This window comes from Chenopodium quinoa, unplaced genomic scaffold, assembly GCF_001683475.1.
Source record: "Chenopodium quinoa cultivar QQ74 unplaced genomic scaffold, ASM168347v1, whole genome shotgun sequence".
Taxonomy (NCBI): Eukaryota; Viridiplantae; Streptophyta; class Magnoliopsida; order Caryophyllales; family Amaranthaceae; genus Chenopodium; species Chenopodium quinoa.
In genome coordinates, this window is record NW_018745170.1 from 1,099,861 (window position 1) to 1,230,805 (window position 130,945).

General features: G+C 35.1%; 11 protein-coding genes and 1 long non-coding RNA gene across 16 annotated transcripts; 7 read left to right on the forward strand and 5 right to left on the reverse strand.

Annotated features, from left to right (window-relative positions):
- The first annotated feature begins 20,738 nt into the window (after nt 1-20,738).
- On the forward strand, nt 20,739-28,385 carry LOC110710371 (elongation factor 1-alpha-like). 3 transcript variants are annotated; one of them, XM_021888660.1, is made up of 12 exons: nt 20,739-21,288; nt 21,459-21,590; nt 21,950-22,114; nt 22,728-22,952; nt 23,117-23,179; nt 24,799-25,229; nt 25,314-25,424; nt 25,519-26,006; nt 26,391-26,559; nt 27,367-27,606; nt 27,689-27,823; nt 27,934-28,385. In XM_021888660.1, the coding sequence occupies exons 2-12, from the start codon at nt 21,470-21,472 to the stop codon at nt 28,063-28,065; spliced, it is 2,280 nt and encodes a 759-aa protein (XP_021744352.1). In that variant the 5' UTR covers nt 20,739-21,288; nt 21,459-21,469; the 3' UTR covers nt 28,066-28,385. The 3 variants fall into 3 exon arrangements, with proteins under 3 accessions (XP_021744352.1, XP_021744353.1, XP_021744354.1); XM_021888661.1 differs by lacking the exon at nt 22,728-22,952 and having other exon boundaries at nt 20,740-21,288; XM_021888662.1 differs by lacking the exons at nt 22,728-22,952; nt 23,117-23,179 and having other exon boundaries at nt 20,740-21,288.
- Nucleotides 28,386-28,757: 372 nt separating this feature from the next.
- Nucleotides 28,758-39,400, reverse strand: LOC110710372 (protein ACTIVITY OF BC1 COMPLEX KINASE 1, chloroplastic-like). The gene is made up of 14 exons (XM_021888663.1): nt 38,850-39,400; nt 37,992-38,198; nt 37,136-37,225; nt 36,421-36,567; nt 35,229-35,393; nt 34,742-34,882; nt 34,470-34,649; nt 33,821-34,016; nt 31,673-31,800; nt 30,743-30,814; nt 30,339-30,451; nt 30,092-30,233; nt 29,950-30,019; nt 28,758-29,249 (listed from the first exon to the last, which is right to left on the reverse strand). Exons 1-14 carry the CDS (start codon nt 39,120-39,122, stop codon nt 29,188-29,190), a joined length of 1,986 nt encoding a protein of 661 aa, XP_021744355.1. The 5' UTR covers nt 39,123-39,400; the 3' UTR covers nt 28,758-29,187.
- Nucleotides 39,401-40,688: 1,288 nt separating this feature from the next.
- LOC110710155 (WD-40 repeat-containing protein MSI1) lies at nt 40,689-47,391 on the reverse strand. 2 transcript variants are annotated; one of them, XM_021888416.1, is made up of 8 exons: nt 47,234-47,390; nt 46,931-46,998; nt 46,469-46,839; nt 44,454-44,780; nt 43,975-44,127; nt 42,548-42,672; nt 42,326-42,421; nt 40,689-41,297 (listed from the first exon to the last, which is right to left on the reverse strand). In XM_021888416.1, exons 3-8 carry the CDS (start codon nt 46,811-46,813, stop codon nt 41,063-41,065), a joined length of 1,281 nt encoding a protein of 426 aa, XP_021744108.1. In that variant the 5' UTR covers nt 46,814-46,839; nt 46,931-46,998; nt 47,234-47,390; the 3' UTR covers nt 40,689-41,062. The 2 variants fall into 2 exon arrangements, with proteins under 2 accessions (XP_021744108.1, XP_021744109.1); XM_021888417.1 differs by lacking the exon at nt 46,931-46,998 and having other exon boundaries at nt 47,234-47,391.
- A 6,451-nt stretch (nt 47,392-53,842) lies between these two features.
- Nucleotides 53,843-54,461, forward strand: LOC110710160. The gene is made up of 3 exons (XR_002509133.1): nt 53,843-54,204; nt 54,282-54,361; nt 54,439-54,461. It is a non-coding gene; the product is annotated as an uncharacterized LOC110710160 (long non-coding RNA).
- A 900-nt stretch (nt 54,462-55,361) lies between these two features.
- Nucleotides 55,362-57,272, forward strand: LOC110710215 (protein PXR1-like). The gene is made up of 6 exons (XM_021888487.1): nt 55,362-55,464; nt 55,559-55,741; nt 55,835-56,002; nt 56,227-56,888; nt 57,023-57,089; nt 57,241-57,272. The coding sequence occupies exons 1-6, from the start codon at nt 55,362-55,364 to the stop codon at nt 57,270-57,272; spliced, it is 1,215 nt and encodes a 404-aa protein (XP_021744179.1).
- A 33-nt stretch (nt 57,273-57,305) lies between these two features.
- Nucleotides 57,306-60,120, forward strand: LOC110710303. Its single transcript, XM_021888584.1, has 6 exons — nt 57,306-58,037; nt 58,189-58,421; nt 58,518-59,013; nt 59,244-59,547; nt 59,629-59,788; nt 59,901-60,120. The coding sequence occupies exons 4-6, from the start codon at nt 59,396-59,398 to the stop codon at nt 60,054-60,056; spliced, it is 468 nt and encodes a 155-aa protein (XP_021744276.1). The 5' UTR covers nt 57,306-58,037; nt 58,189-58,421; nt 58,518-59,013; nt 59,244-59,395; the 3' UTR covers nt 60,057-60,120.
- Nucleotides 60,121-61,167: 1,047 nt separating this feature from the next.
- On the reverse strand, nt 61,168-65,257 carry LOC110710216 (protein FAR1-RELATED SEQUENCE 5-like). Its single transcript, XM_021888488.1, has 8 exons — nt 65,134-65,257; nt 63,434-64,541; nt 62,854-63,307; nt 62,305-62,703; nt 62,142-62,231; nt 61,985-62,056; nt 61,824-61,889; nt 61,168-61,733 (listed from the first exon to the last, which is right to left on the reverse strand). Exons 1-8 carry the CDS (start codon nt 65,255-65,257, stop codon nt 61,209-61,211), a joined length of 2,838 nt encoding a protein of 945 aa, XP_021744180.1. The 3' UTR covers nt 61,168-61,208.
- A 44-nt stretch (nt 65,258-65,301) lies between these two features.
- Nucleotides 65,302-72,983, forward strand: LOC110710473 (elongation factor Tu, mitochondrial-like). Its single transcript, XM_021888779.1, has 12 exons — nt 65,302-65,946; nt 67,006-67,081; nt 67,229-67,321; nt 67,407-67,481; nt 68,055-68,159; nt 68,842-68,932; nt 69,088-69,293; nt 69,674-69,757; nt 69,923-69,988; nt 70,084-70,146; nt 70,979-71,219; nt 72,612-72,983. The coding sequence occupies exons 1-12, from the start codon at nt 65,747-65,749 to the stop codon at nt 72,680-72,682; spliced, it is 1,371 nt and encodes a 456-aa protein (XP_021744471.1). The 5' UTR covers nt 65,302-65,746; the 3' UTR covers nt 72,683-72,983.
- An 862-nt stretch (nt 72,984-73,845) lies between these two features.
- Nucleotides 73,846-78,026, forward strand: LOC110710474 (replication protein A 32 kDa subunit A-like). Of its 2 annotated transcripts, none has more exons than XM_021888780.1 (10): nt 73,846-74,072; nt 74,163-74,276; nt 75,733-75,830; nt 76,068-76,109; nt 76,188-76,265; nt 76,678-76,756; nt 76,861-76,962; nt 77,050-77,129; nt 77,400-77,468; nt 77,610-78,026. In XM_021888780.1, exons 1-10 carry the CDS (start codon nt 73,989-73,991, stop codon nt 77,689-77,691), a joined length of 828 nt encoding a protein of 275 aa, XP_021744472.1. In that variant the 5' UTR covers nt 73,846-73,988; the 3' UTR covers nt 77,692-78,026. The 2 variants fall into 2 exon arrangements, with proteins under 2 accessions (XP_021744472.1, XP_021744473.1); XM_021888781.1 differs by having other exon boundaries at nt 76,864-76,962.
- A 9,524-nt stretch (nt 78,027-87,550) lies between these two features.
- Nucleotides 87,551-88,447, reverse strand: LOC110710400 (flowering-promoting factor 1-like protein 2). The gene has a single exon (XM_021888695.1). It carries the CDS (start codon nt 88,305-88,307, stop codon nt 87,969-87,971), a length of 339 nt encoding a protein of 112 aa, XP_021744387.1. The 5' UTR covers nt 88,308-88,447; the 3' UTR covers nt 87,551-87,968.
- A 12,475-nt stretch (nt 88,448-100,922) lies between these two features.
- On the forward strand, nt 100,923-102,246 carry LOC110710279 (fasciclin-like arabinogalactan protein 3). The gene has a single exon (XM_021888552.1). The coding sequence runs from the start codon at nt 101,047-101,049 to the stop codon at nt 101,905-101,907; it is 861 nt and encodes a 286-aa protein (XP_021744244.1). The 5' UTR covers nt 100,923-101,046; the 3' UTR covers nt 101,908-102,246.
- Nucleotides 102,247-103,559: 1,313 nt separating this feature from the next.
- Nucleotides 103,560-111,876, reverse strand: LOC110710142. Its single transcript, XM_021888396.1, has 4 exons — nt 111,331-111,876; nt 104,889-104,985; nt 104,210-104,275; nt 103,560-104,020 (listed from the first exon to the last, which is right to left on the reverse strand). The coding sequence occupies exons 1-4, from the start codon at nt 111,639-111,641 to the stop codon at nt 103,937-103,939; spliced, it is 558 nt and encodes a 185-aa protein (XP_021744088.1). The 5' UTR covers nt 111,642-111,876; the 3' UTR covers nt 103,560-103,936.
- Nucleotides 111,877-130,945: the final 19,069 nt, after the last annotated feature.

The window sequence follows — 130,945 nt, forward strand, 5'->3', positions numbered from 1 at the left end:
TTTGGTGGCGTGGGTTAGGGTTTAGGGTTTTGGTGGTTTCGTGGGTTTGGTGGCGTGGGTCTGGGTGGTGGTTGTGGGTGGCCGTTTGTTCTAGATCTAGGTGGTTTTCATGTGGTTTCTAGGTGATTTAAGGTGGTGGGTTCAGGTTAGGTGGGGGTGGTGGGAGGCGTTTTTTTTTTTTGTTTTTTTTAAAGCAGTTTCCGACGAAATTTTTCGGCGAATTTGTATTCTGTTGGAAATTTCCGACGTACTTTTCGGTGCCGGAATTCCTCTTCCGACGAAAAAATTCCTACGAAGGGTTTTGCGACAGAACATTCCGTCGGAAGACCAATTTCCGACGGAATTTCGACTGATTCCGACGGATTATTTCCGTCGGAATCAAGCTGTTTTCTAGTAATGAGTGAGAATGTAATGAAATTACTCCCTCTGTGTTTTAATAAGTGTTATAGTTTGACTTTTTTCACTATTCACATAATGGTTTTGACTTGATTAATTTACTAATTTATAAAAAACAAATGTTATTATATAATACATTATTAGATTCATTATAATATATACTTTCATAATATCAATTTTCCTATAATTTTACTTATATATGATTAGATAAATTAATGGTCAAAGTTGTGTCTCAGCATGCGTGTTTGGTCAAACTGTAACACTTATTAAAACACGGGGGCAGTACTATATTTGTTCTTGGTTTGATGCATTGTTGGGTCGAGAATTTGGGCTAAATACAAGTTTTTCAATTAAGAAACTGGTATGTTTTTCAAGGGGTTAAATTTATAAATAAGAATAACAATGTAATTTTATGATTTTCACTTTCCTTTTTTTTTTCACTGTCATTCCTAATGTTTTCCCTTTTACCTTCTTTCTCTCTCCTCTAACTATACTGTACTCCACCACCATCAACCTTTCCCACTACACGACCACCAACACTACTTCAGCACTCTAACCCCACGACCTACCACCTCCTCGCCGCTCCAAGTACCCAATGGTTAGCAAATACCTTTCCTTAAGGGTTAATGTGGGTCTAATTTACATACTTTGCTACTAGGGTATATTTGTTCAGTTGGCCGAATTATCGCCGCGAAGCGGCTATATCTTCGTGTATGTATGTAGTGTTGGTTGGGATTGGTGTATGTGGTGTTTCTGGGTTGTTGTCTAAGATTTTGGTGAAGAAACCACCATTGTTGCATTGAGAAATCAAGATGCATGAGTCGACAACATTTGAGAAACATAGAATGTTTCTTAATTGAGATAATGGGGCTCGCTCGAGAATTGGGCAATTGTTAATGGCCCATTTTGGCTGCATGTAATTTTTTTATGGTTATTTCATGAAATGCCACTGAGCAATTGCAAAATTCACCAAATGGCATAAGCCTTTTTCTAAATTCACCAAATGCCACTAACAAATAGCACATTGACACCCCGTGCCATTAATGAGGTCTGGACGTTAGTTGACCGTCAGTATCTATTAGTTGACCGTTAATTGACCCCACCACTTGCCACGTGTCACCTTCTGATTGGTCCGTTTTTTAAAAAAATATTTAAAAAAAAAACAAAAAACATTTTAAAAAAAAAAGGAAAAAAACATAAACCATTGAGACCACCCCAGCCACCACCCCGAAACCCTGCCCCTCCCTTTACCTTGCCGAAAAAAGGCCGGCCACCTTCGTAACCAACAAAAATCGGTCGGCCGGCCCTTTAGCACCCCACCTAACCCACCACCGACCCCCAAAACCACCCGCGAAACCCCCAAAACCACCAGCTCCATTACAGCGACGCATCTCCACCACTAATTCACAGCCACCACGCGCAGATCCTCTCCCATTTACAACCTACTCCGCCCACAATCCCGCAACCCCTGCTCGCCACACACAATTAATCACAGCCGCACCACCAGCCTTCGCCCCACCGCACCATTTGCAGCCGCATAAACGAACCTCAATTAAGCCCCAATTTGATTTGAATTGTTCGAGGAGGTGGAGGAAGGGGGTGCGGTTTTTGGATTTTGTGTTTAAAGCCCCGGTGGGTCGCGACGGGATAGGAGAGGGGAAGGGGAGGGGTCGCCGGCGGCCGGCGCGCCTTCCGGTGCTAGCCCCGGCGGCAGGGGGTGGTGGTGGCTAGGGTTTTGGGGTGGGCAGGGGGCTCGACGACAGGGAGGAGGTGGTGGCCGGCCACCTCTGAGTTCCTTTTTTTTTTTTTAATTTTTTGTTATTTTTTTTTATTTTTTTATTTTAAAAAACGGACCAATCATAAGTTGACACGTGGCAAGTGATGGGGTCAACTAACGGTCAACCGTCATTAATGGCACTCGATGAATTTTTTTTAAAATTCGGTGGCATTTGGTGAATTTAGAAAAGGCTTATGGCATTTGGTGAATTTCGCAATTGCTCAGTGGCATTTCATGAAATAACCGATTTTTTTATTAGTTATTCTTTAAAATAATAAAAGGGTAATGTTATATCTAACCCTTATTACTTTTTTTAAAATTGTATAAATTTAGGAATTTATAACGAAAACATGCGTAGATCAGTTTAATAAATGCTTATTTATTCAAAAACTTTATTTCTTTAACATTAATACATTGATGATGCATGCTTTTAGAAATTGCTTGGAGTGAAAAAATGCAACAAAGACACAAAAAAATTGATTAGAGTGAACAAATGCAATAATATGTATTATTTTTGATAAATAATTTAAGGGAGGATGTGACATATTTTTTTGTTAATTTTTTTTGTTATGTACAACAATACTTCTTTCATTTTTTTTAGTTTTTGACCCACTATAGTAATTTATATAACACCAGTCATGTGGGATTTGTTTGGATCTAGAGCTGATCAAAGTGAGCCCAACCTGGTTTTTAAATTATTTTGGGCGGGTTTAGGCACATAATTTTCCGCCTGAATCTTGGCCCGACCGAGAAATAGGTTGATTTTTTTAACCTCGACCCGGCCCGGTCCACCCAATGATCACCTCTATTTGAATCCTATCACTGTAAACCAACTAAAATCTAGTTTTTGTAATTTTATTTGTTAATGATTAGATATATTAATCGTGAAATTTATGCGTTGACAAATATGATAAAAGACGTGTCAACAAAAAAACGGATGAAATATTTATTACTCGTAAATGCAATGATATTTATATATAATAATTATTGTAATTTATCTATCACACACAAAAAAACTACTATAAAAATAAGATTTGATTTCATTTTTATTTTGATATAAAAGAGATAAAGAATGTAAGAGTTTACCTACTAGGCTACTCCCAAAGAGATCGGACTTCTAAAAACAGAAGATCAAAACCTCTTTAATGTCGGTTTCGTGCTTCTTCAACATAAAAGCTATTTTTCTTTTCTAAATCGATTGATAAATATTCGTAGACGTAGATTTATACTAGTAATTACGGAGTTATTACCGCAATTTGTCTTAAGTCCGCCTTCGTAACACCAATTCTTTCTCTTTCAATCCAAGGTACGCAATATAATAATATAATATAATTGCCTAATCTTCGCAATTTACTTGTGTTTCGGTCAGAAAACAATAGGCCTTCAGCTGGCCCTTCGGATGAGTGGAGATGAAGCCCAATTCGAGTGGTAACCGAATTGGGGATTTCCTGCACAGCAGAGCAACCGTAAACTAGCCTCGGGGGTTGTGCCGAGGAAGGCCCCTCCGATGCCGAAGTCAGTACGGATGCAAGAAGATGAGAGAAAAGCTATGCAAGAGTATTTGTTGCTTGAGGCATTTAATGTGAATGAATGTAATTGTATAAAAATGAAAGCTTTTATACCTTGTTCCAATTAGATGGATAGGGCTTGGACAATCAAATGGGCTGCCATTTGATTGGGCCTTGCTATACCTGACTTGGCAAATGTATAATGAGGGTTGAACCTTGCCTATTGGGCTTTAATTATTTTCATTGTGGACTGGGCCCAAATATAAGTTATTTGGACCCCAAACAACTTGCCCCCCAGACCCGATTCGTGAGGATAACGGGTCGGGTTTCAGCAGCCAAAGGATTTGGAGGGAAATAAATGAAAATAATTTAAATGTTTTTTGAGAATTTTGTACAGTTGTAATAACCGTTAATGATGATTAATTAACCTTAATGACGGTTAACTAATGATAATGGGGAAGTGGAGTGGACTTAGTGGAAAATTAATTTTTGGCGGTTTGCAATTGGTTTGAGAAGAATTTGAAGAGTTTGTGAGTTAAAATCAAGTGAGTGGGTTTTCGTACCAGGTATTTAACTTGCATTTTGCATAATCATTTCCAGCATTCCCAAATTAAACACTCTTCGCATTTTACTCTCTCTTTCCCAGCGAACTCGCGCAAATTCTCTTTTCTCTTTCACCCTGCCGAAGGGAGAAGAAGTTGACCCTCCTTCCGAGCCCACTGCCGAAGAAATGGCTGGTGGCCGAAGAATCCTTGTCCGACCTGGACAATTTAAGGCGCCGGAGCCGCCTGTCAAGAAGTCTCGGCACGAGGAGGTTCGAGCTGAAGAAGCAGAGATGAGGGAAGTCACTTCTCCGTCTCGAGATATCTTGGTGGAGGTTGTTGATCTGCAGGCTTCTCCTCCAACTCCTCCGCGTGACCGCGGAATGTTCTCAGAGAGCATTCAGCAGGAGATGGACGCGCTGAACCTTCCTGCCGATGGTACTGCTGCAGCTCATGTCACGCCGCACGTGACTGAATCAGAAGAGCCAAAACATGAAGAGATGCCCTCTATCTCGGCTGCGAATTCCTTCAGGAGCTTTCAGTCTTCTGACATGGGCTTTGGTTTAGCGCCGTTGGTTCCTGTTCCTGAGCATGCCCAGGCCCTCTTTGAACTGAAGCGCGAGACTACTAATGCTCATTTCGGCCATCTGGCCAACTTATCAGCGCTGGAGAAGGCCAAGGCTTGGATTGCAGGTGCTGCTGCTGGGGCTGCTGAACCTCTTGACAAGGTGCCCAATCCTTTTGTGGAGAACCAGCGGCTGTTGATGCAGGTGAGTGCCAAACCCTTTCTTTCTTTTTTTTTTTTTTTTTTTTGAGAGAATTTTTCTAAGTATCAGGCCTCGGCTGGCTTTTACCCTTGCAGGTTGTCCATAATCATTTCTTAGCTGTAGAAATGAATGAGGAGCTGCAGTCTAAGGCTGACAAGGTTGAAGAGGTTGAGAGCTTGGCTCGGCTAGCTGAGCTGAAGCAGTAGAGAGCTGAGGACGAGGCTTCAGCCACTAAGCTGAAGATGCAGCAGATGGAGGAGAACTTCCAGTTCTTCTGCCGGGGCCTGGAGCAGACCATCTTCCCATGGATCGAAGAGGGCCATTCTCTGCTGAAAGGATATGGAGCTGACACCATTGCTGAATTCAAAGCCCATATCGAGAGCAGAGACAAGGCAGAGGCTGAGAAGCGGGATAAACTGATCGCAGATCATGCAAGCCAAATGAATCTCCTTATTACTCAGGCCAAGGACAAGCAAACTATGCTTGAGGCCCAGGTTCAGCGGCTGCAAAATACGCTAGAGGCTGAAAAGAATGTGTCCTCCAAGGCCTCAGCTGACCTCGCTGCTGCTAATGAGCTCCTGAAGACTAGGATATATACCGAAGCCAAGTACGAGGAGGGGTACGAGAATGGCTGGAAGGTGGCTCGGGGACTGGCCCTCCACATTGAGCCTAACATCAATTGGATCAGGTTGAAGCCTGGTCCATGGATCCAGCAGATGCTCATGTGCATGAGGCCAGTCCGGCTGAGGTGGCGTTCCTGGCTCGGCAAGCTGAGCGTGAGGATAGGGAAAGAGAAGCTGAGAGAGAACTGAATGCTACCCGTCCTGCTTCCTCTTCAGCCGATGCTGAGGCTCTGGCTACCCCGAATGATGTTCCTAAAAATGTTGAAGCATAGGAATTCGGGCAGTCGTCTACTGAGTCTTGCGGATCAGCGTGCATTTAATTTGAAGACGCCGCATCAGCTTTTGCCTGTTCTATTTTGTTTCAGCTCGCCTTGTACAAACTTCTAATCTGTTTTTGTGTACTTTCGGCAGCTGTGTTTTCCGCTATGTGGGCGGCTGCCGACTTTGAGTTTCTGTAGTTTAAACTTCTGAATTTGGTATCTGTAATTTTTACTCAACGCTTGTGATTTTTCAATCTTTATGAGTAGATGAATTAGAATTTCAGCTGTTTGCTGTTTTCCTCTTGCTTGCCTGATTTTCTTAGCTTTGAACTTGATTGCTTTTTTCTGAATTTTTTCAAAATTTAGCTAAGTACAGAGCTTCGGCTTAGAAGTCTTCAGCTGATAATGCCTTATCCATTTTACTTGGCTTTTTATGAAATTTTTCCAAGTGTTAAGGGCTTCAGACAGGAGCTTGCTGAGAGCTTCAGATAGGAGCTCAGTATGTGAGTACCCTCTGCTCCCCCCAGAACTTTGAAGGTGAAGTCTTCAGAGTTCTGAGTGCTGCTGCCCTTGATCATTCTGATGTGGCTGAAGCTTTGTTGTAGCTTGCGTACTTATGCTTATTCCTTGCATTTTGCCCGATTTTAATTCATCCGAGGGAACGACTACCTTAGACACAATGTCAGGGCAGTGATCATATGAAGTACAAGGCATCATTATGCAATACTTCAGAGGTGCAATCACCACCCGAAATTGACTTGCCGAAGCGCAAGGCACCGCTATGCAATGCTTCGGGCATTTTATCAATTCCTATTTTCGGCTATGTCCTAGATGAGCCTGTGACCTCTTCGCCGAGAGCAGCAAATCCATCCGAGGTACAGTGCATCATTATGCAATACCTCGAGGTTCTATTTTCCACTCTCATTTTGGCAGGTTCTCCGGCTTGCCGAAGTACAGTGCATCACAATGCAATACTTCGAACAACACCGGGTGTAAACCTTGAGTTTTTCAAAAATCGGCAAAGACAGAAATAATGAAAGTAGAATAAAATTATGAATAATTGTGGCTCAAAGGCCTTTAATTAATCTGAAGAGAATGTACTTACACAGATCTTTAAATATGAAATTTTCTAAGTACATCTGCGTTCCAGTGGTTTTTCAACTCAGTTCCGTCTAGCTACCGAAGACGATAAGTTCCTGGTTGGAGCTCATCATATATTTCATAAGGCCTTTCCCAGTTAGCTGAGAGTTTTCCATGTATGCGGCTTTTCTGAACAGCGGCGGAATTCTAAAGAACCAAGTCCCCAACTTTGAGGAGCCTTGACTGGACTCTTCGGTTGTAAAACTTGCTAATTCTCTGCTTGTATGCTGCCATTCTGTCCCTTGCCGAATTTCGGATCTCGTCTAAGAAATCGAGGGACTCTTTCATGAGATGCTCATTTTCTTCGGCTGAGAACAGATTGACTCGGAGACTTTCTGAGCCAATTTCCACTGGCAGAACGGCTTCGGATTCATACACCAATTCAAAAGGTGAATGCCCCGTGGCCTCTTTTTCAGTTGTCAGAAGTGACCATAGATTTCCAGGAAGCTATTCTATCCACTTGGACTTTTGATATTCAACTCTCTTTTTGAGAGCGTTGAGTATCTGTTTATTTGCAGCTTCGTCCTGGCCATTACTTTGAGGATGGTGGACCACCGAATACGCCAGTTTTATGCCGAACTGATCTGTGTACCGCCTCAGCGGCAGATTGTCAAATTGTCTTCCATGATCGAAGACAAACACTTTTGGAATGCCGAAGCGCGTGATGATATTCTGCCAGATGAATTTTCTGACAGTTTTCTCAGTTATGTTTGAAGTTGCTTCGGCTTCTATCCATTTGCTGAAGTAGTCGATTCCGACTATCAGCCATTTTTTCTGGTAGGGAGCCTCGGGGAACGGTCCTAAAATATCCAACCCCATTGAGCAAAGGGGAGTGGATTCAGGATCGGCTGAAGGTCCCTTGAAGGCCTGTGAATGACGGGTGCGAATTTTTGGCATTTTTCGCATTTCCGCACCAAGTCTTTGGCATCTTGGATCATGGTTGGCCAATAATTTCCTGCCCGTAATGCTTTATGGGCCAGGGTCCTCCCCCCAATGTGGTTTCCACAGATGCCAAAGTGGATCTCCCGAAGGATGTAATCCGCATTTGTCGGACCCACACATTTCAGCAGTGGGGCTGAGAAGGATTTTTTCAGCAGCTCCCCCTTGTAGACAATGAACCTTGAGGCTACCCTTTTCATTTTCGCTGCTAAGTTCCTGTCCTCGGGTAGAGCTCCTTGTAGCTTGTAAGCCAAGATGGGGTCCATCTAGCTAGGCTTAGCTTCAGCGCATTGGACCTCAATTTCTGGGTCAATGCTTCTGTTTCGGCGCACCTCCACGTATACGGATCGGTTCAGCTCCGTAAGAGTTGAACTTGCAAGTTTGGAGAGTGCATCGGCTTGAGCATTCTGACCCCTTGGGATCAGCTCAATTTCAAAAGTTCTCAGCTTCGCTATAACTGATTTGATCTTGGCAAGATAGGAGATCATGGAGGGCTCTTTGGCCTCATACTCGCCCCGAATCTGGTTAGCGACTAGCTGAGAGTCCGTCTTCAAACAGACATGTTCGGCTTCGAGAGCTATGCACAGTTCCAAGCCAGCAACTGCTGCTTCATATTCTGCTTCGTTGTTAGAAGCCTTAAATGAGAATTTGAGTGCATACTCAAAGTTTCTGCCTTCGGGAGAAGTGATCACCACCCCAGCTCCCGAGCCATTTACGGTGGCTGAGCCATCCGTGAATGCAGTCCAAGTCCCCTTCCCTTCGTCGAGTGTTTCCTGATAGGAACACTCGGCTAGGAAGTCTGCTAGGGCTTGGGCTTTGATTGCTGCCCTCGGCTGGTAGCTTATACTGAACTCGTTGAGCTCGAAGGCCCACTTTGTTAGTCTGCCTGATTTTTCCACCTTGCCGAGGACTTTTTCCAGCGGTTGATCTGTTAAGACCACTATTTGATGCGAATCAAAGTAAGGTCTTAACTTCCGAGCTGCCACTACCACTGCATATGCAACTTTTTCGAGTAGAGGGTAGCGCGTTTCGGCATCAGTCAAAGTATGACTGACGAAGTAGATCGGTTGCTGAACCTTTTCTTCTTCCTTCAGCAACACCGCACTCACTGTAGCAGGGCTAACTGCTACGTACAGGTACAAGACTTCTCCTTCGGCTGGCCTCGCCAGCGTTGGAAGATTTGCCAAGTGCTCCCAGAGCTGCTGGAAGGCTATTTTTTGCTCATCTTCCCATATGAGCTCCTTTGATTTTGGAAATTTCAGCGCCTTGAAGAAGGGCAGACCCTTGTCCGAGGCTTTTGAGATAAACCTGGATAGGGCAGCCATCCTCCCAGTAAGGCGCTGAATGTCCCTCTTTGTCTTCGGCTCGGGAAGATCCACAGCTGCTTGTACCTTGGCGGGATTGGCATCAAATCCCCCTCTTGCTGACCATGAAGCCTAGGAATTTCCCAGACCTCGCGCCGAAGACACATTTCTTCGGATTCAGCTTCATTTGGTGCTTTCTCAGAGTGGCGAACGTTTCAGCTAGGTCCGCAACATGGTCTTTCGCCTCTTTGCTTTTGACGATGGAATCGTCAACATAGACTTCCATGTTGCGGCCTTTTTGTTCGGCAAACACTTGGTCCACCAGCCTCTGATATGTAGCCCCGGCGTTCTTCAGGCCGAAGGGCATCATTTTGTAATTATACACCCCGGCGCTTGTAACAAATGCCGTTTTTGCTCTGTCATCGGGGTGCATGAAAATCTGATGGTACCTAGAAAATGCGTCCATGAAGCTGAGCAGAGCGTGACCACTTGTCGAGTCAACCAGTTGGTCAATTCTCGGCAAGGGATAGAAGTCCTTCGGACAGGCCCTATTCAGATCCGTGAAGTCAACGCACATTCTCCAGGTGCCATTAGCTTTCTGAACCATTACCACATTCGCCAGCCATTCAGGGTATTGGCAGGGCTCAATGAACCCTGCGTCCAGAAGTTTCTTGACTTCGACTGCAATGACTTGGTTCTTCTGAGCGGAGTAGTTCCGCTTTTTTTTGCTTAATTGGCCGACATTAAGCTTGTGCGAGATGAGGTTCGGATCGATTCCCGGCATGTCAGCTGCTGAGAATGCGAACACATCTCTGTTGTCCCGAAGGAGTTGGATCAATTCAACACGGAGGTTCGGATCGAGCCCTTGTCTGATGTTGACGCATTTTTCAGTATCCCCCTCGGTCAACTGGATTGACTCAGTTTGCTCATCTGACTCCATTGCTTTGGAGCCAGATTCTTCTGGTTCAGGTCTACTGTCAATCTCAGCAGATCTTCCTTTCTTCGGCTGGCTTTCGTCCGAATCTTTTGGTCCGTCCGAAGAGCTTTCCTTTTCAGTCCCCAAAGATGCTTTCTTTTTTGGGGACCCCTGAGCTGAAGCACTTAGGCCCTTCGGCCTTTTAGTACCTCGCTCCTTTTCTTTCTCTTTTTCTTCCTCATCATCCTTGTCGCTGCGGCGACTCTTGGATGGCTTGAGGGAATTGCATTCTCGGGCCTCTCTTTGGTTGCCTAGTATTTTCTCGGAGCGTCCTTCGTCTGAAACATAGATCATTGACTGATGGTATGTCGAGACGACTCCTTGAACATCATGGATGAGGGGTCTCCCCATAATAACGTTGTATACTGATGGGGCATCAATGACCAAGAATTCGGCCATGATGCTTCGTCTTGCCCTGTCTTGGCTGAGGCTGACAGGGAGAAGAATTTTCCCATCTGGATATGAAGACGAGCCGTTGAATCCAGTGACCGGATAAGGGACTGGAGTCATATGCCTGCTCTCCAATTTCAGCTGGTCGAATGCCTTTCGAAAAAGTATATTCGCCCCGATGCCACCGTCTACCAGTGTCGACGTTGTGGTTTGCGATGCTTGTCATGATAACCAAAGGGTCATCATGGGGATACACCACCCCCTGCAGTCTTCGGATGTGAACGTCATGTTCGGCACCGGAGACTGCGGTTTCTGGAACTCGGCATGATGAATCTGATGGGTGAGACCCCTCAGATGGCGTTTAAGTGCGTTCCGAGATATACCACCGGAAATGGTCAGGATGTCATTGTGCCCTCATTCGGGAGGTCTGTCCCTTTTCCGGTGATAGTCCAGCTCTTGCCGAGAATCTTTCTCGGCTTTCTTCTCTTCGCGGCGTTCCGCGACATATTTCTTTAAATATCCTTTCCGGACCAGCTTTTCAATCTGGTCCTTCAGCTGAAGGCAGTCCTCGGTGCGATGTCCACGAGATTCATGGAACTCACACCAATGGTCCTTCCCCTTCTTTTGATGCCAGGAAGGAGGAGGCTTCGACTTTCTGAACCTTCCTGACAAGCGCACTTTAGGGCGCGCTTTAGAGCATATTTTAGGATGATTTTGGATGTATTTGGGGCCGCTTTGGCCGATTATTACCTTGTTATGCTTACGTTCCCCATATTACGTGCTTCACGGGTTTTCAGTTTTTTTTTTATGTGTTTTCAGGTAATATCAACCGAGTTTAATCGGATCCCGAGCCCTTGATGCGTAACCGAGCTAGCCTTGACCGGAGTCCGAGGAGTTAAGGAAGTTCAAGTGCCGTGCATTGATTACATAGCACAGGCAGCACGGCCGTGTTACCATAGGCACACCCGTGCTGGCCTATAAGCAAGCAACCCCAGGCAAGGCAGCACGGCCGTGCAAGCCAATAGCACGGCCGTGTCAGTATCCACGCACCCGCACGGCCGTGCAGGCCATTAGCACGGCCGTGCCAGATGTTGCCCGTGCCCGTGTCAGCTCCAGTATGAGCCCCGTGCTAGAGCATATTCAGCACGGCCGTGTCATTTTTAGCACGGCCGTGCCAGGAAGCTGCACGGCCGTGCCATATATAGCACGACCGTGCCAACTTGAAGAAGAAACCCGGTTTACTTACTGACAAGCTAGCACGGCCGTGCCAAATACAGCACGACCGTGCTGATCCAGGGTTAACTGCGCGCTTGACTTCTCCGAATTAGAAGACGTATATAAGGCCCGACTTTAAGAGGATTAAAAGACAGTTTTGAGAGATAGTTTTGAGAGCTTTTGTAGAGAGTTATTGGAGAACGTTCTTAGTATTAGAGATTCATTAGTTTTCTTAGAGAATTTCCTAGAGATTTTAGTTTTCTTGGATTGATTTGAAGCAAGATTTGCGAAGGTTCTTTGTATTATTCATTGACGACGGATATCAAAGTTCTGAAATTTTCCATTGATTCGCATCAATACAATTGGTATTATTCATTCTTGTTTATTAATCAAGCTTTATTATTCCTTAATCAGAATTCATGTTTATATCTATTATGCTTTTGGAATTCATTATTGCTTTGATTATGAACATGTGTGAGTAGTCTCCTAGCTAGGGTTTCGGGATGAAACCCGACCTAGGTAATCTATGTAATTGAGGATTGATTTTGATAAACGGATTGTGATTAAATTGATTATATGCGATTGCATGTTAATTCATTATAATAGGAGTAGCTAACCTAGAATCTTGAATTTGATTGCATGATATTCTTGATTTGAACAAGAGATTGTGAATTGAGTATTTCATTATTGAATGTGGTTTGATTATGTATCGAGTAATGTTAAGTGCATGAGAAATCCAAGCTTAGTATTGCCCGTTGTCTTCCTATCACATGATATTGATCAAACTTATAGTCTTTGCATATCCCGTTTGTCTCCGTGATTCCTTGTTGCTTAGTTACCAATGGTTAGGCGGATTCCCGTTCTCCCTAGTGTCTTAGTTTATTGATTTATTCCATCTTATTAGTAGTATTTTAGAACACCATTTTCCATTGATTTCGAACTAGCTTAGGTTTAAGATTGATTTGCAATTACTTTCGTTCCTCGTGGACCGAACCTTTATTTGCCATTGTACTTGTTTATAGGGTGTTCGTATAAGTATTGTTTGATTGAGAGTTAGATTGTAGCGACCGATTTAACCCCTGTCACTTCCCTCTTCCTTCATCGCACTAAAGATCTTAGTACGTGGTAAGGTGAGAGGGGTGTAAGATTCAAATTTCCCCAGACAGGGAGCCTTATCCTTCTTCGGCTCTGTGGTCAAGGGAGGTTCTGAGGCTTTTGCCTTCCCTTTCCTTGACCCCGGAACTTCGGCCTGCTGTCCTTTTGGCTTCACAAGCCCGGACTAAGATTGCAGCTTTGCCTTGTTCCATTCCTCGACTCGGATGAATTTATCCGAAGCATCGAGGGCTTCTTCCAAGGTCTGCGGGGGGTGCATGACCATGAAATCCAGAAATTTGCCAGCTTGCAAGCCATTCCGTAGTGCGAATACGGCCAGGCTTTGATCTAGACTTGTTATTCTGGACGACTCGTTGCTGAAGCGAGTCAAATAATCTCGGAGACTCTCGTCCTCCGCTTGTTGCAGGCCCATGAGCTCTGCAGTAGTTTTCTCTCGGCGGTTAGCCGTGGAAAACTTGCTCTTGAATTTATTGGCCAGATCGCTCCAGCCAGTTATTGAGCCTTCCTTCAGCCCTTTGGTGATCCATGATTGGGCCACACCTTTAAGGATTGTTGGAAAGTACTTGCACCAGGTAGCTTCGGACCTGGGGTTAAGGTACATATGCCCCTCATAGGAGGCTATGTGGTCCTTCGGATCCGAAGTACCGTCATATGTAATGTGTGCCGGAATTTTAACCGTCGGCACATGTTCCTCCAGTATCCACCTTTGGAATGGGGAACTGGTCGGAACCATTACGGCCTTTCCCTTCTGCCGCGCCGAAGGAACCCTGCTTCTCCCTCTCAGAGAGGTGGATGCAAGGGGTGTCCCCTCGCGTGACATTGAGGGCTGAGACCCTTCTAGGAAGGTGAGGCGACTATGCACCCCTCCTTCTTTGCCACCTAAGAGCTCATGGATGCTTCGGCGAGAAACATTGTGGCTGTCATGATGATCCTCGGAGTTCCGAGCTTTGGAATTTTTGGAGTGGCCGGAGCCTCTCCTTTGATTCTGCCCGGAACCACCTGGATGCCCAGCCCTTCGGCTGCCTTCCCCTTTTGAGGATGGAGCTTGCCTCTCTCCCTCGGTTCCACTTTTCCTCTTTCGATCATTCGATCTTGGAGGTGGAGAGAGTGATTTTTTTTTTGTTAATGGGAAGCGTCCTCCCAAAGCATTCATGAAGTCCATGCACACAGCCATGGCCTTCATGACCTCCTCGGTTGACGGTCCGATAGGAGGAGTTGAACGCATGCTAGGTGAAGGATCACGCTTATGAACCTCACTATCCCTCGGCGAATTCCCATTTTGGTAATCCCGTTGGGAAGGAGATCCTTCACGTAGATTTTCTCCCCTCGGGGAGTTGGAAGCAGTCGGTTCAGGGGACGGTGAGGGTGTTCTACCGGCCCTTACCCTTATAAGACCCATCTTCCTAGCTTTCTTAGAGCTCTTTGCACTCTTAGTCATTTTTTGAGTTGGCTAAGATTAGTATGAGATTTTTGGCTGAATTTTTGTAAGTATCCCCACAGACGGCGCCAAATTGTTTCGGTCAGAAAACAATGGGCCTTCAGCTGGCCCTTCGGATGAGTGGAGATGAAGCCCAATTCGAGTGGTAACCGAATTGGGGATTTCCTGCACAGCAGAGCAAACGTAAACTAGCCTCGGGGGTTGTGCCGAGGAAGGCCCCTCCGATGCCGAAGTCAGTACGGATGCAAGAAGATGAGAGAAAAGCTATGCAAGAGTATTTGTTGCTTGAGGCATTTAATGTGAATGAATGTAATTGTATAAAAATGAAAGCTTTTATACCTTGTTCCAATTAGATGGATAGGGCTTGGACAATCAAATGGGCTGCCATTTGATTGGGCCTTGCTATACCTGACTTGGCAAATGTATAATGAGGGTTGAACCTTGCCTATTGGGCTTTAATTATTTTCATTGTGGACTGGGCCCAAATATAAGTTATTTGGACCCCAAACAACTTGTTTTTAAATTTTTTGTAATTGGGTAACTTTGTATTTTCCTTAAATTTGCATTCTTACAATCTAAATTTATTAAAGTTTGGAATTTGATTGATTTTCTGCTCGTATTGTTAAAATATTCAGTTCTTGGATTTAATATTTGGAAAATGATTTAGGGCTATGCCAGGCGCTACCGCCATGGTACGACGTCCCGGCCACAAGCCACCTACAGTTCCTCTTTTTTTTTTTGAACTTTGATACTAATTTGTAATTAAATATGTGCTAATAATTTCAAAAATAAATAAATTATGTGTCAATTTTGTATGAATACTTTTATACATAATTATGTGTTAATTTTGTGTTAAGTTAAAAAATTAATTATGTGTTAATTTTGAAATTAATTATGCATTAAATATAGAAATGAAATTAACAAATAAAAAATTTAGAAATTAATTATGTGTTAATTTTGTGTTAAATGTGTTAATTTAATCTTTATATAATTCTATGTATTTAAAAATAATATGTCATTGTTGCAGGATTATGGTGGAGACGGAAATGATTATAGTGGGATTTTTGTACATGATGATCCCTTCGAAAATGTTCAACAAGCGATTGATTAGGCAAAACAAGTTGCAATTAGATCTGATTTTTGTTTAGTAGTAGCAACTCATAAATCTCAACGGTATAGTAAAATGGATCGCATTTTGAGATGCGACCATTACCCGCAAAAAGGAGGAACGAGATTTCAGTACAGCGATTCGGTTTGATACAAAGCGGAAAGGTTGTGGGTGTGAGTTCAGAGTAAAGGTTCGACAACACCAAAGCCGTGATGGTTGGGAAGTGAAGAGTTACTCTAGATGGGGGTATCACAACCATGAGATGATTGTATATCCATTCGGTCATCCACTACTAGAAAACAGGCTATTTCCGGCGGAAAAAATTCCGTTGGAAACACCCTGAATTCCGTCGGAACGTGTTGTTGGAAGACCTTTTGTAGGTAAAATGGCTTTTTCCGTCGGAACAGTGTTTTCCGACGGAATTCCGACGGAATTCTCTCGTAGGAAAGAAAGTTCCGGCCACCGGAAAGTCCGTCGGAAATTTCCGACGGAATACAAATCCGCCCACCACCATACCCTGCCCAGACCACCACCACCCCAACCACCCTACCCTGCCCAGACCACCCTGCCCAGACCACACCACGCCACCCTGCCCAGACCACCCCACGCCACCCTGCCCAGATCCACCCACCCTGAACCAGACCCACCACCCAGACCCACCACCCAGACCCACAAACCCAACCCAGAACCACCAAATAACCCACACCCCACGAACCCTACACCACCCACACCCACCCTATCTCCACCTCGCCACCCCCACAACCACCATATCTCCACCTCGCCACCCCCACAACCCACAAAATCGAAACCAAAAACTAAAAAAAAAACGAAAAAAACTAAATAATCGAAACCACAAAAACCAATCAAACAAAATCGAGACCACCAAATCGGAATAAAAACCACAAAATCGAAATAAACAATTTATATATTATATTGTCTGAAAATCTGAAAAATTACAAACTTAAATTACAATTTCATCATAAAAATCATTATAAAAATCATAAATTTGTAAAAAATAAACCTAGATCTACATATATTTCCGACCTTCTAGGTGTTGTTGAGCGTCGGTGGTTGTTGTTGTTGAGCGGCGGTGGCTGTTGCGGTTGTTGTTGTTCCGGTTGTTGTTGTTGCGGTTGTTGATGTTGATGAATAGAAAGAAAGAAGGAGAAAGAGGAGAAGGAGAAAGAGGAGAAGGAGAAAGGAATGAGGAAGAAGAGGAGAGAAGGAGGAGAAGGAGAATGAGAGGAGAGAGAAAGAGAAGAAGAGAGGAGAGATAAGGAGAAAGAGGCGGGTTGCTGTCAAAAAAAAAGGAGAAGAGAGGCGGAGAGATGGGGTGGGTTTAGGGTTTTTTTTATTATTATTTAAATATGCTCCAACGGAATATTCCGTCGAAATACTAATTTTCCTACGGAAATTTCCGACATATTTTATTTCGTCGGAAAGTTTTTGTTTCGACGGAATAATCCGTCGGAAAATTAATATTCCGACGGAAAATTCCGTCGGAAAACCCATATATTCCAACGGATTTTAATTACGTAGGAAATCCGTCGGAAATATCCGACGGATTTATGTTCCGTCGGAATTTCCGACGGATTTTCTTGTCCGTCGGAAGAAGTCCGTCGGAAATAAGCCTATTTCTTGTAGTGATCGACAGTTAAGCGGCCTAAGTCCTGCTGCAAAACTAGTTGTCAAAGAAATGAGTGATGCTCAAGTGAAGCCTGCTAAAATATTAGCATCTGTGTTAGAAAAATTTCCTGAAGACCAGCCAAACTGAAGACACATCTACAACGTCAGACAGAAACTGAGGTTTGAACGGTCAGAGGGAAGGAACCCTACACAGCAGCTTCTACACCAGGCACAAGCACGTGGTTACCTGTTTTGGTTTTATTCTAATAAAGAGACATTCGAGGTGACTCATTTATTCCTTGTGCATTCTGATTGTGCTGATATGATTAAGTCTTGGCCACCTGTGATTTTGATCGATTCAACATACAAGACAAACAAGCACAAGTTCCTACTGATTGAGATTAGGGGTGAGCAAAAAAATTGGGTACCCGGTATTGGATCCGGAACCGGTTGGGAACCGGCGGGTCCAAACCCGAAATTGGACCCAGCGGGACCAGTTCCAAATCCAAAAATTGGGACCCGGTTTTAACGGGGACCAGTTCCAATTCCTCACAATTTGGACCCGGTACCCAGTGGGTACCCGATATCAATAATAAAAAACCTTGGAATAAAGTATGACTAGTTTGCATGTAAGCCCAGCCCATTAACTAAAGGTCCAAATATCTCTAAACCTAATCTACCTACCAAACTCCACTGCCGTTTCGCATCTCACCCTTAGCTTCTTCATTCATTTGCTAGATACTACAAATACAAGTCAGCTTCTCCTTTTCTTGCTTTGATTTTTTTTTTTTCATTTTCATCTTTATTCATTGAATCTACTAGAATGTTGTGTTTAGTTTTCATTCTTTTTTAAATTAGTTAATTTTTTGTAGATCTACTATGTTTTTAGAGTGATAATCTTGAGTTGATTTGAGTTTTTGAGAATTTTGGGGTTTTTTTTCTTTTGGTGAGGATTCATCCATGGTGTAGCTTTGTGTAATTGAGTAATGGCATGATGAATTTGCATTGGGGGGGTGAATTGAAGTGGTGGTGCGATGAAATAAGTGGTTTGGTGCAGGTTTTATTTAATTTTTTTTTAATTTTATGTTCGCTGAAACCGGGTACCCGGTTTAGGAACCGGTACCCACAAGTTCCAAGACCAGTTCTAGAAAACTAGGACCCGTTTTGTACGGAACCAGGACCAGTTCCAAATTTCAGGACCCGATGCTGACTGGATCCAGTTCTGGGTCCGAGATATTTGACCGGGTACCTGGTATTGCTCACCCCTAGTTGAGATGATTGGGATGGCTCCAATGAACCAGAACTTTCTGATTGGTTATGCAGTCATCAAGGATGAGACGGCTGCGATTTATTATTGGGTGTTGGAGAAGTTGAGAAACTACATCGGCCCTAATGTTCAGCCATCAACCATCGTCAGTGATGGTGAGGGAGGTCTCTTTGCCCCTATAGCGGAGCTGTTTCCAGAATCGAAGCATCTACTGTGCACATGGCACATCAACAACTGTGTGAAAGTCAAAGTCTACCACATTTTCAACAAGAATTTACATTCAGTAGAGAGATTGCTAAATAGTAAGTGGCGGAAGATCCTGCAAGCTACCACAGAGGCAGAGTACGATCGAGCCTTGGATAACTTCAAGGATGTGTACCAATGGTGTCCGACAGTGGTAAATTATGTGATGCAGCAGTGGATACCTCACAGGGAAAAGTTTGTCAAATATTGGACAAACCAAGTTCTTTATTTTGGAAGCACTACAACCTGTAAAGTTGAGAGCGCTCATAAAGCTTTGAAGGACAAGATTGATTCTTCCACCTTTGCTCTAGATACACTGTTCGAGAGAATAAACAATGCTATTGATACTCAGAAGAACAGCATCAAGAACTCTCTCGAGGACTCTAGACGGAGACATGGTATGATGTATTGCCATTTCATATTTAAGATTTTCCATGGTGGTGTGTCACACTACTGCTTGGGATTGATTCTAAGTGAGCACAACAGGATGAAGGAGTTGGGTGATGAAGTGGCTATTTGGTGCGGATGTGCTATATCGATGACTCATGGACTACCTTGTGCATGCACCATTCACCGCGTAATTACCCAAGATAGGGCGTCGTTACATGTTGATCAGGTTCATCCATTTTGGCGGACGCTCGTTATTGGAGAACATGTTGTTCCACAGACGGTCGACCGTGGACAAGAGGAGTTGGAGCAGTTTCGTTCGATGTTTGACCTAGTGTCCTCTAGTTACCCTTCAATCATTCGTGATGCTACCCACATACTTCATGACATGTTCAACCCGTTATGCTTGGATCACGAGGAACCTGAGGGGGTCGAGCGACCTAGAGGTTGACAACCACGGCGGAACAGGAGTGCGTTTGAGTAAATTTGTGGTCGTGGTCGTGGCCGTGGTCGTTCATTGTCATCCGGACGTTCGTCTGGTCGTGGCCGATCTTCTTCGTCGGTGAACTGACTTGTTAATTGTGTTTATTGATATGTGCAACAGGAAGAGTGGATATTGATCAGTTTCCATATAAGGATAGGATCCTTAACATCATCATGGAATACTTAACGGGTGGAATGATGTGGTTGCAGATGGTAACTGCGGATTTCGGGTCGTGGCTGATGTGTTTCAGATGGGTGAAGACAACTATGCTTTAGTGCGTCAGTTGATGTACAATGAAATTGCTGCAAACCGAGATGTTTATCGTCATGTGTACGGCGAGGAGTTGGAAAGTTCTCTTGAGCATATCCAGTGGGGAGGAGGACCTTGCGGTCAAAATCATAGGTTCGACACGCCACTTGATTTCTTTGCCATTGCAAACATCTACAAGTGTGTAGTCATGCATTTCGGGCTTGGTTTGCACAGTCGAGCTTATTTTCCATGTTGTACGGTTCTCCCTTGGTATTCGCATGCGACCGTACGTCACCAGATCGGTAAGAGAGTTTGTTATTGCATTTCTGGGGTCGTCATACAGACATTTCATCCGATTGGACCTGTCATCCGATTATCCGGTGCCACCAATCTTACCTACTTGGTACACTATTCGCAGACCAATCGTAGAGGGTTGGGATGTGTTGTACCATGACCGGAAGCGTCATTGGAACAACCTAGCTGCCTTTCAGTTTTTCATGCATATACTTTTTCTATGTAACCTTGTATTTGTATTGCTATTTTTATTCCATTTATTTCTTTTTTGTATTCTAATTTTGACTAAATTTATATCTTGCATGCATACTAATTAGTATTTGTGCGTTATAAACTAAAAAGATAATGTCAAATTTTACAAACAAAAATGATAATGTCAAATTTTACAAACAAAAATGATAATGTCAAATTTTACAAACTAATATGATAATGTACAAAATGTTCTATAAATAAATTGCCAACAGATCAGTAATCCCACGCAAGACGCCACCACTGTGGCTCTGGCGTCCTGCCCAGCCGGCCTCCACCATGGGTATGGCTCCCAGCCAGACGCCCCACCGTCAAGGTTTTTTTTTTTTTTTTTTTTTCAAGTAAAATTTACCTTGCCACCGTGTGACCATCTTTCCTCCGCCTCCGCTGTCGCCAATTCCTCGCCTTGTCGCCTCGACATTGTAGTTTGAATTTTTTTTTTTAGAGAGAGGTGATGAGAGAGTAGACGGAAGAGACAAGATGAGAGTGTGTGAGAGTTTTTTTTTTTTTTTAATTACATATAAGGGTAAAAGTGTCAATTCAACTAAAATTTATGAGCTTTACGTAGACATTTGCGGACGATGTTTATAAATCGACTAAAATCTCAACAATCTCATGTTTTATTTCCCTTGGGAGTACACTACTGATTACGGAGTATCTCGTGCATTAGTAAGGTAACTTTTAATTTCCGACTAGAGTCTTTAAACAAGGTGGATAAAGTACTCCACTTTGCATCTACGAAGACAAAGCGTTGAAGTGTTCCAGAGTTTGTACGGTTGTTACCATCTCTAATTATCTACAAAACCTTCTTATTTATTTCAATTAAACCTCTTTGCATTGATCTTCATCAAAAACCCATTCCAAAGTGAATAAACAAACTAAGGTTTAATTACTAATTTAGAAATCCAATTAGGGTTTGTTAAATTCCCTCTTTCGTATCTTCTAGATACCAATGCAACAAAGCTGAAGTAATTTGTTGCCTTCAATCCATTGGTAAAGTATCTTCCTTTAATTCTATCAATTTTTTTTTTGGATGCTTACTTTACTTCCAATATAAATTCCCAATTTTACAATTGTAGGGAATTGGTATATTGCCCCAAAGATTGAATTTTTCTGCGTTTTTGATTTTTTGGTTGATGGAATTATTATTGGTAATGTGTTAGATAATAAAGCCATGTCTCGCAAAGCTAACCATGGGTATGATTACGACGACGACGACATTTACGAAGATTATGATGAAGATTATGCATATGATTATGAAGATGATGATGATGATAATGTTCATGTAGAGCATTGTAAGTATTGTCTTGATTTTGAGTGTTTTATAGTATCTTTAATGTTTATCGCGGTGATGAGTTGGTAAATTAATGTAATTTATGGCTGATTTCGAAGTATGAAATACAATTTAAAGACTAATTATAGAATTCTAGTTGTATGGCCACATTTTTATGGAGATTTAATATTACATTGTGTATTGTAGTTATTATATGGAGAGATTTGAGATTTTCCCTGCCCCCTCTTATCCTATACTCCATCATTTATTCATTATTCTCATCTAATGTGCAATTGAAGTTTGTTTAATAGTCTAGATTACCGGTGATAATTTGTACGAAAATCAAACTATATTTATCTATCCTTGAATTTGATGTTGCAGCTGAAGTAATAGTGCATAAGGAAGCAAACAAGTCCGGGGTTTGGTGCTGTTCTGTATGTACCTATGATAACGAAGAGAGTATGACTTATTGTGAGATATGTGGTGCTCTTCGATTTCCTCCTTCTGACAGTAGCAGCAATAGCGGCAGTATTGATAAGAAAACAGGTAATGGAATTGTAAAAACTTAAAATTTTACTTTTGTGTCAGTATTTTGTTCATTTAATCAATTATACAGCCAATATAGTATTTGTTGGTTTTGTATGTATCGAGTTCATTAAGCTTAAGGATGATAAGTGGAATATTAGTTGATCTTTTCATTTATTCATCCTTTTGGGGGAAGAGGACAGGATAGTTGCAACTGCTGTGAGGGTTTGTCTATGTGGTCTATAGCTTCATGTGAACTATTTGAACTTGTACTTTAGAGTTATGGTTTATTATCTTCCTTTTGTCTATTTATTGTTTGTTTTAAGCCAATGTCACTATGCTTGACCATTAGTAAGGCTGAAGGGTTTTGGAACTTTGGCCTTTTCTTAGCTTAGATTGCCACCTTTCCAATGAAAAGATACTCTTCCATCAACCGGGGAAGGGCTAGCATATCAGCTTCATTTTTATGTGATTTTCTCACTGCTCAGCTTTGATAAGCACTAGTTTGTGCTTCAAAGTCTGTAAAATTGCCTTGCTGTAATACATGTCAGTGTCAGCATCCAGTGGCCTTCTAGTTACATTTAGGTTTCTTGTTGTGGAGTGGTTATTTATAGAATAGATCTGTTTGCTGCAGTTGGTGGCACGTGCAAAGGTTCTGGAGTATCCCAGTTGGCCAAGTCTCTTTTTGCTTCAGTGTCGTGTCGGACACCCAAAATGGCTGTAGTCTCTCATCCACAGAATTTTTGTAATTTAACTGGAGAAGGCAGTAGATGCCATGACATTAAATATGTTCAACAACATTATCATGTGTTCTCTGATGGGCAGAGTGCACCACGTAGCTCCCGCCTCACAACTATAGGTCTGCTAGAAATTCAAAAGCAAGAATGTCCTAATAGGAAATTATTTAAGATCTTTTTTTTTTTTTTTTGCACCGTGATAGTTGTCATAATTATGGAATCACTCATAATAAGGTTGCGGAGCCTTTTTACTGAATATTTTCTGATTTTACATGGTTCTTATCAGCCCCGTTCAAGTTTGATGTTCCTTCACCAGATGATATCATCTCCTTGAATACAGTTAAAAAAGGTACATAATGTTGACTGCAAGAAACTTTTTTAACATTCTAGTTTACCACTGTCGTCTCTGATCATATGCATGTGGAAGATGAGTTGTCACTTAGGCGTTAGCTGTTGCTTGTGTAGTATGTGATTTTTTTTATCCTTCTCATTTTACCCTCCTTTGCATCCTTTGCCACTGCATTTTCAGTTATTAATCAAAGCATCCTTTATTTTTTGCTTTTGCAAAACGTGTGCTTGTGTGTGTCTAAAATGCGTGTGTGTGTGTGTGTTCATACAGATTTCGGATAATGAAGATTCAAATAGAACGTTGATCGCTTAATTATGGATCAATTTACGTAACTTTGCTTGCAGTAAACTTAACTATCAGTTTCCCACTGGGATTAGTCATCAATGAGGATTTAATTTTTGACCTTGTAGAGTAACACTGGAGTATTCATTTTACAGATATGATTACAGGATCAAAATTCTTGATATTGGTTTAGTCATGGGTCCTTCTAGTAAATTTTTTGTTAAGCTAGTTCTTTATCCTCCATTTAAATAAAAAATATATATATTATTTGCAACATTTAGGGGACGTACTATTTTTAGGAGAGTAGAGAGATAGTAAAAGGGAATCAGGTTATAAGGAGATAGATAGAGAATACGTAGCCAGATTTTGTAATATTACGATAAGATGCAACTTCTAAATAAGGGGAGACCAAAAAAAAAAAAAAAACAGTGGAAGTAGTTGTTTGCTTGGTACCTGGCTGATAAGCTGATACTTTAACTCATTTTCCAAGATGTGTATCGTATGTTGTTCCAATCTGAAAAGGGATAGAAAGAAAGTGAGACTAGTTGCTTCAAATTTGCGAATTGGAGGGTAGAATTGGTGATGTTGTAAGAAAATATCTTAGGGCTTTTATCCTGCATGGTGAGTTGACTTGGACAATGTAGTCTTTGAGTTTGTCTGACCATCCGCTGGCCACTGTAGAGGGAAGTCGACAGGCAGACTGCCGTGCAAACAATTGCTAATTTTGATTTTAATAATATGTTGGGAAATATTATGACTATTGATCATGATGCAGTTTTAATCTTAATCAAATGCTGAGAAAATATTGTGTCCAGCTCCCTTATTCTTCTTACAGTGTCCCCACATCCTTATTTTTTTGTATCATTATCTGACACTTGGCTTCACACCTGTGTCAGATTTATATCCCGAAGTCCAAACAATGAACCAATAGAGTTATATCCTTGCCCCTACTTCTCTGAATTCTGAAGTCTTGCTACTAATACATTAGGGTAATTCAGTTTAGTAGGCAAGCACCAACCTGAAGTTCTATGTGAACTTCCTCGTCTGGGTTTCCAGTTTCCCTGTCCGTAGGGCCTAGGGGACAACCTACGTAGCATTGTAGCTAGTCAAAAGTCTTCTTGTATTATGTTTTTCCTTTCTTTTATGGGTACAAAGTTTAAATGTATTGAGTTAATTTATGTCTTATATATGAATTTCTAGCTATTGTAAGACTCATAATATTTAATGTTTATGAATAGTATGCTTTCTGTTATTCCTGTAAAGATCACAAGAACTTTCTTTTGGGTCTTGTATAAATTTGCGTACTGTTGTCTTAGCGCTTAACTTTATTTATTCAGGATCTGCTGGTGCACCCCCAGGTTTTCCTGCGAACAATACAGCTACAATGACACAGTCTAGTGCGAGACAAATTGATAGTTACATTGAAATTGAAAGAAGAACCACTCCAGAAGATCACAGTTTTGCCTCAACTTCAAAATCTTCAAGTAACAATGGTATGGCTGAGGGTCCATCTAGCTCTATAAGATCTGAAAAGTCCCCCGCTAGGGACCCAAAATCTAAACACAATAGCGTAGGTGGGAGTATTTCTCCAGCAAATGGAGCAGAGCCTGAGAATCTTGCTAGTGACCTAAATCATATGTCTACAGATAGTAAACCTGGTTCCTCCAAACTTGTTATTCCTAAGAAAACCCTTGCACAGTACAAACCTGAGAAGTGGATGCTACCTGACAATGAAGATGGTGTAATGGCTCAACTAAATCTTGCTATTGTAAGTATCTGATGCCAATTATTAGCTCTTTGGTTGTCATCTTGTTTAGGGAAAGATTCTATAATGCAGTTGGTGGTGCCACAGGTTGGCCATGTGGATTCTGGAAAGTCAACACTGTCAGGAAGACTCTTACACCTCTTGGGCCAAATATCTCAAAGGCAAATGCACAAATTCGAAAAAGAATCCAAACAACAGGTAAATTATTGATATGGATTAGTTTAAAGCTTTTTTCTCTGATCTTGTCTTTTTTGCCTCTCACAATTAGTCATACATTTGTGTGACCGTTTAGGGAAAAGGTTCCTTTGCCTATGCTTGGGCTCTGGATGAGAGTGCCGAAGAAAGGGAACGGGGTATAACAATGACTGTTGGTGTTGCTTATTTTGACACCAAAAAGTATCATGTGGTTGTGCTAGACTCTCCTGGACATAAAGATTTTGTCCCAAATATGATATCTGGCGCAACCCAAGCAGATGCTGCGATTCTTGTTATAGATGCCTCAGTTGGTGCATTTGAAACGGGCATGGATAATACTGGTGGGCAATCACGGGAGCATGCGCAGCTTATCAGAAGTTTTGGTGTTGATCAAATTATTGTTGCTGTTAACAAAATGGATGTAGTGGGTTACTCCAAGGAACGATTTGAATTGATCAAGCATCAAGTTGGATCATTTCTTCGTCAGTGTGGTTTCAAGGAATCTTTCATCTCATGGGTTCCTGTGAGTGCTATGGAAAATCAAAATATGGTGGCTGCAGCTTCCGATTTACGGCTAAATTCCTGGTGAGTGTAATTATCTAAATTACAGTCATAAAATCCAACCGTGTGCTTTCCATTACAAAGATGTAGGTTTTTACTTTGGTGACCAGATCTAATTGTTCAGGAACTGTAGTGGTGACCGACTTAGGCCTTTAATGTACGTGGTGTTGGTTTTCCAATTTAATAATCTTGAACTCTATTAGGCCTTGTAGTCTTCAGTTTATAGATGTTTGTATCTTATTCCTTGAAGATGTTGGAGTAAGTTATAAAATAGAGCAACATTCAGAGGGGATTTCTGAGGGGAATTATTATGTTGACAATATACTACGTATAACACTGTCATGTTCTGGAACTCCTGTGCTGCTATCTGCTTATTGATTATGATTTGTTGTGATGCTTGATATGCAGGTACAAGGGATCTCATCTTTTGGATGCAATAGATTCACTCTGCCCACCTAAGAGAGACTATGAAAAACCCCTACTCATGCCCATTTGTGATATTGTCAAGACACATTCGATGGCTCAGATATCTGCATGTGGTAAGCTGGAAGCTGGAGCCCTTCGTAATGGATGCAAGGTATATATCACTATGAGCTTTGAGAAAATGTCTTTGATATAAACACCTTGACCGGCTGTGGATAAGCTTTTACATTTTCTTTTCTTGTTTTTTCCACTTTCTTTTATATCATCCTCCTGATGGCCTACAACTCCAACTAGTGTCTGACCAAGCCATGGAATTTGACCAGTATCATACCACCCGAAAACGCGAATATTGTAGCTGAAGGCACAGATTGAAATAAACCTTGATCTAAAATTAATGGAAAATCTTAAATTGAGATTAGAGAGTTATCACCCAAAAGTCAAAATTAAAGAAGCAAAAGTATCATGTATCTGAAATGACAACCTTGATCGATAATTTAGTGGAGAATCTTGAAATGAGATTACAGAGAAAACCTTGAAAATTGCAAACAAATGCTGCAATTTGGAGAAGTTAACAAAGTAACAAAGAGATACACAAGTTAAATTAGGAGATCTTATGTAATTGGGGCAATTGTTTCTTTTTGCAGCAAGATTTTGAAGTTTTGCTGGTTTTGTGGGGTGATTTTTTCCATTTTGTTTTCTTGTATGAGTTTAGTGGTTGAGTAGCGAACGAGATATGGGAGGGGCTTCATGTTTCTAGGCGCACAATAGGATGTGTGTATTTATATATCTATGTCAATTTTTAGGACGAAAAAATGTATGCTAGAATAGCAAGATGTATCTGGGTTTTTCATGCTTTCTCTTTGGATCCCAGTATATTTCTATATATAGAATAGATTTCCCCTTTACACCATATCATAACTCTCTCTACTTGCTCATAATCGCAGTCAATATTGGAATGCAGGTTTTAGTTATGCCCGTAGGGGATATAGCAACAGTGCGCTCCATTGAGTGCAACTCCCAACCTTGTGCCGTTGCAAGAGCTGGAGAGAATGTTTCTGTTGTTCTACAGGGCATTGATGCTGCCCATGTGATCGCAGGGGGAGTGTTGTGTCATCCAGATTATCCTGTGAGAGTTGCATCTCATTTGGAGTTGAAGGTTCTTGTCTTTGATATAAAAATCCCTATTTTGATTGGTTCTCAGGTGAGCATCATTGTAGTTTATGTAATTTACCAATTACCAAAACTGTAATGGGAACTTATAGTTTAGTCCCTATGAAATGCAGTTGGAGTTTCATATCCACCATGCAAAGGAAGCGGCTAGAGTTTTGAAGATAGTGTCATTGCTTGACCCCAAAACTGGCAAGGAGAAAAAGAAAGCACCCCGCTGTCTTGTAGCAAAGCAGACTGCTATAATAGAGGTCAAATACGATTTTGCTCTGGTTTTGAGTTGTTTCGTGGATGATTTTCTTTTTGCAGTAGAGTCTTCAAGTGTTCAACATCATAAATAGTTTTTTTCCTGTCGTTTCAGGTAGCTTTACAAGACTCAATTTGTGTTGAGGATTTCACCAGCTGTAAAGCTCTTGGGCGGGTTTTCCTGCGTTCATCAGGAAGAACCATAGCAGTAGGGGTAGTGACACAAGTGATTGGCGATCAGAAATAACAGTAGTCTCTTGGTTTGTACATTGTTATATCACTAAATTCAAATATTAGATTGTAGGTCTCAGATCATAAGCACACATAGATGAAATGTGAGGGTTTTTTTGGGCAATCAGTTACAAGGAGGCGTAAGTGTACAACATTACAAAATAGTTTAAGTGTTACATACGATTGGGAAACATCCCCAGCTTTCTTGTGTATTCATCGGTTGATGATCCCTACTGTAATTCACAAGTTTAATTTATTTTCCCTTTTTATTAAGCTAATTGTAAAGAATCCCCTTCATTTATTGTGGATCAGTATCTCAATTTTTTTCTCTCTCGATAAGATTAGTGATGAAAATAAAGTTAAACAATGTTATTGAAGCATCATAGAAGGCATTGCAGTTTAATTAAGCGTGTAAACGTACTATGGAGTATGGACAATAGTTCACATTAAACTTTGACTGTTAAAATTTTAAGTGCCAATTATAACTTTATAATATCGTATGGAGTGTAATACTGAATTTATGATGAAAATAAATTGTTAATACTATTTCTTTGGTATAGAGTGATGATTTGACGCTTATTTTCTTATATGCTCCCATCGATCTGTAGCAGGTCGGGTTTAAATTCTTTTTTTTTTTTGAAACATGTTTGAGTCGACTCGGGTGTAACTTCGTACAGGATGTCATTATAAAAAAAATGACATGGAGTATGAATGTAATACTGTAATGATTTAATTACAATTAATTTAACTTCTGATACATAATTATCTGTAATATACTTCGTACAAAATTGCACCAAGACGTATTATGGAGTGGTGAGAACCTAGCCATCTTTAGTTCGGATTAAGGAGTGGCTCCCCCATGCTGTGCAGTGAAGGTGGGGGCTGCTGCCTCCCCTGGTTTTGTTTGGGAAGGATCCTCATTTTTTTTACGGGCCCGTCGAATCTTTAAAAATGGCTTCTATATACAAACTCAAAACTGTGGTTTCCTGACTATACATATAATACAAAATATGACATATAGCTAGGGTCTGACAAACCCTAGTTGTTCTACAAAATGAGAAGGGCTCCAATTTTCCTCCTTATTCCAGCATATACAAGGAATAATATGAATTCATCAGCAGCCAGTAAACTCCCAGCTTCAGTCATATAAAATCGAATTACTCCAAGAAAGCAGAACATCGCGTGCCATACTTGGCAAGTCTGCAAGTTTAGTATACCCTTAATCAACTCCAACACTTTATTCAGAATATTCAATGTTTCACACATGTCAACAGAAACCAATGGCGGATGCATGTAACCTTGATGGGGAGCACTTGCATCCCCATTTTGCCAAAAAATAATGAAATTCAAGGCTAAGTAAAATATGTACTTCTTATTCTAATAGCTTTTGCTCTCCCATTTTCAAGTTGGTTTCCTAAAACACAAAACCAAGTAATAGAAACTCTAGATATATCATATAAAAACTTAAATGTAATATTATTTCTATTATATAAATATTGCAACGTTTACACTTTTAATACTAATCACATACTCTTATCATAAGTCTTATGTAACCATATATTGTGCTTTATACGTCATGAAAATATAGTCATTTGAGATTTTGTTATCTTCACATTATTATTAAAGTTCTCTTAAGGTTTAATTTGTGCAATAAGAGATGATGTAGTTACCTAATTACCTCATGTTGCAATATCAAATGAATGCATGATGTGGGTAAACTTAGCTAAATAAAATAAGAACTAAAAAGTAAAAACATTTTGCATACATTATTAAAACTTTAATAATATCAATCGACATTTGATTTTGTAAAGAATATCCAATTTTTTTTGGTTATATTAAAGTTTAAAAAATTTTGAACCCCATTTTAAAATTTCTAGATCCGCCACTGACAAAAACTAACCTCGAGCAACTTCCACAGCAACATTCGGTACATCTACTTGATCCTCAACCAAACGATACACATCTATAAGCTGCAGCATAACAGGCCAATTATAAGAAACAGCCGAAGTTTGATAGGAGGAAAAGATATTTTAACACGATACCTCTTGTATATGAAGCTTTGAGTCTTCAGTCATAGCAAGAACAAGCTGTCTACGAATCCCCTCATCGATCAAGAACAGCCGTGTTCCGTCCTTGATGGTGTCTGTAAGGTCCAACTTGGAGATTGCTTGTTCATTCCCTTTCCTTTGACAGAAGACAAATAAGCCAGGTGACAAGTTAGAAATGAGAACCAGAGTTATTGAATCTCGGAATGGGAGAGTTTAATTAGCATGAAGTAACTAGACTAACTTGTCTCTGAGTTGCAATGCTGGAGTATTGCTCATCCTTGAAACATTCTCCTTTGCCAACACAATCAAATTTTCCAGTCGTTTCCACTGAAAAACCCCGTCTTTGAAAAGTACCTGATGCAGGGTGAAGAAGATGAGGAGGGTATTCAGAGTAAGGGCTAGCACTTGGTATATGATTCTTATATGAAACCAACAGCACTTCATTCTGAAGAGCTATTATTGGCATTCTATCATGCCTTTTAAAAAAAGTTTTATAAGGTGGTAAAGAATGGTTTTCTCGATTATTGCTATGTATTACACAGCGTCAGAATTTCAAGCTCTCAACAGGACACTAAAATAATGACAACCTAATAAGCGAATTTGACTTGTAATAAGCATGAGCAAGGAGGCGATCATCTAATTCACCTGGATAAGACGATCACGAAGAGCAGGATTTGGATCTGTAAGAAGACGCTTCGCCACATATGGGTAAGCTACCTAGATAGTTGCAAACAATAAGCATATAAAAATAAATAGTCAGAATATAAGAGTAAATCATAAATCATCTCAGAGCTTGAATAAGCTATCAGCATAAAAATAAAAAATTAATTAATTAATTAATAAAATCAAGCAAATAAACTCGTAGGAATAAATTGCCTACAATTTGTTACAGAATATAGTCAAGTCTTGGACAAACATATCAATATACGAAGGTATCATTTTATATGCAGGCTAAACTTCTGAAGCAAGTCACATGACTACCCTCTTGAGCGAGATGGGCCTAATTCCACATACACAACAGTTCAAGAAAACAGTTCATTACAGATCCTCAACCAACAATCTTGGGAATAACCAGCTATTGCCTGAGCAACAGAAAGAATAGAAAACTAGACAGGAAACAGTATTAAAGATCCGGTTCACCTGAGTTTAGACAAAGGTATCAATAAATGCATAGACATGATGGACACATGATAAAGTATACTTAGCTCTGCTCTCTTCTGGGACAGAAGACCTATAATTTATGGACCCACAAAGCATTTACTTTTCACATTAGTTTTTAAGAAGCATTTTGATTTGATTGTTTACTGAAACCCTTCTTTTACGATCAGAATGTTTAATGATAGATGTTTCCATGATTATCTCAAAAGAAACCCAAAACATATAATTCTAGTTAGGTACTTTACAGGAAATAGAGATCTCAACACAAGTGAATCACATAATCCGAGCCATCAGGCATTCAACCTAAATCTGTATGAATATGCTTCTTTGGTCAATCAACAAACAATTCTACTAGTGGGTATTTACATTTGGCTAGATACATAGCAAGTATATTGGTAAAAACTAAAAAGTAATCACCTCAAGGAATTTAAAATCCGGCTTCAGAGATAAGCATATTCCTTCTTGCGTCAATAGAGATCGGATGACAAGTGAAAACCTTTCGGGAATACGAATTGGATAGTTGTAAACAAGCTGATTGAATTTACCTGAAAGTCATGGTTTACAAATCTTCATTACACATTATCCAGAATAAAGGATTTTAGATTTTATAACTATGTCACGTCAAAACCAAACTCCATAATGTGGAAGTAATTACCAATTAGCAACACCATTTTAGTCATGATCATTTTAGCTGACTTGCAAGGCAAATTATACTCAAGAGGGTACAACAACAACATAAAGTTTTCTAGGTTCTCTCCTTCAGTTAGGTCACAACTCATATTTTAATCTCTAGTAGAATTCAAATATAATTAGAGCCCAGAAAGCAACTCTGGAGGCTCAACGAACCAAAACGTTAACTCTTTTGTGGTCTAGGCGCATTGCTTAGGGGTCATGCGCCTTTTGTGGTCTAGGCGAAGTGCTTAGGGGTCATATTATTTGTATTGCCATGAGAACACATCATGTTTCTTGTTCATATTATTTTGTATTGCCACTGTTTTAGAAACATGATGTGTTATCATGGCAATACAAATAATATGAACAAGAAATTGTTCAAGAATAAGAATAAGTTGTCATAACGTGGCAATGAAAGGCATTGACTTGAAAACAATATTTGATGTGACCAAGGTGCTAAATAGTATTTACCGATTTGTTCCTTAAGGTTAACACGACACTTCACAGTTCACACACAAGAGCAATCTAGGTCTAGGGTGGGAGTTTGGAGCCACGTGAACTTATTCCCAATATGAGAAAGGAGTAGAAGAAATGTTTTGAGAAAACATGGGAGATTATTATGTATCAATATTAAAAATAGACACTTCACAGCTCACACACAAGACCAATCTAGGTCTACGGTGGGAGTTTGGAGCCACGTGAACTTATTCCCAAATGAGAAAGGAGTAGAAGAAAAATTTTGGGAAAACATGGGAGATTATTGTGTATCAATATTAAAAAAAGATACCTCTTATGAAATCAAGGATAGTATGAGTAATGAATGTGTAATCATTGATTCACCGCAAAGGATATATATACGAGGAAGAAGTGTAACTTTTCATCACCAAAGGCGACAAGTAATGAAAATAGACTAATTATCATTAAACTGAAAGGTTAAAATTCCCAAGAAATTACAAGATAATATAATGGTATAATGCTAAAAATAAATTAAACAAAGTTGTTATGAATAATCAAGGAAGGAGAAAAGCTGAAAAGGTTTTATCACGATAGGGTGAGTTTGCTTAGTCTACTGCGCAAAGAACTTTGTAATGCCAAAAGAACTGATTTTGTTGCTTGCCTGACATGGAGAGTTTGCCTGGTCAACCAGCCTATAGTTTTTATAATCACTAAAACACTCAATGTTGTGAGTCCGTTCAGGCTGCTTTGCCCGGTAGCTTGGGCAAGACCCGGTTTCACCTTTTGCAAACTTTACTCCAACAATATGGATTATGAAGATACCTTATACCTAGAGGCTAAAGTTACCTCAGTTCAATTGTATATCACCAATTATTACATTTGTTTGCAGGGATTTTCACCACATATGTTAATTTCAAATCTCTTGGTTGAGATAGAAAGGCCAATAATCCTTTTAAGACATTACAAATTTCTGTATGGATGACAAGATGACTAATCAAGCTTACTAAAGATGACATGATTTATGTACTTATCATACAGATGAGATTGGTAAGGTGTATGGATGACAAGATGACTAATCAAGCTTACTAAAGATGACATGATTTATGTACTTATCATACGGATGAGATTGGTAAGGCACATCATGCACCAAAGAACATAAAAAGTATAGGGTTACATGCAAAACACAAAACCCACCACCACTCACTTACAGAAATCTTGATTATAATGTCTCTCTAACTCCCTTACCGATGATTATAATTCAAGCATGATCACATTACTCACATTCACATGCAATAGCAACATCAGATTAACAGCTTTATTCATCACAACATCGCTTCAAAAGTCAAGAGATAACATCATAAATATAAGCATGTCCGATAGTATAACAGTGCTCAATGAGTTATTTATTAAAGAACGTAAAATGGGAAAGGAAGTTACCAGTGACACTTCTAAAATTAAATTCTGATACCCCTTTCCCAAGAGAATTCTGCCATATGGCTTCTAATGCAGGAATAATAGGAGCCACATCAGTCCCCTTTGCCAGGAAACCAAGCCTAGTGAAATCATTTGCCATCTCAGCATAATCCTCATTCACAGCATGGACGACAGCATCTATCAATATCTGTTTATTTTGCTGAAACACGACCACAAAAATATATTAATTTATGGAAAACTCCCAAGGGAAGACCGGAAGAATATTCATACAGAAACATTACCTATTCAGGAGCAAAATGAAGCCATGAGACCCATGAACAGTATCATTTAGCACAATTTTATCCATAAGAACGCCGGGTAAAGATTTCAATAAAGTCAAACACTGAATGAGTTCATGACACGTGCCATTTAGCACAACTCTTGTGTCAAATTAGTTTTTTCTTTTCTTCCAAATATGATTGCCAAGAATTTGTTTAGATATCCTTAAGAAGGAAGAGAATAAATTTGTATTGTGACCTACTGGAAAATCCTACTCTACATGTAGCTTAATTGCTTAAATGAGAAGAAATCTTATAGCCTATGACATCACATACGTAACAGTACTGACACTAATTAAACAATTAAGGAATTCTGTGCCTCCTTTGTAACTTACTTGGCTCAGCACAGCAACATTTCCGAAGTCCACATACGCAATCCGCCCATCACGCATAGCAAATATATTTCCAGGATGAGGATCTCCATGGAACAGCCCAAACTCCAATAACTGCCGCAGGGCAGCACTAACTCCAACAGTCAAAAACCCATCCATGTCAAGGCCTGAATCCCTAACAGCCTAACGAATAATATGAACAAGTTATAAGTCAGTAAAAGAAAAGGCTTCAGCAGAAAGTAATAAGGAAAACAATTACCCCAGTATTTTCAAACCTGAGGATCAGTACATCGAATTCCGTCAATCCATTCCATCACAAGGACGCGCGAGCCAGAATACTGCTTGTAAACTTTAGGAATTTTGACAGTTGGATCATCTTTAAAATTCTCTAAAAACTCTTCAATGTTACGAGCTTCCTGTAGATTATGAGTGGAGAAGGGGAACATTATAAAGTGATACTCAGTACTATAATTGTGTCAGCTTCGGCTAATATACATATTTTAAATATGACAAACAGAAATATTTCCTCTCAAATTAATGAGCTTAAATCCTGTAAATCTTCGATAAAAAAGACAATGACATTACACTTTCTTCTTAAAGCAAGAGGAAAAGAAAGCACCTTGTATGTAATAGGAGAAAATCTTGAGCAATTAGAGCAATGTATAGCATTTAGAGAAACAGACATGGTTCATTAAGTAGCCAAAATCAATAAATCAAATCACTTATGATAGCATATTAAGGAAATCTTAGAAGAGATCTTACCAAGGTGTAATCAAGCTCTTCCAAAAGCTTCTCACCAAATTCATCAACAATCAACTCAGCATTGCAGCCTAGTTTCTGAATGCTGATGCCATTCAAAAATGATGCAAGAGTACGGAAGAGAAAAAGGTCTCGATATATTATTGGCTCTATGTTAGGCCTTTGTACCTGCAAGTGCACATTTACACGTCTCATTTAGAAGTTCTTAGATTTTGTTCCAAAATGAGATGTAAGTAGTAGAAACAGATAAGGCAGAGCCATATGAGACTTTATAGAATTGCTATGAAACTAAATTGGAAAATACTTTCCCTTGCCACGAAATATTCCTGAAACATGAGACTTCCAAGGTTCCAACAGAAAGACTAGGGTTGAAGAAAGGGGGCAATTTGCTACATTTTTCAGAAAAAAAATATTCAATTAAAACTGCACAAGTTAAAGTACAAGAGAAAATGGAGCAATTCCTTGATCACTTTTTCTCTTTGTTCTTGCAATAACTACTTGGCTAAGAGGAAAAGTTTCGGTAAAAGTATAATATTTATACATGAAATAACAGGAAAGGAACACAATTGGAATTAGAATTTCTTAGTAATACAGTGATTGGACTCAAGACGGCTACAAAAATGAGCAAGAACCCATTAACAGATAAATTTTGTAATAATTTTGGAGCCAACCATCTTTTTTCCAAATGTATATGAAGATTAAAAAGGAAAAGATTGTCTAATAGTTTCCCCAAGATTTTTTTTTAAAAAAAATCACTATTTGAAGAAACAAGCTTGTGGACAAGTTGCTTCCTTTTTTTTCCTCTTTGATGCCTCTACGACTACTTGACCAAGAGCAAAATTTTCTATCAAAGTTATAAGAAATTGATAGTCAACAAAAAAGAAAAAAACAATATTTCTATACGATATTGGAGAAAGAGTCTCCAGCTGGATTCACGAATGTTATTAGACATATCTGCGCTCTCTCCATAACTAATTTAAAAAGATTAAAAAAATAATAATAAAAAATAAAATAAAATAAAAATAAAAAAAAAAAACTGCTTGCTTCTCTAATAAAGTCCTACTGTGACGCCCCCCCCCCCCCCGGCGGGCTTCGGGATGATCTAGAAAGGCATTAACAACTCTCATAAAATAGGATAATCAACAGTCTATATTATTTCTACTAAAGACAGGAAAATTAAAGACATTGGATGTACCTTAATAGCTACGTCTTCCCCAGTGGCACGAAGGGTGGCTCGATAAACTTGACCCAAACTTGCAGCTGCTATTGTCTGTGATGAAATCTTGCTGAATATGGCCTCAAGGGGCTGCCCTAGATCCTCTTCTATGATTTTGAAGGCAACCTATCAGCATTGCCAAATAATTTTCAGCTTTTGACTATCATAAAGCAAATCTATTAACTATATTACTAAAACAAAACATTGCTGACATCATCTCTCCTCAAAACTGTATACGTGTCGCTTTCTTATGAAATTTTTTCCCACCTAAAACCATTGATGATGTCATTTTTTTGTGATAGTTTTTTTTTTTTTTTCCTGAATGGATTTTTTTCCCCTTTTGTGTGATACTTTGTAAACAAGCTAATTAAGTTATTTCAACAACTTTAATCTAGAAAACCGAAGTATAGTAAATTGAATAACAACTGTATTCCTTTCTTTTAATTTAAAGATCTATCATTCCCTCTTCTCAATTCCTTAACACTAATATTCAAACGTCCAGAAAATTCCTTAAAAATATTCAAACTGTATTTCTTTTAAGAAATCTCCTTCCAATGAATTTATGACAAAATTGAAAAGATTCATTGTATATACGAGTTCTACACTATAATTTTTTTTTTAGTTAAACCGTGCATCGCTCGGGGATAATCTAGTGAATAAACAATGTCTATCTAGCCATATGGAGCACGCTTACCTGATTAGGAAATGGTGGAACATCATCTTGCAAAATACACAGTTCGTTCATGTAATCTTCTCTGATTATATCAGGTCTGCTAGCAAGAACCTATCATCAATGTCAGCCAACAACAAAAGCAGCTAATAAGACAAAGAACTACGATTACCAGCTGAGAAACCACTTAACTGTGATTATAATTAGAACCAAATAGTCAGTGATTCAACAAGGAAATGTCAATATCTATAGGCTCTGCTTGAAAGTTCAATGTTTAATTCCTATTCTACTTCTTTATCGAATATCTGAATGAAGGGTTGGATGAGGAAAAATCTGCATGCCATTCATCATTCGCAGAAGTTTTGTAAATGAAAGCTGGCAACAATATGAGAGTAATTCAATGAAGTAATGAACAGGGGCCTAAAAACACAAAATTAATTGGATAAAGATTTAGCCAAAAAAACTGATCTTCCTTGTATTCATAAACCCTTAAGTCTACATTTTGTGGCCTTATAACAAGTTATCATAGCCTATCAGCATCCCAAGATGGAGCTAATCCCCTGAAATTAGATAACCACCACTTCAAAGAGATTAGGTTTAGCTGAGATTAGGTTTAGCAAGCCAACCTATATCCTCATGGAAAAAATTTGACTTCGATTCAGTATATACTAGCTATTTATGCAGCCATAAGGTTTAGGTATTGTTAAATTAACTGAAAAAACTCATTTCACAGGCAATAACACAATCAATTCATCTACTCCAACATCACATCTAGAAATTATTCCTTAATATATACTGCAACTTTTGAACTTAAAAGTCCAGAAATGAAAAGGACTAGGTCTAAACAACTAAGAAATTTCAATACCGAAAGTTCACTAACCTGCCCAGCTTTAATAAAGGATGGCCCTAAGTCACATAACAGATTCCTCAGCTGCCTTGCTCGATATGGCACAACTTCCTCATCTCTACCAACAAAAAAATCATATGATAATGTAGCCCAGTATAGGCCTAAGTTCCACACTATCTCAACACCACGTTCAACCAAGGACAAAATTGCGCCTCTGGATTCCAACACCTTACTCCTCACCTAACAATTAAGGCAAAAAAAAGCCGTCAATTTTACCAATTTACCAGCAATACAAAATTAGATCAAGCAATCAGACCATGATACCCATTATGCTAATTTACACCAGGAATGTACTTTGTATGCGGGTTTTTCATCTTATATGCATTGAAACTTCAATATCACCTTTAAGCAAACCAAACCCGGCTTTAAACTACTAATTTAGTTCGTCGACATGCCCCTGAAATTTAGCCGTAAATTCATGCAAGACTGCAAGAGAGTACTACATGCCTACATCAAGTCATCAACTACATAACAAAATTCACATAATCCTATTCTCATTCCTTAGGGAAAATGTACAGGTTGAAGACAGATAATGCATTAGTATTAATAACACAAACAACTAAAACAAGTACCAAAATTTAATCAGAAAATGTAAGCAACTAGATCATATAACTCTTTCAGTACTTAGGGTCTGTTCGTTATCGTTACGAGTTTTCAATTTTCAATAATTTTTTATGTTCTGTTTGATTGCGCAGGTTTGCCAATGAACACGAAAACAATACCCAGTAACTAAATTCACTGAAACCCACAAACCAAATTCACCAAACTATCAAAAATCAAAAAATAAATAGCTCAAAAAACAACACTTAAGTTAAAAATTCAGCATAATACCGCCTCAGGCGTATACTTGCGAAATGGTACACAAACACCACGTTCAATATCAAGCTGATCCAAGGCACTATTTCCACCATTTTTATCACTATTCTTGCTAAGTTGCAATGCATTTGCTCTAATAACTAGTGATTTTGATGGGGTTTTAAAAGAAATGAATTGGGTATTGAATTTTGACTTGAAATTTACTGATTTTGAGAAAAGGGGTGAAGGGAGTGAAATTGAGAGAGATGGGGGTGAATTAATTGTACAATTTGGGGAAATAAATTCCATGATAAATAAATTAAAAAGCTCAAATCAACATCAAAAAATCAAAATCAATAAAAACCCATGAAAAAGGAGAGAGAAATTGGATTAAATTAAGTAGTTTGCGAAGTGAAATTAATGAAATTTAGTACTTTGTGATGAGCTGTGAATGTAAGTTATGATGAATGTGTGATGAATAAACAACCACGAAAAAAAGGAGGGTAATTTAGAAACGTTACGAAAAAAGAGTGGATTACGGAAGTTGGAGATAGCCTGATAGAGTGATAGTTGATCCTCTTTGTCGCGCAGTTGTTTCAAGGTGCAATTTGCAACATGTTTGTTTGTAATGTTCTGGTGTTTACTAGACACTCAGTTTTAACAAAAACTTTGACCATTACTCTCCAAATAGTATTTTTATCCCACCAATCTTCTCTCTCGTCAACTTTACACAACCTAAACTTAATAAAGTGAACCTATTTTTATGAGCAAACAAAAGAGGACAAAAGAGAGTAGCATGTTGAAATGTTAGTTTATCAGTGGAAAATCATGGATATTTATTACGGAGTAGGTAAATACAAACAAACCAAATAGAAAGGTGGATGCGTATCTATGCAATAAAAAAAAACCCTAGCCTCCTCTCTCTGTTCTCTCTCCTAAACTCTAACCTCCATTGTTAATTTTGAAGGGGCTTCCATCGGATTTCACCGGTGAAAAGCCCCAATCTTTAATTCTTTTAAGCTTTTTGTTTCTTAGGTTATAATAATGCCTCCATCGAAAAAGGGTCTATCTTGTTCGAAAAATAAGGTTTTTTCTATCTCCTTCGAAAGACAAGGTTTTTCGAACTCTTTCGAAAGACAAAGTTTTATTTGTGTTTAATTTGGTCTTCAGTGCGGGGCTACAATTGATTATGGCTTGGGTTCGGGTTACGAAATCATCGCAAGAATCTTCTTTCTCACAAAATTGCAAAGCAACGACGAATCCACTCAAAAAGTTGTATGAGACAACGAATCAAGAATGTGCCGAATTGTTATATTTTTGTATATGGATTCTTGGGCCTTTTCCGATTAATTTTTTTTTTATTTTGTTAAATTTGTTTTCATTATCATTAATTGTCTAACTGTAGATGCCGTATGGCTTCAATTAATGAAATTTAGTGTCTTTTAGGACTTCTTTCAGAAGAAAGAAAAAAAAAAAAAAAAAAGACGGATTCTATTTTGAGGCATATTCCACACTACATAAAGTGCTATCGAGCAAACAAAAGGGGACAAAGGGAGTAGTATATTATTGAATTGTTAGGTCATCAATGAAAAATCAGGGATATTTATTTAGGTAAACACGCACAAATCAAATAGAAAGGCAGATTCTATTTTGAGGCATACTCCACACTACATAAATGCCCAAGGGTAAGGGGAGGGGATTTGTCATTGATGAGAATTAAACCTCGCATCCCCCCCCCCCCCCACCCCTCTTCTCCTTTCCTTGCGTCCTATCTTTGTACATTGGTTTTTTTTCACCTACTGCGGTAAAAGTTCTCTGCACTTAAAAAACTGAAAAAATGCTGAAGAACAAGAACTGTGTAGAAGCAACCGTTCCTAAAAGTTAAGCAAACATCAAATATTAACATCAAGGACACCCTCAGTTTAGGGAAACAACATGACAGTGATATACAAGGTATAGGAAATAAATAGTAAAAAGTGCAACAAGCTTGGGATTCTAGGTTCTGACTTCAGAGTCCAAATTTTGCTAAACTACTAACAAAACGCAAAATCAAAATAGCCAACCATTCATCATATACGCCTAACAAATTCACAAAGATGGATAATACATAACGATCAATTTTACCAACTCATAGGAGATTAGAACATAAAGATGGCTGGTTCAATTTAGCAAGTTCCTGTACCCAGAAAACAGGAGATACACAAACCCTAAATGTACCTACTCCCCATAATTAACCCTACAAATTAAATCTAAGAGCCCTTGACGGCAGTTGCATCATCTGTTGATAAATCATCTTCGTCATGGTATATGTTCTCAGCCATCTGCCATATTTGAAGAATGTTATCCTCGGCAACACTAGCAACAACCCAATCTTCACACGGATTCCATGAGAAGTCGGAGATTTTGCTGGTATGGCCTCCATGAATGAAGAGCAACTCCGGCGGACCATCTTCAGCATCCTCTGGGGTTTGCTCTTCGTCAATTCTGCGAATACGGAAAAAATTAAAGCAGAATTAGATAAAACTAAAGTGTTACCTTAACAGTAAGGAGCAGCAACTGCACTGACTCCTCAGACATCATACGAGAGAATGCGTCACTTGATATTCATGTAGATTTCCTTCTCACCAAATTAACATACATTTTATTGCTCATTTAAACCATATGCTTTAGCAAACTTATTTGCAGTTATTTCATATGCATTTTTAGAAACAAACAAAAACATTAGCAAGTAGAATTGACTGGGCATTTCTTTTTATTTTATTTAAAGCTAATGCATGCACATCCTTTCACTCATTGCTACACGCAAATGTAACAAAAGATAGTTTTACAAAAATTAATTCTACAGAACACCAAACATATTATTCCTTGGTGATGAAAATCCCATACATGCAAACAAAAGATAGGCACTGGCCTTACTGCAGCAGTGCAGCTCCAGTACTCCAACGCAAGGACAATCAAATGACTAAATGAGCCCTCTGTACAAGGTAAGTGAGCCTCACTCGGGCTAGCCAATTTGATTACTTTTAAAAGTGGAATGCTATTTAGTTTTTATGTTATCTTCCCCTTGTCAAAGAAAATAAAAATAAAAAATCTTTCGAACTCCAAGAGACGTGCAATACAGCCCGCTAACACATAAATGGACTGCAACTAATGCATTCGGAATTTCGAACTCAAGACAAGTCTGCGATTGATATAAAATCATTCAATGATGTGACAAGAGACATGCAATACAGCCCCCTACCATTTCTGGCAGCTAACTGCCTATTGCATAACTAAGCAAGTCAACAGAATTAACTTGTTTGGTGTTGTCCCGCGATTATTGATTAAAATCACAATTGACACTTCAAATTCTGATTATATCTACTATTTACTTGCCCTAATAGACATTTAACATCACAAATTGGAATTACAAAGTACTCGCCAAAAACTGATTATTCCTTTAGACTATGAAGTATGCACTAACAAAGCAAGAGAAGACATGCAAAAGAACCACACAAACAAACAACAGTTACCTGCTGAGATCCCACACCATCAGTCTCCTACCAAGACAACACGAAGCCAAGATAGTCTCATTTTTAGGACTCCACCCAACTTGGAAGACCTCCTCCCTGCCACATCGTACACATTTCACAATTAGACGCCAAGTAGCAGAGCAATGCCTCAATAAATCATTGTATGAGACTTCAAGTTCTCTGATAAAGGGAAACAAATAGGACAGATTTGTTCATTCTTACTTGTGACAATCAAAAGTATGCAGTGCAGTGTTGAGTTTCCTTAGATCAAACAACTTGACAGTCTTATCAGTTGAACCCGTAGCCACAACCCATTCATTAAAGGGATTAAAAGCCAAGCAATTCACCTGACAGGTTGAAAATAAAATCATGTGAATAAGTATAACTACCAGAGAAGACATATAACTTAATTCCAGAGAGGACAAAACAGCCTTTAGAAAAGGGGACTGCTTCAAGAACAAAATCACACACCAACAATTTTTTTAGCCTAACACAAAAGATAGCTTCTGAATTCCATGAACAATGAAAACAACCCAACACAATGAACATTCTTACATACACATACCTATTTTCATACATTTTGAAAATCATTAAACAAAGCGCCAGGCTTTTATTTTTAATTTTTTTTGGGTGGGGTGGGGGCAGGTTGAGGGCCTGACCACAGTACAAAAGATCAACAATATGAGTCAGGCAACCATTAGGAGCAGCCACTATTGCCTAAATAAGTGGAATAGTATAGAATAATTTACTATATTGCTATTTAAGATTATCTGTGCTAATAAAAGAGTGATTTGGCTCGCCTCAATGGCAAATTAGGTTTAAAAACATATCCATATGTTTTTCTATCTAACCCAATTTACAGATGATTTTCTAACATCAGAATTCCACATATTTTATGTATTGTTTTTTCAATAATTACAGATGATTTTCTAACATCAGAATTCCACATATTTTATGTATTGTTTTTTCAATATACAAGTAACGTCAAGTATCATGTATTTAAGGTTTAGTCCTAATTTGACAGTTAACCGGAAATAAAATTAAATTACTTGTACTTTTAATAAAATTTCATATAGTTAAATTTTAAAACCAGTATATTTGGGTCTTTGCTGTCATAGCAATTATGTTTTCCTTTCTACTCCTATGTTTCAAAAGGATATTTCTTTACCAACTACGTCATTCCAAGAGCTGAGAATCAAAGTAATACGAGTCAGATAGTTTAATTTGGGAATTATGACCTTGTAGCCAATTAAATTACTTGTACTTTTAATAAAATTTCATATAGTTAAATTTTAAAACCAGTATATTTGGGTCTTTGCTGTCATAGCAATTATGTTTTCCTTTCTACTCCTATGTTTCAAAAGGATATTTCTTTACCAACTACGTCATTCCAAGAGCTGAGAATCAAAGTAATACGAGTCAGATAGTTTAATTTGGGAATTATGACCTTGTAGCCAAAAGAGAAAGTGAGATCTGTGTTTAAAGGAGAAATTATGATGGCTATATATGTAGGCAATTTAAAAATCTTAGACCAATAATCAATATAGGGGGAGAAGAGTGCAGAAGAAACCTTTAATTAAACCAAAGCCACTCATAACAATATTCTGATAATAAAATTGTCTGCAACCCCGATAACAATAATGGCTCACCTCACTTTGATGTGCAATAACAGACTGGACAGGCTTGGTAACTGATGGAGCTCGAAGGTCCCATATAAGAAGATACTGATCATCTCCGACGGAACCAAATAAGTATTCATGTCTCAAATGCCATGAAACATCTTCAACAACACCTTCATGAACCTACATATGCAGATCACGATCATCATGATGTTTTATCCAAAAAAAAAGGAAAATTAAAGTGCGCCATAAAACATCACTAAGATGATAAACACACCCCTTTAGTGCATTTTTGTTTTCATCTGAGATACTGTAATTTACAACATTTGGTACATATTAACCAAAAAATGAGAAAGTTAACAATAATTACAGATTCACAGGTAATATTTGGCCATCTTAAGTGAAAGAATATTTACGGATGCTAAGAATTTAAATCTGTGAATCGCAGAATTTGCACAAGCAGATGAATACACACGAAGCAATTTTTAGTGTCTGACAAAAAGATATACCTTAAATATTTGCATAGCATCCAGATTTTTGTTTCTAGGAGTTGCATTTATGTCCCAAAGACAAATCTGAGCATCATCAGAACCACTCAATAAATGGCCCTGCTTAAATTTACTCCACGACAAACCATAACCTTCAGTGCTGTGGCCACGTAACCTCAAATCAGGGTTACATGCACCATCTAGTGGTGGCTTTGATGGATGTTTACTGTAGTCGAATATATATACTTCTGCACTCACTGTTTTGGTGGCAATTATGAATGGATTCTGAGGCATATAGCGGGCCCGATTAACCTCTCCATCATGGTTTATCTGCTGTATAATTTGTACCTAAAAGCACAGATAGAAGCATATTAAAGTAGCACAGATAATAAAACCTTAACTCCCAAGTTAGCTCTATTAAAGGCAAACAATATACCAGTCTTCATCAGTAGGGATACGGCTATGTACAACATGATATTTTAAAAGCTCATTAAGAAATGAGTATCATGCATTCATGCAAATTGATCAATGAGTTTATAATACTATACAAAAACGTTCATAAGAAGTAGCATTGTACTATAATTACTAGAAGATGGAAAGACATGACATTTAAACATGGCTAATACGAGACCATAAAAGAGCACTAAAGTCCAATAAATACTTTATCCAACAGAGTTGATCAAAATATTGAGGTCCTTTAAGCAAACAGGGATTTAAGCATTTTTCTAACAGAGAAAAGCAACAACATCCAAACCTTGCAAGGTTAGCAAATCAAGAAAAAAGCATGTTGCCACATTGCAGTAGTTCAACAACAAATTTTAAAAATAAAGTTGGGGCTAAAACAAACATTCACAGCAAAATACTCCGTATTAAGGAAATATATTAATAAATAAATAAGTAGCCTTCTTTAAGTTCTTAACTCCAACCATATCAAGTACTTAGTTCACCATAACAGCAACAAGCGAGTGTTAAACCTGGCACATTTGGTTGTGTCACCAACTCAAGATAATGAAGTAATTTGATTCCAAAATGCCTTCTACATTTCCTTATTATTGTTCTTATATACACAATTACAAATTTCCTGTGCATTCAGATTCAGCATGTTATCTGAGCTTCCACACTTTCAGTAAGCAATTAGGCACTTTCTAAAAACACCGAATATCCACCCCGAGCATGAACACATGATTTAGAGCCTTGGGAGGTTGGGACCAATAGGGTATAGTATCATGGGGCAAACTAACAAGGTCAGACCTTAAGTAACAGATAAGGGTCTAATATTATCGGGTGGATCGAGTAATTCCAGCAGAATTGACAAAAAGTTGAAACTACAACCATCGCTATCAATAAATGAAACTAACTTTTGACCCTAGCAGTCACCAATAAATGAGCCACCATTTTCCTGGGATCAATACAATATCTAATTGAGAACAAGATACTCGTGATCCACGAGCATTTGGCAGGCCCTTCATGGCTTCATGCATTTATGGGCCTTTATAGCCTGTGGGCATTGCAAAAACATAAAGCTAGGAGCCAACGTGAATGATAGTAGATAAACCAACTAGGCACGGTAAGCATACAATCATTCCTTAAATCCGGATGTGAAACTTATTTTTCAATATACCACTCTGCTCCATATTACTTGCAACATACCCCTTGGCCCCACACTTTATGAAGGAGAATTTATGGTGTAAATGAGCAAATTAATCAAAATAATTTTAGCAACGATAACTTATAGGTACCTAGTGCCTGTGTTTAAATTATTTTGATTAATTTGCTCGTTTAAACAATCAAATCTCATTCTTAAAATGTGTTCCATAAGGGTATGTTGCAGGTGATATGGAGCGATGAAAGTATCTGCTTGTGCACGTTGATTAGGTATAAATCTTTTTATACCTTACATGTAATATCAAATCAATATTTCAATTCAATAACTCCACACAAAGAATGACACAAATGTAAGCAAATGCCAATGAAAAAACAAAAATCCAAACATGTACAAAGTAAATAAATAAAATGAACCAAGAAGAAAAGGATACCTTTCCATTGGCACACCCAAATCCACCCATATCAGACCGTTCATCATCATAATGCCGGGCATCATTCTCAGCATCTTCAAGAGGGAGCTGAACCTGAGCCAACATAAGATAATTCGGCTCATTCTCAGAAGTATGGGTTCCCAGAATCATCTTCTGCACCGAGTAATCCTTCCCGGGAGGCTCATCTCGATCAGGGAGCCACTCAACAGTAAGAGACGGCCATTCAAGTGCGTGAGTGATCACCAAATCATACAAAAACGGGGTATTCTTCTTCCATATCTTGTACTCCTCATTTATCAACCTCTCTTCAATCTCCCCTCTCATCTCTTCCTCGTCCTTCCCCATCAGAAACCCTTGTCTACCCAAAAACCCTAAAAACAACAAAATTCAAACTTTCAGCAAAAAAAACCCCAATTTTCAACTTCTCATCAACAAATCTCTGTTTTCTACAAAATCACTCACCTTTTTCCAATTAAATTAAAAATTGAAACAATTCAGTCTTCACACTACAATTCCTGAAACCCTTTACCCTAAAAAAACAGAATCAAAATTACAAAATCAAAATCAGACCACAAATCCACATATTCATATCAAATTAAATTCAAAAACCAATTCACAAAATACCCACAACATTAGCAAAAATGGCAGAATTTTTACCCTAAAAAAAGAAAGTTCAGTAATGAAATTAAAATGCAAATTACAGTTATGTTACAAGATCAAGTTACAGAAAATCGAAAACAAAGAAGTAGATAGTGAATTAGTCACCTGATGAGAGAGAAAGAAACGGCAACTACGGTGGCGGGAGCGGCGAGGAGAGAGAGAATGGAGGGAGATGAGAGAGAGAGAGAGAGAGAGGTTACGGAAGAGTGAGGTATTAGAAGAAGCGGGAAATCCTAGTGTAAAAGAAGAGGGCTTTAAGGTTATGGCTTAAGGGTTGGGTCATGGATGGGTGATTTGATCTAAACCACAATTTACTCGATCGCCTTTTGAAAACCAACTATTCATTTTTTGCTTCGCGATAATAACAAAGGGCGTGTTCGACAATATATTTTGGAGTAGCTTCTATTATTTTGTTTGTGTTATGATAGAGCACGGTTAAAAACTAGTTGATTTAAATAATAGTGTTTGACAAGGTAGTGGTGGATAGTAGTTTTAGTTTTTTAAAGGAGTGGACTTGGAAACAAATAAGGTATGTAAAGATATAGGAAAATTTAGTAATTACAGCCGTATAAAGTTTGTATTTTGCAAATTGTAGCCATTTTTAAAAAAAATTACAAATTGTAGCCAAAAGTACTAATAACTTGTTAATCACCACCCAAATCAATTTTTTCCTCGATTAGTGTTATGAAAAGTGTTATATAAAGGTTTTTGGGGTCATTTTAGCATAAGGAAACACATCAACAAGAGGATGAATAGAAACTTCACTACACAAGTGAGTTAAAACAAAAGTGAACTACATAAGGGATGACATGTGAGACAATGATAAGGTGTTTGTTGTATGTCTTAAATTATTTTAGACTTCATGATCACGGTGGGAAGGTGGCGCAGAAGAGAGGCTATTAATGGTCTCATGATATCAAATCCTACATCTAATAAACAACAAATATGCATCAACATAATGAGGTACACAAGGAGGGTAAAGGAACTTTCTAGCTTACTAATACTTTTGATCAATTGATAATAGCCAACAACAACAATAAAAGTTAATAGAATATTATCAGAAAATATAGGAAAATTGCAAATTGGGAGGGATATAATCTCCATTATTTTTAATTAAAATGAATGTACGTGATATTCGGCCGGCTTAGTCACCAATATTTGGGTCAATTACCCGCACTTCTAGTTTAGGTTTTTAATTATTCAAAGAAACTTATCCCAACTCTAATATTACAATTCGACTACTGTAATACCCCATATTTTTATACGTACTTTAAATTTAAATAAATTTTTCTTGAAATATTTAAATAATTCGAAATGAATTATTTAGGGTTTTCTTCAATTCAAAAAGAATGATTTTAATTAAAAGTATATTTTATCATTTAATAATCTTGAAAATATTTTATTTCATGATTTAAAAATATTGGGGCATATTATTTTATAAAAGATAATTTTTTTAAAAAGTCAAAGTTTTAGAGAAAGTAAAAATTCTAGTTTGAGTAGGAAAGAGACTATTAAGGGAAGTAAGTAGGAGGTTATGAGAGAGGGTATAAATATCCGCCTAAGGTGGAATACACCCAAAGGTAAATTCTCTCTCTCCTCTTATTTTATTTTTCCCCTTTCCTTTAATTTTAATTTATGTTATTTATTTTTAATCACCACCACACGCTGCCAGCCACCACCACACGCTGTCGGACAGCTGTCGCTGCCCCCAGCAGGCGCCGGCGAACAGCATCGGCACCACCAACAAGCGCAGCAGCATCTGGATGTGGTGTCGGTGCTGCAGTGCCGGAAAAAAAAATAAAAAAAAATAAAAAAAACTTCTCTTGATTTCTATCTACCCTAATTTAATTATTGTTTTTGGGTTTGCGATGATTTTAGGATGTTTAATAATAAGTATTTTTGTATTTTAATTTTCAGATTTAATCCTAAATTAAAAAGCCCCAAATTAAAAACCCTAGGTTTTTTAATTAATGTTTGTTGATGGGATTTGGTTGTGGGTAATCTAAATTATTGAAATAGGTGTTTTAAAACTTAATTACAGCAATTTAAGATGTTTTAATAATGCTGGAATTTTTTTTATATAAAAACAAAATTATGGGTTTTGAAGGGATTTTTAATTACCCATTTAATTGGGAATAAAGTAAGGGTTTAAAATAAAATTTCAGCTTATTTTAAAGGGTCTATGAGCGATTTAAAGAGAATATATACTGCTGAATTTTTTGTGTTAGAGAGGTATTAATACTTCTTTATAATTTTGATTTGTAGAATATTTTCAAGTGAGTAATTTTATTTAATCGTGGCGATTTTAATTTGAGATCATATTTAAGGTACGTTCGCGTACTTGGTAATGTTTAAGTGTGTAGAGACATGTTAGGCTTTGTTTAATTAATTCCAAGTAGTATCATGATAGGTGTTGGTTGGAATTTGTTAATTGGATTGTTGTTGGTGAATAATTTATGATGTAGGAATTATTTATGGTGAATTGGTGATTGGAATTAATTATATTGACATGTTGGATATGAACCACACTTTTATTATTGGCATGTTAGAGAGCTTGTTTAATTAAACTAAATGTTTAATTTGGTGTGGAATATGAAAAAGGAATTTTATTATGATTCATATAATTTTTAATGATGCTATAAGCATGAGAAATGAGCTATATAAGTGTCTTAGTATACGGGAATACATTTTGTTGTGGTGCCTAGGTGCACTTAAGGTGTTTCTAACACCGAGGGATAGGATTTGCGGTGCCTTATGCACTTAAGGTGTTATTTAACACCGAGGTAGTTAAAAAGGATTCCACACTAGCTAAATTATGTGGTCACTAAATATTCAAGAATTAAATTGGTTTGTTTGATTGCTTGAATGAATTGTAATGTTTGGGTGTGTTGTGTTTGAAAGTCATCACCAAGTCTAATAATTTGTAAATAACGTAAAGTGAAAGAGATTACACACCAAACTCTTGGAACGTATATACCTTGAGTATGAACATATGGGGGGAGTTATGGGGTTTTATATTTAACCAAAACTTCTACTGGGAGTACAAGACGCTGTATTTTCCTTTCTATTATTTATTATCCGTAGGACGTCCAGTCACTTCATGTGACATTTGCTTACCCAGTTAGCTCCCGGTGTAGTTTACCTCAACTTATTTAAGGCAGGGTTTTAGTGGGAAACCCGTTCGATGTGTAATCAAAATTAAATGAACGTTGGTATTGGTCTACTTAGGTGTTGAAAATTTGTATGCTTGTAAGCAGGTGCAACATGGTGAGTTGTGTGATGATAGGATGAAAGCATGTTAGTGTGTTTTTATTACGCTTATGTACTCAGCATTGCTGATTGTGTGTAATTGTGTGTTTGTTTGGCCTTGTCTTTACCTTGGCCCTACAACGACCCATTTCTAATAGCGAGTAGTGGTGTCAAGTAGAGAGAAGCTTTTCAGGTGATGAAGCATAATCATGAAGGGGCATGAGTGAAGAGTGAATCATGCTTAGTTCTCATTGGAATATGATGTGTTTATTTGCTTTAAATTATTATTTATTTATATTGATCATGAGACTAACGCAAAGGTTTTTAAATATTTTGTGTTAAGGGCCTATAATGGTTCCAAGTTGTAGGTTGACTTCGTTTGACTTTGTTTGACTTACTTTCATTTGGTTTGACGTTTTTTAAAGTCGACTTAATTTTTAAATAATTTTTAAGATAGTCTTCCGTTGTGAGAGTCTTTGATAATAGCCTTAGCCGTTATTACGGTGGCAGTAATGTCTTAGATATTCGTTCTTTGTATTTTAAAAAGGGTAAAATTAGGTTTTAATGGAAAGGAGTTTCTAGGGTGTTACAACTACTCACGTTTTGGATCAATTTTTTCGACGACTTTTAGGCCAATGTTCGTTCAACCCTATCTTAATTAAAGCTATCACATATCACTTGAACATGTAGAAGTTCATCACAAATAGTTAAACCTTTATATGTTTATACGGATGTCAACTATGACTATTTTTTTCCCATGTCTATTCTCTAAATTGATCATTTCTTTTTTATACATCCTTTGTTCCTTTCAATAGGATGTTTCACAAATATTGTAACATGTTCACTTTAGGTAAATACATATGTTTTTTTTTTTAATGCAAATATCTAATATACCCATAATTTTAAATCCTTGTTGCTTTAGTTAATGTTTGAAGTCACATGGATAAGTTTGTAATTTAATCTTTCTATTTTCCCTTTCCCACTTTCTAAAATATTATGCAATCTCTTTATGTTGCAATATTGAAAGAACATAAGTTGTATACATGTACCTTTTTAATTTTGTATGCTCCCTTTATGTTTTTTTAAGTGTTAAAACTTTAAACGACTAAGAGGCAAGTAGGTTAGTTGGAGTATTTAAAAGTTGTAAAAGAAAGATAGTAGGGTTAAATTTTTTTATTGAAAAGTAATGAATGTGAGAGGAAATAAATCTTTAGCCATATCCCTACCTTTTTAAAAGTATGAGTAAACTCTTATGAATAGTGTTGAGATGATTATGTCCTTAAAATGTTTATTTGTATATGTGCCCTCATTAACATTAATTGTTTTTATTTTAACTCTTAAAAATAGTATGTAGGCATTTATACCCCTAAAAATATTTGTTTACTTATATTCCCTAATAACTCTACTAACAACTCCAAACCAAAAGAACTTCCGGACATGGCTAGCCATGACGTGCGCATAGCACGCGTTAGCCAACCGAGTATACCTTAAAAAAGTACAAGATTACTCTTATGAATAGTGTGCTACTAATTATATCATTTAAAATGTGCATTTACATGTTGCGTGCGTTAGCCACCCGAGTATACTTTATAAAAAGTACAAGATTACTCTTATGAATAGTGTGCTACCAATTATATCCTTTAAAATCAGCATTTACATGTTTACCCTAATTCATATGTACAAGTTTTTATTTTGCCTTCATCAATGTTGACTTATTTTGTTTTTGTCCTTGTTAATATTAATTGTCTTTCTTTAGAAAAATATAGAATAATGTAAGGACATTTACAACCCTAAAAATATTTGTTTACAAATTTTTCCTTTATTTAATTTAACCAACAACTGAAAAATCTCTGTTAAAAAAAAACAACTGAAAAACCTCCTTAACAATACCTTATTAAAATTTTAAGATAACTCTTATGAATAGTGTTTGGACTACACCCCTTAAAAGTTTGTGTACTTTTACTTTTTAGAAAGTTTGAGATAACTCTTATGAATAATATTTGAAAAACTATACTCTTAAAAAAGTTTGTTTACTTATTTGTCCTCATTCTTATTAATATTTTTTTATTTTAAACTCTTAAGTTAAGTATACGGACATTTATACCACTACTAGTTGGTATAAAATTTTCTTCCAACCCCGATAATTTTTTTTGAAGGCTTCCAATCCCGATAATTTGATAAAACGACAACACAAAATGGACCCGACTTTTGACCCGATCATTTTTTTCTTTTACAAGGTGTATTATTTATGGCTAGACTCTAGTTTAGCCATTTATCCCTACACCCCCCCTAAACGACGCCGTACCACTAACTTCCAGTAACTTCCCTCTAAAACTGCCAGTAACTTCCCACTACCCCACCCATATATATATAATTAAAAAAAAAAACTTTTCAAATAATCACATTTTTCTTTCTCATCCTCTTTCTCCAATTTCTCACTCAACCTCCATTTTCTCTCTCTACTCCATTTTCGTACATGCAATTAGCAAATAAAATTGTCTAAAATGTCCGACATAAGAGACGAAATTGCACAATCTCGACAAATTTCAACAACAACAAACCAAAAATCTAATGAGTAAGTATGTTTTACATGTTTAGTGTAAAATTAATTGAAAATTGCGAAACAAAACCCTAATTTTTTGGTATTTTTTCTTTTTGATGATGCTTCAGGAAAAAAATTGAAAATACTGGAGTTCCAGAACAATCAAAGTAAGTATTACTATTTTTTGGAATTATAAGCATAAATTTATTTAAATTTGCTCATATTTAAACAAGTTACTGTTTAATTTCAAAATAAACTTAATTTTCCTCTATTTCTAAGACGATAATAAAAATTTAAACAAGTTATTGTTAATATTGGAATGTATGCATAATTTTGATTAAATGATCAACCAAAAAAAATATAAAGTATAGTATTGTGAAATATAATGAACAAATACAAAACAGTATATGTTCAAATTGGATTGTGTGCATATATGTGTGCATATATATGTATACATATGTTCAAATTTGTATATTATGTGTACAACATGCAATTTATGTTTGTTTCTAAATTGTTCATTTCTAAATTTATGTGTATACATTTACTGACATATTAATTGTTCATTTCTAAATTCCATTTTGTACAGATAGAAAACATATACTTTATTCATCTGTGTAGTAAAATGAACATTTACAAAACACTATATTGTCAAAATTCATATTATGTTATATATATCCATATATGTGTATACAAATGTTCATTGCTACAACTATATTGATCATTTATACGAACTATTCTGTACATTTGTCTAACATAGAAACATCATGTCAATTTTTATGATTTACAATATTAATTTACATTGTAGTGATGTACCATTTAAAGTGGTACACTTGATGCAATTTGACAATGGAATGTTCAATCCTTATCCTATAATTCATGAGAGAAAAGAATGTTCTGAAATAGACAACAAATTGGATAGAAATGAAGTTATAAAAAAGTGGGAACCCTATTTATTAGGAGACAACCTACATCCCAAGTAAGTTGATATACTTACAAATATTCATATATGTAATATTTAATGTACAATCATTTACTTCAATACTTAATCTCATAATTGAAATAATTTGTAAAATTTTAGTGAACCAAAAAAGTTGAAAGTGAAATTTATAATGTCAAGATCAAGGCCAGAGAAAAATCAATCAATAAGGTATAAATACTTAATAAAAATTCAATAATTAATTTTTATACAGTTACATAATCATACTTTTATGTATTAACATTCGAAAAATTTCAGTGAACAAGAGAAGGAAACTTCAAAAATAGATGATGCATCAACAAATCAAGGGTATATTCTACCTCAATGTGTTTAATGTTCATTTATTTCTTAGTTGTCATATATAATCTAATGATTTGCATTCTCAGAAAAAAAAAACAACTGAAGAGGAAGCAAAAACTGATCACCTACAACAAGAAAAGGCTGGATCAGAATTAGTGAATACAGGGTATTTGATTCCCATAATGTTCATTTTCATATTACTTAATAAACATTTTTAATTATTTGAAATTAATTGATTTTCAGAAATCAATCACCTAAGAAAGACACAAGAGAGGTTGAACAACTACAACCAAAAAAGGATGCAGCTGGGTATTTTCAGAAATCAACTAATGTTCATTTTCATATTAGTTGATAAACATTTTTAATCATTTTCAATTTTTAATTTTCAGAAATCAATCAACTGAAGATGAGCCTCCAAAAGAGGCTACAGCAAAGGATCAGCCTACACAACAAGTGAAGGCTATAGCAGAGGATGAGCCTCCAGCAGAGGAAGAGCCTCCAAAAGAGGATGAGCCTCCAGCAGCAGTTGAAGAAACACATTCATACATAATGCAAAAGTATGAACATATATAACTTATTAAATGTTTCTATTCCACATTTACAATATTATTAATCATAAATTATCTGTTGCCAGGAAAAAATTAAAAGTGTCAACTCAAGGAATACTAAAAAAACTGACAAAAAACTGGAAAAGTGCTCCTGTTAGCAAGGTCATTGCTGCTAAAAAGGCCCCTGCTACAACTGTTGATACTGCTGGAAAAGCCACTGCTGCTGAAATGGCCCCAGCTACAACTACTGAAAAGTCCTCTGCTGCAGAAAAATCCCATGCAGCAAGTTCTGCAAATGCACAACAGAAGGCCCCTGCTGAAATTAAAAAAATCCTATTAGGTAATGTACATAATTGTTAAATTAAATATTAAATTTTTTTAATCAATAACACTTATACTGAAAATGTTCATTTACCAATTTGTAAATGATCTAAATGTATAGGTGGTGAAGAAATTGAGATTGAGGATGAAACAGAAGAAGAATTGGAAAGACAAGAAGAATTGCAAAGGGATGAGGAGTTGACAAGAATATTGAGAGGTATAAAACCTGTTGAAGAGTTAAATTTGTCTCAAAAGAGTGAAGAATCTTCACAAAATTCAAAGCAACCAAGAAGGAAAATGGTTGCAAGGAAAAATCAAAAGAAAAAAGAATTGGAAGAAAATCAGAAAAAACAGGAATATGAACAATCACCAGCAAGAAGAACAAGAAGTAAATCACGAGGTAAATAAAATGTACAATTTCTAATATAACAATGATCATATTAAATAAAATATTACAACTATATTAATATTTATATAACAATGTTTATTTGCAGATGTTAAGTTGCCTGGCATATCAGCTATAGCAACAGCTGCTGCAGCAATTGCTGAAAACCTACCAGCAGCAACAACACCCAAAAAACCTGGGCGTCCAAGGGCTGCAACTGCAGTTGCAGAGAAACCTGCTGAGAAAACAGGGCGTACAAGGGCTGCAGTTATTGGGAAAGCAGGCCAAAAAGGTAAAAGAACATATCTAAAACAATAAATGTTCAATTACAATCTTACACTTTTAAAATGTTTATTTTACTTAATGTAATTGATCAAATAATTAGGTGGTCAGAAAAGACCTGCTGCATCAGCCAAAAGTCCTGCAAAAAAAAGAAAAGTCATAGATCAAGTGCCTTATGATGAACCATCAGAGGATGAAGAACAAGAAGAAGTCCCTGCAACAAGTTCTGCTCCTGCAGAAAAGAAAATTCTTAAAAAAGTAGAACAAAAAGGTAATGTACATATTAATAAAGTTAAATGTTCAAATACAAACTAGCAATTTACACTTTCATATATATATGTTCATTTTACATATTATAATTGATCAAATGTTAAGGTGGCCAGAAGAGGCCTTCTACATCAGCTAAAGGCCCTTTGAAGAAAACAAAAATCATTGAAGAACAATCAAAGGAGGAAAATGAAGAAGATGATAAAAGTAATACTGATAGTGGATCAGACAGTGAGGATCCAGCTTTTGATGCTGAAAAAGAAGAAGATGAAGAAAGTGAGGAGGTGGAAGTAGTTCAAGAAAAGAAAACAACATTGAAAAAACCAAAAGCTGAAGAAAAAAGAATGGTTCTGTATGAGAGGGAACCAATAAAAAAGATTGTGAAGAGGAAAACTGAATTTTCAGTGGCTAAAAAAAAAGAAGAGGAGGAAGAAAAGAATGAAGAGGAAGTTGGAAGTTCGACAAGAGGAGGCCATGTCAAATTCATGCATTGGGTTAAGAAAATGAGTGATACACAGAAGAAATTAGTGCATGAAATAGGACTGGGGCCGTTGTTGGATATAGAACTTCCTCAGCTTGACAAACAATTCAGCCATTGGGTTTTAGATAGCTTTAAAGTCAGTAGTTGTAGTTTTGAGCTGCCTAAAGGTGAGAAAATTGAAATTGAGGTGGAGGATGTGAGAATTGTATATGGTTTGCCAATGGGAGACATTCCCATTGTTGAAGCCAAATCAGACAGAGCAAGTGAAGATTTTGGTGTATTTATAAAAAATTGGAGGTCAAAATGGCAAGGCAAAACACCATCTGTAAACCAAATTATTGCTCAATATACAAGTGATAAATTCAAAAACCAAAGGCCAACAGAAGAAGATTTTCTCACCAACTCTTTGGTAGTTGCTGTGAATTGTTTGATGAAGTGTATTTCAAACAACCAATGCCATTTCAAGTTTCTGTTTTCTATGATGGACAAAGAAAAAATAAAAAACTTGAATTGGTGTCAGTACGTGTTTGACTCTCTCATCAGTTGCCATGTGACATGGAGAAAGAGTGGAGGAAAAGGATTCTACAATGGACCACTGCAATTTCTGATGGTAAGTTTACAACACACAATAGTAAATTATAAAATGTTCATTTTAGTAACAATGAATGTTCATTAACAAAATGTTAAATATCGATTTCGTCTAAAATTTTAATCTTTTATATTAATTGTTCATTTGTATTATATTATATGTTCATTTATAGTAATGGGTTTTGGTGCAGCTGTTCTACTTTGACAGAGTTCAATGATTGAACAAAAAACAACCAAGAACAATTCCAATAATTTCTTGTTGGAAAAGGGATATGTCACTTGAAAGGATAAAAACAGAAAATGATTTGAACTATGGATATGGAAAAGTCCTTCCAAGAATAGAAGAAAAGCCTGCAGACAATCCTAAGGTACAAAATGATCATTTATAAATTATGAAATGTTCAATATCAAAACACATAATGTCTTATATGATTTTTCTTATATGTTCTATAAATGACAGGTCTTTATGAATGAATTTGCATCAATGGTACAAGAAGTTGGTGCATCTTTGGCAAGACTTTCTACCAAATTGGTTAAGGCAAAAGAGCTCTTCCCTGGGAATCAGTTGGTCAAGAAGGTAGATGAAGTGTTGGGAAAGATGGCAAGAGAACCATCAATTCTCAGCCAAGATGAAGAAATATTTGGATTAGAGGATTTTTTGAATGCCATAGCTCAAATTGAGAAGGAACTGATGGAGGCAAGTGAAGCAGAAAAAAAGAAAATAGGAAATGAGAAGGAATATGATATAAGGAAGGCATTCAGTTTGGGTTGCAACTTAACTCCCCCAACTCCAACAACTGGTAAATATGCTTAATTAAAAACTGTCATTAATTTGAATATCCTTACTTAAAGAGTATAATATAATTAAAGAATTAAAATTTAATTTATTTGAACACAAAAGCACAGATTAATGTTGCAGCCACAACTTCAACAACAACTGATGCAAATGTTTCTTCTAAGCCAGAAGAGGGTAAAGCTTTAATATCTATGTACAATTATGAAAAGTATAATGTTCATTTATAAAATAATAAGTTTGTTTAGTCTAAATATTAAAAAAAGTATATATTCAGAATAACAAATGTTCATTTACATTAACAATTTCATATATTTTAAATCAACAGAAAGAGTTGGAGGTTCAAATTCTGAAGAACCACAAGATGGAGGAAATTCAAAAAAAGGTAAAAAGTTCACTTATATAGTATTAAATGAACATTTGTGATTGTAAGATATTCTTCTTTAATGATACTAAGTCTATATATGTGTGAATGCAAATTAATACAAAAAGCATTAAACAAAGGTGAAGGTTCAAAATCTGAAGCATTAGAAGAAAATGTTGAAGGAAATTCAAAGAGTGGTACAATGTTCACATATTACAAATAAATGATCAAATTATTAAGTATAATGTTCATTTCTAGTTATATTAAATTTTTTTCATGTATTTTGTTTGCAGCATCTGATTCAAAAGTTGGTGATCCCAAGACACCAACTGAAAATAGGGAAGCTGCTGGAGATATTTCTACAATCTTGAAATCTCCAGCATGTTCAAGTATGGAAGATATCCTTGATAAATCAAACAAGAAAGGAGGAAGCATGGGGTAAACATGGAAGACCTATCTTGTTAGAAAATATATAATTTTGAATGGACATGTAGAATAAATTTGGTTATAAAGTGTAATTATTTTGGACAGTTTTTGTTTATGAAGTTAGTAATGAATATGTATTATAAAATCAGAAGGGAATATTTTGCTTTAGGGTAGGAATGCACAATTTAAGATATGTAAATTATGTATTTTAATTTAAATGTTTTAGTAATATTTTAAGTGTTTATTGTTCAAAAAAAGGAGAATAATGTTTTTTTTATATTAATTACTCTTCATTACTAACCATGATTAATATTTCAGAGAAGACAAGAAGAAACAGATATATGCTTCAAATGTGAAGGAAAGGTAAATGATTATTCCACATATACATGTTCTTTTACATTAAACTGAATAATCATTTATACTATATTTATATTCAGTGAGACAAAAAAGGATTCAAAAGAAATTGAAACAGAGAAGATTCAAATTTCCAAAAACACAACAGGACAAAGGTAAATGGTCTTTACATGTGTATAGATTTATAATGTTCATTATCAATATACTAAATGATAATTCATAATTCAATATTTATTCAGTGACAGAGAGAAGACTTTGGAAAGAAAAAAATCAAGAGAAGCTGAGAAGGCAAAAACTGAGATTGCAAAGGAAAAAGAGATAAGGTATTACTATTTGTTCTTTATATAAATTATTTGTTCATTATTAAAAAAATTCATATTTGTATTAATATATGGTCACATTAACTAGGCCAAAAAGGGAAATCCCAAATGTTCCTCTTGCTTTCCGATCTCCATACATGGTCAAGTACAAGGATTTGTTCAAAGATGAAGACACAATGAACAAACTTGTAACAGACTATGCTTATAGTGGAAAAGATCAAAGGTATACATCACTTACTTCATTAAAACTTTAACATTATGTTTGTTGTAAACTCATAAAATTTAAAAAATTGATATTTTGCAGTGAGCTACTATACTATGATGGAGTGAATTCGATCAATAGGGAAGAGATGAAAACTCTTGAAGGGGATACATTAGTAGTTAACAATGTGATCGATTCATGGGCAGTACTTCTGAATCAAAAAAGGTCAAAGAACAAGTTATACTTTTCAACATTTCCACATGTAAGTCTTTATTGAAATTACACATGTATACATTGGTGTACTAAAATGATCAATTCACTTATACTAGATGATCATTATGAATATTAAAATGATCCTTGTGCATTATTTGCAGCAAATTATGTATGCAAATACAGTGTGTCCTGAAGGATCATCAATGGAGCTTAGAATTGCATACTTCAAAGAAAGAATAACAAATGAATTGAGGTTATACAAAATCAAGAGTGCAGTTGGATATCAACAGGTATTAATGAACAATATGGAATTATAATATGTTCATTTACATTAATGTGTATATATAATAATATTGTGTACTATGTACAGATTTTTTTTCCAGTGGCCATATATGCACATTTTTATCTTCTATGCATTGATCATATCAATGAGACAATGCATATAATTGACAACAGGAAACTGCCAAAACATCAAACAATTGCAACAAAGTATGAAAACCAACCCCAATTGGTGGTAAGTATATTGTTTAATAGATATATAAATGATCAATTTGTTTATACAAAATGATCAATATTGAAAATTAAAATGATCAATATTAATATGATCCTTTGAATTTTTTTTTCTGTATATGTTGCAGTTAAAAGGATATGCAGAATATTTGAAAGGGTTGGGGTATGAAGATGCAGGTTCTATTGAGAAATATAAGGTGGTTTTGCAAAAAATGAAGTGGAGGAGCAACGAAGATTACACCAACTGTGGAGTTTACATTATGAAACATATGGAAACTTTCACTGCTGATCCCAATGAAGAATGGGTTTGTGACCTAAAACCAAACAATTTAAGTAAATTTCAACAAAACAAAAAAATATACTTCATGATCACTTTATAATACATAATGATCATTTATATCCCATTAATGTTCATGTTTATAATAAATTATTTTCTTGGAACAGGTGAACCAAATCAGAAAGCTCAGAGTACAATACACTGCTGAACTAATGCTGAATGAAGGAAATGGGCAGTCACAGAACAATAGAAGAGCAGCAAGAAGATTTGCACAAGCTTAATACAATATGTTCATATATAGACATATATATGATCATACTTGCTTTCAGTATTTGTATGGACATAAGTTTTTGTTGTTGTTCAAGTAAAGACAAAATTTATTATCTTTTTAATATTTACAAATAGTAAAGTGTTACATTATAATTGCCAGTTTTAAATCATCTAATATAATTATTCCAATTTAATAATGGTTCTTACTATTTAAAATAGTATATGATCACTTCCAAAAGCAAAAATAATCATTTATAGAACATTTAAGAATAGTTTGAAAAAAAAAAAGATTCAAATTACTTAATAAATCAAAATATAAAAAACTTAAAGCACTTGAATCTCTATAAAGTTGAGACAACTAAAAATGTTGATAGTTAAACACCAAAACATAATTGCATATTGATTTACTCTCTTATTTACCATTTGTAGCCAATCTCTTAGCCACACTAGTATCAAAAAACGCTAATAACCTATCATATTTGGTTGAAATCTGTGGAGAACCTCCTTGAGTACTTCTTGAAACAGTAGGAGATCCTTGAACATTCATTGAAACACTAGGAGAAAGTAGAACATTCCTTGAAACACTAGGAGAAACTTGCACATTCCTTGAATTTCCTTGAGTACTTCTTGGAACATTAGGAACATCATGCACATTTCTTGAAATACTAGAATCAACTTGAACATTCCGAAAACAGCCTTGAGTACTTCTTGGAACATTAGAAGGAGCTTGAACTTTCTTCGGAACACTAGAACGAACTTGAACATTTCTTGGAGCTTTTGGAGGATTTTGAACAATGCTAGAAACTTTAGAAGGAGCTTGAGCATTGATTTGAGCATGCACAACTGTGGGAAAATGTACATTTCTTGGTTTCTTTGGTGGCAATTGAGAACTTGTTGGAAAATTATCAACATCATGAGCAATTGCAGCTGTTTTACCCTAATGATCAAAATTAAAATAATTAATGATCAAATTCAAAATTCATAATGACCTTATACAAAATTAAAAGGTAGATGATTAATATTTCACCTTAACAATAGAAGATATGTCTGGATCAACAGTAACGTTTGATTGCATAGAGCTATATCCATATTCCTATAATAAAATGAAAATTATAAAAACATTATAATCACAACTTAAACTACTAAAATGAACAACTACAATTACATACATAATCATTTACATAATACCTGTTCAAAGTCATTTGAAACACTATCATCTGAAGGGATATCTTCTACAATGGCAGTCTTTTTATTACAAACCTTGAAAAAAAATTAAAAGTAAAAATGTTTAATATTCTAAAGAATTTGATAAAAACAGATAAAAAAAAAGAAAATAAGTTTTTACCTGAGCACTTGGATCTTCAATCACAATTAACTCATTAGGATCAGCCAAAGAATTAGCATAAGATATAGGACACCCATTCTCGTCCAATTCCTAAGGCAAAACAAAAATGTTCAATTCTTGAACATAAATGATCAATAACAAAAACATAAATGTGCATTATTACCTGAACTACTGCTTGACCTTTAGATCTTTTATAAGGAGTGTATACTGACTTTTTCTTCAACCACTGACCCCTGGCTTTGTTATAAGCCTTCTCTAAATTACTCTTAGGCCTATAATTCCTCTCTCCAATAGGTCTTGATTTTGCCGGATTCTTAACTTCATGATCAACAATTTCAATACCTTCAACCGGTTCATTAAAATCAATAGTACCAGTAACACTCTCAATCTTTTCTTTTAAAAGATTGAAATAACATTCAACCTCTGCTCTAGCATTCAAAGAGTGTTGACAACTTGTTACCAACTTAACAAAGTTCCTTAGTGTTTGTGTCCTCCAAACACTTGTAGATACTACATTGGTTTTCATTGTAGGTTCATCAAGGCCATGACTACACATAGCAGCCTAAGTCCACCTCTTACATATATAGTCATCTGAAATCTTATGAACACAATTCATATGATAAATTCGAAGAGCATGACAACAAAGCAAACCCATTTCACTAAACAACATGCATGTACAACATATTGCATGTGTTTCTTTATTAAAAACAACCTCGTGCTTGATCATATCTTTCCCAGGTCTCCACAAATGATAATAATATTCAGGAAAATTCACACCAGCATCCTTATGATCACAAGCAGTACCCTTAATGAACTCTTCCTCAAAAAGCACATAAGCTTGAATAGTATACAATGATCTAGCATGAACAAGAATCCCAATGTATGCAAAAGCCAAATGACGATTACCTCTGATTGTATTATAATCTCTCCCTTTTTCTTTGCTTCTCCACTCTTGAACCACATCGAGAAACACTTGATAGAAATCACATAGACCTTGTGTCTTGTTAAGCCTTTGAGAAACTGATTTGTTAGTTGTCTCACTACGTTGAGATGAAAGCACACCTCCTGACCAAAATTTCTTTGAAAAAGCTGGACACCACATCTCTTTGATTTTATACAAATAATTCAACCAATCAACATTTGCACAGTCATATTTCAACAACATTCTGTAAATGAAACATGATCATTAAGCATAACAGTTATGATCATTATAAATAAACATTTATAAAAAACTAAATGTTCATTTCTGTAAAAATTATTTAAGAAGCTAAACAAGTATAAAGCAGAAGTACCTTTTCCAATAATGCTCAAATTCTGGTGGAGTTTCACAATACTTCAGTAAATAACCAAATAAATCAGTGAAACCATCCAAAGCTCTCAACGCCCCAATGTGTTTCTTAGAATTTTGTTCAATATGCCACACACATAATCTATGATGAACACCTTTGGGGAAAATATTTCTTATCCCAGCTGCAATTGCTTGAGCTTGATCAGTCATAATAGTAATAGGACTTCTCCTTCCCATAGAAGTTAGAAAAGTATCAAATAACCACTCAAATGATTCTGTTCTTTCATTAAGTATAAATCCCATGCCAAACATCACATTATTTGCATGATGATTCATACCCACAAATGGAGCACAAATCATACCATATTTGTTAGTCCTATAAGTAGTATCAAAAACTAACAAATCACCAAAGTAATGATAATCTCTCATCATCCTTCCATCTCTCCAAAAGAAATTAACCAATGCACCATTTTCATCTTGTTCAAAATCATAATAGAAATCTGCTTCATCAATTTGTCTCTTAGCAAAAAATTTGATTAGTTGATTGCTGTCACCTCCCCCAAGTTTAGCTGTCTTTTCAACAGAAATAGCATTATAAGCATCAGGAGCTGTAAAACAAAGGTTAGGAGACCCTCCAACCTCCTTCTTCAAAGCTCTCAAAGAATCAGAAACTTTAACTCCACTCAATCTAAGTGTAGAAATGAAATTAATATGTTCCTTAGAAATATCCCTTTGAGACCTTATTAAATGTCTCTTGTCAACAGGAATCTTTTCATGATTATGAACCATCTCATGTCTTGTACATGTATATACACCTGAACGGTCAATACTAAACTGCACAAAAGCTAAGCAACCGGTCCTTATGTTAAGTCTCTCATACAGCCTATTATTCCTGCACTTATCATCTTTAAAACCCTCATTTGTACAAACAAATCTTTTCATAGAGAATGAATCATCTCTTCGCCTCTTACTTTTTCCAATTCTAATTCCAAAGCCCTTTCTAAATGCATATTCATTAAACATTTCATAAGCCACATCTTCAGAAGGAAATTGTTTCCCATAAAATTCAGAACTAGTTGCTTCCTCAAATAAAATAGCATTCTTTTTTTCCACTGCAATATTAAAATGTAACAAATGAACACAAATAATAGCAATAATGTACAATAACCACATGTAAACTGTTAATGATCATTTATCATTACATAAATGAACATATATCAAAATGATAATAAAACATATAAATGAACATTTATGATTACATAGATAAATGTAAATTACAGTAATTACACCTATGTTAACGTAAATGTACATATAATCTAACATACATGAGCATTAATTGAATGTCAAATTTTATAAAACTATAGACAATCATTAAAATGCAGAAAACTGGAAAAAACATCAATCGAATAACAACATTACAAAGAAAAACAATAAAATCACAACAATACATCACAAATTATAAATTAAAATAATCATAAATAAAAATGAAATCAAATATTATAATCGACCATAATTTTGATTTTAATTCATACAATAAGCAATAACAATTAGCTAAACAATAAAATCAAAAATTATAATTGAGCATTATATAAACTATAGTTCATACAATTAGCAAAACTATGAAATCAAAAATCAAAATCGAACTATTACACGCGAAAAACAGAGCATAATCAAAATCGAATGATTGAGGAAAAAATTACTCACATTGTTTCGAAAACGAGTCGACTAAACCAACTCCAGCAGAAAAAATAGAATCACAATCACGATCAAAAGCAATTAAGCTAGAATCACTGTCACGATCAAACGCAATTGAGCTAGAAATTTCCATGGAAGAAGAGAGAGAAAAATTGGGGGAAAAATAAAAAATGCAGGAGAGAGAAAATGAAATAAGTAAAATATGAGATAAATAAAATGGAAATTAGGTTAAGAAAATCATTATATAGTTGCTTGAATAGAAAGTTAACAAAAATGAAAAAAGATGAAGAAAAAAAAATGGCAGAATGGTTCAATATAAAACGACGTAGTAGCATGGGGGTGTAGGAGAAGCTGGCTACCCTAGAGTCTAGGCAAAAATTTGTATTACAAGGTCGGGCTCCAATCCAATAAAGAAACAAATTTAGTAGCCCATTCCACATAGTAAAGACAACCCAAAAAAAGGCCCAAAAAAGACACACCACTCTTCTTCCTCCACATTCGAAAGTAAAGAAAAACCCCTAAAAACACAAAATCCTAAAACCCTCAGATTCCGTTTTCTGGTGCGGCTAAAACCCTCTTCCGTCGTCATTTTCCCCCAATCTTCTTCCTCAAATCGCCTAAAATGGCATCAATTGCTCTGCGAAACCCTAATTCCAAACGACTTCTTCCTTCTTCTTCTCACCAAATCCATTTCTACTCCAACGCTTGTCGAGCTCTTCTCTCTCCTACCTCATCTACTTCCGCCATTGTTGAACAAGCTTCCAGAAATGAGTCTGCTTCTCTCTCCTCTTGGTGGCGATCTATGGCTACCTTTACACGATCGTATGACTTCTCTTACTTTTTTTATTTTGATTTTGTTTGAAAATGTGTGTTTTTGTGTTGAGTTAGTAAGAAATGATCTGACATTTGGTAGATGAATTCTTCGAATTTGAAGTTGATTGTGTTTTGATGATCTGGGTGCATCGTTTGAGCTCGTCATTTCAAGATCAAGCCTAGTTCATTTTGAAAAAAAAATGTTATGTTGAATTTTTAAATAAAAAATTGGGAAATCAACTGTATTTATGCTCACATTTACGCTTTTTTCGCTCACTTTAGCAATTTTTAGTTAATTGTAAGAAATACATTTCATATTTTGTTGAAATGATTTGATCTCTTGGTAACACAATTTGTAGGATTTCAATTAGATTTTTCAATTAAGTCATTAAAGACATTTAGTGTTTTTTCGCTTGCTTTAGTATGCATTTCATGGTTAAAGTCAATTTATGACTATCTATACTGAAATCCCACTATCCCCGTAAAATGTTACCCAGGTTATACTAATCATCCCTTATAGATTTGTTATCAACCTGGAAATTCTTGAAGTCAACGTATTGCTCATCTGAAAGATAATGACTGTTCAGTAGTTCAAGATATGATATTTTACCATTTGCAGAAAGATGGTTTTATATTGCTGGAGGAATATGATGAAAAAATAGTGCAGAAATGGATGAGTACTAGTCGAATCATCAGCTTTCTAATCATTTCCACTAGTTATTATAGCCATGTACTTTGTTAGCCATTGTAATGATAAGTTTTGATGATACATGTCTTAATTATGTCTAGAGTTTTGGTTATGTCATGAATATAACTCTAGAAATTTAAAGCAATTAGGTTCACGTGCCACAAATGCTAATTTTACTGAACTGAACCTGCACAATATAGAGGCACAAATTAAGTTCTCTCGACTTATCAGCTCTCCATTTCACAATCTGTCAACTTTAGTTCTGGAATAAAGATGACTGAGTTCTGAGATATAGAATGCAGGAAGGATTTCCTGTTTCTATTTTACGGTTTTACCTTTCCCTTGTAGGTTCTTAATTGTTTTTTTCCTTGATGATACAGGAAGCCTCATGTCAACGTAGGAACTATTGGACATGTTGATCATGGGAAGACAACATTGACTGCAGCAATCACAAAGGTGGATTGAGCTAATTCTTTTATATCCATTCGTTTGACTTGCTTCTTTTGTTCCTCCCTTGAATTTGCTAGTAGTTGCCTTATATTCCTCTATTCTGACTGGGTCAACTAGGATGTATGACTAAAATTGTGATCTTTACTTGGATAGGTTTTGTCAGAAGAGGGGAATGCCAAGGCTGTTGCTTTTGATGAAATTGACAAAGCTCCCGAAGAGAAGAAGAGAGGAATTACCATTGCAACGGTTAGCAGGCTGCATTCTTATCATAGTGCCTCTTTACTCCATTAAAAATATTTATGATCCAATATCAAACTAATTGATTTTTCAGGCTCATGTAGAGTATGAGACTAAAAAGCGACACTATGCGCATGTTGATTGTCCTGGACATGCTGATTATGTCAAGGTAAGTAGGGATTTTTTGTTGAAGTGGGGTGGGTGGGTGGGGAGGGGTATAAAAGTTTTGTTTGGGAACATATGATTCTTTTCCATCTTAGCATGAACATTTATTTGTCCAGACTTCAATCTTGCTTTGGCATCTTTTGTGCCATAGGTAGGAGTAGAAACTAGAAACATTTTTAGAGGTTTTTTCTGGAAGTTTCATATACCATTTCTTATGTTCACCTGGAACAGTTTTGTCTTTGTATTCTTGCTAGCTTCTTTGCTTCCATTAGTTGTTCTTGTATTTTTGTATTATTGTGAATTTCTTGTTGCCAAGAAACCCTACTGAAAGCTATTATTTTATGGCTTTCTTTCATAAATGTTTTCCTCTTTATGTCCTTTGTGTCAGACAGTGAAACATATATTGGTAGCTAGCAATGGAATTTCCCCTTTTGTAATCTCTTTTAGAGTTTGACATTACAATCCAGAGGAAAATTTTATTAATCAGCCATCATCTGTAATGTTTAGGAGTTATTGTAAAGGTATGTACATTTCTTGCTGCTTACTTGCTAAATTTTATTTGTTTTGGATTTAACAGAATATGATTACTGGAGCTGCTCAGATGGATGGTGGTATTCTTGTTGTGTCTGCTCCTGACGGGCCCATGCCACAGACCAAGGAGCATATTCTACTTGCTCGTCAGGTGCTTCAATAATTGTTAGAATATCTGCATTATGTACTGGGCTGCATCCCTCTTTCTTGTTCATTTTCTATTTTACATCAGACAGTGCATCCCATGTAATTTCTTGTACTTCTTGCACATTGGAAGTATAGCTGTCCCAATATGCCAAGAAAAGTGATGAAAGAAAAAAAGCTAATTGATTATGGGTTTAGTATTGACATGAGTCTGGGATATAGTTGTTTGTAAGATTCAAATTGCTGAAAACACAAGTACCCAATTTTGGGTTAGAATTCTAGTAATGAGTCGAAAGATGCTGGCTTTCTGGTCTTTGTAGAGAATGACCATCATTTGGAGAAAACAAAAGGTTGGGGGAGTACATGCTCTTTGATTCTTGTGAGATATACAAGTTTTGGTTGAATCACCGCTCTTCATGATAGTATATTACTCTTTCTGTCTTGTGAACAAGCATTATGTTGAATTTTGCACTGAGTTTATGGTGAGTGAAAAATCATGGAGCAAAAATTGGGTGGATGCGGGGCCAAATTTTTAGAAACAAAAGTAGTGAAGAGAAGTTATTTGAAAAAAAAATTATTTACTATGGGACATATGAATAAGATATATATAACTCATGGGATGGTGGGAGTAAGATACTGTCATATTCAACTATCTAAATGTTTTAATTTGTTTCTCATTTTCCTTGTAGGTTGGTGTGCCGTCATTAGTTTGTTTTTTGAACAAAGTGGATGCTGTTGATGACCCAGAGTTAATTGAGTTGGTAGAAATGGAACTCCGTGGTAAGTTTAAAAACTTTGAACTTTTGAACTATTATAGGAATATTGCCAGAAAAAATAAGTAGTGGATTTTTTTTGGTAATGATTTATGTACTAGCAATTTGCTTTAACATGACTTTTTTTTTTGTCTGTTTATGCAATATTTTGGGGGCTTTTAGAACTTCTCAGCTTCTACAAATTCCCTGGGGATGACATCCCTATTATTAGGGGTTCAGCCTTGTCTGCCTTGCAAGGCACAAATGATGAAATTGGGAGGCAAGCCATCCTGAAGCTAATGGATGCTGTCGATGATTACATTCCCGACCCTGTCCGTGTTCTTGACAAACCTTTCTTGATGCCAGTTGAGGATGTTTTCTCGATTCAGGTATATTAGACTTATTTCGGTTTTTTAAAGAATAAAGAGTTATTGACATTTGCTGCTTGCTTACTTGTTATATTGTTAGGCATAGTTGGTATATGAGTCTGTACTTGATATTGCTTGAAGTTGATATTCTAAACATGAAGAGCATGTGAACGTTAAATAGTGAGGATGTGCTTAACTGCTTACTATTTTTTGAGTTTTAAGGTAGACAGTAATAGTGTAATACCATGAATGCTATAAATAATACTTGTAGTGCAACTGGCATAATTTACTATGCTAACCTTCTCGTAAACTGAGGTTTGTTGCTGACACCTCATTATATGTAAACTAGTGGTGAGATGGTCTACATTGGCGAAGCTGATTTTTATTATCTCCTGATGCAGGGACGTGGAACAGTGGTGACTGGTCGTGTTGAACAGGGCATGATCAAAGTTGGAGAGGACGTAGAGATTTTGGGGTTGATGCCGGTACAGTTGAAACTCGTTGCTATGCTTTTTATAATATGATGAGCTGTTTGAAACCTAAAACTTATGTATGCTTTACAAATTCTTCTGGTGGATGTTCTTGAAGATGTTTTCTTTCCTTTAAACTGTAACTAGTGTTTTATCTTGATCCTACTGTTTACACTACAGGGTGGTCCAGTGAAAACTACAGTGACTGGTGTGGAAATGTTTAAGAAAATTTTGGATCACGGTCAGGTAAATGATTAAAGTTGATTTTTGCAATTTGGATATTTGTTAATTTTTTTTTACGGTATGTGAACTAAAAATTCTGCATGTATAATATATTCTAGGCTGGAGACAATGTGGGTCTTCTTTTGCGTGGACTGAAGAGGGAAGATGTACAGCGAGGACAGGTACATTGATGTAGTCTGTTTTTTTAACCTCACATTCTCATCTCACTTTCTACTCCGTGTTCCCCCCACCCCCCCTCTCTTTCTTCCCACACACACGCAAAAAATAATTTCAGAAGAACATTGTGTCCTCTACGATAGTTTCACTTGATGTTTTAACACTGTTTCTGGCTTATCTATTATTATTCTTATTTTTTTTTATACAAATAACTTTGATGTAATTTTTATGGTTTATGAACTCGTAATTGAAGATGAGTGTAAAAGACCTTATAAGGGTTTGATAATCAGTATGATAATATTAGAGGATTACTTCAGGGCTTTTCATAAGTAAGGATAATGTCATACTCATGGGGACATAGATGCTTAGCCATTTACAAGGTACTAATGAGAAGCAAGGCAACTATAAGTCTATAATCATACCTTAATCGCTCAAGTGGCATTACGCTAAAGATAATAGTTGAGTTTCTAATGTCTTAAAGGGGAAAACTCCAAGTATAGGATGGATTAAGAAAGAAAGCAATTCAAGTACTGGATGGATAAGGAAAGAAATTATGGAAGGCAGTCGATACTTTATATTTGGTTCAACCAACCGCCTTTTGTTATCATTTATATGGATTAGGAAAGAAATTATAGGAGGCATTTGAAGGACTTGTAAGACTAGCAAAATACTTGGACTTGCTATGGTTTCTCATGAAATATTATACTCTTTGTTTCTACTTCTCCAAATGTAAGTTAAAGCTGTGTTTACCTACATTTTTAATGCTCAACTTCAGTTTGTGCTTGAAACTAAATCATTAAGCTGCTATTGATGTACTCTATCTCTTGATTACTTTAGGTGGTTGCTAAACCAGGAAGTTGCAAAACATTCAAAAGGTTTGAAGCAGAAATATATGTTCTCACCAAGGATGAAGGTGGTCGTCATACAGCCTTTGTCTCCAACTACAGGCCCCAGTTCTATTTGAGAACAGCAGATGTTACTGGCAAAATTGAGTTGCCAGAAGAAGTAAAGATGGTTTTGCCTGGTGACAATGTGACTGCTACATTTGAATTGATATCACCTGTTCCTCTTGAACCAGGTATGAAGCTCTTTTGGACCATTGCATAAGTTATGATGCTGTGTGGTTTGGTTTAAGACTGTAACTTCAATGCTAGTGTCTGTGGTTGTTAATCCTATAAATGGCTTGTCTTTTCATCTCATTGGTTTCAGCCTACATTGCGCAGCCCCTAGATCCTAGCTTGGCTAGCTCTAGCCATTCTGAATTTCTGTACGTGGTATAATAAGTAAGCAATAAAAGTGGACTTTAGTTTGATGAGCTGTAAATTAAAATTTTTGTTCCCAAAAAATAAAAAAACAAACTGTAAATAGTGATAAGTTAGTTAAAATGCTGCACAGAAACAGTAGTTTGTGACAAAAAATGTTGTATGAAAATTGCAGCCTCCTTTTTAAAAACTTTCTCTGTCCCCTCTCTTTTTTCCCGATGGGAGGAAGAGTTTTTTACCAGAGATTGGATTTGGGGGAGTGACTATTATCGAATTAGTTGTACGATGTTCTCTTGGAAAGTAGTAAGTGGCTTGATAGGAGTCAAAGATGTATGTTTTTTTTTTGCAAAACTCAATACTGTAAATCTGCAATGGAAATCTTCGTAAACTTGCCCTTTGTTATGAGGTTCTGACCATTGTAGTTAGAATAGATTATGTGATTTTTGATCTTTGATTGTGCTGTTTGCTGACAACTTTCACTTGGGAAACGTCGCCCAAATAGACCTTTATGATTGTTGAGTGATTAAAGAGAGTGTATACTTTACGAGTCATGCTTCTTGGATTTAGTGATTTAATTTAATGACCATTGTAGTAAGGAGATTATGTGACCATTGTAGTAAGAAGAGATTATGTGATTTTTGATCTTTGATTGAGCTGTTTGCTGACAACTTTCACTTGGGAAACGTCGCCCAAATAGACCTTTATGATTGTTGAGTGATTAAAGAGAGTGTATAGTTTACGAGTCATGCTTCTTGGATTTAGTGATTTAATTTAATGACCATTGTAGTAAGGAGATTATGTGACCATTGTAGTAAGAAGAGATTATGTGATTTTTGATCTTTGATTGAGCTGTTTGCTGACAACTTTCACTTGGGAAACGTCGCCCAAATAGACCTTTATGATTGTTGAGTGATTAAAGAGAGTGTATACTTTACGAGTCATGCTTCTTGGATTTAGTGATTTAATTTAATGAAAGGTTGGTTACTTCTGGAGATCTCAGGAGTATATGATGAATCCAGCAGAATCCGGTGACAGATGGAGTCAATGACGCCTGCTTAATAAATTTCTATTCCAAAAAACCATTAGTGATAAACTAGATAGTTGGTTCTGCTCTTTGTTTTAACACTTTTACTTTGTGAGGTTCTTGTTATGTTAAATAAAATTATAATCCACTGATGTAGTAGCACTAACTCATTGTCTTCGAACAGGGCAAAGATTTGCTTTGAGGGAGGGAGGTCGAACAGTTGGTGCTGGTGTGGTTTCTAAAGTTATCAGCTAGAAGTGCCATGGTTGGACGTTAAGAAAGTTGAAGTTGGATACTTGGATTTCACACCAGGGATGCCGTGTTTTTGAAGATGAGTCTGGATCCTTGTACTTTTGAGTTTGACATGAAAAGTAGTAGGAATCATTTAAAATCAGATAGAATTGATTTCTTTATCAAGCAAATGCTCACTTTGTAGTTCACAAGAAACGCTCATAATTCAACCGGTTTTGATGGTTGAGTAAATAATTTTCTTGGAGTTGCATAATTGTTACCATTGGCCACACTAATCAATTAAGTCTTTGATTTTGTATGTCAATGCATGTATACTAGACTGATGGACTTAGTCCCACCGATGACCGTGCACCCTAAGGCAGGATGTGTTCCACCAGGACACAATGCTCCTATAATCCTCAAACTTTCCAGAAATCACTGTTACAACATGGTTTTACCAACTACTGGTTACTGCATTTACGGAGTTATGAATTGCTCTGCATGTTTCGTAGAGTATTGGGATGCAGTATGCTTTTCTCAGATATGCAATTCTTTCAGCATACCTAGAACTCTTTTAAAAAGGGTACATTTTTACATGCCTTGAGCATGTGTCCTCAGTTCTTGCCGCATACAATGTTGTGCATACAGACACGACAAAAAAATTTACCCAATGTGAGAATGATCTGAAAGCTAAACATAATTAAGCTGAACACATTTACCCGAAACTCGCTATATAATGGGTCAAACTTAACCTACTTTGTAAAGTAATTACACTCCTATGGTCCTATCATTCCATAAATTTTATCTTTATTTTTTGAAATTTTAGAATGATAACTCTGTACTAACTTATTAAGAAGTACTCTATATTCTTTCCATCCCCTTAATGTTTGTCCTATTTCCCTTTATAGTCTATTTCTTTAAATTTGGCCCGATATTATTTTTAGGTTATAGGGACCACAACTTTATTCTCACAATCACTTCATTTAATCTTACCATTTTTTTTTCTTTTCATCAACTCTTTTCAACCAAAAATAAAAACCCTTTACCATTTTCGAAGCGAATAAAAGAGGATAAAAGGAGAGGAGCATCAATCTAACCCCTAAAAAAAAAAAAAAAAAATTAAAAAGGGAGGTTTTCAAACTCTTCATCATTAAAAACAAAAAAAAAACAAAAAAAAAGGCGGGAAAACCAACAAAAAAATGCCGCTAAAACCATTCACTTACCTCTACCACATAAAACCCTCTCTTCCACCATTTTCCCCATTTCAATTCAAACTACCAAATTCACGCTTTCTCTCTCTAGAATAATTTTCTCTCTCTGAAAAATCAAGATGATGTTCTCTCAAAGCCAGTACGACAATGGCTTCTCATCTTCTCAATTCACTCAATCTGATTCCACCCCTTCTCCTGCTAAAGTATAACCTAATCCCCTTTTTTTTCCAATTATTTTCATTTAATTATGGAATTATTTAATATTGACTTTGATTTTGATTTTGGATGAGTAGAGTAGAGATCCGCAAGGAACAATTCCAGTAACAGTGAAGCAAATTAGCCAAGCTTCTCACTCCAACGCCGACGATAAATCCAGTTTCAACCTCGACGGCGTCGATGTCACCAACGTAACATTTCTTCCTCATTAATGTCTAATTTTTTTTGTTGATTTTATACATGAATACTCAGTTTTGTTTTTCAAGCCGAAAATTTTGGAATTGAATTTTTGATTGATCTAGGGTTTTTATTGGATGTGATTTGAATTGAATTGCAAACTGCTGTTCTTTCTTTCTGATGCAATATGTTGAAGGTTTTAAGATTGATTTGTGATATTTATTGAATTATAGTTGCTATATTTTTTTAAAATATTGGAAATGTTGTTTTAGGGGAAAAAAATGGTATGTGATAGATGTAAATGATTTTTACCGAACATTTATATTTTTGAAGTCAACCTACTATTAGAACTTAGAAGGTTTACTAATAAATAGGTGACTTATTAATGTTTTTGCTGTATGTTTTATAAGCATGTGTTTTGAAATTTTAAAGAAAGTAATTTTGGTTTAATTTTTGATCTTAGCCTTTTAGTATCAAATTGAATCCTAGGTGAACATGAGTATAAATACTAAGAAGAACCTTGTAACTAGAGCGGGTTAATGGGTAGGGTAGCTTAATAATAATAGGGTCACGGCCAAGCTTAAAAGGTTTTTAATGGACAGGTCCTTTAACGGACAGGGCCCTTATTGGGTAGGGTCAATATAGGGCTAAAATGTTTTTCCAATTTAATAGACAAACAAAATAGATAATGTAAAAATAATTACATAGATACTACCTCCGTTAAATATTAGTCGCAACTTTGGAATATTTTATATCTCACACATAATACCCCAAAGTTGCAACTAATATTTAACGGAGATAGTAAATTTGTATTCATATATACTTAATGGCTTTGTTCAATATTTATTCTAATTAATATTTTGTTGGCCCTCCCATTGACTCCTGACCCGCTATTGACCTCCGACCAGCTATTGACCCTATAAAATGTGACCCTCTTTGACCCAACCTGCAATTGACCCGCATTGACCCTGACAGCCCAATAACCAGGTCTGCTTGTAACTAATACCTCTTATTTTGTTCGGCAAGGCAGCAAGTGTGGTGCGCGCTTCTTAGATTGTACCGAATATTGTTATGGCTATTCATATATACTCCGCTTTAACCAATGTTGGTGATTTATATACAAGAAAATACACAAACATATAGGATCTTAAAATCGTTTCGATGTATAGTTTTTTTATATCAACTTTTTATAGTTTTACCTCTTGGGAGCTAAAGATATTAATGTTAAAAGTTGAGTAGGCAAACTTGAAAAGTCAAAATGAAGATTTTTTTTTATATTAAAATAAAAACAAACAGAGGTAGTAGTAAGTTGTAAAAGGGACAAGTTTGATGTTAGGATTGTTTAAGGATTTAAAGTCACCTTTTGGAGTTAGGTGATTCATATTATCTAAATTGTTGAATTTACATGTTCTTTTCTTTTATGCTTACAACATCTGAGTTTTTTTTTGGTCAATTGTTTGATGGGTTCAGGTCAAATTGGTGGGAATGGTACTTGATAAAACAGAGAAAGTGACTGATGTTTCGTTCACCCTTGATGATGGAACTGGACGTATTGGATGTAAAAGATGGTAACGTTTTCCATTCCATTGGTTTGATTTTTCAATGATACAACATGTTTTTTACATGAAGATGAACAGATTATTTTCATTTTTAAGAATTGAGCTCAACACTTCGAGTAATCTGTAGTATCTGTACTTTGAATGAGGGTTGTGTTTGAATTAGTGAATTCTAATGGTGTTAAGGTCTTGTTTTTCTTTCTTGCTTGACTTGTTAATGTTTTACATTCTTGCTCAATTTCTGTCCAGGCTGAATGAACCATTTGATAGGAAGCAAATGGAGGTTATAGAGTAAGTTCTTGACTTGAATTTGTTGTGTTTTCTTGTTTGTCTCAATGCCTGATGGTGATATGGTTTTGTTTGCAACAGAGAGGGCATGTATGTTCGGCTAGTTGGTCACTTAAGGAACACCAGAGGCTACAATGAAATAGCTGTGTTTAACATGCGGTATGTCTTGAAATAAAGTTCATGGTCTAATAGTTGTACCGTAATAGGTTATGTAGGCACAAAATTTGTTTCCGGTTAATGTTGCTGGTTTTCAAGATTTCATTTGTTGTTGTGGTCTTTGTGGATTTTGATTAATTTCACTTTGACGAATTGGAGGAAGCCATGATAAAACATTTTTGTTTTAGCAATAGCAGCTTAGATGTCTCTCTGAGGGCTCATGTAATTTCTTAAGTTTATAAAAGGGGGTGCAATAACCTCTAAAAAATGTAGCCTTCAGAACACTAAGCCAATCCTATCATTCTGAAATGTCTTGTTACTTGTAATACATTGAATGTTAGCCAGACGTTCATTATAGTTTGTAATTGTATGGCAATCTGGTGACTAATAAGAGCTTGGAATTTGGTGCTTGCAGGCCTATCATTAATTTTAACGAGGTTACCCTCCATCATGTAGAATGCATTCACCAGCATATTGTCAACCACAAGTCACAGGTAGATTATTTTTATCTCCAACCACAGGGCTACCACAAGTTCAGGAATATTGTATTTGCAGTGTGAATTTAATCTCACTTTGAATGTACTTATTTGTACTTAAGCAGAAAGGTGACTCTCTCACTCAAGGTCAGACAATGGAATCATCGCATAGCACTCCAGTCAAGGTTGAATCCAATGGAATTCACTCATCTCCACCTAATCAAGTAAGCTCGAGACACCAATGATTGTTATTAGCTTGCTAGCTCTAAATTTATCTTGCACCTTTTCTGATTTGTCTTTTTCTACTTCAGTTCTCAATGCAAATGAGTGTTGATGGCTTAAAAGACGTTGATCAGAGGATACTTGATTATTTAATGCAATCTTCAAGCCTGTAAGTTGTGAATCACTTTAGAATCATCTTTTCATGTTTTGGACTGCAAGTTTTCGTCGTCTAGAAGATGTTTGTACCATTTTTCTGTTGCTTCAATTTTGCTAATTTTTATCCTCTTTTTTTTCATAATATGTGGGTATGTTTCTTTGCAAGTTGAATAATTCGCATTTCTAGTTTTATGTGCAAATCAAAGTCCCTTCGGTACTGCTTCATGCCTTGATCACATTGGTGCTTTATATGCTGTTTCACTGAAAGTTTACATTCTTTTAGGGCCCAAGAAAAGGGTGTACACAGGGATGAAATTGCTCGGAATTTGAAGATTCCAGTGGAGAAGCTCATGTAATCCCTTTTCTCTCTATCGTTATCTCTCTTGAACAATCCCCTTACCCTCCTAAAGTAGTTTGTATAAAATTAAAAGATGAGAAGCATGTGTCATTAGTCATTACATAACACGACCCGTTGTTTTCCTGCTGTTCTTAGGGAATCCATCCCATGTTTGGAGGATGAAGGCTTAATATACTCTACGATTGATGAATTTCACTTCAAGCCTACTGCTGCTTAAATCCATATTTTGACAACGGATCGAGAGATGATGGCTATAATGATAAAGGATGGATCTTATGCCTGTTCAGTTATCACTGTATTAGTACTGAATCAGTTCAGGTTTCATATCTAGTAGCATTTTTTATTACTTTTTTTTTTTACCCGGAAGGAATCATATCGAGTAGATAAGCTCCTGTTTCGTAGTATGATATTGAAATGTATGGAAATGCAGCTACATGTATATGTTGGCTTTTGATCAAAAGCTGCACAAGTAGAAGTTTAGGGATGTTTCACCTAGTAGAATTTTACTACCTTTTCAAGTTAAAATATGAATTTTCATTAGAATTTGTTACTCGTGCTATTTGTTTAGTACAAATCTGAGAAAGGGAATTTCTAGGAATTTGTTATAGATTTTAAGGGGTATTAATAATCAAATTTGCTAATAGAAAATAATCACAATCTCCAAATAAACGAGTGAAGAGCAATAAAATAATAGAACTATAATAATAATTATAAATCAAAGAACAAAGTAAGAGAGTCATTTCTGAGTAAGGATGAAATAATATCAATTAGGATGACATAATATTAGAGATTTTAGTATAAAAGTGTAGTAAATTGTATTAGACAATGTATGAATGAATTCTATTACAATGAGCATCCTATTTATAATAACTTGTAAAATTTAATAAAGGTAATAATTGAAGAATCCTCATTATTTTAGTAATGTTGACAATATTGATTGGCATCTTCATCTTTTAGGAAATGTTGACTTAGTTGATTGATATTTCCTTGATTTCGCTCCTTAAATCATGGGATGTAATTATGCTTGTTATCCGAGCATTCATTACGCATCATCAAATGGTCCAAGCTTTGAAGGGAAGCTACCTTACTCAGAAGGGCGATCGACTTACTCAGAAAAGTGCTGTTAAGTTCGAACTTTCCGTACTCAGTTGGAACCACTGCGCCGAATAATATTTCGTCATTCAAGTGATTCGTTTCTTGATTTAGCTTTAATTGATAGATTCTATAGTCTTGATTAATTTCATAAGATCTTTAGTTGATTGTTGACTTCTTGATTGGCCCAATTAAATCCTTGATTGATGAGCTATGATTTCATTGAATATCCTTTGATATCTTTGATCATGCATCTTTCCTTTTTCAGCTTGTTTCCTCATTATGTGTGAGTGAAGTCAAATATTGTATTCTTTAATTGATTCTTTGATTGATCTTTTCCTAATTTGTAAGTTGCTAGAATCCACTCCCAACACTATTGTAGTTTTACTGGTTTTGATATACGTAGTATAATCAGCATACTTATATTATACGTACATAAAATTGGTATAAGTACCATGTATGTGGATGTATATGCATATGATCAGAAGCACAGTACGGTAGTTGCTGCCGTCAATAATGAGATTGGAGCTTGTATAATAGCTACTCTTGTTTGATCAGTCATCAACAAAATTCGTCTACTAACCAAAAGGCAAGCTATTATCAAGTCTTTGCAACAAATATATAATTCATGCTTTGAAGTCTTTCATAATCATAAACCAATATGTTAGTGTTATTTTGCTAAGAGTAAAATATGGCAGATGTAAAATACTAAAACCATACAAGCTATTATTCTGGGTTCTTCCATGTTTTTTGTTTGACCTTATAGGACATAAGCTTGACCCTTATACTTTTTTCTTAGCTGTAATATTTTGGCTTTGATATTTACTAGCTTAAAACTTTTGACCTTTTCAGTATATTTCTAGCATATAAATAAAATTAATAGAAAGTTGATTTGTAAAAATAAAAATTAAGATGAATTTAACACCACTCTTATTATGTTTTAGCCGAGGCACAAATCACCTAAGATGGTCAAAAGAGAACATTTAAGAGTCAATGTGAAATTTTTAAAAAAAAAACACACACACACAAAGGAATTATATACTCGTATTATCCTTTTTTTTTTGTTTATACTCTATACTAATTACTATGTATGTGGTTAATTTAAATGAACTTTACATATAAGTTAAATTATCAAATATAAGAAAATAAAACTCCGTAATTAGGTGGGTTTTGATCGATTTATGTTAATGTATAGTTAAAATAATTTCATTTATACATAAATAAAAATATTGTTGTATCGGTCTTCTTCATTTTTTAAATCAAGTGAAATATGGTCAAGAAGACACTAGAAGTATCAAAGACAATTGCAAATTTTCAAGATGCTCAAGCAGTCAAGGAGTCAAGCTTCCAATCCAACTGTAAAAAAAGGGTCGCTTTTTGCCACCTCCCCTCATCTCTAACATCCACTCCCAAAATAAAAGAAAAAGATATTGCAATCTTTTTCTGATTTTTCATGGACAATTCTAAACCAATCTTCTCATTCTTGGGTTGAAAGTGCCATTACAAGAATGATATGGAATTGGACCACTTATACAGTTGGATTCACAAATATCCTTTAACCACAAAAGTTAGATTTTAGCTTTTTAATCCAATAATTGAATTGGTAGGGTCATTACCTTTTCGTATCTTGATTCTTTTCTCTATATAGTGGATTAAAGAGAATATAAGTTTGAATAATAAATTATATATGAAGATGAGTATACATCATTTGATAGGTCCATACATATAATATATAGTGTTATAGTGATTCATTATATTCATAGACAAGCATAGTTGTTCAGAAAAAAGACCTAAAATATAAGGGAGTCGAGTGAGTGACTATTATATCATGAAATGGTGAGTTTGAATTGCAACCCATAACCTCTTGTGACCTAGTAAAAAGGTTAATGATCGCAGATTAAATTTAAAAAAATTTAATTTAAGTGAAATTTCTCTTTTCCTTCAAGTTGAATTTCACTCTCTCTAAGTTAAGTCTTTACTTGGCATCAACATATTAAATGATAATACTTTAGGTTTTCACATGTGTTTACGGTCTTTTAATCTTTGTTATAGAATATCCGTATGTACTAATATTTCCATAAAACCAATTTTGATTCATGAATTCAATATTTTGGATTTCAACTTGTTGGAGTAATTTTAGAAAACGAAATACTATTAGAAAAATCTAGAAATGGTGAACATATCTGAGTATAGAATGATCTATATAAACGAGACAAAGAAAGTGCATGAAACATTCTTAAAGGATTATGTAGGTGGGCGCAAGAAATATAATGATTGGAAACACTAGAAGTTTGGTGAAGAAATTTACAAGTGCATGGACCAATATATAGAATTATAAATAGGCATGCATATATCATCTTTGGGTTTAGAAAAATAGTGTTCTACCGAAGTTATGGTGACGGTCCTGAGGGAATTACTCACCAAAGTTAGAGTGATCGGATACAATATAATGTCACAATGGTTAAGTTCTTAAGTATTTACTTGCTCTCATGATTTATATGTGTCTAATTAAGTGCTCATATTAAGTACACGTTGTACGGGATGATACCAACGCCGATATGATATAAAGAGCAACAAAACGGAACTCCCACCTTAGGTCTTGCTCTATATCGGTACGAATTCCATATCGGCATATTCTCGTCAGCCACGTGGAGAGCTACTTCCGACCACGTGGATATTCACCGCCCATTTGCCATACCAGCAGCTATGTGGATCAACACGTGGCACCAGCTTGGTTATCTTCCTATAAATACCCAAGCATAATTTACTTAAGGTACGATTTTATCTCTATAAACTTCTCTCTCTCTAAAGATAAATCCCGGCCCTGGGTTAACTAATCTATGTTGATTGTGCAGGTATCCAGTTAGACGATAATCAAACCTTTATCGACCCCAGATAACCGTTATTACCGGAGTTCAAGTGTAGGTTTAGAATAAGTCTTCCAATGTAATTAATTACTTCGAAATTATAGTTCATGGAAATTTATAATTGTGATATTATATTTGACTGCATCTGCATCTGTATTTTATCAAAATTCAGAAGTATAAATTAACTAGTTTGAGGAGCCCTTTTCAACTACAACTAAATGAGATACTTCAACCTCCAATCCAATAGTGAGAAGAGCTCCTTTGTTTTGCTTGCATTTGCCACTTCTCCTCATCTCTTACATCCCTTCTCAATATAAAAACTCATGTTGTCTAAATACAAACTCTAGATGCACTTTTTTTAATAAACTTATTTCAGGTGCGTATCTTTATTCTTTAAGGTTTAAACTAGAATGATTCATTTATAATTTTTTTTTATATAACATGCTATCTAGTTTCCAATCTTATCATCCATAAAATATCAAACAAGAATCAACTTTTCAATTGAATAACTTTACAGAAATATCTTGATATTCCTTGCACTACCGAATTTTAGTCTTTTCACCTCAAAATTTAAGTAGAGGATAATTAATGGTGCTATTGTTTGTTTAATAGTAAGTCTTATATGCAACATGTATTTATACACTTAACTAATTTCACTTCGCTGCGAAGTTTATAGCATACATACAAGTATACAATACATCTATTGTATATATAATAAGAGTTTTTGTCTTGTTCAAGATAATGAATTTCATCTTTCTAGTTGGTCAAGCTATCAACACGGAAAACTTTTGCTTATAAATTAGGAAAATTTGAAAAATACCACCATGTATTGTTCACATTTTGCACAATAGCACCTCAAGTTTTTTTTTTTTTTTTTTTTTTTTTTTTATTGTATATTACCACCTAGTTTTCTCAAAAACTTAAAAACTCCCACCACTTTTGCCCGACACCCCTAAATGACGTCACGGTGGGTCCTACTAACCAATTTTCCTTCGAATTTCACCTTTCTTTTTCCCTAATCATCCTAATTAACCAATTATACCCTCGATTTTGCATTGTCGTTTGGCTTGAAGAACATATTAGCGAATAAAAACCCTAAATAATGCCTAATTGATTTGCAAATTGATATTAAAATTAGACAAAGAGGAAGAAGAAGGAAGAACAAAGGTGAGAATCGAGGGAAAAGAGAGGAACAATTGGTAGTGGGACCCACCGTGACGTCATATAGGGGAGTCGGACAAAAGTAGCTAGTGGTGGGAGTTTTTTAGGTTTTTGAGAAAACTAGGTGGTAATATACAATAAAAAAAAACTTGAGGCGGTATTATACAAAATGTGAACAATACATGATAATATTTTTAAAATTTTCCTATAAATTAGACAACTACTTTATTAAAAATTTTGAACTTATACGTTATACTTTCTTTCCTTGGTCTTTTGTTTATTCATCATCCATTTCATTTAATTGTAATATTTGGACTTTACACTACTTACATCCCTTTTTCTTACCCATCTATGTGATTTGTACATGTATACTTAAAGTATAGTTACGTGTGATTAGAATCAGTTTGATATAAACTTTCAAATATTAACTTTTTACTTAAAAAAATTAGTGATTAAGTTTGAGAGTTCTGTAATTTTAAAATATACATTCTCCTTTGTTTTATACTTCCTCTGTTTCATATCATATGACACATTTCAATTATAATTAGGCTCGTTTGTCAATGTATACTTTCGAATACAAATATCCTTAATATCCTTAATTGCATATTAGCTATAATTATAAAAATTTGATATTTGAAAGATAGACGTTAAGACGATTCTAACAAGACTCCACATGACTATGTTTTTTCTCAACACGAAATCACAAAACAAGTCAAAGCAAGTTATGTGAATAACGACAATATATGAAAAGGAAATTAGGACCTGGTAACTAGGTAATAGTACAAAGAGGCAAAAGGTAGGCATGTGCATGAATTTAGTCATAATTTTGGATCGGTTAGTTGAATTAATTTGTACGCTCACATCCAAGCTCCATTTGTTTGATCACTTAGAAGGCTCTCAATGAGTAAACAAAGTCTCCAAATGAAACGAGCATAAGCATAACCCTTTGGTATATGAATTTGATGAACAAATAAGAAGCAACTTAAATACACCTGAGTATATATTGGACACTTTGACGTGAATATCTTGAAAATTTGAAATTGCAAGTAAGGACTTTTCAGGGCAGCCGTGATAATGTTCACGTGAAAACCCGTTTCTGTTGGTTCGGATCCACAATTATTAAAGGACCCCAGCCACTATTTGCATGTCTAGAAAACAACAGCTACAAATTAAAATCAATCAAACTAAATATTATTATTACGGCTATTTCACCAAATGCCACTAAACAATTGCAAAATTCACCAAATGTCATGAATCTTTTCAAAATTCACCAAATGCCACCGAGTTTTAAAATAATTCACCGAGTGCCATTAATGACTGACAGCTGTTAGTTGACCCCACCACTTGCCACGTGTCACCTTTTGATTGGTCCGTTTTTTAAAAAAATAAAAAATAATTAAAAAATAGATAATAATACAAAAAAAAAAAAAAAACTGAACCCAAAATCCCAGCCACCAGCCTAGCCGCCGGCGGTCCCGGAATCCCAGCCACCAGCTGGTGGTGGAGGTTTCGGGATTTCGCTGGTGGTTTCGCATTGTGGTGCTGGTGGTCGGGGTTTCGAGATTTCACTGGTGGATTTCGGAGTTTCTAGTGGTGGTCGTTTCTGGTGGTGGTTAGGGTTTCGGGATTTCGCTGGTGGAGTTTGTGGTGATGGTCAAGGTCGGGATTTGGGAGTTTCTGATGGTGGAGTTTCTGGTAAAACGCCATTGAAGCTCCATTGAAGCTCACGCATGAAAGCTTGAGGAACATCGTTTCTTCACCAAATTTTATTAAACTTGTACCAAAATGTTCACAATTCAACATACAATCAATTAGCTAGAGCAAACAATTTTGTGAATTGCTTCACCAAATAAAAACCCCAATTCAATTTTTTTAGGGTTCTTCACAAAAATTGGTGGTGATTGGAGTTGTTGCTGGTCAGCTTTTGAGATGTAGTGGTTGGTGTTGGCAGATGCTGGTGGGAGTTGGTGTGGTAAGTTTGCTGCGATGGTTGTGAACTAACGGAGAGGGAGAGGAAGGGGGGGTGGGGTTTCGGGGTGGTGGAGGAAGGGGGTGGGGTTTCGTGGGTTAAGGGGTTGCGACGGGATAGGGGAGAGGAAGGGGACGAGTTGCTGGCGGCCGGCGCGCCTTTTGGTGCTAGCCCTGGCGGTAGAGGGTGGTGGTGGCTAGGGTTTTGGGGTGGGCAGGGGGCTCGACGGCAGGGAGGAGGTGGTGGCTGGCCACCTCTGAGTTCTCTTTTTTTTTTATATATATTTTTTTTGTTTTTTATTTTATTTTATTTTTTTATTTTAAAAAACGGACCAATCAGAAGGTGACACCTGACAAGTGGTGGGGTCAACTTACGACTGTCATTCATTAATGGCACTCGATGAATTTTTTTAAAACTCGGTGGCATTTGGTGAATTTTGAAAAGGTTCATGGTATTTGGTGAATTTTGCAATTGCTCAGTGGCATTTGGTGAAATAGTCGTTATTATTATTATTGTTATTACTATTCCATTTTAAATTATTTGCAATTATTAGACATATTTTATATCAAATTGTTGCAAATTATTTTAACGAAGGTAGTAAAAACTCTCTCTATCCTTTATTAGTTTTTCTATTTTTGATTTTGGGTGTTCTAAAATAATTTTTCTATTTTATTTTGGACACTATAGCCTTCACTTTCGTCCACCGAAGATATCCCTGGCTTCGATTTTTTGTTGGCTTCTATTTGTTATTTCACTCAATTATTCAAAATATCTTTACTATCTCTATTTCATCATATTATTTACAACGATTAGATATTTTTCCTCTCTACTTTATGCAAAATCGTAGCAAATAATATGAAACGAAGATAGTATATTTTTTCTACATATTTGTGTTCTCACTTATGTGCATATACTTTTTTCCTTTTTAGGGGAAAAACAATATGGTATGAAGAGACTATTACAAATTACAAGTATTACTATAATTCAAATTTCAAATTGAAGGGGATAAGGATTAAAGATTTTCTCCATATCCACACTTCTGGGAGTTGAAATCTTGACCAACAGCCAATCACAATGCAGTACCCCACTTGAACACAGGTCTTTATCTTGTTTTCTTTACCTTTTTCATTTCTTTTTGTTTGTGTTCTGAATTAAAGGATGTCAACATCTGACAGTTAATAATTGATCATATACTGTATAATCCTACTTGTATAATATAATATTATTTTTGTAAGGATTAATATGATTTTATTTAATTATTTTACATTATTGCTTGTACTCTATGTAAGGATAATTAAATTTAGAAATTAGGTAGTGTATTATATTAAGTCAATGTAAAATACAAAAGTGCATGTATGTATGGCCTAATAGATATGGAGGTGATGATGCAGAGTAATGATTTAAAGAAATTATTGTTTGATTTTAATAAAAAAAAAACACCATTAAAGATTATTGGTCGTCCTTTTTATTGAAATATACTACCTCCGTTTTTTTTATACTTGACACGTTTTGACTTTAGTACTATTTACACACTTCTCTTTGACCGTGTTTTGTGCTTTATACGTAATGAAAAATATAGTCATGTGGGATCTTGTTAGATTCATCACAATATATATTTTCAAAATATCAAATTTTCATAATTTTTACTTATCGGTAATTAAAGATATGAATGGTTGAATTTGTGCATTGGCAAACTGACTAAAGAAACGTGTCAACCAAAAAAGAACGGAGGAAGTATATTAAGAAGAAGAATAAAAAAAAACTTGTGTGAAAATGATTTAAGAAAAGGAGGTTGCTAGCGAATAAATGGTGTTATACTACTTTTACTTGTTATTACTTCACATATACGAATTAAGTATTATTATTTAAATTCTAATCTTCTATTTATGCCATACATTTAAATTAAAAGGTTTTTTTTCATAATGACATGGCGCATGACATCATCTGCATGATAATAGCATATATCATACTTTCTTAAAAAATGATTTTCTATGACATTTGTTTGGCCCAGTGATCTCTTTTAAACTTTTTCTTGAAAAAACGATTTAGTGAGTCTCAAAACCTTACACCTCTTATCGAATCATTCTAGTCACCAAGGCAAAGAGAACTTGCCGACTTCCATATAGCAACTCATATAATGTGATTAACATGCATCTAATTAAAGTGCAAAAAAAAAAAAAAAAAAAAAAAAAAAAAAGAGGCGAATATATAAAGCAACCACGAGTTATTCTTCTGACCATTTATGATTAATCTTTCACACTCACCCCTATTCTAGTTACTTCTCATAACCACAACCACCACCACCACCACTTAGCCTTTACAAGCCCACTAAATTTGACGTGGTTGCGGATAGCCACCATCACCACTTGGTTACCTTCCACGGACCAACGACAACATCTCTCCTCCACGGCACCAACAACCATAACCCCATACCAATTAGCATCACATAGACAATACAGTAAACTTGAAGCCACCTTACAAGTAGTTTTAGCCTATAATTCTCATTCGATGTACACCTATATATTTATAGTATCACATAAAGTGGGGCTCACTAAAAAGATCGACCCACTTCGTTCACAACTAGTTCAATATTTAGTTTAATACACTTAGTTGCTTAAGAATAAGAAGGTTCCATGAACTTTACTAATACAGAATTGAAGGTTCTATACTTAATACCCTAAAACACTATGTATATATAAAATCATAATTATTATCAGAATCATATGATTTTTAATTCTCTGCTTAATTGGTACGTGCATGGTAGGGTACGTGTCTTATATCTTAGCTTGTTATACAAAATTAATAAATCACAAAGAAGTATATGAGGTTGAATATAATCATCAAAGCAATAAATAAAATCATAACAACAGATATATGGAGTATTAATTGTCAAACTTTTCATTATTAATGTAATTTAATTACATACAATATGCTTGCATGGGTTCGAATTGAAGAGAAACACAAGGAGCTAGCTTAATTAGTATTAACTTGAAGGAATAGAAACAAACCAATTGAAACATCTATCTATAAGAAGGAAATTAAAAATGATGCAAGAAATCTTACATCCGAGGAAGCTTGAATGTAATGTGATCGTACTTTGAAATATGATCGATATATGGAATAAGCAAGACATACATAAATGAGGTGATGATGAGTGTACCTCCATGGTACGTACACATCAATATCTAGTTTCTTTGGATGAAATGAAAAATTTGCAAACATGAAAAATACACCATCACTCTTGAAGTAAACCTTAACACTCCTTAAAAGGGGACACAAAAAAGTGCGCAAAATCAAACAAGCAATGCTTATGTATACTTTACATGCAAGCACAAACCCTAACTAACTTTAATTTGTAGAGATAAGTAGTTTTGATAGATGGTAGTCCATGTAGATATATGGGATCTACATGTCGCGAACCTGGAAGACATTAGGGTTCTTAACGACAATGTCGTACATGTAGACCGAGCTAAATTTGGAGAACTCCCTAGGAAGTGATATCAAATCAATGGAAGATCTCTTATGGAATTGGTAGAGATCAGGATCACCTCCAAAGTAATGCTCCCACCCTAGATCTTTAAGGATTGGTTCAAGGGTTTGGTATGATGAAATCACTCTTCCGGTAGGAAGATGCACGAGCACCTTCTTCCTTGCTCTTGCCTGATCACTTCCACCCTGGTCGGCCTGAGGGTTCTCCACTAAACGAATCACGCCATTGTTCTTGAACACCCATACTCCTGACATCTTTAGCTTTAGTTTTGTTGATTTTTCTTTACTAGACTGAGTGTTAGGGTATTGAAGAGGATTAGGTTTTTTTTCTCGAGATGTATAAAAAAGCTAATCAAGCAAATGTTTAGAGGTGGATGGATGAGTGAATGGGGAGGTATGGGAAGGAGGTATATATATAGCTAGGGGGCATGGGGTGAAGATAAAACAAGGGGGGAATACTCTTACAATACATCCATCACTTATCAAATTATCATTACCTTTAGCATAAGAATCTAGATGAAAGGGTCCCACTACCATGGGTGTTCTTAATTTTGATTGGGGGGAACAAGAAGATGCCTTGTGGTGTGATTTAGGGCACACGTGGGTATAGTTTAGGAGGAATTTTGATGCTTATGTTCATATAAATAGAAGAATCTAGGGAACCAAGAACAAGTAAAAAGGAAGAGCTAGTCTAGCCTACAACACTAGACATCAAAAGGAAAACTAATCCAATGGCAAAAAAGGTAGTGCCCACTTTGATCACGCAAAGCCCATGTGAATAAGGTGTATGGGGGATGGTAACACTATATTATTGGTCCATAGCATGTAATTAACATGTAGTGTACTTTAGATACTATGATTTTATGGTTTATAATTGCTTTGAGCTAGAGAATTTGTGTAGAGGACAAGACCTAATGATGAATTGATATGTATATTGGGTCTTGTCATATGAATAATTTGTTTGGTGTTCATAATTATATGTCACAAAGTTTTGATATGTCTTATAGTTATAGTTATATGATTGTGAAAAAGGATAAATTTAGTGCCCATCATTTGATGGTCCTACATGAAAAAAGGTATGTGTGTGCATGCAAGTTTGAGTTGGAGCACAGAGAAAGGTCATATCAATGTACTCATCAGCATATGATGAAAGAAAGGAGTTCATATGGGCAAAGGAGATTTTTGTTCCACACACATTATCAAGTTCAAACTACACATAAGAGGTGACAAGCGGATCGGATCTTTTGACTGAATTTGGATTTTATAAAGGTGATTGATCTATAATTTGGGTTCAGGCTATTTATATTCAAATCTTTTGCAAATTCATTAATGATAAAAATTTCAAGCACACATCATGTGTATATATAGTGGTATAGCGTAAGCTAATTTTAGGACTTGGTGTCCACATTTAGCATAACCAATCCGATTGCTAATTCAAATTTTTTTTGGCAGGTAAGAAAAAGGTACTTGTTTTACCAGAACAAGATCATACACAAGCCATTCTGACCCACGCTAGTGAGCAAGACATATAGGTGGAAGACAAGAAATCTCCATCTCTAAAGTGCCCTCCGTAAAGACTAATCTTCCGATTTCAAAGTTGTGAGATACAATCATATAAAATCAACTTATGTTTGATACAAGCTGATTTACTTATGATTGATAGTATTAAGGATTAAGAACATGTGACGTATAGCTGATGTTATACTAGGGCCATATAAATACAAATCAATCATTTGCATATAAATTAAAATGTCATTTTTAGAGACATGGGCCAAACTACTTGGAATGATGAGGTGGAGTCGTCATCTCAATTAAATTAATAAGCACTGTATTAGATTAGATATAATAAAATAATATCATATAGACAAATAATGTCTTACATATTAGTAACCAATTCGTACAAAAATGATAAATCAATTAAATTTAGGGTATTTTCACTTTTACCACCTTCAAATAACCACTTAATTGAATTTACCACCTCCAAAAAAAAAAAGATTTTTTTTACCACCAACAAAATTTCCAAAAAATCGATTTTACCACCAACCAACGGATTCCGTCCACGAATCCGTTAGTAGGGCCCACCTTTTTGACGTTTCTTCTTCGTCTTCCCCGATCTTCCGTGTAAACCAACCAGCAACGAAATCAACTACCTCGGTTGGTCGGAATTTCGTGTGTGACTAAGGAGGGGCCGAAATTTGGTGTGTGGGTTAGGGAGGTGGTCGGATTTAGGTGGTGGTTAGGGTTTTAGGAGTGCGAAATTTGGTGGTGGCTAGGGTTTTTAGAGTGGTCGGAATTAGAAGGGGATTTATGGGTGGTCAAGATTTGGTGGCTGCCAAAAACTAAGAAGCCAAATCACCAACAACAAGGATACAAATCAATTATCATCAACATTTCTACAAACCAAAGCAATTAATCCATTACAATACTCACAAATCGAAACCTCAAAACCAGAAAAAGAATTGGGTAAATCAAACCTTGTCAATCGTTTTTAGCATCAAGCTCAGAACCCCACTTCAATGAAGTCGATTCCAGGTGACTTCCATGGTTGAGGATAAGAAGACGACGGTCAGAGGAGAGAGAATGAGCGAGATGAAGTCTGATTAAATGGGTGCTGTTGATTGATTAAGGAATGCCAAGCCTTGGAAACGCATTTGAAGCGAAGTAGTGATTTAGTGGGTAATCGAAAAGAATGGAGGTGATTAACTCCATTGGAAGAGACGCCATTGTTGTGGCTTTCGAGAAAACAGAGCAAAAAATAAATAAAAATTGGTGGAAAGGTGGTTGTGGCTGTGCGGTGCGGTGGTGGGGCTGGTCGTAGCGGTTAGGTGGTGGGGGCTCGTCGTAGCGGTTAGGTGGTGGGGGCTGGTCGTGGCTGGTCGGCGGTGGGGGTCCTGACGGTGGCAGCAACACCGGTTGATTAATGGGGATTTTTTTAATTTTTTTTTAAAACTTACCCAATAATATGGCGACACGTGTGCAAGGTAGGCCCCACTAACGGATTTATGGACGGAATCCGTTAGTTGGAGGTGATTGGTGGTAAAACTGATGTTTTATTTTTTTATGAGGTGGTAAAGTAAATCTTTTTTTTTTGGAGGTGGTAAATTAGACAAAGTCATTATTTGAAGGTGGTAAAAATGAAAATACCCTTAAATTTATTTTGTTGCAAATTAGTGAAATGATAAGTCATTGTCCTACTACACATGCACATTAACCTTATTAGAGCATGTACTAGCTACTTTATGTGAAAAATAAAGATAAATGTACTGACCACACCAAATAATTAAGCTTTAATGAACTTCCAACATCATGCTAACTTATGTCATGGAAATAAGCGTTACAACCACATGAAACTCACATGGCCTCATTGGTCCTACATCTCAACAAGCCGCTATTGCCATTTGGCAAAGTTATTTGTCTAGTCAAAACCATTGCCATCAACTCACCAAGGATATATCCTTCTTTAAAAGAAAAAAAAAACAATAGATATATCCTCTTTTATCATGAAATGTATATATATTTGCTAAGAGTTGGGCATGAGTCGGATAGATCAGTCCACATGTCGTGCAATCGTGCCATGCATGCATTGTGCATTATTTTAAAGTGGATAATGTTTGTAACGGTGTAAGAAAAAATTGTGTTGTGTCAGACCCATATTTTATACATAGAGCCTATATGCATGAACCAGTCCACGTGCATGTCAGTGGGGCAAACTTTTAATTACTAATCTTTTCACGAAATGTATTTTTTTTTTTGTAAAATTGCCAATTATCAAAGAGTTGATACATGAACTACCCCGTCGTGCTTATGCTAGACTTGTGTCAAATTTTGAAAATAACGTCCATACAATGCATCACTTGCTTTGTTGGGTTTGGGGTGGGTTAGGACATTTTCATGCCAACATGATTGATTCCCAACATCATAATCCCTTCTCTTCATATTAGTAAATCTATGTACACATTAAGTCATTTTGAATGTATATTTGATGCCAAAGGTAATTATCTGTGTTGTATAACAAATCTGAGCTGACATAAATAATAATATGTCAATTAAATTCAAACAAAGGAAGTCACACATTAAAAAGGAGGCAATCTTAACAACAACAAATCAACAATATCAACATGACTAGTTAGTACCGATGTACCCACACCGGACCACCAACAATTCAACATGCTAAAGCAATAGCAATCACCATCTCTATACATCTTTTGTATATGAAATACCTTTTTTTAAAATGGAAAGTCAAAATTAAAATTGGTAAAAAAATACAAGATGCATATATTTAACAATATTGCATGTGACTCAAATTATTAATTTAAGATGTGTGTCATCTTCATTAATTTACCAATCATATAATTCTAGACGTATATGGTTACAAATTGTTCTTCTTATTATACAGTTACATTTAAAACAATCTACAATGTTTCTCTTATATATATATACATCATAATATTGCATAGAAGAAAATTAAGGCAAAGCAAAAACATAAGATTCTAATTCTTTTAGTTAAGTACTCCGTATTTCCATTTCAATATTTCAGCCACTAAAAAATGTCCACACTTTAGACGACAAATTTAAAGGCATGTTTTTCTTCTTCTCATCATTAATTATGTTTCTAGTCTAGGTTTCAGATTCTAATTAGCTTAGTAAGGAATTTTGTCAAGGTCAACTTTTGTAGTGTATTTTGTTGGGAAATATTACCTACTTATCATTATGTTCTTAGTAACTTTTTTTTTGACATCAAACTTCACTTTTATCATCATTTCTAAATTATACACAAAGGAAATAAAAAAAAAAAATTAAAGGTACTATATGAAATGGAGATGATTTAATTTGTATGTAAATAGTTAGTATAGAACTCAAAGTACGATTCGGATTGCATTAATCTTTTAGTAAACATCGAGTATGGATCTCTAAATTAGCATGATTCAGATTAATTATTAGTCAAATTGGGGTTTTGATTTGTTTCTATATGAGTTTTGGATAGTTGATTGAAAAACTCTAAAACACATTAGATTTGCCAAATTGAACATTACAAATAACTAAATAGGTCAATTATTCATAGGGCCAATAAATATGTGGTTTTTGTTTTTTAAGAAAACTTTAATTGTTAATATTTTTTATTATTAATAAGTAAAAATTTGAAATTTTACAAGTATATATCCAAATAGTTTAACAAAGTTCAATATCACATAATTATGTTTTTACTTGCGTATAAATCACAATAGTTGGTTAAAATGGTAAGTTTTACTAGTTTAAAAACTCAATACTATTCAAAATATTATCCTTCATTGTGGAATTTGATAGTTTAAGGGCGTGTTCGGCGCTAGCTTTTAGTGGTTTGACTTAGTCAAACCACTACTTAACAAAAAAAATTAGTGTTTGGCAATGTAGTGGTCAAGGTAGCTTTTAGTGGTGGAGGTAGCTTTTATCAAAAGTTAGAAATATTAGCTTTTGAAATTAGAGGTAACTGTTGAAAATTTAATCTATAGTTTTAAAAATAATATATTGATGTTTATATGTAACTGCTAGTCAACCGCTACTTTACCAAATACTCATACCTAAATTATCTATTCCATTCAAAAATACCTAAATACAACTAACTACACGTCTACTATATTTTACCGAACACGCCCTAAATCTATCATCTATACAGTTACTTTAATCAATTAAATCAATTTGTACTCTCTTACATACCTATCACAATCAATACCAAACAAGCACAACCTTTATAGAAAGGTAGCAACTAACACAAGAAAAGAGATGGGGAATCATAGCTGTTATATCACTAAAGCTTATAAATACCTTTATCAATATAATCTCTATTAATAGTTTAATACAAAGTACTAATTAAGATCGAGAATGAACTTCTTATAAATTTTTTTTTAAGGAAAGATATATAAACAAAAGTTAGGAGAATAAACTTCTTAGTTTTTATACAATAGAGATTTTCTTCTTAACAATGCGTGCCGTAAGCAAAAAGAATTTATTCCTAAACATCTTTTTTTTTCTTAGAAAATTAGGAATAAGGAAGGTCCCAAAGGACCATAACAAAGCTTATAAGATAATTGGTCATTCATATAAAACATAATATGCTTTTAGGCAATTAATTTACCTAATCGAGATTATGGGAATATTTAACAACATAAAAGGATTGCAATTTAGAGGCTAATTAGCTAGCTTAGCTAGAAGGAATTATGATTATATATGAATGTGAGTCAACTTTCAAAGAAAAGTGATGGTGGTATTCATCTTTGTATGGAAGCAGCTAGCTAGCCAAAGTTAATTGTTTGATGACTTCATTTCCCACCAATAAGGGCATAAATTCTGTACCTTTTTTTTCCAGAAAAAAACTATATGTATTTCATTGCGTAGCTTAACTGGAGTTTGAGAATTGTAATCGACCAAAGTTTGATGTATGACTTCATTTCTCTCTCCGGCGGTCCTATTTAAAAACTACGGTCCGTTGGTTATAGTCTTATTGGCCATTGGTTATAGTCTTATTTAAAAATTTGTACGATCAATTGTTTATAGTTTTCAACATGTTACAAGAATACAAGTATTAGTTAACATTCAGAGCATGTTTGGTTAGAGTATTTTTTGGGATTGGATTGGATTCAATTAAACGGTTACCATTATTAAGTGTTTGGTTAGAAGGTTTAGGTAACAGTTACCATTACCTTGGGGTAATGGTTTCCACTATTTGTAACCTCTCTAAAATTTAAGGTAACAATTACCCTTACCTTCCTCAAACAAAATGAAAAGAAGCTATGGTTAAGTGATTCATTTTATGATTAAACCAAACAAATGAAAAGCTAAGTGTTAAATAATTCCTTTCCTCTATCTTATTTGTTTTCTTTCCACTCCATTTCCAATATCTATGCCAAACGCAACCTCAAAATAGTCAGGCTCTCACTTTTTTGCAACTATCAATAACAATAAGCAAAGGAGGTAATAATTTTAAAAACATTATTGTATTGTCAGCTACTACGGAAAATGTGGCTAATTTTTTTGTAGTAAATAAAATTCCATTTTAATTAAGTCACTTTTGATATGAAACTAGATGCTCCCACACCTATCTCTAGATGTGTTAATTTCGCACTTGACCTCATAAACATTCACGTCTAACCTTACAAACACTTCTGATCACTAAACTCATAGTGACCACAGTCTCATTAACTAATCCCCAATGAGATTGAATAAAGTGAAGCAATGCAATTATTAGCTAGGTATTATAGTAATCGCTTAATCTAGGAGCTTAATTATTACAATATTCTTGATTTTCCTATATACTTCCCACGATATGACTACCATAATGTTTTAATAATTATGTAGTTCATAATTGACGTATTTTTCTCCAAGTAATTAATTATATTTATTTTTGCTATAAAATATTATTATCAACATTTTTTTTAATTTATCAAATTTTTAGTTTCATTTATGTAATTTTTATTCTTATTTTAAATTTTCTCGAAAAATACTTATTTTATGTTGGATTAAAATCTTATATATAATTTAAGAGTCGTTTTAACGTGAAGCCTCCAAAACCCCAATACTCAAATCTCATGCATTTTAGGGTTATTTTTTTTTTTAAGCTTTTAAAAAAGATCAATAACTTCCTTCATTAGAAAAAAAAAACATCAATAACTAGCCATCCCCACTATTTTTTATTTATTTATTTTCTTTTGTAACAACTACTATTAACATTTCACTTTTTTTTTTGAAGACAGTACTAACATATCACTTTGTGTTATTTTCTTTCTCGTATAATATATGATGCATTAGCACGGGTATATAGTTCCTTTATCAACAATTCACCATAGCACTCAAAATCCCCAACCCTTCAATTAAATGCATTTTTTTTGGGGACTATCCTCCAAACAACTTCCACTTCTCTAATCATCAAAACAAAAAAATGGATCGCTCATATTATTTATCATAAAATAATATGGTAGTTATATTTCAAAAGACTGCTTAAAAAAAAAAAAAAAAAAAAAAAAAAAAAAAAAAAAAAAAAAGAAAAAGGATAAATTTAGAGATTGGAGCATCAATATACGCCCTGCGGCGATAGGCGTGAAAATTAAAGGAGGAGATCGAACAAAATTAATCTAGCTAGCATATCAACCTAAAAAGTAAAGAAAGTAAGATAGATGCATCTTCCATGCTCATATATAAATACACTATATGTAAATAGTCATCTAGTAACTAATTAAGCTTATTAATCTAATAAATCAAAGAAAAGATGAGAAAAGAATATGTGATGACATCAACTAATGAAGTTCAAGCTCATTAGTTAGCTATATGAGCATGGAAGAGTCACGAATACTAATAAAAGACAATTTAATTAGATGATAACCTTAATTATTCCCTCTATCTATAAATAGAATTTATTACAGAATAACTCTTATCCGTAAATAAAAGCCTTGTTTTTCATCTGGGTGGTTTGGTGTGTATCATTATCTATTACAGTAACTTTTTTTATTCACTTTGATCAACGAAATTCCTCTAACCCCACTATATTTTTTCTATACCTTCTTTTTATATTCAACTTTAATCAGCAATATCACATTGTTATTCCAATTCTATTCTAATACTGTGTAACCACAAGACATAGGGTTTTTTAGGGACGATGGAGTAGTTTAGCACTTCGTATTTATTATGTACTCGTAAATAATTATCTTCGATCCTCAAAGTTTCAAGACTATTATATATCATATTAGAAACATAATAATTCATGAAACAATAACAATAAGTTAAATTATTTGCCTTTGCCTTTTATACGTACTACTTGTTATTGCAAGTTTGCAACACACCTTCTTGGCATGCTATATATTTGATGAAGTGATTAGAAAAGGTAAATAGATGAATTAAGTTATAAGATCTAAACCGTGATAACTTAACACTTTTTTCTTATTGGTGATAAAATTATATTTGAATTAATGTGTCTGTTTATCTAATTTAACATTTTCCTTAAAATACGTGTCAAATTAGTGTATTACAAGTAAATAAAAATAGAGAAAATACTACGTATATAAAGTAGGGCATTTAGGCTGACCATAGTTACGAGTACTTAAATTATCTTATCAGTGTATTGCGTAAAGTTGTCAATTTTGTATTAAGATACATTATATATACATGTCTATCTTATACTGTTATACAAAGTAGTATATTTCCTTTAGTTCCAGTTATATGTCATGATTCTTTTTTAGGCAAGATGCTTAGAAAAAAGCTCTCGATCTAATAGATTAATATACCTGTAAAAAGAATAATTACGTACGTACAAAATTTGTGCTTTATACTCTTGTTCACTAGCTCATTCAAAAATTAATATAATAATTTACACTATTATAATTTGTTAGGGTTAGATTGATATTCTTCTTGTTTTCTGGCTTTATGTAAATAAATTAAGTGATTCCACGCATTAAATCTCATTAAGACATTTGATATGTTCACGTTAAAAGCGAATCTAGCTTATCAGACTCATACAGCATGAGTTGTTTAAGGTGATGTGTGATTTATTGAAAGTTATGCATCATAAATAAGAAAAAGAAAGGGAACGGAGGGAGTACAATCAAGTATATAGTTCTTCTAAAAAAGTATACTCCGTATTAAATTCTAAGATATGCTGTATATCAGAAGTGTATATCTAATCATGATTAATAACGAGACAAATAATCTAAAATATGTTGCCTTGATTGATGAAAAATTAGATTCAGTAATTGTTGGTGAAATGTTTATTTGATTTGCTAAGTTTCAATTCAACTTCCAAGAATCTAAGCCTATCCTAATTATATTAACGCAGGAAAATAGAAAGGGTGTTCTATATATAAGCCCCATCAAGATTTAACCATGACCCATGAGTTATTGTGGCTAGGTTGTCGACACAATAACTCAACATGAATCCGACTTGAAATAAGCGGGTTTAAATCAAGAATTTCCGACTTGTTTAAGTAATTGGATCGACACGAAATTAAACAAGTTAGGTATGAGTTGAAAATTTCAACCCGAAATGGACACGGTGTAACTCGCTCGATTATTATAAATAAAACTAAGTTTAATCCCAAATCTCAATTATCTTATCTTTAATCACAAGACACATTAATTTGAAGTATAGTTTAATTTGTTATTTCAAATTTATTTTATGGAAAGTTGATTTGATTTTTAAGTTTGTCAATGATAAATTGATAATCTATCTGTTTATCTGTTATATGATCCAATTTCAACTCTACTTGGAATTACCTAGCAAAAAAAAATATTATAAATCCCACCCTACTAATAACTTATATATATTGCTATATATATAATATTATAAATCCCACTTCACTTACAAGATAAAATAAGTGAAGATTGCTGATTTAAAGAATGATAGAAAGTTCGTTGAAAAAAACAAAGTGATAATTATAATTGTAGCATTGAGGAAGAAAACGACAAAGACTTATTATATGGTATGAATTGTAAGACATTTGATGGGCAAGAAGCATGGTTAGGACTTTAATTATCAAACAAAATAAATCAAGGTTGTACTATTATTGAAAATCAATTAATATTTAAGGTGTAATTAAGTTATAGGTAATTAAAATAGCAGTGTTGTTTTGTGTTTGACTTCTATTAATTTTTATTAATACAAGTTAAAGTCACTGATTTCTTGTTAAGTTGTGATATACTTTGATACATGGTTTGAAAACTCTATTTTGTTTTTTTTTTATTTTTTTACACAGATTCTCTATTTTGTTAAGATAATGAAGTTGTCGAATACTTTATAAAATAATTTTGGTATTACTATATCCTCGTCGCGCAAATGAGTTTTCCTAGCTAAGCAAGGGCATATTTGAAAGTTGAATCATGAGTATCGTGTCACGTGATAACTATTACCTTAGTCTTTTTGCATGCAGCCTATTAGAATTACCATTCGTTAAACTCTAATCAAAGCTCCCAGAAGTACTTAGCAAGGCTAAGTGTTGATAATTCAAAGTTTAAGTGTGAAAACTTAAAGGCACAAGTAAGAAAACAAGCACGAAAATATTTAAGAGAGTCATAAAAAATGATTTGGGTATTAATGCTTGAGAGAGTTTACAATTGTGTGAATGATACAAAAATGAGGGGAGGATCCTTATTTATACTCCTCCTTACCACTTGAAACATTCTTCTAGAGTGTTCTTAACCTTCTCAAATGAAAGTTTCTACACACCAAGTCCTAGAGACTTCTACACAATTCTAAGTACAAATCTCCTAGGTATAAGATTTTAGAGAACTCTAGAGCATGTACAAGATTATCCTAGAAAGTTCTAAAAGCTTCTCGACATTTCCCAAATTTTAGTTCAATCTTAACATTTTCCCCACCTTGAATTTTTCTAGAGCATGTATAAGATTCGTTAATGATAGGCTGCGGTTGATTTGTTTATGTTAATATTGTATATTTGTCTAATTTTATCTTGTTAGGAGTTTTTGGCAAATTAGGTCTCTTGTATTGTTTATATATATTGTCCTAATTATCAATGCGAGGCTAAACCGTTTTCTCCAATTATTCTTGAATTTAACAAGCTATAGACCCATACTCCTCGCACAAATGAGTTTTCATAAGCAAGGGTATTATTGTTTCGATTACAGAACGAACACAACGAATGAAGAACAATTCGTTGATGTTATAATTATAGCGTAAAAAGACATTTATTGAGGATATTCTACTCTAATACTCTATCACATACGGAGTAGTAGTTATTAAAATCAATGACTAGTATATTGTTAATTAACTGTAAAGAACATTTGACACGCACATTATTAAGCATCAAGTCTATTTGGCAACAATTCATCTTTGCATTAAGCCATTAAACAAAGATTTTGGTAAGATATATCGATCTATCTCTATCTTAAATTCTTATTATTTCTGTTCCAATTTACATTCCCTAATTCTTTTTAGGCAAGATGCCTAACATTACAAAGACTTCTCTATGTAATAGATTAACACCTAAAAAAAGAATAATTACCTACTAAATTTGTTCTTAGCTTAATAATATTGCTCGCTCACTAGTTCTTTTATTATATACCATCGATCATACGTTCACAATATCTTAGGGTTAGGTTGTTATTCTTCTTGTTTTCTGTTTTTATATTAAACAAATTAAATATGTGATTTGACTATGTATTAGGCCTCTCTAGAACGACATCAATGTATCTATCCCCGTTGATATTGAATATATACAATTATACTCCGTATCTTATCTGAATCATACTCTATGAGTTACATAAGGTGTAATTTATTGAGAGTTATGCGTCTTAAATAGGAAGAAGAAACAAAATTAAGCGGTGGGAGTGAGTATAAATGTATGTATATAGAGTTCATTTAAGAGACTATTAAATTCTAAAATATGCCGTATATATATAACAATATATATTATTTGATAAAGAGACACTAAAATACGGAGTATATGGTTTTGATTCAATGAATTAATGAATTATGTAAAACGAACCTACACTAGCATTAAGTTAGGGTTATGAGATCGAATTAATGAATTATGTAAAACTAATTCAACTTAATTTTATTAAGACTCTGCTATTGTGTTCTAATGACTATATAATCTAATTTGAAGAACTAAAATAGATAGAATTTCATAACTTTACTGCTCTCATGATTACTTTGACAATTTTTGATAAGTAAAACTATAATTAGCACGTACTTATATTACTTTTAAAAATAGGCTTAAATTATCTTGATGAACATTATTTTCTCACCAGTAAAAATAGCTTGAAAATAGACATACACACAATAATGACCATGCAAATTGTTGGAAAAAACTATAATTAGACTATATAATTTAATCGAGTCATCAACAAAAGGCTATATAATTTTTTTATGAAGACTTATATTGCATGCTCTTTATTTTCTTCATGAATAAAAACGTTTATAACCTAAGAGGATAATTCAATAATTACATATATTCATCTTTGAAAATTGAATTATAACATTAATATTTTTTTAAATTTTATTTCAATCTCAAAGATGAATCTCAAGACATCTAATATTATCCTCTTAATCTCCATTATTTTTTTCTCAACAACCACCTCAATTTTTGCCTTTAACATTACTTATTTCCTAGACCAACATCCACAATTTAGCACCTTCAATGAACTCCTCACCAAAACCGGTGTGGCTGCCGGAATCAACAAACAAGGCACGGTCACCGTCCTCGTTGTCGACAACTCGGCCATGGGACCCCTCACAAGCGTACCACAAACAACCCTAGGGTACATACTTGCCACCCACGTCATCCTTGACTATTATGATAGCATAAAATTAGGTAACTTGGATGGCAAGTCAGTCAAAGCTACCAACCTCTTCCAACAAACAGGAAAAACCAACGGAGGGCAAGGACTCCTAAACATTTCCAAGTCCGGCGGGGATATCGTCTTCGGCTCAACGGCCAAGGGGGCCCCACAAGACTCCAAGATGGTGAAAGTGTTAGCTTCTCAGCCTTTCCACATTTCCGTGATTCAAATTAGTAAGCCTATTGTTACTCCTGGCCTTGAACAAGGACCTCCCACCGCGCCGTCTAGTAGCCCTAAAGCCTCCCCTCCTACTCCTACGGCCGCCCCACCACCTAAGTCGGTGGAGGCCCCCGCCCCTGGCCCCTCTGATGATGATGATGGTTGTTCCGCAGATAGTCCAAGGGCCGATAGTGAAGGCCCTTCTCCGGCTCCGGCTAGTGGGCCGGCCCCGGGACCGGCCCCACAAGCGGACGATGCCGATAAGGAGGCGCCTGCTAAGTCGGTCCCACACAAGAATGGTGGTGCAAGGTTGAGTGTTGCTGGGGGTGTGGTTGCTGCTGTTATGGGTTTGGTAGCATTGGCACACTACTTATAACTTAACTAGCAAGTTAATGTATATTTAAGTTTAATTTGAATGTTCTTGCATGTGCTTTGATTTTCTATTTGGGGTTTTATGTTCAAAGGAGTCATGGGGTAATTAAGAAAAATGGAAGATATATAGAAAGAGTATTCAATTCTTTGGTATATGTCGTTGCATTTTGTTAGGATATCTTGGTGAATTAAAATTTTAGCCCATTTTTTTTGTACGACATATGTGTCAGGTCACTTATATTGGTTATCAGTTAAAAAGCTAAGTACTTCTACATTTTGAACATATTGTACTAGGAAAGTGGTGGAATGATATAAATTAAATATAAATGAAATTTAATATATATTGTACCGGTGATTATGCAAGATTATATTTTGCCATGCATTTTTTTAACCAAATACTCGTAACAAATTACTCCAAAATGATATTCTACATACAAGTATATTATAAACCGAAAATTAATACAAAATACTACGTAATATACATACGAAGTATATATATATGGATGATTTGATGATATATAAAATATGAGACCACTGGAAATTTTTATTGCAACATGTTCCACTGTCGTACAGTAATTCATTTATTGAATATATCTTGGTGCCTCAATTGTGGCGCATGCATGATGTTTTCTTAAATTGTGATGGTAGTGCTACAAAATTTTACTTAGTTAATTAAAATCATTTAAAATTTCTATAAATCATTCTATTTTCTCTGTTTTTATAAGAAACCCCTCTTTTTTGGAGATTGTACCAGAATTAGTTGCCAGGCGTTGTGCAATGCCTAAAAAACTCGAGTTATTACTGTTAGGGCAAATCTTTGATACTACTTATATTTCTAAACATGGAATAATGGCGCTTTCATGCTGAATGGATTCACCTAAGGTTTGCTGTTTTAGATCTTCAATCTCTAATTATTACTACAAACTATTTTGATCGATCTGATACTTATAATTTAGCTTATTGATTGTGTGGTGCCAACAATTTAGTTCGATCATAACTGCTGGATTTCCAGTGTTTATTCAGTAATTTGGATCATCTCAAATTAAATGTGGCCTTTCTAATATTAACGTTCGTTTTCTTTGAAGTAACTCATCATCATCCAATCTAGTAATGCATGAAGCAGAGATAGCTACTACAGAGTACTTTGTAGCATTAGATCTTCATCGAGACTCTGTTTATCCAAACTGCTGTTCTATTTTGCCTGTAGTAACTCTAATTTGACGCCTTTCCATACTTTGGCAACTACGTTTCTTTACAGATTTGGAGCTGCTTTAGGAATGCGCTTAAACTCCACATTAAGCAGCTGTAAGATGGCTTGTGAGCTTTAAAAAGATTGCTAGCAAAGCAACAATACTATCATCTAATAGCTTTAAATGGTATATTAGCATTTACTTTCAGCTCCAAAATGTATATACAAAGTCCTAATATAAGAGAACATGTGATTGGCAGGACAACTTGTATTTTCAGGAGAACATTCATATGAATAAAAACAGCAAACCTTATTAAGAGTAAATAACTAAATTAAATTCACAGATCTTCAATGCTCGTGAGAGTTGCAAACCTCACGGGAAGAAATGGTACCTTCTTATCCACTATTGAGCCATTAGCGAGTGAGAAACAAACACGAGTGAGACTTGTGCTCAGGACAAAGATATATGCAGGATCAAAGTCTCGTAAAAATCTTTCACATCAAAATAAAACCATAAGTAGAGCCTGTGTAGAGAAAACCAGCTAGCTACAATAATTTCCATAGCAGAAATGTGATGATCAGAATCATCAGATCAGATAAGTTGAGTTTAAGCTCTGATCAAAGTGACTAATCAATAATCACGCTAGCACCTGTGTACAGTTTTGAAACGAAATATAAGTTCACCAAGAGTACTAACCCTGTTACATCAATTGTAATATACTAGTTTCTAGGTTTACGAAATACTACTAGAATGGTCTAGTTCATTGCTGACATTTTAGCAAATGTTCTCAGATACCACAAAAGAATGAAGCTATCTCAGCTTAGCACAGGTTCACACCAACCTTCAACCCTGAATCTTCTTGATGATGTCTGCAATGACTTCCTTCATGTTTAGATCCTTCATTGGTTTAAATGGCCTCTTCATATCCTGCAATTAATACATCCAGTAACCAAACCATCAATCAAAAAATTTACAAGTAATATACAACAATGCATGCCTGCACTCGACGGCTCAAGTATAACAATTATACTTAGGACCAGCATGATGACATAGGAGTACTAATAAAGCAAGCAAGTAAGATTGTTTGAAACAACATTGCATGCACTTGAAGCTTACCAGAAGACTGACAAATGTCTGTTCATTCTCACCCTCCGCCCGAATCTCAAAACATCCTTTCCTTGGCTGAAACGAGAGGAAAATGTCAATATTTAATAGAGACTATTGAGTCTAAGAATAGAAACTAACATGGCATTATCAGTTTTTCCCACCCCTCTCATTTTAAAGCATGACATCAGTTGTCAAAGCAGGGGGCTAGTACAGCCTTAATTAATAATCAAGCCTTCCAACTTTCTACGTTTTACGCATTAAAGAAGGGAGGGGGGCAAAGGAGATATTAAAGTGGACATAAAGACAGAAGACACCATATTAAACTATTAATGAAAACTTTCATTTTATAGCTCAGGGGAATTTTTTTATCAGATATTAAAACAGCCAAGGTTTTCAATATTGCCTCATTTGCTTTACATAATATGCAATTTTGCCTAAATCTGCGCCATTTAAAGGCTCGTACTCTGATATAATCATTTAAGCATGATGTCAATATTTTAAAAGCATGCTCAGACCTATCACAACCCACTATCTAAGAACTTCTACACAATTGCATGGCATTTGGCATCCTTTTATCCCGTTCAAGGTTGTTGTAATGATATTGTGTAAGTAAGGTGTACACAATCAAAGGATGAACTTTCACACTGCAAAAATAGGGAAAACTGAACAAGATAGTTGTTAAACTAACCGCCTCAGGGTTAACCAGCACTCTGGTACCAGGTAAATCCTTCATTAAGCCTCTTTGCACTTGTGTAGCCCTGCTTGAGAATGATCCGCATTGCTTACTGCAACAGCAAAAAGTAGAAACAATTGAGTAAAACTGAAGCATAAACAAGTCCACATTTTTTATATTAGAGGCACCTCCATAAAACATAAGCACTGATTTCATCTGCTACTAATTAAATGACTCTGGCAAAAGCCAAGAAAATGCACTTCAGCATTTAGAACATCATGTATGCATCAGAAATAATCTGTCATAGAAGCTAATAAGATTTAATAATCAGTATGAGCATGTGGAATTTAAATATACACTTGGACAAGCCTTGCAGGTTGTCTCACTATACCTCCTAAATATTTCTGCTGAAGAAACTAAGGCACAGGCTACTGGGGCAAGTTAGCAAACTAACATTCTTGCTTATGAATGCAAAAATAACCACTTGCTAGCTAGTTTGATATAAGTAACTGGGCACAGCTTTCAGCTTTTCAAAGTTCAAATGCCAATAAAGAAACAAATAGACATTAATGTAATTAGTCAATGAAGGCATTCAGCATCCCAATCAGATGAAAGTTGATTTTGCAGACCACCATGCAACCTAAGACTCGATCATAGCACAAAGAAAACTTTTATTTTATGCCATCTTACAGAAAGTTCTTCAGAATTTGGAACCACAAACCCAAATTGCAAACCCTGTCTTATATGAAGCAAGCTAAAACTCATATATAATACACTTAAATTAGACGTGTTTCAAATCTCCCGAGTAAAATTCTTTCCTTAAGTTGTTTATTTATGAATATCAGCTCTTGCACAAGATCTCAAAGATTCTCTTCGAACACTCCATGAGAACTAGGGGTGAGCAAAGACCCAGGGTACCCGGTACCGGACCCGGAACCGGTTAGGATCCGCCGGGTCCGGACCCGGAACTGGTCCCACCGGTTCCGGGACCGGGTCCAAAATGTCGGACCCGGTTGTAACCGGTTCCGGGACCGGGTCCTAAAATTTCGGACCCGGTACCCACTGGGTACCCGGTTTAAACCAATTCCAGTTCCGGGTACCCGGTCCCGGATCCAGACAATCCGGGTACCCGGAACCGGTACTGATTTAGTTATAAAAAATTATTTTTTTTTAAAAAACCCAACAATCCACAGTCCAATACAACATTAGGCCCATTTCATCCAACTCATTTCTGCTAGGGTTTCTGTCAGCCACTAAGCGTCTAAGCCTCCTCATTTCATTGAATTCATTTTTGCTAGGGTTTTGTTCTTCTCTGTTCATTCTCAATCTTCTCTGTTCTCCTCTGAAAATCTCATCTTGTCTTCTTTCGTTCTCATCAATTCACTGATTCTCGGTCTTCTTTCGTAAGTATTTTTCTCTTGGTACTCAAAATCTCATCCTCTCTTTCGTTCTCATCAAGCCACCGAACGACTGTCTCTTTCGTAAGTATTTTTCTCACTTTGTTTGCTTTTTGTTTCATCTTGCATATGTAGATCTCTGGTACTGTTTATTACTGCTTGCATTTTCTTTGGAGATAGTTAGAGTGTTTATGTTAATTTTAATTTTTATTTTCTTCAATTTCTGAGGGTGTTACGAGTGTTTAATATGCTGAAATCAATGAATTGGTACAAATTGACTGCACTTATAGTCTTTTTCTGCAATTTCTGGGTGTTTGAATAGATTCTTATTGAGTATTAATTGGTGGGTACCATTTTTAGTTGCTGTACATGTTTAGTTCAGTCATTGCTTTTATAGAAGTTGTTGTTTGGCTGTTAACATTGTGGTGTTGATCTCAGTACATGAGGTGGGTACACTGGGGTTTCGTTTTAATGATGTTATGTTTGCTGCTTGCATTCTCCCTGATAGAGTTAAAAACATTGGAAGAAACAGAGTCAATAACTCAATGTTCTATCTTTTGGCTTTTACCACTTGCGATGGATTAGTGGAAAAATTTCTTTAGAGGAGATATTTCCCAAAGTTCAAAAATTTTTTGTTGAATTTTTTTCCTGACTGAATGATTAAATAAAAAAATCATACTACACTACACTACAATCCCATCTTCTGATCACATTCACCTTGCATCTTTGCAATAGTGTTTTTTTTTTTTTTTTTTTTTAATCTAGTTATCATGATATTGGTTTACCTTGTTTTTTTCAGATTTTCAGATCTATTTCTTGTTTTATTGAGCTGGTCTTTTCTGAAATTTGTAGTTGTGGAGAAAGATGTAGATGGTGATGCATGTGCAGGAACTACAGTTGGATTTCTATGTAGAATTCTGCTTGTTTAAAAGGTTTTTATAGAGGAGAAAGTGTTTCAACAACTAAAGGAACCTTCTTTTCATAAGATTAATTACCATTTTTTCTTTATTAAGTTCCAATTCCTTTTTGTATTCTTCATGAAGATGATGTACTAGGATCTGTGCATATTGTCTCTCCTTTCTTTCTTTGTGTTTATGTGAGTGAGACAATATCAGTTCTGACTGTTGTATGTATTTGTGTAATGCATATAATCACTCTCACTTTGTGTAATGTTTATGTCTTATTAAAGTTTAATTTGTTCCTATTTCAGAACTATGAGCAATACCGACAATTCGTCAGTCCCTATGGATGATGAAAGTGAGGTTGGAAACGAGAATGCAACAACCAAATCAACCAAGGTTGGTGACAAGAGGAAGTCTGAATACTGGAACCATTTTTGGGATTTTAGAGATCCAGTAACCAAAAAAATTGTTCAAGTCAAATGCAAATATTGTGAGAAAATGCTAACAGGTAATACTAATAATGGAACTTCTTCATTAAAGAAACACCTTGGTGCATGTTCAAAATACCCTCCAAATGTAGACAAAAAGCAAAAACTCATTTCTGTTTACAAGTCTCCTGAATCTGATGCTACTATAGTCTCTAATTGGAAATTTGATGAAACTGCTTGTAGACTTGGTTTGGCAAGAATGGTTATTGTTGATGAACAACCATTTTCTATTGTTGAGCGTGAAGGTTTTAGGTATTTTTGTAGTGTTGCTGTACCTCAATTTCATATACCTTCACGTTTTACAGTTGCAAGAGATGTGAAGAATATATTTGTTTGTGAAAGTGGAAAATTAAAGAAATTAATTGGGTGTTTGAAATCGAGAGTGTCACTAACAACTGATTGTTGGACCTCCATTCAAAATTTTAATTATCTTTGTTTGACTGCTCATTTTATTGATGATAATTGGAAGTTGCATAAAAGAATTTTAAATTTTCAATTAATGGATAGTCATAAAGGTAAGGAAATTGGAAAAGTTGTGGAGGCATGTATTCTTAAATGGGAGATTGAGGATCGATTGTTTTCTTTAACTGTTGATAATGCTAGTTCAAATGATGTGGCGGTTGGATATTTGAAAACACATTTTCATGATAAACTTGTTTTGGAGGGTTCATTTTTTCATATGAGATGTGCTTGTCATGTTCTAAATTTGATTGTGAAAGATGGTTTATCTAGTGTGAAGTCTTCGATTGCTCGAATTCGTGCTGCTGTTAGATATGTGAGGAGTTCACCTTCTAGAGCTAAATTGTTTGCACACTCTTCTATGTTGGTTAAAGTTTCTTGTAAAGGTTCAGTTTGTCTTGATGTGGCAACTAGATGGAATTCTACCTTTCTCATGCTTGAAACCGCATTGAAATTTGAAAAAGCTTTTAATAGGTTTGCGGAAGATGATCCTGATTTTAGTAGGGAACTCAAGGATGGAGTACCTACACAAGAAGATTGGGTAAATGCTAAAGTGTTGTCTTTGTGTTTGAAATTATTTTATGAGTCTACAAAGAAAATGTCGGGTAGTTTATATGTTACTACAAACTTGTATTTTCACGAGGTTTTGGAGGTGTTAAGTTGTTTGATAGAATGGGAAAACTCTACAAATATGGATATTCGTATTATGGGTAGACAAATGAGGGAAAAGTTTGATAAGTATTATGGGGATCTCGGTAAAACTAATATCATGATGTTAGTTGCGGTTGTTTTAGATCCTCGATATAAGCTTAGGTTTTTGAAGTATTCTTTTAAAAAACTTTATCCTAACGACTTTGCCAAAGTCGATGTTATTTGTGACAATTTGTATGACAATGTTCAGAAGTTATTTAACCATTATGATGCTATTATTGCTTCTTCCTCTTCCAAGAATAATCGTAATATTAATGTTGCCAATGTGGATAATGGTTCTGAAAACTTGAGCTCTTCAAATAGTGAGCAAATGAAAAAGTTTTATGATGATTTTGATGAGGAAGAAAGTGATTTTATTGTTGAAAAAAGTGAATTGGATTATTATCTTGAAGAAGCTCGGGAGAGAAGGGTTGAAGGGGAAATGTTTGATATTTTGGGTTGGTGGAAAGAAAAAAGTGACAAATACAAAGTATTGTCAACATTGGCTAAGGACATTTTGGCTATACCAATTTCTACGGTTTCTAGTGAATCCGCATTTAGTACATCGGGTCGCATACTTGATCAATTTCGTAGTAGTTTGGGGCCAAATATGGTGGAAGCTTTAGTTTGTACTCAAGATTGGTTAAGGGCGTCAAATGTATGCATTGATATTGAGCGCTTCCTTGAGGATGTTCAAAAATATGAAGAAGGTAATACACTAATACTTCTATTATTTTGTATATTTATCTATTTTATTTCTCTAAGTTTATTACTTATATTGTTTACTGTTTTTTTTTAGAATTGGATGGTAGTGACACTGGCATCACACAAGTTAATGAATTTGTTGGAAATAATTGATGTGACAAAGGTTTGTATAATTGTATTCTTAATTATATTGTATGAAAAGATATCAAATGACAAATATTCTAAGGACATTTTGGCTTTTGTTTATAGGGAATTTGTGCTTCCTTGTTGGCTGCTGCCTCTTTGCTTTGTTGTCTGCTGTATGCTGTCTTTCTCCGTTGCTTAGATGGTTGCTGACTTGCTGCTGGTCTTGTTGCTGGCTGATGGTGTGCTCAGCTGCTGCCTGCTGATGGTGTGCTCAGCTGCTGCCTGTTGCTGCCCTTCCTTTTCTTCCCTTTTTTTTTCTGAACTTTTATTTAAGTAGTTGTTTTGGTTATGTTTGGATGTTTGGACTTTGCAGCATTGTTGAAGTTTGTTGTACTGATATTTTAGGTTGTTGAATTGGTACTTTTTGGCTTATTAGTTTGTAATATTTGTATTTTGAAATATTTGTATTTTGCTAGCCTCCAAAACTAATTTAGGGATATTATTATGTTAATATAACTAGCCTGCAAAATTCCATTATATATAATAATATATTATATAACAATTATAAAGAAAAAAACAGTATTTTACTACGTTGAATAATACCGGGTACCCGGTTTTGGAACCGGTTCCTACCGGGTCCGGGACCAGTTCCAAAAAATTTGGATCCGGTATTAACCGGTTCCGGGACCAGTTCCAATTCTTGGGACCCGGTTATAACCGGTTCCGGATCCGGGTATTACAAATATGACCGGGTACCCGGTCTTGCTCACCCCTAATGAGAACTACTACCCCAACTCTGCCAGCATATATCATACATACATTTTATCACCACCAAAACAACACCTCGTTTACCCACAACACATCTTTTCCAAATAATGTAGAGCCAAAACCACAATGTCAAGGACATTCCCACTACCCTAATGATGTTACTAACAGGAAGTCAGTCCACATTATCACAGAGCCCTTTATGCAAATTTGTGCGTACTAGTCAAATATTCAAACACAAGTTCAAACTAAATCCATTATAAACTGAATTTCAATGCTGATCCAAAAACGATTGTAATGAAGAAAAAATTAATATTAAGCAAAATCCGTATGCAAATTCAAGACGTCAAGTGACACAAAATTCATCCAAATTCACCCATATAGGAAATCCACAAAACACTGAGTACTCATTTACTTTTTGTATCTTAAATCAATACATTTTTTTTGACAAACAATTCCAAATAGTCAAAATAGCACAGTACAGAAGAAACAATAAAAATGTCAGATGATAATAATGGCTCAAAATGTAGCACACACACAACACAATCGTCCACTTTCTTCAAAATGTCACCAATAATTTCACAATTAATATGATAATAATGACAAGAACATCCATAATCAATTACCATCAAAAGAACTTCAATTATTAACCCAAACAAACGAAGAGAGAGAAAATCTTGAAAACCCTTATACAAACCCAAAACGAAAAAAACATACAAAAAAAATGCTACTGAAAAACACAAACCCAGATATTATTATAACCCAGAAGATAAACACACACATTCGAAAAAACAAAATGAAACCCAGAAAAATTAAAACCCATTTCCTTTCTTCCATCAACAAACCAAACCCTAAAACAAAAATCACTAAAAATCCAGAAAAATTTACAAAAACGAGAGAAAAATCAAAGAAGACAAAGATATACCAATGCTCAATGATGATAGTAGTAGCAGCAGAACCAGACCCAGAAGCACCAGCATCACCATCATCAACAACAGCTTCTTCTTCCTCAGTATCATCAGTCTCATCCTTCTTCTCCTCTTCAGCCATCGTTTTGGGCACTTCAGCCGTCGTTTTGGGCTTCTTCCCTTTCCTCTTGGAAGCCACCTGAGATGGTGGGACCGCGTCACTCCGAGTCAAACTCCGAGTCACCCTTCTTTGCGACGGAACTTCGACGGTGGGAGGCACTTCTCCTGCGAGGTCGTCAACTTCACTTCTACGCTTCTTTGGTGGCATGATTACAGTAGAGAGAGAAAATGGTGGGTTTTTTCAGAGCGTGAAAAGGTGGGTTTTTTTAGTGAGAGAAAATGGAGAAGTTTTTAGAGAGAGAAAGAGATTGTTGTTGTTGGTAGTGTAATAAGTATGGAGAAGAGGAGGAAGAAGAAGGAAATGTAAGATAACTGACAATTTCACAGCTTCTTTTGGGTTGTCATTATTTTTTTTATAAATAAATTAAAGTAAAACAATAAAGGGAAAAGAAAGGGTATATTGTTTTCCCGCGTTTTTGGACGGTCGTGATTTCATCTTGAGCTCATTTTTCTATGTTTTTGTGTATCAAAGAGTAAAATTTGCTTTTCCAAGTCTGAGAAAAATAAATATTTTTTAAAAATAAAATGACAGGGTAAATGTATTTAGGAATTAGGATAGACTTTGGATATTATTTCATTATTGATGATGGATTACGTATCAAAAAAGATGTATTAGGATTATGAGTATCTAATATTACCATAATCTAAAAGATATTGTCTGATTGTAATTATTATAGAGGATTTTTTTAAAAAAATTTAAAATTATTGTAGAGGATTCCTTTTAAAAAAAAAAAAAAAAATTAATCCGTATTATAGAGGATAATAACATACGGACTTTATATTTGAGACATACGAATCTATAAAAAAAATAACGTAATAACTAAAGGATTAGAGTGCGTTCTGTCAAAAAAAAAAAAATTATAATGTGCATTTAATCATTTATATCACCATAGTTTGTTGACTTCATATTTACTAATACGGAGTAACATTTTTTAACAAATATTTGGCATGAAATATTTCATGTGATGGCACGTGTAGTTTTTGTTGCTTGTTTTTTCGTAAATTGAGGTGAGTGGAGAATTTTTTCCCCTTTTCCAACGAGTTAAAATGTGAAAAAGTATTTTAAACTGAAATTTAATTTACTAACTTTAAATTAATTTTGTTGAACTAAAATCATTTTTTCAAATTAAAATTAAAATTTTCTAATTATCTTTTATCTTTGCTCTTTTAAGCTATTGACTTTTACTGATTAAAATTTATTTTGCTGACTTTAGTTTATTGCTCTACTTTTTTGCTTTCATACACCACGTTTTTGCTTTCATACACCTTGGCACCTTGCGTTTCCATTTTTATGTTTTTTGTGTAATAGTCATTCAAAAAATAAAAAATAAGATAAAAAATAAAATATGTAGCTAACCACATGGTGTAGCCACTTTATGTATGTATAACTGTTATAAACAACTAGTTAAGTAATAGGAGTTACACCAATAATCAACTTGGGTTACCTTGACTGTAAGAGTTACCGCATTGGAAACATGAGATTACTCTTATGATTAAGTGGAGTTATTCTTTTAATACTCGTATAATAAATTAACGTTACTCTTATGGACAAATTAAGGTTGTGCACATGGATATTTGAGAATTCTCATATTCAGGAGTGATGATTATTCCCATAAACAAATGTTGTGACTAGACACAGGATATGCTGCAAAAAATTTAAAAAATAAAATAAAATGCATAGAAAGGTGAGGCGCTTTCCTTCCTCGGCTCATAAGTAAAAAAGGTAGCTCTAAGTTTTGAATTTTCCCTAAACTTTATTGTTTTTAAGAATTTCGGATTTAATTATAATCTTGTGAAATTTAAAAACGATTATCCATTTATAATCTTGTGAAATCTAGGGACGATTATCTCAATAATTTTCTCCTCTAAATGATGGAGTACTCCGTAATAGGTAAAGAATTCGAAAATCCAAGCTATTCTTCTATTTAACCAAATATAATGTATATTACGCTTTGTTAGGATAGAAAAGAAGGAAGGAAAGGAAGGGGAGGGAAAAAGGAGGAAGGGGGACGTAAGCTCCATTTTCCCTCCAAATCTCTCCAATCTTGGAGAGATTTTATGCTTATTATAGAGAGATGGAAAATGGATCCCTCCCTCTCCTTCCTTCCCCCAATCCTTTACCCAAATTAGAGAATTTGTTCCCATCCCTTTCTCTTCTCTTCTTTTCCTTCCATTTCTTTCTATCCAAACAAAGTGCTAGTTTCATAATTCATGTATTACGTGCATTGAACACATATCAGATAGCTTGTAACATCTACTATGCACAACTACACTCTAAATGTAAAAGTCTACACATATTGTTAAATATTATATTAATGGCTTATTTGAGAATAAATCAATTGTTCATAGTTACTCTTGCAAGTCGCGAGATTGAATTTCACCCAAAAAAGATTTGGATGGGATGGGGTGGGATGGAGGTGTTGTTGTTGTGTTGAGCTTATAGTTGTGCCCTAATATAAAAGAGGAGTTATCTACCATCTCATTCCTATTCCTATTTAAAAGTTCAAGCAAACTCTTATGAATAGTGTGCGGGCATTTATACCTTTTAAAATAGTTGTTTACTTATTTGTCCTCATTGATGTTAACTATTTCTTTTTTTAAACTATTATGAATAATGTGCAAACATATATACCACTAAAAATAGTTGTTTACATATTTTTTACTCAGTTAATATTAACTGTCAACAACTCAATTTGTGACATACGGCGAAATTGATGAGTTCCCTAAATATGGCTACCTATGGTGCGCACGTTAACTACCTTAGTTATTAAAAAAAATAAAAAAAAAATAAATAAATAAAGGCAAATGGAGAAAGACATTCACTATCTCTATGGACTATATGATCTATCTCTTTAACAACATGACCTTATCTATAAATATTACTAAAATAACAACCGCTGATGTCATTACTGTTTATGTGTCAATCTCTTATTTAATTTTTTTTCCCGCTTAAAAGCAAGGATCAATGATATTTTTTTTTTCCCTTTGTGAGCTACCCTACTTAACATTGCTCTAAAAATTATATTCCAATCTGTAGTATGAATACAGCTTATTATCTTAGCTTAGGAAATTGAAACAATTTTGACTGTCACAATAATAAATGACCTCCTAGTTCCATCATTCCCCTATCGTTTCATCTTCCGTTGGATGACAAAGATTTTCATTCTCTCATCTCCTTAAATTTTACTCTATATTTCCAATCTGCCCCATTTACTTAATTCTTAGCCATAATTTTTTTTTTTTTGAAAAAATACACTTTAATAATCCCAACTATGGGCGATTTATTTCTAATAATCCCAACTAAGGTTTATTTTTTAATAATCCTAAATATGCTATGTGTTTTCCTCCAATGGTCCCAACCGGTCAACACAAAGTTAATGACCTGTTATAACAGGTTATCAAGACACGTATCAACACGTGATTGGTCCAAAAAAATTTCAAAAAAAAAAAAAATTAAAACCATAAAAAAAATTATATAAAAAAAACTAACATGTGTCTTATTCTAATTTGCCTAACATTTTTGAAAAATTGAAAAATCAGAAAATAATATAATTAAAACTTAATTAAGAATTCATTAGAAATTAATTATTAATTAAGAATTAAACCCAATTAACCACCCCTCCCACCACCACAACCCAGCCCATCACCCCAAGTCGTCGTCGGCGACCGGCTGCCCACCTTCGGTCGGTGCCTGATATGTTCATTTTATATAGTGTTTTACCCCCGTCCCATGGTCGTATTTAGGAGTATTCTTGGCTCTTTAGAACCACTCTTATCACTAATATGTGTATTCTAGTGTTCGTAGATTTGGTATTGTTTTATAGGAAATTGCGGATTTGGAGCATTTTCCCGGACTTATTTGAGCCACTACGAGCGTTGGAGTAGGATCGCATTATTATGACCACAATCCGAAGCCCAAGGCCGTGTTGGAGCAATCAAACCGGTGTTTAAGGGCTCGGCGAAGAAGAAGAAACCGAGGCAATGGACCGAGTCTTAAAGACCTAAGGAGGAAATGCAAATTGGGCCAAGAAAATAGCCCAATCGAAGAAGTCCACATATGCCCGAGTGCTCGCCCGACCGGGAAGACCCTCGCTCTGAGGCGCGCTCGACCGGGTGAGGCAGATGGAAAGAAGCAACTCTTCGCCCGAAGGCGGGCCCGGCCGGGCGAACCTCTGCCCGACCGGGCGCGTGTTTCTAAGGAGACTAACGCGACTTTTACTTTGTTTTAATTAGGATTTTCTAGCCTAAGTGTAAGTATGCTTTTGTTAAGCGAGTTTTGGGACATCTTTCATGAGTTTTAGTTTTTTAGTTTTAGGCTTTTAGTTAATACTCTTGTTTTCTCTCTCTACACTTAGGGTTTTATGCAATCCTTTATTTCCGTTTATTTTGGTAATGATTTCTTCCCCTTTTATTTTCAGTAATTTAATTGCTTTGATTTATTATGCTTTATTTAATTGCTTTGATTAGTTTAGTTTTAATTATGCACGAGCAGTTTTATTTCTAGGGTTTTAGGGATCCATAAATAATATGAAGGGGTAATTTATTATTATTGATTGTCAATGCTTGATTGATTTCCTATTGATTGATCGAGTTAAAGCTAAATTAGATTTGCGCAGGTCTAATTGTATGAGTTATGCAATATTGATTCGAGATTCGAGAGATGAGAATTGATTTTTTGGCTTAGTTTCAATAGGAAAGTTAATTTATAAACGGTTAAGTCAAGATTCGAGAGATGTGATTTAATACCGGTAGATTAATTCTGTAATTGTAATACGTAGCGAAAGTCCTTTATGATCTGATTAATAGATGTATTGATAATTGATTGTTGTGTTTTACCGTGGAATATTATTTATTGGTGAACCTATACCCTAGGTTTTGATTTATTGATTTCCTCCCTTATTTAATTTGTTTTAGTTTAATTATTCTCCTTTGTTCGATTCCTATAAAAAACAATAATTTGGCTACTTGATAATCTAGATTATATTAATTATTAAGGAATAACTTGTTTCCCTGTGGATTCGACCCTACTTACCTATCTATAATTAGTTAGAGGACTTAGGTAATTACTTTGATTAGGTGATACGACTTTAGCTTGTCAGTGCCCTGACAACTCCTCCCATCGGCGAGCCCCCTCCCTTTCTCCCTCGCCCTCCTTCTTCTCTTACCCCACCACGAACACAATCACACTATAGTACTCCATATTTTTATAATATTTTTTTATATATAAATTATTTATTTTATAAATTAAAATGATTCATTTCATTTTAAAAGAAATTAATTACTTAAATATTATGTAAGTGTGTATAAAATAATATGAGTCATTAATTGAGTCAATAAAAGTATTTTGAATTGAGTCATCATTATTTAAATAGTTGGATCAATAATTGAGTCAAATAATTGAATTGGGAAATTGAAGACACTTAAGAGCCGAACAAGTTGGCCCCAAAGGAAGAAGTTAAGGGGGAGTAGAATTTATTAATGGCAGTCTTGTAATTATGAGTTTTTGTTTTAAAAGGGGAGTATAAATACTTTAAAACCCAAAGGTTTTTCACTCAAAAATCATAATTGTCAGATTTCACAAAAACCCCAAAAGTTTTCCTCCTATTTTCACTCTCCTTTTTCTCTCTTCTTTCTCCTCTTTTTTTTTTTCTCTATTTTCCCACGCCTCTCTCTCCTCCCCTCATGGCCAACAATCACAGGCGCCACCATCGACCACCGCCGGCCACCCTCTTTCTTTCTGTTTTGTTTTTGGTTCGGTATTGTTATATATATATATATATAATAAAAAATAAAAAAAAAACTCTTTTCTCTTCCTAATTTAATTCTAGTTGTTTTTATTAATTTAAAGCATGATTTTGATTATGTTTGGTATTGATTTTGAATATTTGATGTTGTTAAATTATTCCTATAATTTTCAAATTTTTATTTAATTAAAAACCCTAATTTATAAACCCTAGAATTTGGGAATTTAATGTATATGGTTAGGGTTTGATCCTAGGTTGTTGTTATTATTTAATCAATGGTTTAAACATGGTTTTTAATGAGTTTAAAGCCCTCAATTTAATGCTGGAATTTAATTATACACACTACTTTGTAATTATTTTGTTAGGGTTTGATTACCCATAAAAGGGGAAAAGGTTTTAATGATTTAAATATGATTTCCTAGTCTATTAGTGATGTTTTATATTAAATAAGTGTGCTGGAATTTTATTTAAGTCATACAAACGAAGTCTTTTTTTAAAGGATTTTAAGTACCCACTTAAAGAAAAGGTTTTATGGCTTTTATGTTATTAAATTGGGTTGATTAGTAAGGTTTAAAGTGTATTATAGTTGTCGGAAATTTGTGAGAATAGTGGATTAAGTATAGTTATGTATTCTTATTTGTAGGAAGCTTCGAGCTAGGTGATTTCTAGCGAGTGTGGCCGAGTTTAGGCATTATTCAGGGTACGTATGTGCACAAGAATATTTGTGTATGCGTAGTATCATGCTAGGATTGTAAAGTATGATTTAAGTGATGAATTACTATCATGTTTGGTTGATTATATGCTTGGAATTGATGTTGGTTGAGCATGAATTGTTATGCAAGCATGTGAATATATTATTTGAGGCATGATACAAGTTGAATATGTATGAATCATGGAAGTATGTTATATTTTCAAGTATCAAGAAAGCATGAATTTAATAAGCAATGCTTATGTATGTTTAAAAAGCTAAGATTAGAATTATTGAGCATGATTCATGAATTTATTTCTCACCCATTTATTATTAGTATTGAGTAAAAAAGTTAAATTATTTATTTACTCGCTCATGTAAGTTGAGTTCGAATCAAGGAAGTTTAGTAGTGCATTTTATGCACCAAGGTAGTAATCGTGCAATTTTGTGCACAAAACTAGGCAAAGAACCTTAATTAAAATAAATAGTATGTGATCAGTAATTAATTCAAGAATGAGTTGGAAGTATGTGTTGATTGTTGCAATGTTTGTTCTTGATTGATTGGTTAGAGTCATCACGAGTTAAATTTGTAAATCTCAGGCCCCCGCATTTCGGGATTTGTTGGTAACTATACTTTGATACGCGCCAAAACTCTTGGAACGTATATACCTTGAGTATGAATATATGGGCGGAGTTATATATTTAACCATAACTTCTACAGGGGTATAGGATGCTGTATTTTCTTTTATTATTAATGCGCAGGAATTCTGTCACAAGTGTGACATAGTAGGTGCCAATTGGGGTAGCTCCGTGATTGGAAGCTCCATGTTTAATGGGCTATTTTTAAAGGAAGGAAACTCGTTCGATGCGTAATCCAAAACTATTATTTAGTAATTAATATTATTGCTAGTTATAAGTCAAAGGTAAGTTGACTTGTGATTGTATGGAGAGCATGTTTTAATTATTTTATTTGATGCCAGGATATTCATGTTAGTTTGGTGCATATGTACTTAGCTTTTACTGATTCGTACTTTTGTGCTTGTGTTTGGCTTTCCTTTGGATTGGCCCTACTATGACCCATATATATGGTGAGTAGAGGGGTTGAAATAAAGAGAAGGTAACAAGTACTTGAAGTATGAAGAGCATGATGGGAATGAGTGCAGAGAGTTACATATTATGTTTTTTAGTTTTGATATTTTTGAATTATTGTTTTGTTTATGGACTAATGTTATTGTGTTTATTTTTAATTGGTTTTTAAGAAGGGCCATGTTTGAATTGGTTCCAACTTGTGAATGATTTATTCTACTTTTGTTTTGAGGTTGTGAACTCAAGTTTTATTTTAAAAGTTGATTTATGTTTAAGACTTCCGTTGTGTGACTTTAAATATTAGCCTTAACCGTTATCACGGTGGCAGTAATATTTTGGTTATTTCCTAAAAAGGGTTTTATTTAGAGTAAATGAGTATTATTAAAAGAAGGAAATTTCCAGGGTATTACACATGCGCAGCCCAGCCTAAAATGTAATACCCTGTATTTTGATATGTAATTTCTAAATTAATTAATTAATTATTATTTCCTAAAAAGGGTATTTTTGTAATTTAGATTACTATTTGAATTTTGGAGCCAAAATGATATTTGAATTTTGACGCCAAAAGTATTTAGAAACCTAATTATTATTTTTAGATTTTGGATAAGATTTATTATCCATTTAATTTATTTTAAAAACCGAATTATTTACTACGTATATATTTTGGACATTTTAATTAAAGCAGAAACTATATTTTATTATTTAATTAATAAGGTTCGAAATTCCTAATTATTGACTAAGATTTTCGGATTTTCCTAGAGTGTAAAATCTGATTTTCTAGGTTAATTTATTTAGTGAATAATTGGTATTTCATTAATTAATTATTTTATACAATAAATATTATTTACACAATTTTTTTTAATTCCTTAAATTTAGCAAAATAACTCCCTAAAATATACTAATAGGATCCGAAATTTGAGCTATGGAAGCTCAATATTTTAGGCCCTCATGGTCAAATTTTGGGTGATTTATTTTGAAAAATTGTATTTTTAATTATCTCCTTAAAATCTCTTTTTTCCTTAATTTCATTTCTCCATCTCCTAAATATATTGATCATTTAATTTTCCTACCTTATCTTCCTTTATTATTCCCCAAGTAATCCTTTTGCCATATTATTTTTCATGACAACACAATTTCCTTAATTCTATTATTCTTAATCATCTTAATATCTAAACTTTCCATATATCTTTCATTCTCTTCTCCAAGTAATTTCCTTAACTCTTTTTACTATAATTCTTCCTACATTCTCCTACCATAATTCTTACATGAGCTAGCCTATAAATACCCCCTCATACCTCTCATATTCTTCACACCAAAAACTCAATTCTCTTCTTCTTCTTCTTCTTTTCCCTCAACCTTTTTCCTACTTTTCTTCTCCTCTTTTCTATAAGAAAATCAGCCCGTATATCTTTAGAGCCAATTTTCTGGCACTTTTGGTCAGTTTTGGGGTTTTGCTATTTCACGGAAAATTGTTCCTCAAAAAATTCTTGAGGTTAGGCTCAAGAATCATCCAATTCGAAGTTATATAAAAGGAGTTATGACCTATGCAAGTTCTGCCTATTCTTTCCAACGCAAATCCAATTCTCTTTAATCCTATTCCTTTATTGTCTTCATGGTTAATTTTCTAAAATATAAATACCTATTTCAAAGTTGTAATTTTATATTAAAGTATTATTTTTAAGAGATTTTTATAGTCCATACACATTAGATTTGAGTTTTTGTCTAAAAATGTTGTGATAACCTTATGGTGATGTTAATTGCAAGGTGTATTCGAGATTGAACTTTGAAAGTGCGAAGTGTTGATTGATATCCGGAATCAAGGTACGTTTAGGTGGCTAAATACCTTCGAAAGTGATTGGTTTGAATAGCATGTTTTATATGATTTTATTGGTGGTAGAATTAAATTGATTTGAACTGTGATTTATGAAATAAAGTATGGTTGGAGGAATTGATTTTAATATTTGTATTTTTGAAGGATTGATTTTAATATCATGTTCTGAATGGTTTGAAATAATTTATTTTTAAGGGAATTTGGTTTTAAAAAGTATGTTGGATTGTTTTAAAGAGTTTTTAAAAAGTTTTTTTTTCAAAGGAAGAGTTATTGATTTTGAAAAGTTATTTATATGAGATTTAATTCTCAAGTATTTATTAAAAGGTTGATTTTGAAAGCACGTTAGATTAAATAAAAAGGAGTTTTGAGTTAACCTATTATAAAGGTTGATTTTATTCAAAGAGGAATTTTATTGAATTATTATAATTAAAGCTTTACAAGCATGTTAGTAATCCCACTATGCGGATTTGGTTGATAAGACTTTGGACTTTGTATGACCGAGTCTTTCCTCAAAAATAGCCTTGAATAGTAGGAGACTAACTTGGGGGGTGTGCACACTTGGGTGAGGAATTGGTTTTCAAAAGAGGAATTTGGTTTTAAAAAGAGGAATTGGTTTTATTGAATTGATTATTGAAATATTGAATTATTGGAATTGGTTTTATAAATCGTTTCATCGAATTATTGAATTATTGAGAATTGGTTTTGAAACATGAGTTTTGGAATTCATTGGATTAATTATTGGAATTGGTTTTAAAAGCATGTTTGCAAATAATTAAATTGAATTTCCTTATCTTGCACTTATCGTACTTAGCATATTTTGCTAACCCGTATTTCTTATTTGTTTTGGTTCGCCCTGTTTACCGTAATGGTAAGCAGTGTTGACTATTTTCAGGTGGAGTCATGAATGAGCATATGGGAGTCCCGGGATTTGAATTGCTTCACCTAATTTAGGAATGTTGGTCTTGTCTTTATTTTGAGTACTCATAACAATGTTACTATTTTTATAAGTGTTAATAAAAGAAAGTTGAGTTTCCGCTGCAAGTTTTGTTATTGAGTTGAGTATTTTGAGTAGCCTTGCGTAATCACGCGGTGGTAATACGCCTAAGTCTATCTCTATGGTATAATTATACGTATTATATTAGTATTTCCGTAGAGGTAGATTTGGGGGTGTTACATAAAAAACCGACCACCTTTATTCCTCCCTTAAACCACCACGAAATAGCCACCAATCTATTTTCCCCACCTCAAAACGACCCTCCTTGCCGTTTTAGGGTGTGGGAAAGGGAGTTAGGGATTGTTTCAGGTAGGGGAAGGAACCAAAGGAAGGAGTTAGGGGTTGTTTCAGGTAGGGACTGTCGGGTGGTTAGGGTTTCGAGAAAGAAGGTAGACACGGCGTGGGTTAGGGGAAAAGAAGGGGGTCGAGGGTAGGTCAGATGAGGCGGTATATGAACGTCCGATCGATTTTGGTGGTTAAGGTGGGTGGCCGGTCGATTTCCGGCGAGTTTAGAGGAGGGGTTTGGGTTTGGCGGTGAGGGGAAGGTGGCTGGGGAGTTTTGTTTTGTTTTGTTTTGTTTTGTTTTTTTTAATGTTTTTTTTTGTCTTTATTTTTATATATATATATTTTTTTTTTTACATTTGGACCAATCACGCATTGACACGTGACCATTAAAACCCAACAAAAAAAACACTTTCAGCAGGTTACCGGTCATTGGGACCATTGTAGGCAAACACATAGCATAGTTGGGATTATAAAAAATAAACCGTAGTTGGAATTGTTAGAAGTAAATTGCCCATAGTTGAGATTATATATTAATGTGTATTTTTTTTTATCATTTTCCTTTTAGTTTACTGTATTCTAATTTTTATTTTATAATTTAGGTTATAAATTATATTGTTTAATATCTCCTTGCACAGGTATATCTTCTTCTTTTTCTATCTTCTTTATAACTATTCTTGGATTATTTATTGGGTTTTGTGTGTGAAGTTTGTTGGTTTTTTTTCTTTTTCTTTAATCAAGTGCGTGTTACAATTTGATTGTATTTTATTTCTCCTTTTTTTAATTTTTAATGGGTTCTTTTTTTTTTTTTTTTTTTTTTTCTTGAAAGATGGTTTCTTCTTTTTCTAGATCTATTTTTTTTTTCTTCTTATACTATTTGAAAAAACGTTACACAACTTTCTTATTTCATTGTCTGATCGTCGATTGAGTATGGTTGTAACACCCTAGAAATTTCTTTCCTTTAAAATAGTTGTTTTGCCCTTTTTGAAATACGAAATTGGAAATTTTAAGACATTACCGCCACCGTGATAACGGCTAAGGCAACTATCAAAGACACATAGCGGAAGACTCGTTTCAAAAACCCTTTTAAAACATAAAACTAACTCCAAAGTCAAACCAAACGAAAGTAATTTAAAACCAAAGTTTGAAGTCAACCTACAACTAGGAACCATTGTAGGCCCTTTCAAAATCCCAAACCAAATAATTTAAAAATCATTGTGTTAGTCTCACAAGCAATAGATAATGTTCAAAGCAATTAAGCACATCATATCCTCATCATGGAAACTAAACAAGATTCGCTCTTCACTTATGCCCTAACATGAATATGCCGCATCACCTGAAAAGCTTCTCTGTACTTTGTCCTCACTTCTCGCCATTAGAAATAGGTCGTTGTAGGGACAAGATAAATACAAGGCCAAACAAACATACAAACACACAATCAGCTGTAACACCCTAGAAATTCCTTTCCTTTAAAATACCTGTTTTGCCCCTTTTAAATACGAAAAAGGAAAATCTAAGACATTATCGCCACCGTGAAAACGGCTAAGGAAAATATCAAAGACACACACAGCAAAAGACTTTCTTTTAAACCATTCAAAACAAGTCAACTTAAAAAAAAAAAAATCAAACCAAAAGAAAGTAAAGTCAACCTACAACTTTGAAACATTGTAGGCCCTTAAAACCAAACAATACTAAAAAACCTTTACGTTAGTCTCATGAGCATAATAAAATAAATAATATTCAAAGTAAATAAAACACATCATAGTCCTACAAGAACTATGCATGATTCGCTCTTCACTCATGCCCGTCATAAAAATGCTTCATCACCTGAAAAACTTCTTTCTACTTGTCCCCACTACTCGCCATTAGAAATAGGTTGTCGTAGGGCCAAGGTATAGACAAGGCCAAACAAACATACAACACACAATCAACAATGCTGAGTACATAAGCGTAATAAAACACACCATCATGCTTTCATCCTATCATCACACAACTTACCTTGTTGCACCTGTAAACAAGCATACAAGACATTTAACACTTAACTAGACAAATACCAATGCCCATTTAATTTTGATTACGCATCGAACGGCTTTCCAACCAAATCCCTGTCCCAAATAAATTGAGGTAAACTGCACCGGGAGCTAACCGGGTAGGCAAATGTCACATGAAGTGACTGGACAGCCTGCGCATAAAATAAATAAAAAGGAAAATACAGCGTCCTGTACTAGTGTACTCCCAATAGAAGGCCATGGTTAAATATAACCCCATAACTCCCCCCATATGTCCATACTCAAGGTATATACGTTCCAAGAGTTCTGGTGTGTAATCTCTTGCACTTTACGTTGTTTACATATTACTATACTTGGTGATGACTCTCAAACCTTAACACAATTAAACATTATAATTATACAAGCAATCAAGCATACCAAATTAATTCTTGGATAATTAGTGACCACCAATACTAGAAAACGCCTAATCAACGACGGAAATAATCCCTCGGAATATCTTGAAATTCCGTTGGAAATGACGGTTTCCGACGGAATTCCGTCGGAAGGCACCGTCGCATTACATTTTGTAGGAATTTGGCTATATTCCGAGGGAATTTCCGTCGGATTTATTTCTGTCGGCGCTTTAGTTGACTTTAATTGAAATTCCGTCGCAATTTTCCGACGGAAATTTCCGTCGGAGGAGGTATATTGCGACGGAATTTTTCCGACGGAAATTTCCGTCGAAGGTGGTATATTCCGACGGAAATTTCCGTCGGAAAAGTAAATAAAAAAAAACCCCACCACCCTTAACCCTTACCCCACCCAGATCCACCCCCCGCCACCAGCCCACACCACCCACCACGTCCAACCCATCTAATCCACCCCCGCCACCAGCCCACACCAGCTCACACCACCCACTACGTCCAACCCAGATCCAACCCCTGCTTACCACCCCCGCTCACCACCGCCACCCCCTAACCCTTAACCCCTAACCCACCCCACAACCTTAACCCACCCCACCAGAACCGTAACCCCTAACCTAGCCCACCACCTTAACCCACCCCACATTTTTAACCCATGACCCATCATCTAAACCCACCTAATTCGAACCCACCCACCTTAAACCACCCAATTGACCCACCTAATTCGAACCCACCTAATTCGAACCCACTACCCATCATTTAAACCCTCCTTAAACTACCCACGACCCACCATCAATCACCTAAACCCACCCAAACAAAACCCAAAACCACCAACTCCGAACTCCAGCAGCTACACCACCCACCACAACTGTATGTATATATATATATAAACTGATTAAATAACAAAATAAAATCCGAAAAAATAAGAAACATACCTTAATCTGACCACACAAACCGCAAAATTGGGTTTACGAGGTCAAATTCGTCCATGAAAACTCTAGATCTAGAGTTTTCATGGTCGAATTTGACTTGAAAACCTTTGTTTTTAGCAAATTTGTTGTTGTTAGTGTTGGTATTAGTGGTTTTGGGTGAGAAGGAGGACGAGGAGGGAGGAGTTGTTGTTGGTGGTTTTAGGTGAGAAGGAGAACGAGAGGACGAGGAAGGAGAAGGAGTTGTTGTTGTTGCTGGCGGTTATGGTGGTTTTGGGTGAGAAGGAGAGGACGAGGAGGGAGAAGGACAGAGAAGAGGAAAGAGAAGAGAGGAGGAGGGAGAAGAGGAAAGAGAAGAGAGGAGGATGGGGAGGGAGAACAGTAAAGAGAAGGAGGATGAAGAGGAAGGAGAAGAGAATAGGAAAGGAGAAAGAAAGAGAAGGAGAAAAGGGAAAGAAAGAGGCGGATCCACAAATTAGAGTTTCTTGTTTTTTTTAAAAAAAATAGATTCCGACGGAAAATCCGTCGGAATGTTCCGATGGAAAAATCCGTCAGAATTTACATATATTCCGACAGATTTAAATTTCGTCGGAACTTTTCGACGGATTTTCCGACAGAGTAAAAATCCGTCGGAACATACGAATTTTCCTACGGAAAAATATGTCCGTCGGAATTCGGCCTATTTCTAGTAGTGCACATAACTTTTAATTGTTGAACCCTATTTAATCTACCTCGGTGTCAAAGACACCTTAAACGCATAATGCGCCGCAAATCCTATCCCTCAGTGTTAGAAACACCTTAAGTGCACATAGGCATCGCAATATAATTTATTCCTGTGTACTAAGACACTTAAATAGCTCCTTCCTCATACTTATAGAATCCATAAAAATTATATGAACTATAATAAAATTTCCTTTTCATATTCCAAACTTATTTAAACATTTAGTTTAATTAAACATACTCTCTATCATGCCAACAAGAAAAGGGTGGTTCATAATCAACATGCCGACATAATTAATTTTAATCACTAATTCATCATAAATAATTCATACATTACAAATCATTTACCAACATCAATCATACAAACAATTCCAACCAACACCTATCATGATACTACTTGGAATTAATTAAACAAAGCCTAGCATGCTTCTACATATTCAAGTAATTACCAAGTACGCGAACGTACCTTTAATTTGATCTCAAAATCGCCACGACTAAATAAAATCACTCACTTGAAAGTCTCCTATAAACCAAAATTACAAATTAAAGAGGCATTGATACCTATTCCACACAAATTTTCCAGCAATATATACACTCTTTAAATCACTCATAAACCTTCTAAAACAAGCTGAAATTTAATTTAAAACCTTTACTTTTATTCCTAATTAATGGGTAATTAAAAATCCTTTCAAGAAACATAATTATAGCTTATATTTTAACATTCCAGCTTTATTAAATCATCTAAAATTGCTGTAATTGTGTTCTAAAACACTTATTTCAATAATTTAAATTACCCATAAACAATTTCCATCAATATGCATAAACTTAGAAACCTAGGGTTTATAATTTGGGGCTTTTTAATTCAAAACCAAATCTGAAATTTTATATATATCATAATTAAAATCAAACATCATAAAAATCATCACAAAACACAAAATCAATAATTAGATCAAGACTAGATTTAATTAAAAATAAAAAAGGATTATTTTTTTTTTGTTCGAACACCAACAGCTCGACACCACAACAGGGCTGCTGCCGCGCGTCTGCTGTCGCCGGCGCCTGCCGGCGGCATGTGGTGGTGGTCGGCGTGTGTGGTGGTGTGTGTGGATGGTGATGACACAAAATAAAAAAAAATAAAGGGGAAGGGGAAAAATTAAGGGAAGGAAAATATGAGGAGAGAGAGAGTTTATCTTTGGGCAAAGTTTGATTTTTACTCATATGATGGGTATTTATACCCTCTCTCAATAACCCTCCTACTTAATATTCTTTTACTGCCCTTAATGATCCGTTTCCTATTCAAACTAGTATTTTGACTTTCCTTTAAAAACTCGTTGACTTTAAAATTTCCTTTTATAAAATAATATGCCCCAAGTTTCCAAATCATGAAATAAAATATTTTCAAGATTATTAAATAATTAAAAATAAACCTTTAATTAAAATAATTCTTTTTAAATTAATGAAACACCATAAAGTATTCATTTTGAATTATTTAAATACTTTAAGAAATACTTATTTAAATTAAAATACATACAAAAAATACGGGGTATTACATTAGCAATGCTGAGTACATAAGCATAAACGAAACACACTAACATGCTTACAACCTAGCATCACACAACTTACTTTCTTGCACCTGTTTTCAAGCATACAACATACAACTCATACAATAGACAATCTAATTGTTCATTTAATTGATCATGCGTCAAACGGGTTTCCAACCAAATCCCTACCCCAAAAAAATTGAGGTAAACTACTTCGGAAGCTACCCGGGTAGGCATAAGTGTCACTTGTGAGTGACGGACGTCTTGCGCATAATAAAATAAAAGGAAAATACAACATCATGGACTCCCAGTAGAAGTTATGGTCAAATATAAAGTCGCAAAACTCCCCCCATATGTTCACACTCGAAGTATCTACGTTCCAAGAATTTTGGTGTGCAATCTCTTTCACTTTACGTTAGTTACATTTTAGACTTGGTGATGACTCTCAATCCACAATACAATCAAACAATACAATTTATTCAAGTAATCAAACATTCCAATTCAATTCTTGAATAATTAGTGATCACAAATAATTTAATGTTGAACCCTTTTTAAACTACCTCCGTATTAAAACACCTTAAGTTCATAATGCATCGCAAATCCTATCCCTTGGTGTTTAGAACACCTTAAGTACACTTAGGCACCACAATATATTTTATTCCTGTGTACTTAGATACTTAATAACTCAATTCTCATGTTTATAGCATCAATAAAAATTATATGAACCATAATAAAATTCCCTTTTTAAATTCCAAACCAAATTAAACATTTAGTTTAATCAAATAAGCCTTCATCAATCATGCCAATAATAAATATATGGTTCAATAACAATATTCCAGGATCACCAAATCCAACAAATAAATTATTTCAATCAATCATGCTTCACAAATAATTCACCAAAAAATCATTCCAATTCAACAATCCAATTCAATTCACCTATTCCAACCAATTCCTAGCATGATACTAATTTAGAACTAACTAAAATAAATCCTAGCATGCTTTTACACGCTTGATAAATATCGAGTATGCGTACGTACCTCGTATATGATCTTAAAATCGCCACGACTACACAAAATCGCTAACTTGGAAGTCTCCTACAACCCACAATTACCAAGAGACATTAATACCTATTCATATTAAATGTCCAGCAATATAAACACAATTTAAAACACTTTAAAACCTTCTAAAATATACTGAAAATTATATAGAACCACTGAATTTTATTCCCAATTAATGGGTAATTAAAATCCTTTCAAGAAAACCTTAATTTAGTCTCTATATAAAAATTCTAGCAATATTAATTCCTTAAAACTTGCTGTAATTTAATTTTAAAACATCAATTTCAATGGTATGAATCAACCATAATTAATTTCTTTCAATAAATATCAATTTAGAAACCTAGGGTTTAGTTGATTAGGGGCTTTTTCATATAAAATCAAGTTTGAAAATTATATATATTAAACACCATCAAAATTATTATAATTTCATCACAAAATATCCAAAATTTTCAATCATCAAAGCTTAAAAATCAAAGTAAGATTTTTTTTAATAACACAATCGTGCATGCACAAGAGGGGAGGGGAGGTCGGGCTGCTGCCGCCTCCCAGCGGCTGCTACTGTTGCCGGCGTGTGTTGGCGGCGGTTGGCTGTGGTGGTGGTTATGGCAACCGACCATCGTGAGCGATGGTGTACTGTGGTGAAGAAAAGGGGAAGGGGAAGAGGGGAATTAAGGTAGAAATTAAGAGGAAAGAGAGAGAGTTTACCTCTTTGGAATTATCACCTTGGGAAAAATCTAATTTTTGCTTTTGGGTGAGTATTTATACTCTTCTCTAAAACCCTCTTCCTACTTGATTTTCCCTTTTTACCTTTAATGATTCCCACTTCCACTCAAAGTGGTCTTTTGACTTTATTCAAATTTCCTTTGACTTTAAAACACCTTTTTATAAGGGATTTGTTAAACATCGCCCGCAAATCTCCACATAAAGCCCACAAAATCCACTTGATTTGACAATATTCCCCTTGACCTAAACAAAAAAAAAACACTCACACTCTCATAACTCACAATCTCATCGCTCATCTTCTTTCAACATCTCAAAAAAAAAAAAAAATATTCAAACAACGGCAATGTCGAGGCGGCAAGGCAAGGAATTGGCGGCGGCGGCGGAGGGAAGGTGGTCTCAAGGAGGCAAGGTACAATTTGTTTAAAAAAAAAAAAAAAAGGAAAACCGCCGTGACGGAGGAGGGGCGGACGCCCAACCAGCGGTGGTGGCGCCAGCTGCAGACGCCGCAACCAGTAGGCTGGCGCCTGGGCTGGACGCCATAGCCACGGTTGCGGCGCTTTGAATAAACGCCACAACCGTGGCTATGGCGTCCAGCCCAGGCGCCAGCCCACTGGTTGCGGCGTCTGCAGCTGGCGCCACCACCGCCGGCTGGGCGTCCAGCCAAGGCGCCCCCCCCCCCCTTTTTCTTTTTTTTTTATATATATATTTGTATAAAAATTTTGGGTTTTTTTTTTTTGTGTAATATCTTTTTCAATTGTTTTTATATTTTGTTGTTTATTTTTATAAATTTTATCAATTTTGTTGTATTTTTTCTATGTTTATATTTTGTTTACAATTATTTGTTTGTTTTATTTGTACATTTTAAAAATATAACTATTTTTTCTATGTTTATATTTTTTCTATGTTTATATTTTGTTTACAATTATTTGTTTGTTTTATTTGTACATTTTTATTTTTATTCTCAATTTCAATTTGTTAGTACATTTTTTTGTTCATTTGATATTGTTTTTGGTTAGTTAATTTATTTTAATTTTTATTATTGATATTATTGATATTGTTCATTTGATATTGTTTTTGGTTAGTTAATTTATTTTAATTTTTATTATTGATATAACTCTCTCTTGAGAAGGACAACATGAGTGCAACAGTGAGAGCTGTTGTTGATAGTCTGGAACAGACCCTTGCGCAGTGGGAGTCGTCGTCGAGGAGGGATTACTGATGGTTTTGTCATTTTATTTATAGAGCACTTTAAATATTATCGTTTTAATTTATTAAATTGGACATTATGTTGTAAGTTTGTAACATTTTAGATTGTTCTTTTAGCTTCCAACTTAAACATATTATCATTGTTGTTTTTAAATTTTGATATAACCGTTCGTGGATCCGCGCAACTTACCCATGCAACATATAGAATGCAGTAAGCAATACAATATAAAAGATTAATGT

Bases quoted from the DNA above. Each gene is read 5' to 3' on its own strand.
- LOC110710473 (XM_021888779.1), top strand. From the start codon at position 65,747: ATGGCATCAATTGCTCTGCGAAACCCTAATTCCAAACGACTTCTTCCT. The intron at 67,322-67,406 runs GTTAGCAGGCTG...TTGATTTTTCAG, and splicing joins GAGGAATTACCATTGCAACG to GCTCATGTAGAGTATGAGAC. The intron at 69,989-70,083 runs GTAAATGATTAA...AATATATTCTAG, and splicing joins AAATTTTGGATCACGGTCAG to GCTGGAGACAATGTGGGTCT.
- LOC110710216 (XM_021888488.1), bottom strand. From the start codon at position 65,257: ATGGAAATTTCTAGCTCAATTGCGTTTGATCGTGACAGTGATTCTAGC. The intron at 63,308-63,433 runs GTACTTCTGCTT...TTTCATTTACAG, and splicing joins TTTGAGCATTATTGGAAAAG to AATGTTGTTGAAATATGACT. The intron at 62,232-62,304 runs GTAATAATGCAC...GTTTTGCCTTAG, and splicing joins AAGGTCAAGCAGTAGTTCAG to GAATTGGACGAGAATGGGTG.
- LOC110710155 (XM_021888417.1), bottom strand. From the start codon at position 46,813: ATGGGGAAGGACGAGGAAGAGATGAGAGGGGAGATTGAAGAGAGGTTG. The intron at 44,128-44,453 runs GTATATCTTTTT...CTGCATATGTAG, and splicing joins ATGCTATGCAAATATTTAAG to GTTCATGAAGGTGTTGTTGA. The intron at 42,673-43,974 runs GTGAGCCATTAT...TCAACCTGTCAG, and splicing joins TTATTGCACATCAAAGTGAG to GTGAATTGCTTGGCTTTTAA.
- LOC110710372 (XM_021888663.1), bottom strand. From the start codon at position 39,122: ATGGAATTTATTTCCCCAAATTGTACAATTAATTCACCCCCATCTCTC. The intron at 34,650-34,741 runs GTTTGAAAATAC...ATTATTCGTTAG, and splicing joins TTCGATGTACTGATCCTCAG to GCTGTTAGGGATTCAGGCCT. The intron at 34,017-34,469 runs GTAAGTTACAAA...GTCGTGTTTCAG, and splicing joins ATGTTGCTGTGCTGAGCCAA to CAAAATAAACAGATATTGAT.
- LOC110710474 (XM_021888780.1), top strand. From the start codon at position 73,989: ATGATGTTCTCTCAAAGCCAGTACGACAATGGCTTCTCATCTTCTCAA. The intron at 74,277-75,732 runs GTAACATTTCTT...TGATGGGTTCAG, and splicing joins ACGGCGTCGATGTCACCAAC to GTCAAATTGGTGGGAATGGT. The intron at 76,963-77,049 runs GTAAGCTCGAGA...TTTCTACTTCAG, and splicing joins ACTCATCTCCACCTAATCAA to TTCTCAATGCAAATGAGTGT.
- LOC110710303 (XM_021888584.1), top strand. From the start codon at position 59,396: ATGGTCACATTAACTAGGCCAAAAAGGGAAATCCCAAATGTTCCTCTT. The intron at 59,548-59,628 runs GTATACATCACT...GATATTTTGCAG, and splicing joins TATAGTGGAAAAGATCAAAG to TGAGCTACTATACTATGATG. The intron at 59,789-59,900 runs GTAAGTCTTTAT...CATTATTTGCAG, and splicing joins ACTTTTCAACATTTCCACAT to CAAATTATGTATGCAAATAC.
- LOC110710371 (XM_021888660.1), top strand. From the start codon at position 21,470: ATGTCTCGCAAAGCTAACCATGGGTATGATTACGACGACGACGACATT. The intron at 25,230-25,313 runs GTAAGTATCTGA...GTGGTGCCACAG, and splicing joins CTCAACTAAATCTTGCTATT to GTTGGCCATGTGGATTCTGG. The intron at 26,560-27,366 runs GTATATATCACT...ATTGGAATGCAG, and splicing joins CCCTTCGTAATGGATGCAAG to GTTTTAGTTATGCCCGTAGG.
- LOC110710279 (XM_021888552.1), top strand. From the start codon at position 101,047: ATGAATCTCAAGACATCTAATATTATCCTCTTAATCTCCATTATTTTT.
- LOC110710215 (XM_021888487.1), top strand. From the start codon at position 55,362: ATGGTTGCAAGGAAAAATCAAAAGAAAAAAGAATTGGAAGAAAATCAG. The intron at 55,465-55,558 runs GTAAATAAAATG...GTTTATTTGCAG, and splicing joins AACAAGAAGTAAATCACGAG to ATGTTAAGTTGCCTGGCATA. The intron at 56,003-56,226 runs GTAATGTACATA...ATAGTGGATCAG, and splicing joins TAAAAAAGTAGAACAAAAAG to ACAGTGAGGATCCAGCTTTT.
- LOC110710400 (XM_021888695.1), bottom strand. From the start codon at position 88,307: ATGTCAGGAGTATGGGTGTTCAAGAACAATGGCGTGATTCGTTTAGTG.
- LOC110710142 (XM_021888396.1), bottom strand. From the start codon at position 111,641: ATGCCACCAAAGAAGCGTAGAAGTGAAGTTGACGACCTCGCAGGAGAA. The intron at 104,276-104,888 runs GTTAGTTTAACA...CTCTCGTTTCAG, and splicing joins TGCTGGTTAACCCTGAGGCG to CCAAGGAAAGGATGTTTTGA. The intron at 104,021-104,209 runs GTAAGCTTCAAG...TATTAATTGCAG, and splicing joins AGACATTTGTCAGTCTTCTG to GATATGAAGAGGCCATTTAA.